Genomic DNA, 143,253 nt, shown 5'->3' on the forward strand with positions numbered 1-143,253 from the left:
AATCCCAAATCGAATAAGAGTCAACAATGTGATACAGCTGCAAAAAAGGCTATTATTAATCTGGGGTGAATTAACAGGAGTGTTGTAAGAGGTGGGAGATAATCATCCGGCTCTACTCAGCACTGGTGAGGCCCCAGCTGGAGTCCTGTGTCCAATTCTGGGCACCCCCCACTTTCAGAAAGATGAGGAGCCCCAGTTCGAGCACCTGTGCCCATCCACACAGCACACTACATCCCCCGGTGCCAGTATGAATGCAAACACTCCCGATCTCAGTAGCACGGGTCCTGCTCCCAGCACGTCCCCACCGGGCAGGAGATGTGCTGGTCAAAGCAGTAATAATGCCCTTACCCACACAGCGATTGCTGCACTGACCACTTCCCCCTGCTAAGGAGTCTGCTGGCCCAGGGACTGTTGAGGAGACAGCAGGTCCAAGGTTTCTCAAGAGTTAAAAGAACCAGAGCAGCGTGGGGCTGCTGGCCTGATCCCCCGGCCAGTTAAGGACATAGCAATAACAGACATGGCAAGCTGCTGGTGTGTTACTGCTACCCTCTAGTGGACGGAAGTAGCACTGCTGCACAGGCCCTATGCTACTAGCTACCAGGAATTCTCTCTTAGCTCAGGGCAGGACAGATTCAAATTCAGTCCTTTTTGTTGCAGTGAGGCTTCGAGTGACAACAGGGTGCAGCACAGTTATAATACCACATAGCATTTATGTCCTGCCATCTCTTTAGGGACCACAGCTCTTTACAAAGGTGTCATTATTCCCCTTATAGAGATGGGGAAACAGAGGCATAGAGGCAGGCTCTTGCCCAAAGTCAACCAGAGAGCCAGGAATAGAACCCCCCTCTCCTGCTTCCCAGGTCAGCACCATACCTACCCAGCCACATCTCTGTGCCATCCCAGCAGGCCATGAATTTATCCACTAAAGTTCAGAGTTCCTCAAATTTTCCAAATCCTGTGAAGAACCATAAAATTGGTGAATTGTAGGAACTGCCAGAACAACTCAGACCAAGGGTCCATCTACACCAGCATTTGGCCTCAGTACTAGCTTTAGAGGAAGATAGGAGAAACCCTGCAGTAGCAGTTATGGGATAACAAACCTTCAGGGAAAGTTTCCTCCTGACTCCCATTATGGAGAGGTTGACTTGTGCCCTGAAGCATGAGTGTTTATATTTCCTCCTCAAACTCTTGTTTAGTTTTTAATGTTTACTATAACAGCTCTAGATACTCATGTTATCTCTAGATGTGTCCAGTCCCTCCTTGAATCTTGCTAGGTTCTTGGCCTCTGTGACATCTTGTGACAATGAGTTCCACAGGTTAACTGTGCACAGTGTGACGTCATTTCCTCTTAGTTTTGAGCTTTCAATTTCATTGTTCTTGTATGAAACATAGCAAACCCTGCTTCCCAGCGTGGGCTTCCAAGTGTATGACTGAAAATGACCTACACAAATAACAACAGAGTAAACAAGGGGCTTAATTAAAAAACAAAACTTTATTTGGTCCATTGGAACCTGAGTTTGAAAACCACCCATGGATAATTTGTATCATACAGGGATTACAGATCTGATTTACAATTGATAAAATAGCCTGTGTTTCATAAGAGCTGGACAGTATTTACAGGGTTAAAAATATTCACAGCTCAGAGAGAGAAAAGACGAGAGAGAGAGCGAGAAAAGAAAAAGACGGAATCGTCCAAAGGAGGAAAGGACGGAACAGATCGTTCGACGAATAAAAACTACAAATAACAGAGCTTGGCTCAGCTGCTCCCTGCCATTGGCGGCCAGCAGGGTCTGAGAGGCAGCGCACATGAAGGGGCAATATCCCCCCCAGCAGGGATCCCCCATTCCCACCTCCCTCCTTCCCAAGGAGCACAGTGCAGACCATAACAACAGAAGGGAGGAGAGAAGTGTCCCACGCTCACAGCCTGGAGGGGAAACGTAAAACCTGGGGTCAAAATAAGCCTTGGCACTGCCAACCCCCTCGGTGCTCAGCAGAACGCCAGCCTGCCCACAGTCTGGGTCTCTACAGCACAGCTGATCTCTCAGGGTGAGATGGCTGCTCAGGGGGGACAGCCTGGCAAGCTACCAGTGCAGGCCTCAGGCCTACCTGTGCTGGAGAATCTGACCAGAGGCCTGTCTGCCTAGGGACCGAGCGCCTGTTTCAGGATGTTCATAAGGGCAGGTAAGTGAAATGGGTGGCTCCAGGGCTGATTCCGTCTGAGCATCGCCCCCCCGCCCACTAAAAAAACAGAATATTTCCCAGGAGCCTTTGGGGGAAGATTAGTGCAAAGCTTAAAACCAGAGTTAAAACCGCCCTGGGATTTTCACATCAAAGAGCCTGCTATGGAGGAGAGGCTTCGCTGGTCCGGGGGAGTCACGCTCTGCACAAAGCCGAGTGGATTCACCTGCAGTGAGACCTGGCTAGCTCAGAATCCCACACGCAGAAGTGGCAGCCTGGGGGGCTAGGGCCCACCTCGCTAATCAGCCATGAGCACAGATCTCCTGCTAGTGCCCAATGGCGCCAGGGACTAAACTGTCACTCCCATGACACCCCATGCCCACGCTCTCCAACGGGCCCCATGACGTCTACCGCACAAGGTGTTTGCTGCCATTCCAGAATCGCTGCCTCTGCTCTGGACATGACCCTCAGCCCCTGCTCCCTCTGCCCTGCAAACCCCACAAGGTGCCTGGGCAGAACCCCGTGCCCCATCAGCAGCTCTGGGTCCCCTAAAGAGTGGGGCGTCTAGGGGGCAGGGATTCCCTGCCTAAGCCAGCTGGGATTTGATTGGCTGTTCAAAGCAATGATCATTTAAAAAAATAAAAGTCAGTGCATGGCAAAACTTTCAAACAATGGGGGAGGGGTGCGAGTCTGCTCAGCCCCCAGCCTGTGTCCGAACCCCAGTGCTGGCTGGTGTACCCGCTATGCTGTACCTACCCCATACACTGACAGCCCTGGAGAATCCCCGCTCCTTTCACCTGGGCCCAGCCATGTGCTGCACTAACCCAGCAGTCAAGCTCAATTGTTTGTGAAGTGGCAGCTCTGTTGGCTTCCCTGGTGCAGAGAAGGCCAGGATCAGGCCTCTCAGCCTGTAGTCAGGCCATCTCTGGCTGGCCTCCCTATGCGCCTGGGCCAGCCCCCAAGCTGGGGCAGTGGTGCCAGGGGTTGAGAGGCGTGCTGGGGAAGGCTGGACTGTCAGTGCCAGAGGACGGTTCTCCAGCACAGCTCATGGCTTCTCTCCTAACCCTGCTCCCCACGGCCACTACTGCATAGTACACGTGTTCCTCGTACACACAGAGCGCGGGGGCTGGAATCCCACATATGCCCTGTGTCTCACAACGCAGTGCAGAAAGGGCCATTTCACTCAATTTTGGTAAAAGACGCTTTGTAAAACGCTAACTGCTGCTTTTCAAATGAAATCACCACCCCCACTCCTAGGGGAAAAAGCAGCTCCAAGCAGCTGCGTTCTGCCCACTGCAGGAGGGGGCTGCCCCCAAACACTGTTCTTTGCCCTGGTGAAATTTGGACAAACGCCCCTCTGCAGGCCACGGGACAAAAAACTACCACTCCCAGAAATCTCTGGGACATAAGGCTTTACCCAGAGTTGGTTTGGAGGCACAGAGATCAGAGGTGGGGGCACTGACCAGCAACTTTTACCAGATTTGTAGGTCATGTAAATTCCCAGCTTGATCATCTTCTCCCTGATCTTCACCATCTGCCTCCTGTCAAGCCGCTGGCATGAGACGCAGCTGGAGGCAGAGATGTCAGCGCCCCAGGCTGGGCCGGGCTGAGGTGATTCCATGCACCCATGGCCATTTAAAGCAGCAGCACCTTCCCGACAACCCATGCGAGCCCACTTCGGCTGGGCTGGCCCCCTGGCCACCTGTGTCCTTGCCACGAGCTTGGTCTCACACTGGCTCTCAATTCTCTTTTGCTGGCAAATAGCCGACAGGACAAGGCAGGGCCCAAGGCCGGCTCCACCGGGCCCCAACCAGGTTGCTGTAGCCCTGCTTCCACAGCATCCAGGCGGGCAATCCCGGAGCTGGGCCCCACGGTGCCAGGCGGGCAGAAGGGAGCACACACAGACGGACAGACGTCAGTCAGAGGTATATTGTTTTTTGCAGTATCAGGTGCCTGACGCTAGCGGGGGGAGCAGAGTCCTGAGTGGCCGTAGGGTTTGGAAGGAACCTGCCTCCCCGCCCCCGTTCTCCTCCCCCAGCCTGGCCAAGGCTCCCGGCTGCCCTGGCAATTGGTGGCCATTCCTCCAGACCAAGCGCATGCACTGGAGGGGCGGGGGAAGGGCCAGGATCCTGAGACTGCCCCCGCCCCGGCTGGCTCCCTGTAAAGTGCGTGCGTTGGCGGAGGGGGGTTGTGCGGAGGCAGGGAGGGGAGTGGGAGGGGGATCCCCAGCCCTGAGGGAAAAGCGCTTGGCAGGATGCTGTGGCGCTGCCCCCTGGTGGCTCAGCACCGCCGGGTCGGGAAGCAGCCCAAAGCAGCCGGGGCCAAGGCCTTGGTTAAAGCGAGAAGGCAGAAGCAGGAGAGGGGCAGGGAGGGCTGGGCTGGTTGTCATAGCGGCCGGGGCCCATGCAGCCCTGCCACCTCAGGGGTGAGCAGCGGGTTGTGGGTCCCTTTCGTTGCCATCCAGTCGTTGAGGAAGGCCTGGGCGGCTTTGCGGTGCGCCAGGCGGTGGGTGATGGAGAAGCCAGCGTTGCCTTCCAGCTGGGAGAGGATCACCAGCACCTGTCTGCGGGGGGAGAGGGGTCAGTGGGAGTGCGGCCAGAGCCTGCTCTCAGCCCATGGGTGCAGCTATTGAGAGACACATGCTCTTATGTGAGGACCCCTCATGCAGGGCCTTGCTATGGCCATGGGGCCAGGGGGCTTGGCTGGTAGCTAGGCTCCCTCGCCAGCCCATGCCCCGGCCACCCGGCACCGGATTGCCTCCCTAGCCCATGCCCCATGGGGGTCTCTGTGGTCGGGCTGGGGGCACCAGATCCTCTCGCCAGGCAATGCCCTGGGGCAGAGGGGTCTCTCAGTCTGGGCCGGCATTGCAGGCCCCGTCACATGGCAGCTTAATTCCTGGCATTCCCTGAGGTGCCCTTCGCCCTGGTGGGGTGCCCCTCACCTGTGCAGGGGTGGCACACTGTCCTGGGTTTTCAGGCTGCCCCGTGTGGACACCACGTTGAAGCTGTCTGTGCAGTCACACTGGACGTGCAGGTAGGACTTGGGGTGCCGGTTCTCCACCACCACAATCAGCCCCGCCCAGCCATGTGTCAAGTAGTAGCAGGTCATCCCCTCGCGGCCCTGACGGGACAACCAGCAGGGTTAGACGAGCAGGCCCCTCCCAGCCCCCGCACCAGAACCACAGAGTCAGTGCCCGCCGTCACAACAGGAACCCTGCCAACCAGAGGGAGCTGCTGGCCTCTCCTGCTCACCCCAAGCTATCCAAGGCACCTGCCCTTGCTATACATCACCAGTATTTACCCACCTCAGCATCCAGGGGAGGAAGGGATGATCCTTCAGGCGCAGGGATGCCCTGTCCTCCTAACCCCTGCCCTCCCTGTTCTCCAGGGACTGAGCCCATTCACACCCTCATGCACCCCAAGCAGGGTGCCTGCAGGATCCGCCAGTCAGGCACTGACCTCCCACCAGCCTGCCCTACCTGCCTGGCAGGGAAACCTGGCCCCCAGAGGTGAGGGCATACGATTGAGCTGAGCCGGGCTCCCTGTGGGAGAGGGACGGAGAACCTGCAGCAAAGGGGAGACCCCCCTCCAGCCACAAGCAAGAGCCACCAGCTGGGGGCAGCAGTAAGCTAGGGGTGAGTGAGCAGAGCGCCAGCTGGAGCGGCAATGTCCACTCAGCTATTTGTAGTGCGCTAGCTCCAGCCCGCTAGCGTGCGTCCTTCTCCCCAGGCTGGGAGGCTGCAGAGCAGACGGACCTGGGGGTAGCCCATGTGTACCAACCCGTCAGCCAGCAGCTTGGGACTCAGCTGGGCTCCACACCCACCTCATGCCGCTCGCCCTTGTTCTCGGTCAGCAGGATGATGGCGTCGGCCAGCGTGGTGGGTTGTGCCTCGACCTGCTCCACCATCACCAGGCGGGAGCTGTAGATGGCCAGGATGTAGCTGGAGCTGTCAGCGGGGGGGCTGGAGGCTGGGGAGACAAAGATGGTTCAATGAGGGGGTGCACCAGGCCACCCAGCCCCCGTCATACTGCCCATGCTTCCCCCTGTGTTCAGCTCCTGCTGCTCGGGACAGGACGCTGACCAGGGCACCCTGTTCCCTTCACCAGCACCTCGCCGAGCTCCACCGACATCACAGCCCCCTTGGGACAGACCTTACTCACCCCCGGACAGGGGAAACTGAGGCACGGGGCGGTGCTGTTACTGGCCCAAGTCAGATAGTGCCTGGAACAGGACCCAGGAGTCCGGATTCCCGAAGACAGGAATTCTTGAGTGAGTCTGCAGTGATTGCAGGTGACTCACTAGCCAACTATTGGCACAACTGGCTCTGGGGGAGCTCCTAGGAGGCAGAGGACTGGCAGGGCTGGCATTGGGCACTCGGCCTGGCAGAGGGAACTCTGTGCCTGGAGGGACCAGGCTGGGGAAGGGCAGGGTGAGCTGTGCTGACGGTGGCCCTCTTTCCCCCATGAGATCACAGATCGCCTGTGTCTCATGAAACGGAAATGGGACACAGTGCTGGAGAGACTAGGACCTGGACTCTCGCCAAGCTGCCTTCCCTCTCCGACCCACCCACCCCACAGCCCCTCAGGGCAGGCTGCAGGGACATGCCCAGCCAAGGGGGGAAGCCAGGGGGAGATACCACTGCCCCTCCACCTCCGGCCTGCAGCACAGGAGTGAGGCGGCAATGCAGCCAGCCCCACAGCCCTTCCCTGCAGGGCACGCTCAGCGGGCTGGTGTGCCAAGCCGGCAGCGCCTGGGGCCTCACCCTGGCCAGAGGACGTGCCCGGCAGCAGGGCATTCCAGTGGTTGAAGGCACAGCACACGACAGCGTACTCGCCCGGCTCCAGCATGACATCGCAGTTCACAAACTTCTTCACCGCCCGCTTGCTGTGGGCCACCAGCCGGCCCAGGCTCAGCTTGTTCCCGCTGGTGAAGGTGGCGCGGAACACCATGATGCACAGGTCCAGCAAGTGGCTGTCCACCGTGTCGGAGCGCCTGCCAGGGGTGGGGTGCGGGGGGAGAAGTCAGGACTGCGCCAGCCATGTCCCCTACCCACCCTGGATGGGGAGGCTCTAACCAGGGGATATGGCTTTACTGCCAAGGTGAGCTGTGCTGCCGTGAGCAGGACAGGTCAAGCGGAGCAGATCCACCAGCTGGGCCTGGGGAAAGCATGGCAGAAGCGCCCCCTAGCAGCGGCCGGCGTGCTTTGCAGGCTTAGCTCTGTAATACAGGGTAGGGCTACAGGGGGCAAGTGTGTACCCAAGAAAGGCTCCCCCTGCTGGCCTGGGTGCCCTTCGCCTGACACAAACCCCTCCTGCTTGCATACAGCTCAGGCAGAGAGAGACACGTCCTGGGTGCTGGTATCAGCGGATTACAATAAAACCCCGGGCAGATCTTGGTGATCTTTCCCCTTCGCATGTCTCCTGCACCGAGTCAGGGCTTTACACCTGCAGCCGGCAGATGGGGCAGAGCACTTCCTGTCTGGCCCTGTTCTCATCCGCAGTAAGCAGCACCGAGGCATCGCAGCAGAGCCACCTTCCCAGGCCAGCCCCAGGAGGGAGGCTGGGAGATTGCTGGGAGAAATGCCGATCCGGGCAATTCCCAGCCCAGGCTGCTTTGGACAGTCAGGGAATAACCACAGCTGGCCTGTCGCCAGCACCACTTGAACAAGGATCCCAAAGCGCTTTGCAAATGTTAATGGGGGGAGGGATAGCTCAGTGGTTTGACCATTGGCCTGCTAAACCCAGGATTGTGAGTTCAATCCTTGAGGAGGCCACTTAGGAATCTGGGGCAAAAATTGGTCCTGCTAGTGAAGGCAGGGGGCTGGACTCAATGACCTTTCAAGGTCCCTTCCAGTTCTAGGAGATTGGTATATCTCCAATTATATATATTTATATAATTATATATATATTATCCCCATTTACAGTGGGGAAACGGAGGCCCAGAGCATGGCAGTGACTTGCCCGTGGTCACCCAGGGGTGAGGGGCAGAGCTGAGAATGGAACCTCAGACTCCTGGCTCCCAGACCCGTTCCCCCCTGCACTGCTTTTCTGAACTAGATCCAAGGCATTGCTCCGTGCCCAAGTGCCAGACCTGGTTTCCCTGCCTCACCTGCTGCCCTCCTGGAAAAGGGCGAACTCCAGCGCAGCACGCTCCAGCACCGTCAGCGAGGTCACCGTCACGGGTCCACTGGCCTTGTTGGGGAAGGTCCCCTGCACCCGAACCTCGTGCCAGTCTGAGTGGAGCTTGCAGATATCCACCGAGTCAAAGTATCTGCCAGGAGTGGGGCCAAAGCCAGCGTCAGTTCCAGGCAACGGCAGCCATGGCTGGACTGGGGCTTGCAAACCCAGGCTGCACCAGGGCCTTGGTGAGTGGATCCAGCCTCACCCTCCCCACCGCCGGGCAACAGAGCACCTCCAAGGAGGATGCAGATGGCTCCCCATGGACAGGAGCCGCACCGGGGGTGGGTCAGGGTGGCACGATCCACGTCCTCTGCAATGGAGAGGGGCTTCCCAGTGAGCAGGGGCCAGGCCAGACGCGCCCCAGCCAGCACACCCCCACGCCCAGCCCCTCTCCTTGCACGGCTCGCAGGCTGGAGCCAGAGCCCAGTGGGGTGGCCCTGGGCAGCTGTGCTGCCCAGCAGGGGGTGCTACAGGGATTGCCCATGGAGACCTGGCCCAGGCTCCCCAGCCCCTGGCATTCCTGGTGGAAGAGGCAACGAGCGGGTGGGAAAGAGGGAGGGAGGGAGGGGCAGAAACAAAGGAGAGCAGCACTGGGGGTGGTGGGGGATTAAATGGCTCTTCCCCAAACTAGTACAGCCCCTGCCTGACGCCTAAGAGCCTCAAAGGATCGTGAGGGGCTAGAGGCGTTTTATAGGGAGAGGATTCCCCCTTCAGGAGACAGCACCGGCACGCCGATCACCACTAGGTGGCGCCAAAGTACCGTGCTTGGCAAGGGCCAGGGGATGTGGGCACAGCCCAGCCAGTGCTGCTCCTGGGGCCCTGAAGACCCATAAACAACCAGGCACTTGGGTTTAAGTCTCCTCTAAGGTGGCACACACCACTGGCCTGGGCCCACGAATCGCCAGCAGCACATCCGGCAGGAGACCGGCAGGACCCCCCCATCCCAACACTGGCCAGGTCTGACCCTGCGCCACATACTGGACCCACTCGGATCGCTGGCGGGAGCCAACACAGACTCCTGCCACAGGGGACGACCTGCTGCACTGCCCTGGCCAGAGGGGCTAGCGAGGACTGTCTTAGCTCAGAGACCTCCCAGCCCCTGGAGCATTTACTGCCGACTCTCAATGGGGCATTTTAATGCAGTCTGTGTATCTGTCCATGTCTGACCTTGTGCCCAACTACCCATGCTCGTGAGCCTTGGCCCCAGGCTGCCATGGGATCCCAGGAGTCCTCTCCACAGGCTCTGGGCTTCCCTTGCCATGGAGTACACGGGAGCCCGGGGGCAGGGCAGGATTCAGCCCTCAGGATTTCTCCAGAGCTGTGTCCTGTCCCAAGTGACAGCTTCCCCCACGCCCCTCGAGAAGCTCTGAGAGAGCTCAGGAGCAGCCAGTTTTTTCCTGATTTAGGGGCTAAATTTTCCCTTTTGTAATTTTATCCTGTTGCCCCTTCTCCCTCCCTTTAAGCCACCTCCCTCATCCCAGGTATTTACCCCACACAAACCTCGGTACCCTCCCACCCTCAGCTGCCACTCAGCCAAGCTCTGCCTAGCTTGGGTTTTTTTTGAAGCTGGACTCTCAGTGCAGGTGGCAGCAGAGTCTGATCTGAGCCCAGAGTTGTTGGGATCTGGGGCTCTCGCTAGATTCAGTCCCAGGGGAAGCAAGACAGGCCCAGGGGGCAGCTGCCCAGCTCCTGTCTCCTGTTCTATAATAGATAACGACGAGGCCAGGAATTCGGAGCTCAGTAGGGTGAGGGGGACCCAGTGTAGCCCCCAGGCGCTGGCATGCGGGGAGCCCCCTGTTCGGCTTTACCTGATGAAGTCGCCATACTCCATCCAGAAGACGCCCTCGCTGCTCCCATGGGGCATCAGATCGTGACGCAAGTGCACTGGCCAGTGGGGCCACTCGTCAGACCAGCTGCCATTCCAGGAAAAGCGACCCCAGGGGTTCCGGAGCCGCAGGAGCCTGATGGGGCAGAGGGAACAGCCCCCAGAATCACAGCAGTGCTGGGCGAAGGCCACAGCTACTGCACTCGTCAGCTACAACCCACTAGACAGTTTTCATCTGCTGAGACTCTCCCCCTCCACCCCCCGGGGGTGAGCCAGCACAAAAGCACGGCGTCCCCAAAATCAGGGGACTGAAAGCATGGCCTGACCCTGGCCTAGTGCAGGCAGGGGCTGTGCAACCTCCTGTCCTCACTCTGCCACTACCCCACTCCTGGGCTCCCAGCACAGCTCTGCCCTGCAAGTTCACCTCAGTTCAGACCCACAGCAACCCTGCCTGCTATCCCAGCCCTGGGCCCCCCCCACCTCTGCCAGTGCCCCTCCATCCTGTATCTGCTGCAACCCAAATACCGTCCTTACGCTGCGCTCAGCAGAGGCCACTTGCACGACAACACTGAGCGGCAGAGTGGTGGGATGTAGGCAAGCCATTAAAGAGATCCCAAACTGAGCCCGCTGAGCTAGCTTTGAAAGCAGGTCTCCCATAGCATGCCCTCCTCTCCCTCCCGTAAGCCCAGCATCACTGCCAGTGAGGATGAGAAGGTGGCAGACCCACCCCAAGGCCTTACAGCCGCAGCTGGAGGCTGGCCTGTTTGTAGCAGACAAACAGACAAAATCGGGGGGGGGGGCAGGCAGGGAACCTCTCTGTGCTGGCCAGTAAAGATTGGGGATGGCTAGTCCAGCGAGATCAGGGCCACCCAGCATACAGCGGGCAAGGATGCCGGGGGGGCCAGCCTACAGCACAGCAGCGCCCCAAGGCATAAACCAGTTTGTGTGACACCAAGGGACAGAGCAAGGGATTCCACTGGGGGGACTTGGCCACTGTTTGTTATTGGGGTTCCTGGGGTCCCCTTGGGGCCAAGGCCTGCAGGGGGGCCATTCAGCACAGACAGTCCCTTAACCCAACACCCCCATCCTCAGCCACGTGACACACCCTCTCCCTTTCCCCCAGGATTTCAGCTTAGCCCTACGCTGACACCATGAACCCAGCTAGAGCAAGGCTCTGTCTCAGCAGCCCCTGGGCAGGCGCAGGGGGCTGAACAATTTCTCTGTGCTGCTCACCCTGCACCCCCCAACCACCACCACCCGAGCACAGAGGGGGCTGGCAGCACGACACCCTGTGCACTGTGGCCCGGCTCACCTGTAGCCCTGCACGTCCCGCACGTCCAGTATTGAGTAGGCGTGCCGCGGGCGAAGGCCCATGCTCTCGTAAGCTGCGTCATCCACCTTCATGTTGCCCCCGCCACAGGAGGCGCCCATCAGAAACCTGCAATGGGCAGGGAGGAGAACAGAGGAGATTGGCGCCGCGCCGTGTGGCACTGACAGGGATGGGAGGAGAGGCTTGGAGCTGGCCCTCCCCCTCCACATAAGGGCACGGAGCCAGGGACAATCACGCTCGAACCCCAAGAGGAGCTCCCCTGGTTCAGTGACAGGCGGCCCGGTGCCAGCCACACATTCCGTTCTCGGGAACATTCTCTCTCTATTCACCCCACAGTCCCCAGGTCTCCCCGTACTTTGCCCCAGCCCAGGGCCCCATTGGCAATGCCTGGGGCTAGGGCTGCCCATGCCAGGCATACAGCGGAACAGATGCAGCCACCCCATGGAGATGACCCCCTGCTGAGACCACGGGCCTGGCACACAGCAATCCAGTCTGCTTGGAGCAGGTTATAGACCACTGTGTGCTGCACTCTAGAGTTTCCACTGGGCACCCCACTTCAGGCACAGAGAAGCATTGCATGCTGGGATCTGTAGTCTCTCCAGGCGGATTACACCATTAAAGAAAAGGACAGCTGATGAACTGTGCAGCAGAACCCTGGGCATCGCATATGGTCTGTTTAGCCATCCCGGCTCCAACCTCTCCTGCCAGAGAGAAATATCACCAGTTTCCAGCACACAACACTACCTGCCATCCAGGACCCTAACTTCCCTCCCTTCTCCCTGCATCTCCCAACGCCCTTCATTGCAGATCCAAATGAATCCTGCCTTCTCCTAGTCTCACAGATCCGGTTTCACTTCTCACAGCAACGTTACGCCCCAATGGGGGAATATGCAGGGGTGGGGTCTTAATAATATAGAAGATTGGAAAACAAAACTCAAGCAAAGCAAAAACATCAAATGAATCATCAGGTTAACAATCAGCCGTTAAAACCCAACCCAGCCTGGGGATAACTATGGGAGGGAAGCTCATCAGGGTTGGATTTTCTGTACAGAAACGAACAAGGCGAAAGTCACTTCCTAGCACTATGCCCAGGGCCCTGCTTCCAAAATTTATCAGGGCTACCAAGTGGGGCAGGTTGCATTCTGGGTTGACACTCTAGCCTCTCTTCTGTGCTCTCTTAGAATGAGAGCTGCCACTCTAGCCTCTCTTCTATAACTCTATGCTCCTGACAGCTGAACGTGAACCCCTCCCGCCTCGTCTTACCCAGCCTCCTTAGAACTCAGCATTTTGGCCCAGATGAGGTCAGTGTCAATGGGCTCCTCGCGAGGGTTAGTGGAGCTGACCTGCAGCATCAGGCTCTCGCAGGGGGCGCCGGTTAGTGTAGCCAGGCCTTCGATGGCGCGCCCTGCCTGGAGGGCAAAGTACGAACCATGCAGCTTGGCCAGAGCCTTCTCAATGAGGGCTACCCACAGCTGCTTCCTCTGGGCCTGAGAAAGGGAGAGAACCAGGGGTTACAACCACATAGAGGCGTGGGGCCAGCAACAGAGTCACACTCACACACTCATGCAAGCCAGGACCTTTGTGCAAAAGTTCCCCCCGGTCTCCTTGATCCCACCCTGCAAAGATCACGCAGCATTAACTGACCAGCATCTTGTTCCCGTGGCGTCACTTCCCCCCCACATGCTGGAGTTGACCCAAGAGGCTGTGAAGACTCCACCGACAGTGTGGTGCAGAGATGTATTGGGATAGGTTTTCAAACACAGGCTAATGGCCCCACTTCCCAGTAAATCTGGATTTAGGAATGTTTAATAAGAAAAGGGGATTTCAAACAAGTCCTGAATGCCTGGATTCACACCCCACCCCACCCCACCCCACCCCGCCCACAAACCCAGCCCCATGGATTAGGCTGACTACAGAGCACTTACAGATGGAACCAGTTACATTTCACACAAGGTAAAGACGAGATTGCTTCAAGGACAAATGGATGACAGCTCTGAGATGTCAGAGACACAACAGCAAACTTCTCTCCCCCGCAGCGCAGGGACAATGGGGAGAAGTAATTAGACAGAGGCTGCTTTGCAGGAGGAGCGTACCCTGAAATTGCTTTGTTATGGTGCTAGGCTGTGGCATTGTTACTGGTGCTAAGCTGTGGCATTGATTATATATTCATAAATAAATGCAAAGACTGCGTGAATACAACTAGACATCTGCAAAGGTTCCATCAGCACTAGCCACAAGGCACAGCCTGTATGATTGATTGTGCAGCGCCTAGCACAGTGGGGTCCTGGTCTATGCCTGGGTCTCCTAGACACTACCACAATACACATAAAAAATAACCCTATTGCATGCGTTTTGTTAGATGAGCGAGGCATTTTGCAAACACCCGGCAGCTCCCCACCCAAGGAGCTTACAGCCTATGGAGACAAAAAAACAGAGGAGGAGCAGATGACAGCAGTGACAGAGGCGATATCTGGCATTTCTCTTGTTGGGGCTAGATGTTAAGTTACACATTTCAAAAAGCAACGGAAAATACCGCCTACATGCAACCTGGCTGAGCTAACACTGTGCTGCAGGAACCGTGGGAAAGTGCTTTGAGATCAACAGATGAAGCGCACCCTATGATTATCCACATTGCGTGACATTTTGTGACTGAAAGGTGACATTCCAGGAGGAGGTGACTGGGGTGGGACCTTCCGAGACAGGGGAGAAGAATGAGGCTTCTTTACGGTCTATAAAGAAAGCCTGAAAGTGCTTTTGTGTTTTGTTTTTAAAAGTCCCTTCTCCCTGTGCCCCCAAAATGTTATTTATCTCTGCTTGAGATCCTACACAAGTGGGCCCTGATGCCGCTCTTATTTTGACTTTTTAAGACTCAGGCTTTTGGTTCACACTGGTTATCGCATATAACTCCAAAACCTACAAAACATCTAAGAGAAAAATTCCTTTTCTTAAAGATTCAATTCTGCTCCTCCACCCAAGACCAAAGAAAGTTCAATCCACATGCAAGACCTGCAAGGAAACCTCCAGAAACCTCAGGGAAGGCCTGACTTAATATTTCTAAGGTAAAATAAAAACACACTTTATTTTGAAAATATATAAATGTAATTCTTATCCAGCCTTCTCTGTGCTTCATGAGGAGGCACAAGCTGGGCACAGATCTATTCCCCACCTTTTTAGTTCCCCTTTAATGGTGCTCTGGCTTTCCTATAGATCTCAGTGCACTCACGTGGGAGTTGGAACATATGCCTGCAGAAATCCGGCCTACGATTGTTTTGATTTTGAAATGAATGCTGAGGATTTGCAGAAAGCTGCCAGCCTAGCAGAGACCCACACTGCTTTCTGTGCCCCTGATTTTCTCAGGTCTCTGACACTGAGGCAGTGCAGTTTGTCCAGAGGATTTTCTGGTCTGTGTTTCAGAAAGGACACTTCCAATCTCCTTCATGCAAACAAGCCCAGCAAGCAGCCCCTGGGCCTGTCAGACTGGGCAGGGAGAACAGGCAGTGATGTCCCAAAGGGGCTGAGCCTTTTTTAATCAGTCACAATCCGAGCCGATGCCAGCTGAGCATGCCCAGAAGCGATCTGACAATTGCTCAGAGTGTGTTTATGTCTAACGTCCCCCTCAAACCAAGCAAAGGTTAACAGAAGCAGTCCTCACTGAGAACGGGGCCCTGCCCTGCTTCAAACTGCGGCCCTCTTTGCTCCCATCCCAAGGCTCGAAAATGGCTCATGCTTAAAAAACAGAATAGTCTGTAAGTGGAGAAGGGAGGAAGGAAACTCAGCAAGTTACATGCATGTGAGACCCAGGGAGGCTGCAATGGAGAGAGCTTGGCAGCCTAACGCAGGCGCCGCCTGCAGTTACTGTAATAAAAGGCGAAACTCACCCCACAGCAGGCTGTGGAGCCGTGACTGTTCCCCATTACCCACTCCACAGGCAGCGGTGAGACACAGGATGGACTGTGATCAGCAACGCCCTAGCCCTGTGATTTTGATCTACATGTCCTGGTGGAAGGGGCTATTCCTGCCGCGTCACTCTCTGTCTCAGAGCAGGCCCACCAGAGCTCCCAAACCGCTCACCCATGGAACATCAATCCCTCCTGTCGGCCGCCCAGTGGCCAATGGCTGCCAAGGCAGGAGGAGGGGGCGCTGACCTGAGAGAAGAGGAGGTAGCCACACTCGTCACAGGGCAGCATGTCATCCACCAGCACCGTGGTCCATGTGCCGTCTTTGCAAAGTCGCACCTGATAGGCTCCCTCCGGGCACATGGTCCGTGTGATCATCACCTTCTCCACCAGCTCGGGCCGCTCCGCCAGCACTGCCAGGGCACTCAAGAACCTGGGGAGAGACCAGACAAGAGGCCTCCGGAACCGTGCTGGGGGAGGCATGTCTGTGACATTGGCATGGAGAGACGGCCTTGAGCTGAGAGGGGTAACAGGGCCTGGTGGGTGCGGGGGGAAGAGAACATTCACCCGCAGAGGAGCCAGGAGCTGGCTAGATGTGCCCTCAGATCCCACCAGCCTAGCTGGGCCCCTGGAACGGAAAGGTCCCTCCAGCTGGATTCCTGCCTTCTCACTCAGCTGCGAGACTCCCCAGCCCCAGGGTACTTGTGATCTGGCTGGGGCGGGCAAGGTGCCAGCCCAGCCCAGCGAGCTTTGCCAGGGACTCCGGCTGCAGCACGCTTGGCCTCTGTGCTGTATCCAGCCCCGTGGGGCAAGGAATGTTTTGGGCACTGGCCCTGCCCAATGGATTAGCCCTTTTCACGCTTTCTGCCTTCGGGAAGAATAGCAGAATGGTGTCCAGGTTGGCTACGCATATGCACGTACACAGCCTGGCACTGCCAGCAGGGAGTGCCCTCCACCTACAGTCAACACCCAAAAAACTCTGCCTTACGCTCCCCGTGGGCTGCAGAGAGGAAAGAGACAAGGCAGCTCCAGAGACCAGAGACAGAGCTGGCTTTCTGAGCTATCCCGACCACTCTCTGCCAAGGCAAGGGGGCAGGCATGTAGATGGGCCCGGAACATGCCCAGTGCTCATCAGCAACCATTCTGGAAGGGACGTTAAACCTTGTGCTTCAGGGTTTGAGCCAATTGCTAGCGATTAAGTAGCAGGATGAGGCAAATTATCCCACATCTGCTACTGCGGGGTTCTTCCCTCAGCATCTAAACCTCCAGACTGGCCACTGTAAAACAGGACACTGAGCGGGAAGGACCTTGATTCTTATCCTGCCTGGCCATACCCAAGTCATCTTAGAGCCATGCACATGCAGCCACTACAGAGGGGCAGGGACCACGAGGGAGTGGGACAGATCCCCGGGGCCCTGTCTGAACTGGTCCAGCAGGAGATCAGGAATGTGACTCGGGAGTTCATCCATGGATGCAGACACAAAACAGGAGAGGAGACTTTGGCTCTATAATGCGGGGCGAGGGCACGCTAGAGATTGGGATAGCAGCAGATGGAGGGGGTAGATGAAGGGGACTGGGGTCCGTGATGAGATGAGGGATCGCAGCTGGCACAGGGGTGTTTGTGTGAACACAAGAGAGGGTTGATGTGGCTGGAGTGCTCCCAGCCCCTTACCAGCAGTTTCCCAGGAGTCCCTGCAGAATGTCCGAGGGCCGGGGTGTCCGGAACACTGACCACTTGACTGACCAGTCCTTGGAGATGCTACAGTTGATTTCGTGGGGCCGCAGCCACAGCTTCACCCTCTGCTGCACGCTGTCCCCGTCAGGGAACCCCACCGCCTTGGGCCCTGGGTGAAAACTGTCGTCCACAAAGTTGACCTTGTTCTGTAAACACAAGCATACTGTAAGGCAGGAGCATGTCCCCACGGCCCCATCAGTGCACCTCCAATGGGAGGGGACTCCTGGCTCCCCACATCCCCCAGGAGGAAGAGCCGAGGTGTATCTGCCACTGCCCTGGCTGGGAGGCTAGGACACGCTGGAGGCTGAGCCCTCGAGTTGCTGCCAAGGAGGGTGGCACCTCAAATGCTCCCCTAAGGCTGGCGTTCAGAGTAAGATGCCCGGAGACTGTAGCAGAGAAGGCACAGCAGCATTAGGGCTTTTCCCAGGGCTGCTGCTGAGTGGGGCACCTCCGAGAACATGGAGGAAGTAGATCCCTGCAGCTGCCCCTGCAGGAAGCTGAGCCAGGCTGAAGAGACCGTCCCGCTATTCCCCATGGGTCAGGGGGTATCTCATAAAGGGCAGGAATTCGCCCTCGCACAAGGAATGTGCAGCCCCATGAACACGTGGGAACCACAACTGCTTTCCACCCTCCTGAGAGCAAGGCCGGTCTCGTGGCTAAGGAATGAGGAGACCTGGGGTCAATTCCCCGCTCTACTAGACTCCCTGTGTGATCGTGGGCTTGTCGGTCAGTCTGGAGCTGTGGAGTGGGACTGATGCTCCTGCCTTTCTCACACCGTGTCCGCCTTGATGAGTTAGGTTGGGCAGTTTTGGGGCAGGACCTGTCTCTCACCACGTGCCACACACTGGGACCTCGAGAAGATAAGAATAGCAGCAAACAGGGCTTTGGAGCAGAGCCCAGAGCTGGAGCGCGGAGCAGCAGGTTTTTGCCTGGAGCTGGAGCGGAGCCGGAGCACAGCTCCAAAGCCCTGGCAGCAAACCTCCAAGGAAGCCTCCACTCTAAACCATGCTCTAAACGCTCACTGCTCTGTACCGTCAAAGAGTCTTTGCCAGCTGCTCCCTTGCGGTCTCTGAGTCATGGAAGCTGCAGGCTGCTCAGCAGCACTCAGCTTGAGGAGGCTGAGCGGGGGAGGAGCCATTGACCAAGGACACATGGAGCAGAGAGATTAGACAAGGGAGATAAAAATCAGAGGGATGCTGCCCCAGCCCCGGCCCATCCAATTCCCTTCCCATCATAGGCTGCACTCTGCGCGGAGAGGGAAACCAGACCGGGCTGAGTACTGGAAGGGTTTCCCCAGGAAGCCAGTGCACCAGTAGGAGGATCTACTGGAGCTCTGGGAATTGACAGACGCTGTGCAGGAAGGGGGCTGGGTTGAAGGATTTGTGTAGGAGATAAAGAAGGAAGCGTTTTGGGGGGTGACGTGGAGGTCTACTCTGGGAGACCCTGTGGCCAGCTAGAGAACTGTTGGTGTATCTGCTGTCATAACCCTAAGGGAGCAGCCCCTGACAGAGGAGAGATGACATTTACTCAGACTGTTCACAACTGGCTGGATACAAACCAGGATCTTTTTAAGTTAAAGAAAAATCGAATTGTTACAATAGAAAACAAATAAAATTTAAATGAGGTTCTCTAGCTATGGCAGGGGTGGGCAGACTCTTTTGCCCGAGGGCCACATCTGGGAATAGAAATTGTACGGCAGGCCATGAATGCTCACAAAATGGGGGTTGAGGGTGTGGGAGGGAGTGAGGGCTCTGGTTGGGGGTGGGGGCTCCATGGTGGGGCCAGAAATGAAGTGTTCAGGGTGCAGGTGAGGGCTCTGGGGTGGGGCTGAGGAGTTTGGGGTATAGGAGGGTGTTCTGGGCTAGGACCAAGGGGTTCAGAGGATGGGAGGGGGATCAGGGATGGGGCAGGGGGTTGGGGTGTGGAAAGGGGTGCGGAAAGGGGTGCGGGAAGGGGTGCAGACTCTGGCTGGGGATGCAGGCTCTAGGGTGGGGCTGGGGATGAGGGCTTTGGGGTGCAGGAGGGTGCTCTGGGCTGGGATCAAGGTGTTCGGAGGGCAGGAGGGGAATCAGGGCTAGGGCAGGGGGTTGGAGCGCAGGGAGGCTCAGGGGTGCAGGCTTTGGGCGGCGCTTACCTCAAGCGGCTCCCGGAAGCAGCAGCACGTCCCTTCTCTGGCTCCTATGCGGAGGCGCGGCCAGGTGGCTCTGCACACTGCCCCATCCACAGGCACCACCTCTGCAGCTCCCATTGGCCGCGGTTCACGGTCAATGGAGCTGCAGGTGTGGCACTTGGGGTAGGGGCAGCGCGCAGACCTGAGGCCCCAAGGTGTTCCTATGCCAGGGGTGGGCAAACTATGGCCTGTGGGCCAGATCCAGCCCATCAATTCTTTGGATCCAGCCCACGGGTGGCGCCGTGGGCCCCACACCACTCTCAGAAGCGGCCGGCTCCATGTCCCTGCAGCCCCCGGGCAGAGGGGCAGAAGGCTTCGTGCGTTGCCCTTGCCTCCAGGCACGGCCCCCCACAGCTCCCATTGGCTGGGAATGGGGAACCGCAGCAAATGGGAGCTTCAGGGGAGGTACCTGGAGGCGGGGCAAGGGCAGCGCACGTGGAGCCCTCTGCCCCCCCCACAGGGGCTGCAGCGCTTCCTGGAGCGGCACGGGGTGGGGGGGTCCAGGGCAGGCATGAAGGGAGCCTGCCCTGGGCCTGGTGCGTGCCACTGCCACCCTGGAGCTGCTTTAGGTAAGCAGTGCCAGCCCAGAGCCTGAACCCCACCTGCAACCCACCCCCCAACTCCCTGACCTGAGCCCCCTCATATGCCCTGCACCCCAACCCCCTGCCCTAAGCGCCCTGCTGCACCTGCATCCGTGTACCCCAACCCCCTGCCACACCCCGCACCCCTCCTGCACCCCAGTCCTGAGCCCCCTCTTGCACTCCGCACCCCAGCCCTGAGCCCCCTCTTGCACTCCGCACCCTCCTGCACCCCTCCCCCCTTCTCTGAGCCCCCTCATATACCCCACATCTTCCTCTGCCCCAATCCCTTGCCCTGAGCCCCTTCCTGCACACTGCACCCCCTTCCTGCATACTGCATCCCCTCCCAGATCCCACACTCCCTCCCACACCCCAACCCCCTGCCCTGGCCCTGCATACAATTTCCCCACCAGAATGTGGCCCTCGGCTCAAAAAGTTTACCCACCTCTGTCCTATGCATAGGAGCCAGAGGCTGGGGCATGCCACTACTTCCGGGAGCCGCATGGCACGGCCCGACCCTGCTGCCCGGCTGGAGCGCGGCGATGCCACTGCTTCCAGGAGCCGCGTGGCACGGCCCCTGACCCTACTGCCCGACTGGAGCGCCGGAGCAGGGCAAGCCCCAGACCCTGCTCCCCAGCGGGAGCTCGAGGGCCGGATTAAAATGGCTGGTGGACAAGATCTGGCTGTAGTTTGCCCACTTCTGATCTATGGGGCTAGCTCTTTTGGCTCCTGTTCCAGTCTGAAATCACTGGGGAGGGGGGTTGCTCATTTCTTTAATTAGTGTTTCCTAATTGTTCACAGCCTTCCTGATTGTGCAGAGGGGGTTTTTTCCTACTAACAAATTTCACACTTACAATATTCATCTGTATCGAACAAGAGAAGTCCCAGGGCCTCCTTAGCCTTCTCTGGGGGGAGCTTGCCACACATTCAGAGACTAAGTTGATGAGCAAATAACCTGTGCTCTATTTGCAACCAGCAACATCTGATGTACTGCACATACAAAGGTGGGTCTGTGTCAGGATCCCAGCTGGACATGTGGGGAAACTGAGGCACAGGTCGGTAGCAATGAGTGTGTCAGAGCCAGGAACAGAACCTTGATCTCCTGACTCTCATTCAAGCACCCTCGTCACCGGACCAGGAGTAATACCAGCTACCATTTGTCTAGCGCACGGGGTCCCTGTCACCACCCCCCCTTCCTTCATGCTTGCTGAGGCTTCCTACCCAGCTGCCTCTCTGGATGCGATGCTTGATCTGGTCTAGAGAGTCACGGGCTAGCTCTGAACAGCAGCAGTTGGCCCCGGTGGCATGGGCAGCTGCCCGAGTACATACCAAGGATTGGGCAGGAGGGTACTCGAGCAGAGCTGGTGTGTGTATGTCAGCCCACACCAGGAATTACACCTCCCAGATGCTGTGTCCACACACCCTGGACGTGACTGTGGGCAAGTCATTCCTGCTCAGTTTCCCCCTTTGTGCAACAGTTTGCTCGATTACCAGAGGGGAGGGCATGAGGATTAGCCAATGGGGCAGATTCTCGAGTGGTGTAAACCGTCACAGCTTCCCTGACTTTGATGGAGCTCTGACAATTTGCATCAGCCGAGCATCTACCCCAGTGTCTGTGCAGTGCTTTAAAACAGAATGTGCTTTATTAGTGCCAGGTGTTACCATTAGAAAGGGAGGGAGGGATGCAGGATCAGGGGATCCAGACAGCATAAGGTAGAGAGAGAAATGAGAAGGGGAAACAATGCCAGGCAAAGACAAAAGAAATGAGAGAACCTGAATGAGTTTTGTGCCAAAGGGGGCCGGGCAGAAATAAGACTGTAGGTGGGGAGATTAAATCTTATTCTGTTCTGGGACACAGAGGAAGGACAGGGCTAAAAAGGAATAAAGCCAGGGCCGTGTTGGTTAAGAAACATTTTGAAATGTACGAGCAAAACAGATGAAAGCAGAATGCCATCATCAGTGAATTCAAGCAGAACTTCCTCGCTCAGAGGGCTACTAACATACGGAATAAACGGCCAGAGGAGACTGCTGATGCAAATAGCATCAATGGGCTTTAAGAGGTTACTCCATATATTTCGGATGCTTGGGACTAGTCCAAATAGGAACTGCCACACCAGAACAGAGCAATGGTCTATCTACCCAGTCTGGAGTACGCACTCCGGCAGTGATCTGTACAAAACATAGCCATGGTTTTAAGACTATCAAACACAGCGGCAGATCCAACTCTTTAACCTCCTCTTAAATTCAGGCACAGAGCAAGAATGAATTCAGTCAGGCAGAATCTCTCATGCTGTTATGCTCTCATGCACAGATCGAGACTCAGCACACGAGAGGAGAGGAACAGGAAACAGTGGGGGAAATCTGGAGATGACGAGAGGTTTACTGCTTTATTAATTATCCATCATGGTGCATTTCTTTCAGGTCCCAGGACCCTGTTAAACTTCTCCCTCCAACCTGTTGCAGGAATTCTGATCGGCTGGGTTGATCTAGCTGCAAGCTTCAGGGGTAATACCTTCACAGCTGACCAGAGGGAGTTTGCTGTGCCTCTGAGGTCTAGTGAGCTGCAGGGCACTGGGCTAGACCTCTCTGTCTGATCAGGCTTGGATTAGCCATCAGGGAATGAGGTGAGTTATTCTCTACCCAACTGTTTTAGGCCCTGATTCAGCAACACACTTAACATGCCAGTAGCTCCAATGATTCCAAATTCACTTGCTTAAAGTTAGGCACATGTATAAATACCTTTCTGAGTCAGGGCCTTATGGATGTAAAGGTGCCCAGCTGCCTTGGCAAAGATGGGCACCAATAAAAATAAATGTAGGTCATAATTTTCTACAGCCTCGTATTCAGAGTCAGCATTAAGGTGGTCAATAATCTCCAGTGGGGAGCTATAGGGGAAAAACCCCAGCAGGGCTCAGTGAGGATGGAGGTGAATTCCTCACCAGCAAAAGGGAGCAATGGTACCCAGAATCCACCCGCAATAAAAGCTACAATGTCTAGGTCTTCTATAGCACTTTAAATCAGTAGATATCAAAGTGCTTTACAGAGGTCAGTATCATTATCCAATTTTACAGACGTGGAAACTGAGGCACTGGGCAGGAAAGTGACTTGCCCAAGGTCACCCAGCAAACCAGTGGCAGAGCCAGGAGTGACACCCATGTTTCCCATGTCCCAGTCCAAGGTTCTTGCCACTAGGTAACAGTGCCTCCCACTAGCCCAGAACAGCTGGATACTTTCTCCATAAGGTGTTCCTACATTACAGTGAGGAAAGCAGGCGAGATTAGAGATTTATTTAATAGAAGCAATGAATGAAGGTTGCCATCAAAGCATCCTATCAGAGCAAATCACTGCAGTGTGGCCAACTCTTACGGCAAATCTCATGTTTGCTTTTTTTTCTTAAAGCCCTAAAACCTGGGAGTCACATGAATACAACAGAATTGCAGCTTTCATTTCACAACAAAAACAAATCAAGAAATGCCTAGCCTTCCTGGCTGCAAACAGAAGCTTAAGAATGAGAACCCTAAAGGTTAAAAGTTAGAAGGCAAATAAGAGCTCAGAATGAATGATTTTTAAAACCTCATGTTTTTTTAAGTCAATATCATGACTTTTTAGGCCCCAAGTCACGGATTTTTAAATTCTTGGGGTTGGCAATGGTGATATTATTGCTATCAGTCTGCATTCACCTTTTTTGTCTCTTGTTTTATTCTTGGACTATAAGTTCTCTGGGGAAAGAACCATTTTTGTTCTGTTTGTACATCACCTAGCACAATGGGGTCCTGGTCCACAGCTGGGTCTCCTAGGCAGTACCAGAATACAAATAATAAATACTAATGTTCCTTTATAACATCATTAGGTTTCAGAGTGAACACACATTGAGTAGAACTGGGCAGTGCACACATCTCAGAACTATTGTTTTGGGCTCTCTGCAGACTCAGGCAGACAGCACTGCAATGGGTCACTCTGTGAAAGTATCCTCTGCAACCATAAGGGCTAGAAACTTTAAGAGAAGGTGAAGTTGAGCAGAACCTCCTGGGCTTGCCAGAGAGGTGCCAGGCTCGACGGCCCAGAACCAGCTCATCGCCCCCACCCGCTATGCAGAGTGCCCGGAGGAGCACAGGCACAAAGGGCAGAGTAAGGCTGTGGGCTACTAAGGGGCCAGGCAACCACTCACCTCCTGGCAGAAGCTCACAATGTTTTCCCACAAGGCCTTGGCCTCCCCCTCATCCGTCTGCCGCCGCTTCTCCGCATCCATGCTCTCCCGCCTCTTGAGCGGCTTGGCCCCCTTGCGCTGTGTCATGTACAGCTGCGGCGTGTGGCAGGCCGCACAGTGCTTGGCCTTGAGTTCGTTGAGCAGGGTACAAGCAGGGCAAGACCACTGGCTCGGGCTGTCCTGTACTAAGGGCGGCTGGGAAGGGAAGAGGCGGGCCATTTTCCGGGCCGATGGGGCCTTGCTGCCGCAAGAGGCACAACCCCCTTTGTCGGAGCTGCAGTCGGTACACTTGGGGGCCGGCTCGCCCTGCGCCCCATGTTCCTGGAAGCCGTGCAGTTTGGAGCAACCACAGGCTTTGCACTTCTGCGCCAGGGTGGGGTTCTTTAGGGTGCACTTGGAACAGGCCCAGGTGGTGAAGTCGGGGCTGGAAGGGCTGCAGGGGGTGAAGCGCACCGAATCCCCCGCCAGGTCAATAGTGTCACTGCCTTTCAGAGCACTGCAGGCCTCACATTTGCTTGACCCAGCCGAGTTGAGCAGGGCACAGGTGCTGCACTGCCAGTGGGACGGGCTGACCTCCATCTCCTCCTCCAGCACGCTCAGCCGCTTGTTGGACAGCAGCTCCTGGAAGCGGGCAGCAGGGGGCGCCCTGGCCTGGCCCTGTGGAGACCCCTTCTGCCCAGATGTGGGCTGAGAGGCGTCAGGCACCTGTGGCTGCAGCTGGGGTGGGACTTCCCTGCGGCTCCTGGGCACAGGGTTGTTCTGGAGGCCAGGGGAAAAGGGGCTGAAGGTTGGCATCTTCTGAACATCCTGCTCCATGATCGCCGGGCTCTGGCTGGCAACAGGGTCACTGTCCAGGGTTTCTATGGCAACACCGGGCTGCGGGGTAGCTGGGGCCACATGGAACCCAGCTGGGGCAATGACTTCGGGGACTACCAGCGCCTCCGGGGGGATCTTGGGTAGCGAGAGCTTGCGTGGCCCCCCACAAGCAGAGCAGGAGTTGGCCATGGGGGTGTTGTGCAGAGTGCAGCGCTGGCAGGCCCAGCCATCCTCCAGCTCTGCCTCATCGGGGCTCTTCCCCCCAGACTCTTCGCTGTTGCTCTCCGTCTTGCATGCCTCCTCGGTGGCGATCCCCTTGGGCTCCACCAGAACGGCGGGCTTGGGCAGGACGCCATTGATGATGGGCAGTGGGGAGCTGCTAGGTCCAGGCTCCGGCGTGAAGCCGCACACTTCACAGGCCTCCTTGCCCAGGAAGTTCCTGAAGGTACAGCGGGCGCACGGCCATTTCTGCTCCTCCACGCTGAGCCGCAGGATGTGGTTGAGGTCTGGCTTCTGGCGGGGGGCCTCGCAGATGGAGCACTGGCGCTGGCCCACTGGGTTCAGGAAAGTGCAGCGGGTGCAGGACCACTCCCTCACAGCAGCCATAGAACCAGGAGAGTGGGTGTGACTGCAAGAGAGCAGGAGAAAAGACCGTTACCAACCCGCAGCATAGGGAGTGGAGCAAAGGAGAGCCTAGAACTCTGTGCAAAGGAGTCTCGAACCAGCTGCCATCAGATGGGCTTCTGGTAGGGGATGGACTAGGAGGCTCTCTCTGCACTAGCCAGCGAGAATGTAGCAAACACACACAGCTCCTGCTAGAAAGGTGCTCACGTGCTTATGTAGACAGGACCTTGCTTACAGCACGGGAACATACAGGAGTCCAGCGTACTAGGGACTGGTTTCTCAGGCACTGACAACCCATTTCAACAAGCGCACAGCACCAAGCTGGCTTCCTACCAAACGACTTGAGGAGCAGCAGAAAGGCAGCAATCCAATGCTGTGCAATGGCTGTGGTCTTTCCCCAGACAGAGGAACACCCCCGCCCCCCAAGGGCATGCCAGGCTCTCAGTGGATTCCACTTCCTTCTCTTCCTTCTTGCTTTTCACACCGAGATTTCACGTGACAGCAGAACTTCCATGGGCAGTTCTCTGAGTAATCACGTGGCACCAAGCAACACACAGTTGCAATCGCACTCTGGACTCTACCCTACAGGAGCAGTGCTTTGGCCTAGAACTGTAGGGAAATGCATGGGCACATCTCAGAGCACAGGCTGAGAAGTATGTTAATACCACACCTCCAAGCGGCTTTTCTAAAGCACCTTTCTCCAGCTTACTCTTGATTAGTTTAAATTGCACCTGTGCCCATTCACCTTAGGTGAATATCTGGATTATTTACAGACAGACACAGTGATCATGTAACAGAAGACCCTGTTGTAAGACAGACATGCAAGGGGAAGAAAAATACACTCTGGTTAAAAAAAATCAGGTTTTTAAAAGAAACAAAATGTTCTTACCCGGGTAATTCATAACAACGGCGCTTATTAAAACTTGAACACATTTTAAAAATCTAATCTACATTTCACTCTGAATGGTGAGTATTTGCTTTGTTCCCACTACTCAACTGTGGCACTAGCTAGTTTCACTTCTGGTCCCAGACTCTTTTTAGTAGCACAGGGAAACTGCTACAAGGTTTGCAATGTAACACTGCAAGGGAAGCTTTAAATCCTAACCGGATAAAAAACAAACCCAAACTACTTTTCATTGGAAAAGGAAACAAAGTGATGGGCGCACGGCTAGTGAGCTTAGATTTTGTTGGATCTATTAGTACAGAAACATTTGGTAAAACGTTGAGCCTATGCAAAGCTGGCTGTTCCCTCAATGCTGGGGAAGCCTTTACTTGGAGCTGTATGCTTGGAGATTAAGCTCTCTGCCTTACCGTCGCACTAGTAGTGTTTTCTGCCTGAGAAACACACGATCTCCCCTGGCAGGGATGCAGGGTCCGATGTATACCCACCAGAGTAGCAATGTCCTCTCCAGCTTGTAGCACGTACTAAGGGGTGCCAGGAAATGCAGGGTCTGTGCCAACCCCCCAGAGCGTGAGCGAAGGTCAGCACATCAGGCAGAAATGGGAATTTCCTGCCTCTTTCCTCATTTACGGGAGGGATTTGAGGGTTGGAAAAATTATAAATCTAAACAGAAAAATTGTGAAGAGACAGAGAGAAAAATCCCAATCTGTGTCAAGGGGATGGGACCCCTGAAGGGGGAGCGGGGCCCGTACACCTGACTGGTCAGCTGCCTCCTAAACAGGTATTAAGAGAAGGCACCTGGGGTAACTCAGGAAAGAGCAGGAGAAAGCTGCCTGAGAAAGACACAGGAGCAGCAGAGGAGAACTGGGCCAGGGAACCACCGCAAAGACTGAAAGGTGAAGAAGAACATTGTTGGTGAGGACTGGCCAGAACTGGGGGTGCCCTGGAAAGTTTCAGGGGAGCTCATGCAGAGGCCCCTAGGAACAAGGGGAAGAACCAGCCTCTGTAAGGGAAGCTGAGCCTGATTGATGCTGGAAGGTGGCCTTGCAGGCAAGGGACCCCTGGGGGAGTGGAATGCTGCAGGAAGCCCCCTTGTGACAGGCTGGAGCAGAGGGCTGTGGGAAGCTGAGCCCTGGCCCAAGGGGTGGTCCTGCAGGGATGTCCCCTGAGCAGGGGTAGGAGCCCCAAGTAGGAAGGAGAGTCGTGGGAAGGAAGCGATTCTGGGAGCAATCAGGAGGTGATCCGGAGCCAAAGGCAGAAAGAGGAGAGGGACAGACTGCTTAATGGAATGGTTTCATCATGAGGGTTTTACGGGTTATTGCATGTACACTATGCCTACAGGCAGGCTTTTGAATTGGCCATTGAGAGAGACTGAGCTCCTTGTATGGCCGGACTATGTCGTCTATGTCATGCCATGGCCTGCCGCAGGAGTGCGCCCCGGATTGGGGTCGCCCTAGGACACCCAAGCCCAACCGGCCCTCAACAAACAGCCCTGATCCTGCCATCGTGTCCATCGAGGCAGACCCCTTCCCCCCGCTGGGGATCAGTGCAGCACAAGGGTCCACCTGTGCGGGTCTGCCTGCAAGATCGGGCTCGCAAAGAGAAACCCAGCAGTTCTACAGCAAAGGAAGCTACACCCCAGGCCACTAAATAGCACCTCCTTGGAAAGAAGAGCTTTGCAGCATGCTCTGAAGGCTGACAAGTTCAGGCTACTCTGGGCAACAGGGCAGGAGCAAGATCCAGACCTGAGGGGCTCTCACACTGGATGACAGCCAGCAGCTCCCTCTCTGTTACACCAAGGCACCTCTGGCTCCCAGCTCAAGTGCTCCTACTGATCTCAGCTGCAGCAGAGCAGCATGGGGAGTGAGGGATCTCATCCGTCAGCCAGGCAGTCCCAGAGCTTTAGGAGTTAGCACAAACACCTTCAACTCAGCCCAGATCTCTACAAGTTGTCAATGCAGGCCCATTGTGCCCCTGGCACAGCGCCCTGGTTCCCAAGCAGCCCAGCCCCTTCTGTGTCAGCTGCACTTTCCGAACCCAGCCCAAGCTGAGCGCTTTGCCACAACTGAGTCTTGAGGCAACAAACCCATGCAACAGAGTAGTGAGAGCCACACAGGTGGGGAAAAGACACAGCCTCCTGGCCACATGCAAATGAAAACAGCTGTCTTCACCAGCGCTGGAAGACAAGTCAACAACCGCTTAACAGCGACACTCCCAAGTGGAGAGCCCAGGTAACCAAGAGTGGGCAAGTCTCCCCCACTCCCACCCCCACCAGAAGGGCCGTTGTGATCTTTGCTATCTCTTCTACTGGATTTCCCCAACCCCCCAAGAGAATACTTGTATGTATATATATTTTAAAACAAAGTCCTTCTCAGAGAATCAAATTAATTCTGAGAGCCCGCACAAAATCTCTTTCTGGTTCACATCATGCTCTTTAATAGTTTGTACTTTACCAGGCATTTATTGGAGTTATTTCAGGAAACGTTCATAACAAGGTGAAATATAAAAATTGATTTTCCTTTCTTCTGCCTTGAGTCATACAGCTCTGAGCTACCACGAGATGATCAGCAGCCTCTCATGCAAGTCTCCAGCTTACTGGAGTCCACTCTAGCTATTTCTACCTACTATTTCCATCTGTGTGAGACACACACACTCTCTCTCTCTCTCTCTCTCTCTCACTCTCACTTACCAGTCTCTGTACTGCAGCTGAGGCCAACTGCCCCAATTAGGACGAGGGCTGCAGTGTGGTAGAGACTGTACAAACCCATGGGGAGACATGGTCCTTGCCCCTAAGATATGTGTGCACATGCAGACAGAGAGAGAGAGAGAGAGAGTGACTGACTGACTGACAGACCCTCATCTCATACTCTGATCTGCATGGGTGGGCCCCTTTGGAGCCCCGACTTCCTGTAAAATACACAAGCATGTGAAAATCCAGTTGTTTCCCCAGCCCTGTGGCCACCTCCCTCTACCTCCTGACCTCACAGACACTTCTCAACTCTGGGGGAAGCAAATGAGACAAACAAACGGTCTGTGCTCTCCCTGTCCTGCCATGGCCAGCCTGGAGGCATTTGGTTTACAAAGATCAGTCACCACCATAGGCGGCGAGTTATATGGGCCCGTGGGGCCCATGCTCCAGCAATATTCCCGAAGGTGGGCCCAGCTCCACCAATGTTTGGGCCCCAGGCCCTGTGCTTTGGGGGTCCCCGCGCCAGGGGTCGGCAATGTGGGGCGCTCTCACCTCAGGGGCAGCTCTCCCGCTCCCCACAAGCAGCTCCCCCCAGCCCCGGAGAGGCCCCAGCGCTGACTCGGCTCACAGCCCATTGGCCGGGAACCCCAGCCAATGGGAGCTGCAGGGGGCGGTGCCAGAGCTGCCTGGCCACATCTCCACAGCAGGGAGCGGGAGGGAGCCACAGGCAGCGGCTCTCAGCCCTGGGCAGAGCGAGCGGCAGGGTCTGTTCCTGTCAGACTGACACAGCCGGTGAGCCGGGGGGCTGTCCTGTCAGACAGACACAGAGACACAGCCAGGGGGTAGTGGGGACAGACAGACAGACGGACACAGCCAGGGGGGTTGTGGGACAGACAGACACAAAGACACAGCCAGGGGGTTGTGGGACAGACAGACACAGCCGGGGGGTTGTGGGGACAGACAGACAGACGGACACAGCCCCCGGCAGTGGGCTGACAGACGCAGACAGACGCAGCTGGGGGTTGTGGGGACAGACAGATGGAGCCGTGGGCGGGGGAAAGGAGCAGCAATGGGCACCCCGGGGCTGGCATAAAATACACAGGACAGGGGGGGCTTCCTGAGGGGACTATAGCAACACCCCCCGCAGAGCAGACCCAGGTTGCAGCTGGCTCCGTCCATCACAGCCCCCTGCCCCACAGAGACCCACACAACCCTCTGCCCCCTCGAGAGACTCCCAATGACCCCTGTGCCCCTGTCACTCCTCTCCAGAGAGCCCTCCCCTTTGTGCCAGACCACTCCCCTCCCCCACTGCCTCCCCTCCTCCAAAGCTCCCTACAATCTCCCCCTTTGCCTTCCGCCCCCCAGCCCAGCCCATTCCATTGGCCAGGAGGCTCCCAGTCTATTGGCTAGCAGGGCCCATGGGAGCTGCACCTGAGGCAGGGTGCCTGCTTGCAGATGCAGACCTGCCTGGCTGTGCCTCCACAGCACAGGGAGGGGGAGCCACAGGTGAGCAAGCCCTGGTCATCATCATCACAGGCCCAGTAATTCTCTGGATATTTAATTTCACTGAGGTGAGTAATTCAGTCTACTCTTCCTTTCCAGACAGTTTGTGACTTTTCCGGTAAGAAAAAACTTACAATTTCTTTGCCAAGAAGTCCATTTATATTTTTTTCACTTGAGAAGTACAGTATATTTCTGGTTGTTCATAAGCTCATTTATTTTGTTAAGTCAGTTTCATAGGCAATTTTAAAAGTCACATGAATTGTACCTGTTTTTTTTTCCATTGGTCCAAAAACACATGGAAGATGTGCAGATTTTTATTTCTGTGGGCCAAACCGCCCTGTATAGAAATGTAAGTGTTGGAGCCAGAAAAGCTCTGCAAGGGTAAGGGTCCCTTCAGGAAATTGTCCTCAAGTCATTCATTCTTCTGGGCATTCCACTCTATTGTTTCCTCCTATAGTGATCAGTGTTTCCACCCACTGGGGAGAGGCAGAAGACTGGATCAACCCTGCAGTGACTCTGCCTCTACCCTTGTTCTCTGTCTGCTCCCTCTACCAGCCCCTTTGGTCTCCCTAGGATTGCCCCTCCCATTACTCCCTCTGGGTCTTCCTTCTCTGGAGCATCTCATGAAGTAAAGTCTGTCATGACAGGTTCTTATCTCTGTAATGTATTTAATTTTGACGTATTAAGTGTTAATTAATGCATTATGGGAGTCTCCTTCAGCCCTCTGTATAAATTGATCCTCTTCTTTCCATATGTTTTGCCCATATGGTTTTCTGCAGCCCTAGGGCAGCCAGCAATAACCCCTGTGCTGTTGCAATGGGTTGAGGGAAGGGGACCATGGGCTCCCTATTTATGTGATTTGCAAGAAGTGTTATCATTATTCAAGGTACCAAATGTGTTTAAATGATATAAGTGCCTTGTAAAATCCCAAAGCAAGCTCATTTTCATTTCTCATATAATCTCATATACAGTATACACACATTTTTCATTAATTATATGAGTTGAATTTATTATTATTATTTATTAGCTAGGTTACTGTTTTTTTGGGTTTTTTCAGTGTGGCAAAATGTGTGCAATTTTATGGGTTGAATGACATAATACCCACCTGCCCGCATTGTCCGTCACTAAGTCCAGTAATTTTGTCAAGTGTTTGTCACACAACATGGTGGTGCCTACCCCTACCTTGTGCTTCAGGGGGTGATGGGGTCCAGGGCAGCCTGGGGTGTTAGCGGGGGGGCTGGCACTGGCAGCAGCGAGTGACCTGGCCCCAGCCCACTCTGCTCAACCTCGCCAGCTCCCGGCATTGCTCAGGGGCAGGGGCTTCGGGGAAGAGGTGGAGTGGGGGCGGTGTGGGAAGAGGCTGGGCGGAGCAGGGTTGCTCACTGCTGTCGGCGCCAGGCACCCCGCTAACCCCCCAGGCCACCCTGGACCCCACGTCCCCCTGAAGCATAAGGTAGGGGTAGGCATCCTATGGATGGAACGGATCCACTTGGGCACCACCAAAAATTATACAAGCCTGCCGCCCATGGTCACCACTCAGCAAACCACAGACCCAAAACATGCAGCACCAAGGAATTAAATGGCTCCTTACTGTCCAGTGCTACACACAGGGGTGTCTTAGCACACGCAGCTGCCACCTGGGAACAACTGAGTGCAAAACCTGCTGCAGCTCACCAGTGGAATGAGCTTCATCTCAGTGCAGCCCCTCGTCCACACGATAGCTCAGCACGATCACATGGACCAGAGGCGCTGGTAGCAACCAGAAGCTACCACCATCTGACAGCTGTTAACTTACATACATAAATGAAGCTGGCAGCTGCAGCCACACCATCAACACGCCACTGCAGTTGGTGCCACGTTCAGCACAGAAGCCACAGATGGACTGGGCTGCAGAGACTGAATTAGCCCATCCCCGCTGTGGAGCAGGGCTGCGCCATGTCACTGGAGAGGCCTGCGCTGCTGCATCCATCCTCTTGGCTGAGGCTACAAGAGTCAGGGACCATCAAGTGTCAGGCGGGGGGAAGGAGAAGAGGAATCCGCATGGATCTCATCATATACTGGCCATGGACAGATTAGTCACCTCAACACCCCCCCCGTGCCCAAAATGGGGCAGCATCCCACGTCTGTCAGCATCTGCACTACAGGGCCCAGGCTGGCCCACAGCTGAGCTCTGGTGCTGGGCCATTACCAGCCCCGAGATGCTAAACCACAAACAACCCCATCTCACGAGCGCGTTGCAGGCCCAGAGGAACTTTTACCTTTGCTCTTCACCTGGGTAAATATGGGGCGTGCCCCTCACGTGCTGCAGGGTCGTACTTTGATGGTAGACCTTCAAGGAAAGCCAGTGGGGTTCATGATCAGTAGACCGCCCTTTTCTCACACCAGCTCAGGACTGAACCCAGACTTGTGTGTGATAGGGGACACGGGTGTGATATAAATGCAGGGACTCTAACTAGGAACAGGAGCCTATGGAACTTCTTGGAAGAACAGGGCTAGAAGCCCTGATGCCCTAAGTAAACTTCACTCTGGGTTACCCCAGGTTCTGCTTCTTGTGCCTGAAGTCCCCACTGCAGTTTTGATTGAAGGTGGTATTCTTCTCTTCCTGCCTTAGACTATTGTGTAATACTGCTGGGGGGTGTTAACTAGCCATGAAGTTTCACCCCAGAGCTGGCTGCATTTCAGTGGTGGACAGAATTAGCCTTTTCTATACATTTGGCAAAGTGCTTTGCGATCCTTTGGCACTGTAATACATTATTATTACTGCTTCAAGGAAAACAGCAGCCTGCTAGACTCTGTGAATATGGGCACCGGTGCAGGAAAAGATTTGAACAGATCCCTCACACCATGCAGACCTCCCATCTAAATCACAGGACTCAACAGGTCTGTCCTCTCAATTAAAAAACAATCCCCTTTATATTTACACTACAGCCAAGTCCACTCCCCTCTTCATCACAAGGGGCCTGGCTCAGAAAAGGGAACATGTATCTAAAAACTCACTGATGGTGTATTCACCATGCCGGCAGCCCTCAGCAAATTCACATCGACCAGGTGGGCAATGCCCATTCGCTTATGACATGAGCCAAGAAGGATGGGGAATGGGCATCAGTAGCATCAGGTAATACTGACTGAGCCACCCAGAAGCCCAGTGCCCATTGCAAAAGCTGACCTGCTTAAGTTGGGGAGGTGGGGATCAGATGAACCAATTCCTGCTCCACTAAATCACAGACAAACCGGGGGATGCTCCACCTAGCTGCTTCCAATGGGAGCTGAGGGCATCAGCACTTTGCAGGGAGATCTTAATTATGAGCCTCTGCCCTGGGCCACCCTGTCTGTCTCTGATTCAGCCCGTACACACACTGACCCACTCTACCAGTCCTCCTTGATGCCTACCCTGCTCTCCAAGTCACAGAGAAACCAGCTGCTGTTCCCATCCCCCACCCCAGCCTGACCCTCCTCTTCCCCTCTAAGCCCCCCCAATCAGCCTGACCCCCTAGCCCAGGAGTTCCTACACCCACCCCTCCCAGGAGCATGTCCTTGAGGGAGCCCCCCAAAACCATCCCCTCCTAGGTATTCCTGCCTCCCACACCCCAGTCCCTGCTCCTTACCCTGCCCTGCTGGTGAGCCTCAGGTCTATTCACCCCACTTCCCTGGCACCGAGAGGAGCCGGAGCCCCAGGCATCGTGGTTTCAGCGCACCAAGAGTCCAGCATGCACAGTGGCACACGGCACTTACAAAATTGCTCCATGGCCACTGGCGTGGACATGTGTATGCACAGCTTGCAAGGAAGGGGGAGGGCAAGGAACCAGCACATTTCATTGGCAACTGGCAAGGCAGTAAAAAAACCAGCCCGCTGCCAACCCTGTGCTCCAGCCACTGCTCTGGTGAGCAGGTGCAGCCCACGTCCTGTGGCACGGTCGAGAATGCACAAAAGGCCCCATGGGACAGCTGGGGAACCACTAAGCTACACGCAAAGGCCTGGCCTACACCAGACAGTTGTACCACTTTAACTACACCCGCAGAGCTTAACCAACACAACCCCCTCGTGCAAATGCACTTACACTGGTATGAAGGTGCTTGGGAGTCACACCCCCGAGCTGACTCAGTTATACCACACAACTTCCCAACTTGCATGGAGGACAGGTCCATAAATGGCTGTTAGCAACCCCATGCTCTGGGTGTCCCTAGCCTCTGACTGCCAGAAGCTGGGACTGGACAACAGGGGATGTATCACTTGATAATCACCCTGGTCTGTTCATTCCCTTTGAAGTCTCTGGCATTGGCCACTGTCGGCAGACAGGATACTGGGCTAGACGAACCATCGGTCTGATCCAGTCTGGCCACTCTAGTGCATTCCACTCGATGACATGAGCTCACCTCTCTGAGAGATGGTTGCTAGGTCAACAGAAAAATTCTAGCTGCCCTATGCTGAGGGTTCGGCGACCTAACCACTGCGCTCAGGGTGCCCGATCTTTAAGTGTAGAACAGGCCTGAGAAAACTCAACTGCTGCAGTGCTTTACACCGCCTCGAGTTCCTAATCTGCCGGGTGCAGGTGGTGTGAGCTCGAGTTCCACCCACCCACGTCACAATCCGGCTGTAAAGCAGCAGTACATGAACGACTACGGTGTGAGAGCTGCTGTTCAGAGCCTTCACAGGGGCAGATTTCAAGCAATGCTGGGGGAGAGAGCGAAAGGGATACGAGTCTCAGATCAGATGGGGCCCAGCAGAAAGTGTGGGGCATTCATAGCAGCAAAGGAAAAGGAACCATGAGACTGAACCTGCCTCAAGGGGCAGAGGCTCCTTGTGGAAGCTCCAGGACATGGGACTGGAGGGAAAACTGCGCGGCATTGCCTCAGGGAGACTTCCCTTCCGATAACATTTCCAAGGGCACAGATATGTCAGAAGGCCGCTGCAGTTGGAATTTTCCAGCTGAGCACCACCCTCTCCCCATGCAAGAGGCAGTCTGGAGCATTCCCTGATGTACAAGGAGAGACAGACGGAGAGAAAGGAGAGCCCATTACCTCATGCTACAATAAATTTGTTAGTCTTTAAGGTGCCACAAGTACTCCTGTTCTTTTTTTAGAGATACAATTGTTCCTCTGCTGATCTGTCCCTTAACTAAATGGGACAAGGTGACTTGGACTAGATGGTGCAGAGGGGAAAGCACTAGCCAGTCCCCTTTGGAGTGCTGGGCTCCCATCCTGACCAGCTCTCGGATGTGGTGAGTTTGGTGGCCTCAGCTGAGCTAGCAGTGAATATTTGCCCACCACCACCTTTGGCCTGCTTGTGAGAGAGGTCCAGGGCTGGAATAAGCCAGGGGGCTGCTGGTGAGACAGAGTTAGGGGAGTGGTGCAGGACTAGAATAGCAGCATCCGGCTAGTACTAATGGCTGCTGGCAGGATTGGGAGGGGGGGCCCTGGAACAGCAGTCCCCACCCCCTGCAGCTCACAAGTGAGGGGCATTGGCAGGGCTGTGTGGGATCAGCGGGCACATCAGCTGTTTCCAGCCTGTAGTGGGGTGGTCACCCACTCTTGCCTGGAAGGGCTTAAAACAGCCCTGGCTGGCTGGGGCAGGGGGAAAAGCTGGGCTGATTGGGGAAACAGCCTCAGCTGTGGCCACGCCCCAAACAAACCCAGCTGGCCCTATAAAGGCCAGGGAAGCCAGGAGCAGAGTCTCTCTCTGCTTTCAGCGAGAGGGGGGCCTGGCTGCTGGGAAGCTCAGGGTGCCTAGAGTGAGGCAGAGCTGGAGAGCGGCCAGAGGGGCTGGGGAGCTCCAGGCTGGCAACTCCCCAGGCTGCAGGGCCTTGTCCAAGGCCCCACAGAAGCACTGGGTTGCAGAGAGAGGCAGCAGGTCTAGACCCAACCTTGCCTATGATGAGCGGCTGACACTGCAGTCTGCCCCCGGGCACGGGGGCAAGTTGAGGGCTGGCAGCAGGCTACGACTGAAGCAAGGTGAGGACAGAGGGTGGAGGTTTCCTGGGGGAGGGGAGATCCTGAGACTGAGGGGTGTATGGCCAAGAGGCAGCACCCCAGATAACGGGGCACTGGAGTCCAGGGAGGGACACGGAGGGGGGCAAGCGGCAGTGGGATACTGGCCTGGAGAGGGCGCTCCAAGGCTGGCAGAGCTAATTCCCAGAAGAAACCAGCAGGAGGCGCTGCAGGGGTGAGTCCACATGCTTACACAGCCCTTGCTACCCAATCCACCACATTGATCTACTCTAAAAAGAGGAGGCCAACAGGTCAGATGGGAGAGGGAAGTGGATTCTTACTCTCTTGAAGGGGCAGCATCCACCCCTGCACTAACCATCCCTATTCTGTGACAACATCCAGCAGGCAAGGGACAGAAGACAGGGCCCTTCCCTGGGTACTTACAGCACAGTGAGACTGGAGGCCTAACTAGAACAGGGATCAAAAAGAGCAAGAAACAAGGTGAGATAGGGGACTGCTTCGTTATACCGCCACTTTGCAAGGAAATGAGCAAGCCAGGGGCTGGCACGCTGCCACCCAGATATGCATTATGGAGCAGATGCATACTGGCTTCTCCTGGGTGAAGGGTGCTAGCCATGTCCCACCCCCATCTAGAAGTGCCCTCTGCTGGCAGGTTAAAGGAGTTTTGGTACAGTGTGATGAGAGAGAGAGAGAGGAGATCCAAGCATCAGAGTGAAAACGCAATGGCCCCCATTACCTCAGTACTAGCCCAGAGCGACTGCATTGACTGGAACAGAGTTATTCACCATCTATAGCTGCTCAAAGGTCACCAGAATCAGGTCCTTTCTCTACAGAAAATTCTTCCAAAAGAGCTAAAGCCTTTAAACCTGTTGTCTCAGTTCTCTCTAGTGGAAAAATCAATTGTTCTTGTTAACAAGGTGCAAACTCGGAATTCTCTAATACACAATATATTCCAGCCAAATCCTCCTGCTTGACAACACAAGAAAAGCACTAAGCTTCTTTACAGAAGCTATCTGGCTTGATTTTCCTCTAGCAACAAATCACTTCCCCTTTCCCCAGAACAACCCTTCAGCATTTGCTGATATTTCTGATCTCAGACATTGCTCCACAATGGTAGCATGGACAGCTCTGTGGCACGTGGATCTCAGTGTGGCCCCACGGCTGTTTCACAAAAGCTCCACCCAGGAGGCCCAAGAGACAATCTCTTCTCTTAAGAGATGCCCCATAATTGTAAAAGCAGGAGATGCTGTCAATCAGGTAACAAACCATGTTGCATTGACAGAGCTGCCTATGCACCCAAGATTGGAAATAGGCGGCTTGAGGTCAGGACTGAAGTGCAGGCCAGACTTTGGCCATGCCCTAGGCATCAAAACAGATTAAAAAATTCACATCACTTATAATCTAATGCAGAGTTAACCCTCCTGTCTTCAGGGTGAAATGCCAGCGTGTTCACCCACCGCTAGCATGTCACAAAACATGGTTTGGCAAGTATTTTATACCCTTCCTGCCTTGACCCCAACACCTGACGAGAAAAGGATAGCTGTCTAAATGAGACAGGTCCCAAGCGGGGACCCTCATCAAATCCTGGTGAATTACAGTACAGACAGGAAGAGTCTGACCATTATCCCAACACTTCCAAGCCTGTTCCAGACATCCAACCACCCAGCCACTGTCAGAAGTAGGCACTGACAGCCAGGGCTGCCCAACATGGAAAGAACCACCCAAATGTAAGAGAGCTGTTCCTTTTTCCTTTCAACTCTCCACACCCAACTCACCTCCTACCCCGTGTCCCCAGCTGTGCTGGGGACTTGCTGTGAAGCCAGTCACCGCTGCCTGAATACAGCTGTTCATGCTAGATCCAGACAGGGGAGCCCATTTCTCAAGAGGAGCCGGTCTTCTAGGTCAGCAGCTGAACAATGCCATCCTGCTTCTCCAGGAGGACCCATTGTGATGTCACAAGCGCTGCTTCGTACATGGGTGACTCACCCACCTTGAGCCAGAAGAGTTTCCTCTGCACAAGCTGCATTTCCAGCTACTCTTTGGCGTCACTGTACTCAGACTTCCCCACATCTCCGTTGACTTCAGAGATCAGCTCTGCTTTATCCACCAGGGATGGAGGCACCAGGCTTTCTAGCAGGGTCCTACTGAGTCTCTCTCAACCTCAGCATCATCCCGAGCCATCCTCATCCCCTGGAAAGCACTCCAGGGCCTGAAGCTCCTAGAGTTGACTCCTGAGCCACCAGCCAAGTCAAGTGCTCCCCCTTCCTCTAAAGCAGTAGTGTGCTTGTGCAAAGGAATTTAATAGAGTGTAAAGCCTCATGGTCTTTTAGAAACATACAGACTTCATCAGGGAAAGGGCACTAAAGCCAATGACTGGAGATCAGCTCCCATCTCTGCTACTGACTCCCCTGTGTGACCCTGGGCAAGTCACTCTGCTTGCATGTACCTCGATTTCCCCATGCAAAACAGGGATAGTAATTTACCTGTCCCTCAGGTGGAGAGAGACTCAGGCCCATTGAGGTACAGATTCTGTGTACACCGGGTGAAAAGCCTTGGGGCTGGAATGCCTTGAGCTCACAGCGCACACCCCCTGTTATCCCAGGGGGTTTTAAGGCACTGTTTGTAACCTCTGGACTGCCAGGTTTAACTCAGGTCCTCCACTGTTTACAGTAGCTGCTCTCTGGTCCATGCAGGAAGCCAACAAATGTTGCAGATCCAATAGTCTGGCCGATCCTACTCCACCCTGCAGCACAGCACCTTGAGTTTGGAAGTTACCCATCAGTCCCAACACTTGCTCAAGCCACTGTGCCTGGGTACCCTGGAGCAGACACCGCAGGAATCCAGCATGCATTGGTACAACTGCGCCCAACAAGCAGATGCTCTGGGCAGATGTGCCAAAAGCCGTGCTTCTGAAACGCCTGTTTCATGAAACCGCAGTCTCACTGTGTGTGACCGCACCAACCGCAAGCAGGGATGGGGCTGCAGTTTGAACCACTGCAAACCTAGGCTACTCCTTGGTTCCCTTGGTCCAGTAGAAAGGGGGGAGGGGTACAAAATCCATTCTCCTGTTGATCCTTTTGATGTAATAAAAGCGTCTTGTTCCTGAAATATTAATTGAGTGCTCCAGAGCTTTATTATAAATTTATACCTTCTCCAACGCCTGCCTGCTCTTTGGAGTCAGCCTAGGCCAAACCAGACACCAGCTCCCAGGAAAGCCGCTCAGAAGGGGAAGAAATTTACCAGGGATCAGGTCATTAGTCCTTCATGCCAAACTCTCATCCAGCCGGCCCCCGTCCTTCCAGAAGTTTCACTCCCCTGAACGCAGCAGACTCAGAGTTATGGGCCATTTATTGAAGCAGTGCGAGTGCATTTGTGCTGAAAATGGCACTTTCCACTGATAATAACTTGTGAATGAGTTGAAGCATGAGGACTGTATTTGCAGAGTTTAATAAGGACATGGGAGGAGAAGGGTTATTCATCAAAATATAAAAGTGTAAGAAATCCAATTCTGCAGCTACAGAATGGGCAAAGGTGTATGATTGGAGGGCAAACTATCAGAGGGGGCAGCGGTGTTAAGAGGACCATTAATGCATTCATGGCTCTCTCTCTCTCTCACACACACACCCCCAACAGATACAAACGGCCCAACTCGAGATCGTGTATCAATCCCTCCACAGCTTCAGTTCAGCAGCCTTCCTGCCCTAGTAGGGTTAGTTCTACTAGCTCTATCGTAGCACACACATCAGTAAATATACTGTGGAATCCCACAAAATGTGCCCGACTGGAGGATACAGACGACTGAGACTTTTAAGCAAAGGTTTCTAGTCAAAATATAAGAACCCAATCAGTGAGAACCCTGTAACAAGAACAGACTAAGAAAACAGGGACTTTATTTTACAGGACACTTTGGCACTAGCAAAATAATGCACAGAACCCATGATAAACTGCAGTGTTTTGGGCACCAATTTACATCAGTTGATGTATTTCATAAAGCATTTCTTACACGTCCTACACCTTTAACTCGCCATTCTTCTGATCAAACAGGAAAGCTGGGGGCTTTGGAAAGCACTCTGCTGCAATATGGAACAAAATGAAGGTTTTTTTCCTCCAGCTGATAATAGCCCACCTTAATTGATTACTCTCATTATAGTTAATATGGCAACACCCATTTTTTTATGTTCTCTGTGCATATATATCTTCCTAGTGTATTTTCCACTACATGAATCCAATGAAGTGGGTTTTAGCCCACGAAAGGTTATGCTCAAATAAATTTGTTAGTCTCCAAGGTTCCATAAGTACTCCTCGTTCTTTTTGCTGATACAGACTAACACGGCTACCACTCTGAAATCCAGCTACTGTGGCTTAGCTGGATCAGGCCTTTAGAGCAACATTTTCTAACTCTGCCTGTCCTGGGTGCCTGCAGCTTTGTAAGCGATAGAATCTAGGGCGGGATTCTCAGTTATACTTAGGTCCCATTACACTGTTCTGGTAGGGCATGTGGCCCTCATGGTCATTTGAGTTTGAGACCCCGGTCAACAGTGTGCACTTGTTGCCAAGAAGGCTAATGGGATTTTGGGCTGTATAAGTAGGGGCATTGCAAGCAGATCGAAGGACATGATCATTCCCCTCTATTCGACATTGGTGAGGCCTCATCTGGAGTACTGTGTCCAATTTTGGGCCCCACACTACAAGAAGGATGTGGAAAAATTGGAAAGAGTCCAGCGGAGGGCAACAAAAATGATTAGGGGGCTGGAGCACATGACTTATGAGGAGAGGCTGAGGGAACTGGGATTGTTTAGTCTGCAGAAGAGAAGAATGAGGGGGGATTTGATAGCTGCTTTCAACTACCTGAAAGGGGGTTCCAAAGAGGATGGATCTACACTGTTCTCAGTGGTACCAGATGACAGAACAAGGAGTAATGGTCTCAAGTTGAAGTGGGGGAGTCTAGGTAGGATATTAGGAAAAACGTTTTCACTAGGAAGGTGGTGAAGCACTGGAATGGGTTACCTAGGGAGGTGGTGGAATCTCCTTCCTTAGAGGTTATTAAGGTCAGGCTTGACAAAGCCCTAGCTGGGATGATTTAGTTGGGGATTGGTCCTGCTTTGAGCAGGGGGTTGGACTAGATGACCTCCTGAGGTCCCTTCCAACCCTGAGATTCTATGATTCTATGTCTAGCTCCTGGATTGATGACAGCAGATGTTTAAAGATGACTTATTTGCATCCACAAAACTCCAGGTACAAACATTGCCCATCAAAACTGGAGATGCCATTCTAGAGAGTAGCGGGTGAGTCCTCAGCTGTGACCAAGCACTTGCCCTGGCACAAGTCAGAGCAGCCCAAGGGTTGCTCTAAGTTGCACTGCCAGGCAGCAGCCTCTCACTTCACCCCAAGGACCCATTCAGCCAGGCAGTGACACGCAGAGGATAGCAGAGTTTCAACCACACTGCCTTTTCCCAGCTATGGCCTCTGCACCAGGGCCAGAATGAGCGGCCAACTTAGGAAATCCCTTACGAGCCAGTTAAGCTCTGCACTGCAGGTGGAGGGAGGGGGGCAGGATCTAGTAGAGGTTACAGTGTATCTGAAAATACAGCCCTTGGAGTTCTAAGCCTGGCACCAAGTTTTAAGTGTCCAGAAAGGGGACTCTCCTGCGACCTCCCTATACCCTGTAGCTCTAGCATATTGCACAGCCTCTGATTTTCCTACCTAACAGCTAACACAGAGGAGACCCAGGACTTTATTATTTCTCCCATAAAATCATCAAAGCGGGATCTCAATTTTTAAGGTCTGCCTGATGAGAAAAACTAGGATGTGCATCGTTAGCCTTTAATTGGTCTTAATATCTCAGGACACTGAAGCAATTACCTTTCGGGAGGAAACCGGTTTGGCTAGCAGTGAGCTGTGCAGTTACAGACATGTCGAGACACTGTAATCTTCAAAGGCTCACTCACAAGTGAAAAGGTTACCCAGTTCTCCATCTGGGCAATTGGTAAAATCTCAAGGGGTATGAAAGGAATGAAGACAGCCCAGAAATTATTTCAAGGAGGTGTGCAAAGTCAGCAGTCCGTCCTCCGCTAAATTGGTCTTGTCACAGATGATATAAAATCTGGGCTTAAAATCCTATGGTGAAGAATTCTCTTCTTAACACAAAGGGAAAGTCATTTCACCCACCCCACCTGTGCTCCTGGATGCAACATGATAAGAGGGCGTGGCAGATGGGAACAATGCCGAGTGGGGAAGAGTCTAAAACCTGGGTTCAATTCCCTGCTCTGCCACAGACTTGCTGTGTGACCTTGCACAAATCACTTAGTCTCGCTCTGCCTGATTCCCCATCTGTATAAGAGGGACAAGAGCCCTGCCCTACCACACAGGTGGGTGGACGAGAGAGACGTTAAAGATTGTGAGGTGCGTAGATACTGCTGTAATAGGGGCTGTACCTCTGAGAGAGAGATTCTGATTCGGGGATCCAGATTCCATGTTTTTCTTTTAATAGAGAGAGATTTCAAACATTCTTCACTGGAACCATTGATAGATGCAATAAGCTTCATACGAAATGGAAAGGGGGAGGGGGTGCTGTGGCGTGGCAGGGCAGGGGTAAAACCCCTTTAAAGCTCTGCCAAAATGCTGGCTACAGCCTGCTCTCTGGCTGGTAGGCCAAGGGGAGAGATGCAGGTACTCAGCAGGGAGCCCAGCTGCAAGCCCTAACGAGGGCTGGCTCAGACGAACCTGCTGGGCTAAGTAGCGACAGCTGGGCTGAGGCAGGAGAAGGCTGTAAAAGCCTTGGGCAACCCTCAGTGGGGAGGCTAGCCTGGGAGGAGACAGGAGGGCAGTATCTCTGTCTCCTTGCCAATAAGGAAGCCTCAAGGGCCAGAAGACCCTGGGGAGGGTCTGTGGGGCACTAACTGTTGGGGGATCTGGGCACTGCACGAGCACTGTAAATAAAGACACTGGGGTGATTCAACAAAAGAGGGAGTGAACGCTCTTTATTAAACCAGCCTAAACACAGGGTGCAGGCATAAAAGTGGGAGAGCCTGTGACCACCCTGTAACAGGGGCACAGTCAGAAATCTCTCCCATGATTAAAGCATCTGCATCAAGATCCCAAATCATAACAGTTCTGGGGAGACTTGCAGTCAGGCTCTAGAGCCTTTCTAGTTACAATATTTTTTTAAAATGCATGCAAGACCAATTATATTCAATTGATAAAATGAATAAACTAAACCTCACTCCCTGGGTCTGAGAGAGGCTGTAGCTCTGGCTGCAGAAATGTCTAACAGCTTTTAAGTGTGGCCAAGTTAACATTGCTGTGTAAGTTCAGTCATTTTTGGACTCCACATACTTGATTTCTCAACCTCAATAATGCATTAGCACAAGGTTTTTTGCATTTAATTTCCCTAAAGGTTTTTTTGTGGGGGTGGGGGAGGAGAAAGCACTATTAAAGGCCTGTTTACATCCAAAAATTGCACCAATTTAACTCATCTGGGACACAAACTGATGTGGTCAAATTGTGCATAGCAGGGGGCTGCATTTTCATAAATGGGTTCAACAGCACCTTATATAGAGAGTTAGCTTCAATCAGTGAGGAACTAACTGTAGAGCCTTTTATGAGTGCGCACACCAGCAAATTGCACTGACCACCACCAACTCCTACCTAGTGCTTTTCATCAGTAGATCTCCAAGCACCTACAAAAGGAGTGGGGGGATTATCATCTCCATTTTTCAGACAGGGAAATTTAGGCTCAGAAAGGTGAAGTGATTTGCGCCCAAGGTCACCCAGCAGAGCCAGGATTAGAACCTCATTTAACTACATCAGTTTCTTCACCAATTTAGTTGAATCAGTGCAACTTTGGGGCATAGACAGGGCCTAAATCTCTCTAAAGAGTCTCTGGCTCTGCAAAAGCACCTAAAATGTAGACCGGGGTGGCCAACCTGTGGCTCCGGAGCCACATGCAGCTCTTCAGAAGTTCATATGCAGCTCCTTGTATAGGCACCGACTCCTGGGCTGAAGCTACCGGCTCCAACTTTCCAATGTGCCAGGGAGTGCTCACTGCTCAACCCCTGGCTCTGCCACAGGCCCTGCTCCCGCCCCCTCCCCTGAGCCTGCCTTCGCTCCTCCCCCAGAGCCTCCTACATGCCACAAAACAGCTGATCGGGAGGTGTGGGGAGGGAGCGGGAGGTGCTGACCAGCGGGGCTCCTGGTGGGTGGGAGGCACTGGGGGAGGAGCTGATATGGGCTTCTGATGTATTACTGTGGCTCTTTGGCAATGTACATTGGTAAATTCTGGTCCGGCTCAGGCTGGTCACCCCTGATGTAGACCCTTAAACACATGCATCCCTGAGGATAGTTCTTTAAAAGGCACCTGGAAAAAAAATCCTATAGAAAACCTAGTGCATGTGAATTCAGGAGTTGACAACTTTAAAATGACCATAACCAAGGCACCAAAACTTGAACAATTTCCACTGTCCTGATCTTACAAGGTTCCAAGCAACCTTAAATCCAACTGGAGCCAATGGGATTAGAGGGCACTTGGCACCTGAGAGAATGGGGCCCACAATGCAGACTACAGAACAAGTCGGATATTTTTAGCTTCAGGTTTTGTTCCATTTGTAATGGAAGAGCAAAAATTCCAGTCAGAACACAAGGGGAAAAGTTGTTTTGTTTATTTAGAAAGTTGGGAGAAAGTAGGTTCAGCTTGTTATGTTTATATTTTAAAGAAAGAAAATTCAAATATTTGGCCTGAGAAGAGGCATGGAAAATTTCAGCCCAAAAGGAATTTATCTGATAAATTTATGAGCAACTGAAAACAGGGAGGATTACGAGGGAGGGCAGAACTCCCTTGCTAGATCCTGTGGTGACTGGTGCTCCAGAAATATCATTAGATAAAATAGGTAAGACAGCTCCCAGGGTTGAAAACGAAGATCTGAGCCCTAACTATGAGAGCCAACAGCAGCACGTGTGTTAGATTAAAAAAGGACACGCGTTGATTCACCGTTACAGCTGAGATTTGAAAACACGAGGGGCCAGATTCTCAGCCAGCTGTAAAACAGGATAGCTCCACTGGATTTCAAAGGACCTGGGCTGACTTTCACCAGCTGAGAAGCTAGTCCATAAAGTCAAGAGATGCAAAGCGATTTTACTACAGCAACTGTAACTTGGCCTCAGGCCCCTACGGGTTACCCTACTGGGTAGCACTAGATCACTATTTCAGTTTAAAACCTTGATACATAGGTGCCACTTTGCCAAGTTATGGCTGCTGTGGGAGCCATAATGGGCTTTTTGCATTGAATTGCTTTGTGAAGGGTTGACTTTTTTATTTTTTTGGGGGGGGGGCAGGGGGATAAAAAGAAAACGGAGCTTGATCACATTTTCCACATCCATGTGATGCGCTTTGTTGGAGTGTGTGATGGGAGTAGGATATTCCACAACATGGTGAAATGTCCACATCCCCCGAGTCCTGAGGCAGTCTCACTCCAAAGTACATCAGAGGGAGCCTTTCCCTTCCTGGGGCCTGTAGGATCAAGCAAATTCTGAGAAGTGTTTTACATATGGGACTGTATGTTCAAGGGCACACTTGGAGAATGTTAAACAACAGCCCCAGACTTATTTCAGGGTAGGGACTTCCAAACGAAGAAGGCACCACTAAAAACTCCACGGCTCTGCCACTGCAGGGCCAAGGACTGGACCCAAAGCCCACCAAAGTCAATGATAAGACTCCCACTGATTTCAATAGGATTCAGATCAAGCCCCAATCGCAGCACACCAGCATCTCCTGTTCCAAGTACAGGAAGATACTGGTTACAGCAGGGGCCTCGGGTTGGAGTATAGCATGGGCTGCCTGTGCACAAGGGGACATCTCTGGCGCTCCACATGCAGTCCACTATTGCTGTTGGCAGCAGGTTGGTATGCTGTGCGACTTCCGAACGTTGTAATTTCACAGGTCACAGTCAGAGAGAGTTCCGAGAACTAGCTGCCAGTTACCCAAGCACAGAGTAAGCCTGGACAATCTTGTAGCTGATGAAACTCCCCAGAACAGCCATGCAGAATTTTACCAAAACACCCCCAAAGGCTGATGGGTTTGGAGAGTGTATTGGCTTGAAGTTGGGGCGTGGGATGCTGATGCTCTTGTCTGAAGGAAGTTTTGGCGCTGATGGGGTTTAATTGTTCTCTCACCGCACTGTAGATCCTCTGCCTCCTCAAATCACCTTTGAAGCACACAACTAATACAAGATCCAGTGAATCAGTCAACACATTCCTCCCGCCTCGTACCCATGCCAGTAAGCAGCCGGCAGAGTGGAGGGGGAAGTCAGCACGAAGGGATCTGCAGCTTGGTAGCCACAAAGTAAAGCAGGCTGTGCTCAAAGGCAGCCAGCTGCAACAGCACGCCAGGGATTTGTGCTCCTGGGCTCCGGTGGGCATCGGGAGTGCTGCAGAGCCGGCACATGCAGAGCCCCAGGGGGTGAAATGCTCGCACCGCTCAACATCTAGTACTTCCAGAGGATTGACTGGCACCAAAGGGCATTGAGATGCAGGGGCTCAACGGGGCCAGAGAGGCTGGTTAGTATGCAAGAACAATGGGGAGAGTCCCCAAGGCTCCAGAAAAGATCTGGAGATCCCAGAGTCGAGGTACAAGAAAATCTAGAGATATGTTGAACGTTCCTCCCTCCTCTTACCCCCCAAATACCCTGCTCTGTCCTCCTCAGGCAACCCAGCCCACGCTGCACCAGGCTGAGACACTGGCAGTACTGCAGCGAGAAGTGGATGACACCTAGCCCTCACTCTTCAGCCACTGACACCACTCGGTCTCTTGGTGGCTTCTCCTACACCTGGAGTTCCAGTCTCTTCCAGCACCTCCTCAAACACCACCCCCGAAGTCCTATCGCCTCCCCATTGAGGCAGTGCCCTGCTGACCCTTCCTGGCAGCCTTCCTCTCTGACAGACACTTGGCTCTCCCACCCTCATCCCCAGTGCCTGCAATGTCCTCTCCCTTGCCACCTCATTTGAACTTCACCCCGATCAGTTCTCCTAACCGTGGAATTGGCTGTCCTTGTCTTTGCTAAATATTGCTCCTGCCATCAGTCTCTCCACCATCACCTTCTCTCTCTCTACCCATCACCTCATCTCCCTCAGCACCACCCGCTCGCCCCTCTTCCAAGCTTTTTGATCAGACAACAGCCATGTCTTCTCCACCCCCGCCAGTCCCCTTCTCCCCTGTCAAATCCCTCCACTCCCCTCTGCCCTCTCCTGCCACAAAGCCCCTACCTCCCAAGTCCTCCATGTCCCACTGATTACCTCTCAGCATCTCCCACTTCGAGTACTGCAACCTCCTCCCCTCCACACACACACCTACTTCTCACACCCCCTACACGACACAACAGCTAGGACCATCTTTCTTGCCCACTGACACAGACATGGTAACCAGAATGCCAGGAATCCGGGTCTCTGGTCCAGGCAGGGTAGTGGAGTAAAAGCAGCCCTGCCAGGCATCAGGAAAGTTTGCACTGAGAGGAAGAGAGCAGCTCCACATACCAGCTATGGCTAAGCTACAATGTGACGTACTGGAAGCCAGCGGAAATCAATACCAGCATGGAATATGTTGTGGGCATCCTCTCAGAGCTGGGAAGTTAATTACAGTAATTAACTCTACATCTTAGCTTTTTAAAAATCAAAAAATTTTGTCCTTCTAAGAGGGCACAAACCTCAGGAACAGCACCACAGAGCCTGGCACAACCAGGAGAGGAGTGAAGACTACTGGTGTGGCTAGCTCCTCTCAGAACAGCATTACGAATAGCTTGGGGGTGCTGAAGGGTATCACTCTCGCTGGCTGAGGTTTCAGCACTGCTTTCTGAGCCCTTCATTCATGCCAGGACAGGCCCATCAGGGAGACTCCATCAGCTCCAATTTATAGCTGAGCTCCATGGGAAGTCGGTACAGCAAGGAGAGGTGTCCTTTCCACTCCGGCCCAGGATGCAACTCCTCCCCTTGGCGTGGGCCTGCGTAGCTTGGCGGTTGGGGACGCACGGCTTTTTCCTGCATGTTTTCCTCAATTGCCTATCTTAACCTTTTACCTTCGAGAGTCACTGAGCTGGCTCTTCTCCAGATGCACACTCACCTCTCCTCCCAGCTACCCGGATATAGCACCTGGTATATACCAGCCCTGTACATAAACTTGCTGCATCAGCCAATGGATGTGATAGGATGTAGATGTCACTTCTAGAACCACAAGGTCAATGCTGGATTTAGACATAATTAAATGAAAAGGTCTCAGCTTTTTCCTAGTGGATCTCGGAGCAACAACACAAGACTTCCCTATCATTTGGACACAGTTGATGGTAAATGCTCGAGAGAGGCCCACGTTTGGAATAGAAGGGAATGCTGTTTATCAGGATTGAGGGCAGTAATAGAGCTGGGTGTGGGAGCACGGGACAGAGTAGCAGGAGCTGCTCAGGGGAGAGGTGCACTGGACAGAACTGGGCCTCGGCAGAGCTCTGTGCAGGAAACTGCAGAACCCGGCCTGAATGTAGCCAGCACTAACAGCCCCTCACTTTGAGGGGCAAAACACTGCCCCTGATTTAAGACATTAAACTCCTTCTTCCCAAGGCGAAATGGACATTCAAAGTTATTTGTTGCCTTTGAGGCCTGAAAGACAAATACTTTTGTGTTTAAGGAATCCTGCTGTGTCTGATGCTCTACAGAGCAGCCGCCCTACGCCCCTGCTGGGAGTAGCTGTTCTGCACAGTGGGCACAAAGCTTCACAGCTCCCACCACCACATAAGACTTAATTAACATCTCCCTTTCCATTTGCTTCTGCCTTGACCTGATGTGGAGAGCTGTGCCATTCCCTAGCCCCAGTTCTGTCCCCGAGCAATAGAGAATCCTCTGGTTCTTGAACCCCGCATCAGGGGGGCTGCAACACACACATCTGGCCTACCCAGAGTGCTTTACAAAGCCCTAAGAAATCAGGCCTCAAAAGCCAGGGGAATGAGACCCATTGCACAGATGAGGAAACTGAGGCACAGACAGGCATGCATGGCAAAGCCCCTCTCTCCATCTTCCACATTAGTCTTCCTCCTTCTCATGCCCTTCTCTCAGCCTGCCGCTCTTACTGGCCTTGACCTCACAGGCAGCAAGCTCCACAAGGCAGGGTTCTTAATTTGTCCAATAGGCTTGGCCCAGCTGTGGGGTTAGAGTCTAATCAAGTGAGAACGGGACCGGCCCGTGGCTACAAGGCGAGTCAACAGCAGAGAAGGGAACAGAAGCCAGATCTCTCAGCCCACCGTCTTGTGCTTCCAGCTCCCAGGCTGAGATTCCAGAACACTTGCACGACATGGGCCACCTCCCATCAGACTGCTCCCCTCCCACAAGGAGTCTGCCAGACACACTTCCCGCTGGTGACAGCAGCAGCGTTGTCCCTGTGGAAACAGGCTCTCTCTTGCTGGGAGGAACTGCAGACCAAGAGTGACTCTGATCCAGGCAGTGCCACCTGCCTCCTCGGGGCAGGTTGGTGACTCAAGAAGAGCAATGTTATGCCTTTGCCACAACTGGTGGTGCTCTCAGGGGCAACACGTGAGTAGGACCTGGGACCTTCCAGCTGGAGAAGGCCTGCAGGGGAAGCACTGGGCCTGGGGCAGGTGGAGATGGTCAGTGCCTCCCTCCAAGCGGGCCAGCTGTCCTAAAGGAAGCTACAGCAAGGCATCCACTCAGGACACCATCTCTTGCTGCAGATATTGGCAATTCTCTTTTAGGGAAGAGACCGCTGATCGGGCTGCTGACTCTGGTGGTGTCTGACATCCCCAGGTTCCCCTGAGTCCAGTTGATCTGGTTTCTGACTGGGGTACATTAAACAAACTGCACTAGTGCTCCAGTAGATGATCTTCTAGTGATGGACAAGGGTCAGGTGTTCATGGCAATTCTCTGCAAGCAGCCAGCTGCTTTTGATGCCACCGATCATGGGGTTCTGCTGACATGTCTGTGGTCTCTATGGATGTCATCACTGGAGTGGCTCTGGCTCTGCTGCTTTCAAGGGAAGTGATCCCAGAGCAGATGAGAACAGTGTCCCTCCACGATGCACTGGATGTGCATTTCTATGTGTAGCCATCATGAGCAGGGGAGTAGTGACCCCATCAGGAAACTGCAATTGCAGTGTAGGGCTCACAATATGAGTATTCCTAGACCATGCTCACGCCATCGTACGTAATGTAACTAGGTACAGGGGCGCTCTGTCACACACATATACCCTATCCCCTTCCACAGGACACAGCATTAGAACAAGCTCACATTTGCCGTCAGCTGCTAGGAAAGAGCTGTGCCAGGAGATATGGTTTATACTGCTGGATAGGGGAACCAGGTGTCCATGGGTCTGCCTGACCTGGCAACTGAGTGAAGGGAACTGTAGCCTTACTTTGTGTCTATACAGGGAAGATTGTTGGGGCTGCCTGACCTCCAAGGGACTTCAGTGTTTTGAGCAATGACAGATCCCATTAGCCTCACAGCATCCCCTACCTCTCCAGTCCCCACCTCCTCTCTCCTGGATCTTCCTTCCTCTGTCCCTTCCCAAGGTGTTTCAGGACTAGCAGACGAGTGCAACAAAGTGCAAAATTGTCTGCTGCTGCCACACTGCATCCATCCGACAGCCTCTGCCTTCCCCACAGACTGAAGGCGGGGGCAGGGAGGGGGCCATGCAGCTGCTGCAGACGCTGTGCAAACTCGGCACAACATTTTCCCACCCACGAGAGGGTGGGAAGTAACTCACTTCGACAAATGGCTAAACCCTGTTTCAGACTCGGTCTTCTCTGACAAAAACTACTGCCACAAGTCCAGTCCTCCACAGACCCTACGCACTTCTACCACGACACACAGGAAGCAGGAGGGGCAGAAGCCACTGGGCCAAATGCTGCGCTGAGTAAGCAATGTAACTTCACCCATTATTAAGAAAAGAATCATGAACAAAAGAAAAAAATATAAACCCAACCCCCTTTTGCACAAAAAACTGTCCCCCAGTGGGGACTGAACTGACAACATCCTTACATTGGTGGCTGTGTTGCGATATCTGGGCCTACAAATTTACCAAGCAAGTGGATGTTCACAAAAGGTCACAACAACCTAGAACAATAAATGCTGACAGGAAAAGGTAAAAAGGGAGACAGAGACTGAATCAGTCCAAACCAAATGTTGGAAATTAGGTCTAATTGGCGAACAAAATAGTGAGGGGATGGGCTATTCTGCCCACCACTCTCTTTTGCAGCTCTTAACAAGAGAAGACTTTTGTAGGGGACATAAGCAGAAGCAGCTGTCTGCCAACAACTGCTACAGAGAGCTTTACCATCAGGGCTTCCACCCCCACTTTCTCCTGGGAGCATGGAATCTAACGTGACATCATTGGGCCTTCATCATCCTGATCCTCTTTCTGACCAGGCTGGGCCAAAAAAGGGACCCAGATCACGTTGTTACCTCCACAGACTTTGGCTAAATCCCGGCCACCACCCAGGATGTGAGACTGCCACCCCACCTCACTCCCCCGTGTGTGTTCTCTTTCCTATCCCTCTCCTTTTGCCTAGTAAGAGTCTGGGTTACCTGGCCAAAACTGTATATGCCACAACACTGCTGTCAGCCTGTGGCCAGAAAGGCACCTACAAGCAATGCCCTAAAGAGCTAGACACTAGTACAAGTTTGCCAGGCCTCAGAGCATGTTTTCCCAGCAATGAGGCATTTTCTATCCTTGCTGTTCTTTCCTTTTCCCTCGTGCGCGCTTTTGGCTTGTTTGGTCAGGGAATGGGATGGGAGTTTAACAGCAAGAGCAATGACAACAGCTCCAGCCCATCTTGGCTAACTCACTCTCTTTGGCAAAAAGGACTTATCACTATTTTTAATACCATCTAATCGACTGTCAAGCAAGGGGGTTTTCCCCTCTAAAGATATGCTCTAGCTAAGGGAAAGGGAGCAAGGGACGCTGTTAAAGTGAAACCCTTCCTAAACACTTCACATTTCAATGCTTTCACTGTTTTTCCAGATCTTCAATAATGGGTTAAAAGGCTTGGTAGCAGTGTTTGTGCCAGTACTAACCAGGCTGAGCTCTCTGTATGCCAATCCCTGAACCTTGTTTCACACAAGGTTATCATCTTTGACTCTTTGGGCCCAAATATTCCATTGACGTTAATACAACAGCTCTCCATGCCCTGGCCTTGCAGCACTCGTTAGTAATCCTGCCTCCTCCAGTAAACCCAATGTGAAGAGGCAAGTAGCTGCTAGACCTGGATTTATGGTGGCACTGCCAGTGTAACACATGCCAGCCAGCCACTGCAACAGCAAAACTCAGCTCCAGGACGGTAGGTTGGCTGACTGTACATGCGTGCTTGTCCTGAGATGCCGTCAGTCAGCACTGTTAGGACGCTGCTGCCGAGAACAGCAACATAGCTAAATGATAAATGGGTTAGTGATTTTCATCCCCAAGTATCTGAGGTGTGCACTGTGGAATTACTTCGGTCTTTAAATGCAGCCCCCTCTGGAGTGAGGCACTGCAGCAACACTGCACAGCAGCTCAGGACAGGAAGGGATGAACTCCACACCTAATCAAACCTGCAGGGAAGGTTACATAGTCCTGGTGTCCTGGCCAAGTTCCAGGCAGCCTAACACATTTAACTCTTAGGAAATGCATCATGGAACCTTTAACGGCCACAGCTGGTCAGGCCCCCCATGGTCAGGTTTCATGCCAGCTATATAGCACCCCACAGCGTTGTGATGGACTACTGATTCAGAGCAGATGCAGACACCAGCTACCTATGAAGCAACACCACCACCACCAAGTATCCCCTGATAGCGAGTCTACCATCAAAATGCTGAGATGGCTGGACACTGCTTGATTTGTAATGCCAGACTAGCTCACAAACCAAGGGGATGTGGCAGCAGAACAGACTGAACACAGCAATGGGACTGAATTTCCCACTCCCCTTCCCACACCATAAGGCCTCTGGCTGCCATGTCCCCTTCTCCCCACTGGACCTATGGGGCTGCAACAGCATCCTCCAACCAGCAGCAGCAGGAAAAGAGCCAGTGGGCTATGCCCATACCCCTGTATCCTGGCAGTATCCGAGAGCCTCACAAACATCCCTGAATTCAGCCTCACAGGCAGGTTGGTGTTACCCCATTTTACAGGTGGGCACCAAGAAACCACAGGATGTGCCCAAGGCTAAACGGTGTTTGTGGCAGAGCCAAGAACCAAAGGCAGATCTCTGGGCTCTCAGGCCCGTGCCTTACCCACAAGGCCATCCTTCCTCCTGCCCTCGTGGGCAGACATCCACATCCTCAAACCACAAATACAACTGATGCGCCACTGCCCCTGTTTTCAATCGGCAAACAGCGAGGATTAGATGGGCCATGGAGCCTGAACTCTCCACTCGCCCTGGGTGGTGCAGATCTGCCTTGTCAGCACTGGAATCTCTGGCAGATCAGCACAGGGAGCCTGCATAGCTGCTGCCAAGGCTTCCTAGACACAGCAGGGCTGTCAGTCAGGCACCTTTCCATAGCACTAAAGTCACATCCTGCCTTCCCAGCTTTTCCTCGGCTCGCTGGCGGCCCAGCCTGCCAGCTGGCAGCCACCATGCCTCAGTGGGTCTGAGAGCACCTCACCTCAGGAACAGGAAGATGAAAGACCTAAGAGAACTCCCCTCATTCCACTGACACTGCCTTTATGGGCTTTCCCCGTACCCTGCCAGATACACGACTCCTTTTATTGCCAATTTTCCACGGGCAGTGAAGTTCCGGATGCTCCGGGGTGGCCTATCCAACTTTATTTAAATCACATGGGCATATGGTATATTACTGCAATTAAGGAGGGCAGCGGGGAGGAGGAGGGATTTTAAAAGGACAAACCACCAAACTGCTTCTGCATGCGAGGGGCTGTGTGACCTCCAAGCACCCTTTAGCACTGTAGGCAGCAGGACCTAGGAGGATGGGCCTAGCGCATTAGAACAGAGACTGGTGGACCCTCTTCCAGGCCTTGGCCTGCTTCACACACGACCCTCCAGGGAGATTCACACCAGCAAACTGCTATTTGTGGCACTGCCATGGGCTTCCTCCCATCGTCAGCTATAGCAGCTACTTCTCCATAGAGCTCTGTGGTCCTATAATGTAGGGAAGTGGCTGCGCTCACACTGAGATGCTGGGAGGACAAGAGTGGTCAGAGCCTGAGACAGAGGGCAGACAAATGGGGTCTGATCCAAGGCTGAATCAGCCACCCTGGGCAAATCTACACATCCCAAGCCCCAGTTTTATTATGGCCACAAATCCCAGCATGCTGCGCACCATCTCGCTACAAGCAGCTAGGCCTTACTATGAACTCCATGCCCCCTCGTACCTAAGCTTGACTTGCAGCCTGCAGCAGAGCGAGGCCCTGTTTAGGGAAACCGGGGGCAACCTCAAGCAACAGAGACCCCCAGACTTCAGCATCCTGAGGCAGCCTTCCACGCAGAGTATCTTTTCATCACCCCACAGACTGATGGCAGTACCATGCATAGCATGGCAGACTTGGCGGGTGCATCAGACTAGCACAGAGCAGCAGTACGCTTCCCTCTCCGTCCCAGGGCCATGTGTCATTAACAGCTGGCAATCGAGCAGGGAAAAGCTTTCCCTGGAGACAGAGGATCCATACAGGGCCAGCTGCTCTACTGACCCAAACTGTGCGGCGCACTTTCCAACAGTGGGCTCCATGGGGGAAGCCAGCAATCCCACTGAGAAGCCTTTTCAAAAGAGCCCTCAAAGGGCTTCAGCTCTGCCCACGAGCAGCTACTGGGCAGTGGTACCGCAGGCTGATCTTCAGATACATTTCCAGGGGGATCCAAACAGGATCTGAACTTATTCCCTCCTCCTGGAGTGCGGGGGGGGGGAGGGGGGAGGGAGTCACAGCGATGAGAGCCCACAGGGGCAGAAAGGACCAAGAGCAAAACAGTGAAATGAACCCATCCCATTCAGTGTTGCCAACTTAGTGGCTTTGTCACTAGATTTAGTGACTTTTTGGTTTCCCCAGAGAGAAAATAAGTATCAAAGTGACCAGTGACAAATCTAGCAAATTTCACTGCCAATTACAGTGACATTCAGAGAAAAAAAGTCACCAATATCTATAGTCACAAAATCATTCAAAGCAGTCAATAGTGTTAATAAAAATCAATTCCATGCTCTTCTATTGCACACCAAGTCAATGTCATTGCATCTCAATTAGGCATGTCCTCAGAAGGAATCACATTCCAGGGCTTCTTGGGCTGAGATCACTATAATCTGTAGGTGAGGAAAAGAAGTGGAGGCTAATTAAATAGTTTGCTAAAGCCAGGTGCACTTTGAAGAGAGCAGCACATTAGCCAGGGCTTGTTTTTACTCACGTGTGTTCCTTCTCGATGCACCATAGTAGGTAGCACAGCCTGTGATGCAGGGAAAGATGGCTATGAAGTGGGCAGGGCAGGAGAGGCAGGTTAGCCAGTGAGGAGAGCCACACGGATGGAAGGTGGGGTGGGATGAGACATAGCCATGTACCCCAATGGGATGGCGGCACCGTGCCTCCAAGAACGAAGCCCTTACTACAGGATCAAAGGTGGAGCTAGCTTGATTTCAGTTGCCCTTTATTCCTTCCCCTGGCTTGGCCTGTGGTTAGCTGCCCAGCTGTTCTCAGAAATCAAACCTTGGAAGCGTGTGGAAGGGGTCCGGCTAGCAGATTTTTGTTTTTAAATCTACTTTCTTGGCTCCCTTCAGCACCAAGCTCAGGTCAGGAGAATGCCTTCTTCACTCTGGCTCTGGGCTCTCCCTTTCACTCACCTGTCGGCTCAAATCCAGGCTGGCAAGAAAGGGAGGCTCAGCTGAAATTAACCAACACCAGCCAGCCTGGGCTACAGTGTTCAGAGCGCCATTCCCAATGAGCAGAGGGCTGCGGTTTCCTTTGCAATGAGCAGAGGGCTGCAGTTTCCTTCCCAATGAGCAGAGGGCACCTCCTGATTATAACAGCGTACTGTTGTAGTTGCTTCTGATGTGCACCCGAATGTAGTAAGAAGAGCATGGAAGAGCTGCTTGTGAATGGAAGTTTTCTTCAGTCACATTTTTGACTCCTTTGAGTGCTTAAACAGCTACATCTAGTGACTTAGCAGGAAGTCACCAGACAAACCCTGAAATGTGGAGTTGGCAACGCTGAATTTAACTGGGGAAGCGAAAGGGTGAGTTGGCTCAGAGAGGAAGGATGGTCTTGCGGTTAGTGCGAGGAGTCGGAGCCTTGGGCTCTCTTCCTAGCACTGCCACTGACTTGCCATGCATCTTTGGGCAAGTCACTTAAAAAGTGGCCTGCAGAGAGGAAAGAAACTGGGTTCATGCCCTTTTCTGCTTCTTTATGAATTGACTCCAGTAGGGAGTCAAAAATGTGTGAAGGGTTGTGGTTTGTTCATTTTTTAATTAGAAATGTAGGTCTCATCTATCCTGGATGACTACCGATTTGGAGCCAGAATGCTTCATATTCAAGTATGAACACTGCTACTTCGGTTAGGGTAACGTTCTCAGTAAACATTCTGCAGAGCTGAAGAAGTCCCGCTGCAAAACTGGGGACAGCCAGATGTGCCCAGCATGGTGTTTCTATGCTTAATAGCATGACTATTAAAGCTCTCTCACTCACACACCGCTTTCCACCATTCTTCATTCCTCTTAAAGAAACAAAGGGAGCACACAAACACATGCTTTTCCCAAGCTCCTTTGCAGGTTACCCAGAACCTCATTTTCCTCCTCAGTAAAACATGCCTAATGATGCTTAGCTACCTCCAAAGAAAGCTGTGATGAAGATGTATGTTCGTGTAGTGCTTTAAGATCCTGAGATGGAAGGTGCCATCGTGTTAGGAGTCCATCGTCAATTCCAGACATGCAGGATCTTTCCCACTGGGGACAGTACCTCACAGGCATCTTATTTGAGGGGGAAGAATTTCACAGCTTGTGCAGACAGTCATGAGATGAGGTTATGGGGGCTCAATGGCCCACAGAGGGGAGAATCAGAGGAAAGCTGCTGGGATAATGAGGCAGACGCAGGAGTTTCTATTCCCTATGGAATCAGAACCAGCTGAGGTGCTCACCACAGCCTCCATTCCCAGCGACAGTTCTCCAGTGTAGAGGGCGAGGAGGAGATTTACTGGTGGCTGCCCATTTGGACTGCTGCTGAGCTGGGATTTATGCTGCAATTTGTAGCACTGCTAAATAAAGTCAGCAAAGAAAAAGGAGGGAGGGGGGTGAATGGGTCAGCGGTGGCAGCAAGGCTCCAAAGCTCCCATCACTCACATCTCCATTCAGTGAATCACAAGGCACTTCAAGCTGTTGGGCTCCAGCCTCCAGTGCCTGAAATGCTAATACCTGGCTTCACTTGGCATGGAAACGCACACAGGGTACCTCGAACAGGAAGCCTCCCTGCCTCTACTGCATTCCAGGGGTCAGACTCACTGAGAGTGTACAGGCACGGGGAATGCAAGCAACTGCCATGGGGTTCACAGAGGCCCATGCCCAGATTTGTATAATGTTTCCCAGGCTCCTTGCATCAGGCGAGGGGCAATTCCGCCAACATCTCTCCATCACCCATCGGCATGCTTCTCCTAGGGATTGCAGAGGAGCATGGCAAAGGGCTCTACAAACTAACTGACATGTGAACTAAGGCCCTGATGCAGAAAGGTACTAACGCACATGAACAGCCCCACAGAAGCAAACAAAGTTAAACACATATTTAGGCCTTAGTTCAGCAAGGTACTTGAGGGCACAATCCTGCAAGGTGCCAAGTAACTCCCAGGGAGTGTCTCCTGGGTAGAAGTCAACCATTGTCGAGGGCACTCGGCAGATCCTATGGAACATTCACTGCATGCTGCAGAATTAAACTCTGTCACATTCCCACTGAAACAGCAAAATTTCCATTGGACTTCAATGGTAGCTGCATCCCTTCGCCATCAGTGAAATGCAGCCTGCTCTGAGGCAGCCTGTCTGACAGCACCAAACAAAATTCAGGGAGAAAGTAATTACCCCTATTAGACTGTAATCAGCTCACTGGGGCTCAACATCCCAGCTCCCAGAAGTGCTGTGTGATCTTTAAGGACCACGAGCGGTCAGGGCCACAGTTTCACATCTCGTCAGACCCAGCCCTACTACCAATCTGGTAGATGTGGCTAGGGACCAACTCCAAGGGCACCTGTGAGCTTACAAGTACTATTTCCTGAAGCACCTCCTTGAAGTGTGCCACCCAACTACCGACCAGGCCCAATCCCATTTAGCCTGGGCAGTCAGATGGGATCACAGCAGTGGATAGGATCTGCAGACAGCAGCTCACTAGATCTGGATCAGTTCATACACACAGCTGCTCCATAAAGGTGATTTAATTCCTATATCTGTGACACTCCTGCCCACTGGATATTGTTCATCTCTTTGGCTACCTCTTATATTGGTGACAGCCTCTGAGAAGCTCAAAGGATAAACGCTTCTATCCATACTGGTCTCATCTTTTGCTAATCAGCCAACATTCCTTCCCCTCTCCTCCTCGTGCGTCTCCTGGAGGTGTTTAAACAGACCCCAGGTTGTGGTGCTTCCTTTCTTCCCTGTACCGATGACAGCAGCTCTGGGGCCAGCATGCTACCTGGTCCTAATGGGCCAGTGCAAGAATATGAAATATTGCTTTGGGCTAGAGGTGCTGACTAGTGAGTTGCAAAGCCGAGACGGAAATTCACCTCAGCTGTATCTGCTCCACAGAGCACCCTGCACAGTAAAGAGGGGACACTAGTCTATGCGATCCCAGGGCCTGCCAGACAGAAACTCTCTCTCTGGACTTCCTGCTTCACTAAAGAGGACAGCAGAATGCATCATAAAATGCCAGGACTCTTGCTGCTGTCCGTGGTATTTGTGATGTCACCGGATGCTGCATTATGGGATATCATCAGTGAGCCAGGAAGCACCAAGAGGATGTCATGGGGTGGAACTGTACCTTATAATATGGGGAAACCTGACTTCCTTGGTGCCTGCGCATTCAGGGGAACATTCTGCACAGAAATCCAGGCTGTTCAGCTTTGCTGTGTGGTTCATCTATAAAACCGTCACTCTTTTGGCTTCTCGGGCACAGCAAGGTGAATTTAAAGGATTACACTGGACCAGAAAGGACAGCAGGGACAAACTCAACAACATTGTTGACAGCAGCTGGACTGTACACATGTTCCTACCCTCCAGTTCTCCTTCTGGGACATCAGCACCAGATGCCCACAGCAAAGATGGCTGCCTTGGCCTCCCAGGGTATCTACCCAGAAGGAGAAAACCTTCACTTGCCCCAGCCACACCTCTGAAGTACTCACTCCTGTGACATTTCAGTCAGACAGTAATTACCAGTGAAGCACCTACGAATTATACTGTCCCCTGGAAGACTTTGGACTCAGACTTTATTTAGCCCAACATACTGTTTACTGCCTCCTTCAGAGTATGACTGCTCAAGTTAGCGGCTAAATAGCTAGAATCCAGAGGCTGGTCACTGTCCAACCATAACCAATTAACCCCTTAATTGCCAAGTGCCACAGAAACAGCACACCAGGAACAACCTGATTCCCAGGCAATCCCACTGTACTACATCCTTCACTATACAATGCCTGCTCCCCTCACCTGCAGCTCCCCATCCACTCTCCCGGCTGAATGGTAGCCACAGGCAGCTGTGTGTGGTGTACTGACCGGCCTGCCATCACTCTGGGCTCCCCAGATCACTGCATTTTCCATTCTCTACCACACCCCCCACAGCTCCAGCTCTCCTCCAACCCTACAAGTCCTCCTTCCCATCCCATCCTCCATGCACACAGCTGCTAAATAAATCCAGGCACATCATCATTCTTGGATTTTTTTTTAAAGTTCCGTGATTAAGGGGTTAAGGCAGGTCAAATTCTGCAGCCTGTTTAAACGCGCATCTCCACCCCCTCCTGCCAAGGACTTCCCCCTCCTGAGTAATCTTGGCACAAGCTGACATGTGCACACTCCGAGGGGAGGGAGGGAAGGCTAAGCAGCACCACTGCCAGCCCGTGGGTCACAGATGAAGGAGAAAGAGTCAGCATTCTGCCCGCAAGAGACTTAACACTACACATGACAGATGGGGCTTGTCGGCCGCTGTGACCGCTCAGCCACCTTACTATGGACAGTGCACTCACAGACAGCCTATTAAACACACAGAACAAGCTGAGACACTCGCCTCCTCCCCCATGGCTGGCTCCAGAGCCCATGCTAGCACTCCAAAGGAGTGAAACGTCTACATGACTGCAGTGAACCAGAGCATCGTGACCCAATTTTATTTGCTCATTAGGAGATTCTGTACTGTCCACGTGCTCTGCGTCATGCCTAATTCACCCATTGCCATGGCACCTGGGGGCCGGGGAAGCTGCTGTCAATACGTTGGTGGGGCTGATGATCAGGCTGTCATGCCAGAGGATGGATGGAATCCCAAGGCTCATGCTATTTTTTTTTAAACACCCCCAGAAGCATTATGTGCTAAATCCAGTCCTCTCTGCAGAGACACACTAAAGCCACCAGGCAACGCAGCTGTGAAAGACTTTTCGCTCAGCTTCCTAGCATGTTAACGACAACCCACTCGCTACAACAAGCAGCTACGGTCTGATGAGATCCCCTACCCCAGCCAAGGCTGCGTGCAGAGTAGGTGACCCTCAGCACAGGGACCAGAACAAGCACAGAATTGCCTGTGCAAATAACCTTGGTCCCCTAAATGCATTCTGAATGGAGATGCCGCCTCCTCTGGCTCAGGGGAAAGAAGCTGCTGCTTTTCTGCCAGCCTGCTTTTGGCCTGCATGGCTATCTGGAGGCATTCTCATCATGCCAAGGGTCATCTAGAAAGAAACTGCTTGCATCACAACTCAACGTGGGCGGACCAATGCATCGCTCACACCAGGCTCTAAGGGGGACCACAACAGCCATTCGGGAAGATTTTCGAAGACACAAATTCTCATTGACCGTCAATGGCAGTGAGACACCAAAGTGATACTGATGCACCCATTGTCTTTAATACAAAGGCATGGTCCTGTGGAAACTACAGGGCCCAGTAAGCACTGCCACTCTGAGCACTGCATGCTGGGAGCTGTAGTCTCCAGGGTCTGACTCACTGCATTGAAGATGAGGGGGGCTGCAATCTGATCCATTGTACACAAGGCAGAGGCAGCCCTCGGGCTCCCAGCAGGTTGTCAGGCTGGCCCTCCACAGGGCAAACTTTGCCTGGTTCTGACACCCATCCCACAGCTGTACCTTTCTGTGAAGCTCTGTCAGTATGTCTGGGCATGGGAGGGAGGTAAATGGCTGGGGAAGGAGGTGCATAGGGTACACCCTGAAACACCAGGGCTATACCCTGTACAGATTAAGGGCTGAACTGCCCAGCAAAGGCGCAGACCCCAAAGGCCTACACACTGCATGTGAATGTGTGCATAACATTCCAGCCAGGGGCTGCAGGCAGTTTGCTGCTGGATTTAATAACCTGCTGTACCAGAGAAGAGCTTCCATCTAGTACAGGCCATCTGTAACACAGGCTCTTTTTCCTCCCTTCAGCTGGTTTCTTCATAACTCGGCATTGCCGACTTCAGTTCCACTCCCCAGGATGCAGACAGAGACTGTTTCTGGCATGAATGACGGGATGTTCTGTTAGCTATTCCTTGCCAGCTGCATTATTTGTGCTCTACTAGTACTATGCCTGGAGGCCTAGTAAGGCTTGCAGTGGGTCACTGGGCAGCTGTAGTCCTGGGGGAAGGTGCCCTAGCAGTTATTGGGAAGGCCACGCACTAGAGGGAAGAAGGCTGGAACAATGCAGCAGCAAGGCCTTACTCAGAGCAGAGCACAATGTAATCTACAGCCCAAGGACTTTTACATTCCAACAGCACTGACACCTCATTCTTCCAGTCCTGATTAATTCTCTTGTCATACCCCCAACCCCAGAACAGTCGCCCTCCCCATCACATTGGCCACCTCACCGTGGATTCAGGTGGACCACTTGCAATGGACATGGCTTCCAGAAGTCTGTTTCCCCCAAGTACAGCAAATAAGCTTCCATTTGAGATGAGATCATAGAATCATAGATTATTAGGGTCAGAAGGGACCTCAGTAGATCATCTAGTCCAACCCCCTGCTCAAAGCAGGACCAATCCCCAAATCCCTAGATGGTCCCCTCAAGGATTGAGCTCACAACCCTGGGTTTAGCAGGCCAATGCTCAAACCACTGAGCTATCCCTCCTCCCCAAAGAGATGAATACAGCTCTGACAGAGCCCTTCTATCCCACTCCGTGAGCTGCCCAGGGACTCAGAGGCGGGGAAAAATCACTACCTTTTAACTGTTCTTCTGTTGGCTTCTGAACCATCTTGTTCACCAAGATCTGACTTTCCATTCTGTAGGAGCGTAGGTGGTGTCAGAGCAAATCACACTCAAATCCAGCATCCTGCCTCCTGCAGCAGCCCATACCTGATGCTTCAAAGCAAAGCAAAAACAACAACCCAACAATCCAAGAAGCTTCCTGCCTGACCCCTGCTGTGATCAGCTGTCACCTCAAAGCCCAGGATTTGGTCACCCTTACCCTTGGCTGCTGGGACACACTGCAGTGGGAGTGCAGGGGTTAACACTGCCAGTTTCTCAGAGGGGCAGAAGTCCCCCAGCATTCCACAGTTGCAATATTGGCTCTCTCATTTCCCCAGCCCCTAGCATGACCCCTGGGGAATCTTCCTACCTTTGCCTTTCTTGAAGTGGCTGAGCCGTGCCTGGGAGCTCAGCAGGTTCCCCCTTCCTGCTGCCAGCATATTAATTCCATAGTTACTTCTGGGAGGCAGCTGTGCACGATGCCTCTCGGCAGCCCCAGAGCTCCTTCGGGATGATCTGCCCTGAAACACTGGCCCACACTTCCACCCCAAACCTGTTTCCTTTCAGGCAGCAGAGGAGTTTGCAGTGAAGCTGATAGAGCTGTTCAGGGGAGACTCAATGGAGCTCTCTTTTTACAGTGCTTGCTCTGCCCCCTCCCGCCAATCCCCTCTCCCTTCCCTACCCCCCAAGGACTTTTGTCCAGGCATCAATGAGGAGAAATGCATCCAGAATGCTCCAAACCCATTTCCAGACCTCTCCCCTAGGGGCTACAGCAAGCAGTTCCAGTAGCATGGGGGGACCCACCAGCTGCCGGAGCAGCCTTCACACACACAAGACTGCTTCCTTGTCAACCAGCCCACAGCTCTGGGATCATGAGGACAGGACCGTGGACCTGAGTGTATTCACAGCAAAACGCTAACCTGCTTCTGTAAAGCAAAACCATCAAGGCCCTTGCAGACTGGGAGACAGCCACAGATCTGTGTGCACATGCACCTGGGGAGTATCAGAATGCTCAGATATCACAACGATGGGTGCAGCAAGAACCTAGAGGAAGTGGCAAGGCCACTGGTCTCTTGCTATGCCAATGGTGAGCATCTTGACATTAATGCTATTTAAAACACAGGCCAGCTGTGCTTTCTCTGCTGCACTATAGCACAGCTCTGTGCTGCCACAGCCCAGGCAAAGGGTCTCAGTATTTGCATTCGAAATCCAATCCACGGCTCTAAATGCAGCCATTAGATTTCGCACTGGGCTGGCCCTTGCCATGCAAGTTCTGAGTCCACATGCAGATTCCTGGGGAGGGCCACAGGAAAGAAAAGTTATAAAACCCTTCCATTGCCCTGGAAAGAGGATACGGAGCCTTTCACTTCTAGGTCCTGGCTTGGAATCCAGCCCAGGTTGGTAGGGCCCGAACTCCATTACCACTGGAGGGCTGATAAGTGACCTGCATGTGGCTCAGGCCAGGCCCCAGTGAACAAGCATCCGCCCTCCCAGAATTCACCCCATCATCAATAGCGAAGCCAGGGCCTGCATGGGCCAGAAACACCAGACTCCCTTTTTGTCCCAGGCTAATTGCAAGAGCAGCACAAGGGGGAAGCTTGTCCTGGTGGTGCTACTGCTGCTACCTGTTTGTGGGCAAACTGAGCGCATCAGTCTTCAGAGCTACCACGCCACCTCTAGTCTCCAGCACTAAGGTGCACATGCATGGACTCCACAACCTGCCCCTCCCCACAAGTAAGTCCTCTGAGCTCTCCACAGCTCCAGAGCAACGTGTTCAAAATAGCAACAATTTAAACAACCGAGAGAGAGGCTTTGCACACCAGTGCCCAGGTCAAGCTGCCTGTGTGCTAAACATACAGGTGCTACTGAAAGGCTGGGGATGTCTCAGGAGCAGCTGGGGGATCACGAGGAAGCCAGGATATCACCCCGAGCACCATGTGTTTCAGAGAGACCTGGCACACAGAGAGTTACAACCCAGCATTCCCAGGCAGACGGTATCCGTGGCAACGAGCAACAGTCTTACTCCACCAAGTCCCAGCTGAAGTTCAACACCATGGTGATTCCCAGAGGGAATAACAGCGAAGCGCACAGAGCTAAGCCAGACATGCCCACCTCAGTGCTACCATAGCACCCGCTGCTGGGGGTCCCAGTATCGGCATTACAGAGGGATCCCAGTCAGATGACAGCCCAGAGGGAAGCAGAGAAGAAGGGGAGACCAGGGGAACCCTGGACCCATGTCTAGCATGAGCAGGAAGTGCACCCCGAGACACACAGGCCAGGTCTATACCATTACGGTTTGGGAGACAGGGTCTCTCTTCCCTGCTCCACACATGGAAACAAGCAGCATAATCTGCTGCAACTCAGACACATCATGAGTCAAACCAGAGCCAGGTCTTCTCTAGCCGCACCTTAGCCGGGGGCCTCTTTGAGCCCAGTCTGAGAGACCTGGAAGCAGTTTGCCAATTCCAGAATCCCCATGCGCAGAAGCCAGTTTTGGCTGGCTGGCGCTGCACAGAAGTTGCTCCACTCATATCCAGACACTCTGGGAATACACCCCTGACATCCCTAACTGAACCTCCCATCTCAGAGCACGGTCCCTGGTTTGTGCCGTTCAAATTAAATGGCTCAGAGAACGAGATGAGAAGAGGGGAGTTTAGAGGGTAAAGAGCAGAGGGGAAATAATAAAAAGTTTCTGGTAGATCTAACCCTGCTCGGTGTATAATTGAGGTGAGGGAGCTCTCAAAAACATGAGCCACCCAGCAGGCAGTTGTGGCCTCTGGGAATGAGGTAGTCAGCTCTGTTTGAGTTGGGCCAGAATTAACTGGGCTGCTAGAGAGACTGAGGGATCCTCAGAACTCCATACAAAAATTCCCCTACAAAAACACCGGTTAGAGCCAAATTTCCCATATAAACTTATTTACACAAGACCTGGAGAAACTGTCCCAAACTAGCGATCGTATCATTTTTACCTACACAGAGACATGGCCCAAGGTCTGAGCAAACAGGCTGGAAGCCAGGAAACTCATAAGACTGACGCAGACTCTGCCACTAACTCCTTACCGTGACTTTGAGCAAGTCACTTCCCCTCAAATATAAAGTGTGAATAGTGTGACCAGCCAATCCTCCCAGCGCCCTTTCGGGGTAAAGCCATTTACATCTGTAAAGTTCAAGCCCCCAAGCCTCTACCTTGGATGACACATGTGCAGGAGCAGCCCGCCTGCTTCGATAATGACAAATATCAGTTCTGCTAATCTCCCTAAATAAAACCACCCGGTAACCCTGTGCATGGAGATGTGCTGGGACACCAGAGGATGGGAGGGGACCAGAGATTTGGCTGCCTTCCCCCGGTTAATATGCAGAACACAACTGAGATCAATGATCAGCTAATGGCACCATGTGCAAATTAAGAAATCAGGAGAGTTTACAGCCATCCTTCCCCACTTGTTAATACTCCCAATGGCCTTGTAGGCACGCTGGGCAGCCACGGCCAAAGCACGGAGCCTGCAGAATCCCACCCAGGAGAGCCAATTGTCCAATGCTAGGCAGGCCGCTGTGGCTGCTCTAGATTTGGTGATGGCCATGCTGATCTCTGCAGGACTGGACAGAACCCCGAAGCAGCTTGTGGCTCTAGGTGGCAGCATTGCCCAGGCCGCTGCTGGCAGGAGCAGAGGTCGCTGGCTCTCAGCCAGCTACCAACAGCTAAGCCAGCTCCTTGCCGAGCAGACAGCATGATCACTGGCCATAAGGAGGGGTGGTGTTGTCTAGTGGACAAAGTGCAGGAGTGCTCCTGTATTTTAATCCTGGCTTTGGCAGAACCAGTCTGTGAACAAATCACTTTCTCCCACCACCCCCACTCCCGTGCCTCAGTTTCCCCATCTGTAAAATGGGAAGAATACCACCTCCCTTGCAAGGGTGCTCTGACGACTAATGTCTTTTGAGCCAAAAATTCAGCAGAAGTCATGCTCCACTCCCTACAGTGATTGGGGCCCAGCCATATTTAATTTAATAAAAGCCTTTTTTAAATGTATTTGATGCTGCAGCAGAATTTTGAGAATTTCGACAGTGCTGGAAAAGTCGAGAGACTGTGCTGCAGAATTCAGCTCCAGCTTTTCACAGAGACCATGGGGCTATGGGCTGGAACAAAACTGTCTGCAGTCAAGGAAACCAGAAAAACCCAGATTCAGCTGGGAGTTGTCTCACTACAACCTTCCTCAAAAGAGGAAGATTGGCAACACAGGTGACAAAAAAAATTTCAGTGTTAAATTAAATGCATTTTCACAGCAAATTCCATCCAAACTGCTTCACGAGGTGTCTACACACAGGAGCCACTGGTAAACCATTAAAATGCAGTCATCTCTGGGGTATAACGCAGCAGCTATTTAACAGCGCATGGCAACACAACAGATGAGTACAGAAGGTACCATATCAGTCTGCAATTACAGGGGGGAATTCAGAGAGGCAGAATGCAATTACTCAAGATTGAACTGGGCAAGAATTTTTTTTACCGCTCTTTGCTTGTGAAAAATGCCATGAGAATTCATGACAAGTAACCACAACCTCTTTCAAGTCTCACTGCAAAGACAGCCCAGAGCCCTCTAACGCCAACCCTAGTTCAATACTGATGGAACAGTGTACTCTAACGAGACACTAACACCAGCACCTAAATCTGGGGTGGGCAAACTTTTTGGCTTGAGGGCCACATCGGGATTCCAAAACTGTATGGAGGGCCAGGTAGGGAAGGCTGTGACTCCCCAAACAGCCAGGCCTCCGCCCCCTCCCACTTCCCATCCCCTTACTGCTCCCCACAGAACCCCCGACCCATCCAAGTCCCCCTCCCCCCCTTGTCCTCTGACTGCCCCCTCCTGGGACCTTCCGTCCCTAACCATCCCCGCAGGCCCTATGCCCATCCAACCTCCCCTGCTTCCTGTCCCCGGACTGCCCTGACCCCTATCCACAACCCCGCCCCGACAGGTCCCCCGGGACTCCCACGCCTATCCAACCCTGCCGTTCCCCGTCCCCTGACGGCCCCCTCCCTGAACTTCCACCCCATCCAACCACCCCCTGCTCCCCATCCCCTGACTGCTCCCCAGAATCCCCTGCCCCTTAGCCAACCCCTCGCTCCCTGTCCCCTGCCCCCTTACCATGCCGCTCAGAGCGGCAGGACTAGCAGCCACACTGCCATGCAGGAGCTTGCAGCCCCGCCATCCAGAGCGTTAGCAGCATGGTGAGCTGAGGCTGCGGGGAAAGGGGGGGGGGACAGCAGGGGAGGGGCTGGGGGCTAGCCTCCAGATGTGGCCCGCGGACCGTAATTTGCTCACCTCTGACCTAAATGGTCCATAGAAAGCTCTCATCCAAGGACTGACTCAGCCTGACTCCATTTAGCTGCAAAGATGTGATGAAATCACAAGCAAAGGCGACTCCAGGCTAATCAGAGATTTCAACAACAGAACAATAACCTCAAAACCCAGGAGTTCCCACTCTATAGAAGGCACTTAGGTAGCTCCCAGCACCACAGCACCTCACTAGCTTTAGTAGGGTGACCAGACAGCAAACATGAAAAATCAGGAAAGGGGGGGGGGGAGTAATAGAAGCCTATATAAGAAAAAGACTGAAAAATCAGGACTGTCCTATAAAAATAGGGACATCTGGTCACCGTAACCTTTAGCAATACACAGCCTCACAATTCCCAGGGAGGCAGGGCAGTGCTGTTATCCCCTCTCCATGATGGGGAACTGAGGCCCAGAGAGGCTAACTGATTTGTCCGTCACACAGGAAATTTACGCAGAGCAGAGCCTTCTCCCACATTCTAAGCCAGTGCCCTAACCACTGGGCACCCCTTTCTTTCCCCCAGGTCCTTCCGTCCTGAACATAAGAGCTACCAAATGCCAAACATGAGGCCTACCCAGTCTGCAGTATCTTCAAACACATTGCCTGCCTCATTCCAGGCTATAAACCCCTAAAGAGGGAAGGCACCTTTTCCTCCCTCCCCCCCACACTCTACTCACAACCACCACCTACCAAGCCATTTTCTTTGAGTAAACAGATTAGTGTTCATTCAGAATACGCAAGCTGGCTAGAGTCCTTTGCTCTGCACTGGACTACACAGACCAATGCATTATTAGCTCAGAAGCTGGCTGTACCCAGGCAGGAAATCAGCAGGCAAAGTCAAGTCAATCCTAGAACTTCACTCCAGTCTCAGACTGACTGTGCAGTACTGTACTTCCTTCCTGCTCTGCTGGGCTCCAGGGGACAGGACATTCAAAGGCAAGAGCCGACGCCGTCTGCTCGGATTTGTTTTATGTTTTTTTCTTTTCCAGAAGCGCGTACTCATCCACCCTGCTCTGGATACAGATTAGTTGTCTTTGCTTAATATTGTTGTTCCACAGGCCTCGAGCTGGGAACTGTGGGTACTTTGATGTATGGAGTGAAAGACTGTCTAATTTCATTGGGCTCTGGAACTGCTGCCTAAAAGCAAATTCTTCCCACATAAGAACTCTTTGGTGAATCACAACTGGAAATCGTCCTGCCTACTAGAGCCACAGTCTACTTTGCGGGGCGGGGGGGGGGTGGGGGGGTGGGGGGGGGGGTGTATTTCTGTACTCCCGCTTTAGCGGGAAACACACAGCTCTCATATAGCTCCCCTAACAAGACACCGGCTTTATCTGCTCGGAAACCAGTTGTTCCTCCTCTTGAGCACCACATCCATCACACCTTTTCCACCATGGAGGCTGACCAGTTAGGAAACTTACATCCATGCTCCAGTATCCCACAATGCACCATCTCACCACACAGGTTCTCAAGTCCTCCAAAATCCGAACCAAATGCTGCACTGAATTAGATCAGTCAGATCTTCTACAAGAGTAGCACACATTGCCTTTTGGTATCACGCAGGCCCACGAGCAGCTCCCTGGCTCAGCCCTGCAGACCCTGGCTCCTGCCTCTCCAGCGTATGCTGCTCAGACATTTCAGCCAGAGGAGGAACAGTTGTTTGTGCCATTGTTTCTCTCCCCGGTGGGAGGTTTGGAAATTCAGTTTCAGAACCTTGATGTGCAGTACAGATGAGAATAGGGTGACCAGATGTCCCAATTTTATAGGGACAGTCCTGATTTTTGGGTCTTTTTCTTATATAGGCTCCTATTACCCCCCACCCCCACCCCGTCCCGTTTTTTCACATTTGCTGTCTGGCCACCCTAGATGAGAAGCAAGCATTTAAACTGGGAGGAGAACAACTGTTGCACAGACATAGAAGGTACACACTTGAGATCTACACTCGTTAACAAGGGGCCAGTCCCAGAGGCTGGTGGCACAGCTAGAATGGCACAAACTACATGACATGGCCTTTTTAAAGCCCCCTGGAGTATTGCTGGGAATCTGGTCACATGACTGAGAGCAAATGTAACAACTGATTAAATTACACAGTTGCCGGCTTTACAGGAAACCCAAGGCAGAACTGCGAAGGAGCACAGCATGAAATTGTTTGCCCCAGGGTCTCCCCGTGTCTGTGCCAGCAAGACCCAGATGCCATGAAGCAGGGCAAAAAAACCTCACTGGGATTTACAGCAGTGGGCAAAAGACTGGTACACGACATACACAAACACTGTCATCACAGCAAACACTTTCAGAGTGAAGCCATAACAGCAAACACTTTCAGAGTGAAGCCATAACAGCTCAGAGACGCTTGGCAGCAAGCTGCTACTCCTACAGTCTCTATACAGACTCAGGCAGGTACAGTCACCCTACAAGCTGAGAAGCTATAAAAAGCAAGCATTAACCAGAGGCTCAAATATTATTAGCGCAAAACAGAGCAGCCTTTATAGCCAAGCCCCCCCGGGCAGCACACTGTTAGATGCTTTCAACATACCTCTCAACCTGCAAGAGACTAAATATAGGACACCAGCCGCCTAATAGGAGGAAAAATCTTAATTGCGAGCAGCGAGCAGGGAGAAAAAGATAGTGGGACGTATAGTGCTTCAGCTGCAGTTTGATCTGCAGATCTCACCGGAGAAGGGGGGATTGGTGTTCCCCTTGGAGGTAATTGTCTCTGAGGCCTGTTTGGTTTTTGGCGTGTGATTTTTATTTTCCTCTTGTTATTTCTTGCCAAGGGCATTAGCATGAAAACACCATATCTCGCTCTTAGGAGTTCATAGACTCTTGCTGTTTATCCCCACCAACCTGGAGTCATAACCCTCCATTTGTGATACTGTCATCACTTCTATAGCAACCAGTTGGGAGGTCACAAGAAAGAAGAGGGGCTATAAGCAGCAGGACCAGGGCCAATGCTTAAAGGAATCAAGAGTCCATTCTCATGAAGGCAGCTCTGCTATTAAACGGAGCAGGGAAATTTGGGATAGACACGCAGGAGGTTTTCTTTGAGACATCAGCTGCTCTAGAAAAGGACACAGCCTGGTCCTACTGATGTCAATAGGAATTTGACCCCAGATTTCAACTGGACCAAGATCTGGCCTCAGTAAAGCTGACCATGGCCAAGCAGGGCAGAAGGTAATTTAGCCCCAAAGTGTACTGTCCTGGGTTCAGGGCACAGCTGAGAGGTATGCGATCAGGCTTCTTTCCCTCTTTCTTACCTTCGTGCCCGGTGCTGTAAGTGCTGATGCTGCCGTGTTATAAGGGCACTTTCCCAAACAGGGCCACTGTGGCTACTCCTATACCAGCTCACAACCGGGTGCCCCGGGTAGGGTGGGCTAGTGAAGCCATGGTCCGACTCCGTCTCTGCGGCCAGCGATGAAGCAGAGCTCCCCATGGTTCCCCCCTACCCAGATTACGCCAAGATTTATCCTAGGTTAGGTCCGAGCCAGTGGAAAGGGCTGAGGTGCTGCGGCATGGACTGGCGTAAAGATCCCAACACTGTAGAAAGGGAGGTCGGTTCTGATCAAAAGAAGGAAAAAAAAAAGGGAAAGGAAAAGAAGAGAAAGAAACAAGGTATGATATAGATCACCACCACTGGGGTTCCCAAAACCTGCTAATGAACTCTCTGAACAAGACAGTTCCAGAGTTTACCAGGGGATGGGGAGGTTTTGTTTTAACAGGCCAGTCCATCCCAGTCTGGAGGTGGGAGACACAGGGTGGTTTCACAGAGGCTTCCTCTGGTTAAACACCATAGACCCCTAGCTCCCTAACTTCGGGGGGCAGCTGTACCAGTTTACCAACCTAAGACCTTGGGTGTTATTGGCAATGCCTGTAGCCGCCTAGTCAACTGTTCCCAACCCACCAGGAAGCGCAGTTGGTGGAAGATGACCCAGCAGAGCCAAGCACAGAGGATTGTCATTAAGATAAAGGAGTCTAAGGATAAACTGTAGAGTCTCAATCACAATGCCTGAAACACCAGCACTTGGGAATGACTAGCACAGAACGGGTTTTCTGAAGGCCCCAAACTCTAAAAATCTGACGAGCCAATTAAGTCAACTCTGAAAAGTAGGACTTGTCTGTTTGTCTAGGGCAGTGGTTCTTAAACTTTTTTACTGGTGACCCCTTTCACATAGCAAGCCTCTGAGTGCAACTCTCCCTTATAAATATATTAAAATGTGTTTTTAATTTAACACCATTATAAATGCTGGAGGCAAAGCGGGGTTTGGGGTGGAGGCTGACAGCTTGCGAACCCCGCCCCCCATGTAATAGCCTCGTGACCCCCTGAGGGTCCTGACCCCCGCAGTTTGAGAACTCCTGGTCTAGGTCAAGGAGGGTTTTTTTTGTTTGTTTTTTAAAAGGAATAACGTTTCATTCCTTTTTTTCAGCATCATCCTAGTAAAAGGGATGACAGGCAGATTTTGTGTCTTGGCTGGTAAATTTTCCACAACCATTTTGCATATGGAATGAAATGTGAAACGTTTACACCCTTTCAGGCAGACTAGATTTCTAACAAACATTCAACAACAACAAAAAGGGAATCCCTTATTCTTTCTTGTTCTTCCAATTTTCACAATTTACTGCATCAAACTTCCACAAACCAGAAGTACAGGAATATTTACTTTCCTTTGGTCTTCAAATACTATATTACTTACACACACACCTTTTCTTAAGGAAAAATAAAGATCTTACAGTCTGGATTTGTGTAAGAAAGCAAAGGATCAAGGGAACATTTATCAGAGTAAAAAAAAAAAGAAGAAGAAGAAACGAGGGGAAAAAATTTCACAGCAGAGCTTATTCAATTACCCACCAGGATTTGCAGAGACGAATGAATTGTAGGAAGACCTTCATGAAGAAGCTGCTTAGTACAATAAAAGCCTGAAACAAAGACTGTAAAACACAGTTTTTCATTCCCGGGATTGTTTCAGGGGATCAAGAAAGGTCTCGGTGGATAGCAGACCCCAGAACACTGGAGCTCTTGCAACAGGTGCAGTTTTGCTAGGAGCTTAGCACCAAAACTCAATATATTAGTTATTAAATGGACATTATTAACTACCTTTTAAATGGTTTCTTCTTTATTCTCTATGGTCTGTAATGATCAGTTAAAAAAAAAGTCCAAGAATAATTATTTCTTTGCCCTTCCTTGATTTTGTCTCCCTAATCAGCCAACACAGATTCTGTGCATCTGGTACGATGCCACCATCACAGAGCCAACACAAGGAACTCATTGATTATTGGGGGACTGGCAAAAATGGTCCCTTGTTTTTTCCTGCCATCTGAGTACTTAAGTTGTAAGAAGTTATATTTTCCCTGCTAGAGGGGGGAAAAAGGTGGAATTTAAAAAAAAAAAAAGAAAGATACTTAACATCCAGAGGACATTTCTCCTAAGTTTATTATAATTGTAAAGGTAGGTCAGATTTGAGACATGGTCTGTTTTGCATCTATAAAAAGCCTTAACCTTCTTCTGCCTAAGCCTTTGATAACTTCACCAGTGCCACTCTCCTAATATGTTCCAGCAGCCAGTTTGGCTAAACAGCTGAAGGGACTGAGAAGCGTTTGGCATATGACCTATAGGGCTGGTAGGCTGAAACTTTTTTCCCCTCCAAGATTCAAATTTTAACAGGCAAGAGGGAAATCGAGATCAGAAAAATGCAGATACTAATGATTCACCAAATTAAAACACAAGCAAAGGATGGGAAGGAAATCTAATGTTAAAAATCTTTCCGAGCAAAGAATTGCACAACCAGATAAAGTAACTCAACAGTCTCGTTTGAAACCATTTCCTCAGCAACTCACCCAAGTTGAAAAGGCCAAAGCCACTCCTCTTACCCCTTCTAGAAGAAAAAGCTTCAGGGACATGCAAGTTTTAACTCCTCAGACTCTGCTAGGTGGAAGACAAGTTAGCAATGATGCAAGCAGCTGGCATCCAGCATATTTCTGCTGCCCTGTCCCATTCCTCCTCCCCTGTCTCTCTAGGTCTGTTACAGGAAGTCTGATCAGCCACCCTGAATGCAAATGTATTTTGGGAAACAGAGATGATGGAATCCTGGTTTAATACTACTCAGTAAACCTCTGTGGTGGGTGGAGTTGGGTGAAGGAAGGAATCTATAAATAGGGGCAGGATAACCTAGCTAAGCTGTAGCTGTCTCCAACTCTATTTGGGCTACTTTTCTGTCAGCACTGTGAAATCGGATTGCTTTGGGCAAAGCATTAAATCCCTCAACTTGGGCTGGACCCCTCAGCACTAAGAATGGCCCTCCCTTTAACCAACAGGAGCCCCCCATTATTAAGATCCAGTTTGCAAACAAGCAAGAACAGTGTCAGCAGTGTCAGCGTTGGATGCCTCCTCATTTCAACTTTATGCAGAACTCATGCCTGCTCCCATGCCTAGAACAGTGTTGGTCAGGGAATGGCTTAATAATCCAACCCACCGTTTGCCCTTCAGAAAAATAAGTGGTGTTTTAAAAAAAAAAAGAATGCAAGTTCTAATAATTACATGCTACTTCACATGGGTATTTAGCCGGGATTAGTTAATTCTTTGCAGCACTGTGAAAAAGTGCAATATAAGTGTTGAGTATTATTATTAAGGGTCTTGCATTCAGTGATTTGTAAAACTCCAAAGGTGGAAAGGGCACACAGATGGGTAAATAATGTGTGTTAAATATATTTAGCAAGTGATATGGCAAGCACAGAAAACTTCACACAGGTAAAGGGGAGAAAAAACAAACACAGGCTCCCACTCCCTAGTTAGGAAATTCCTGGACAGCTGGAGCTGGGGGACAGCAGATTTCTCCTCCTAGGGAAGAAGGCACTGCTTGTATTGATCTAATTTGCCCCTTGACACAGGGGCAACACAAGGAAGAACAGATTGGCGGGGGGGAAGGTTAGCTAGTAGAAATGAATAGTTAAGCACCTATGTGTTTTCTTTGAGGGTTTTAAAGCGCAGTAATTACTAGGTTTGGAGTGGTGAAGTTAATTGCTCCAGAAATACTGTTTTCAAAACAAACTGATTTGATTTTTGGAAGTAAATTACCCCATCACCCACCTATCACCACCCCCTCACACATCCCTCCCCAAAGCCACCAGCAGCAGCCTCCCTAAGAGCAGAGCAGATCAGCAGGATCGCTGCAGCAGTGCCCGCTCCGGGGTCACACCACTGCAAAGCCGATCCAGACAAGCCATGCACGAGGCTCCGCTTCTCGCTCACACAGTGGCTCGGGGGAAGGAAAGCGAAGCGGGCTCCGGAGCTACCGGTGGGCAGCTGGTAGGGCTCCAGGGCTCGCAGCGAAGAGTGGCCCCGCTAGGGAGACAGCGCGCCCGGGGCAACGCAACAGCCGACGTGGTCCGCACTGACCCCCGCCTCGCTCGCCCCGCTGCTGCCCAGCCCGGGTGGGGTGGCTCCGCTCACCCAGCTTTCGGCTGCACCCTCTTCCCCCCAAACTGTGTGCCAGCCGGGGGAGGTGGAGCCTCGGGGAAAGCAGCTGCAATTGCTCGGCCACCTCGTCCCGCACGAGAGATCCCCCGGCCGTCTACTCCTCTCCCAGGAAGAGCAGCGTACAGCGCCGGACACTCGCTCCCGGCAGGAGGAAACGGGAGAGCGTCGGGCTGGCCCCACAACGCGGTGCTCGCAGGCTGAGCCCAGGGTGCGGATGGCTCACAGCTCGCACAGTGCTTCCCAGCCCTGTGCAGATGCGCCCAGCCCCAGGGCCAGCTGCGCACCACCCTGGAAACAAAGCGTGGTGCGGGGGGCGTCGAGGGGGTGTATGTCAGGCCTGCACAATTGAATGTCACACAGTGAGGGGTGTAAGGGAGTGCACAGCTACCAGGGGTGTGCTGCAAGGGGAGTCACACAGGGATGGATGTAAAGATGTGCACAGCTACTGGGGGTGTGCTCAGGGGCAGATTTAGAGTTAGTGGGACCCTACACCCAGCTTTATTTCAGGGGCCCCCCTCAGGACCCAGCCAAGAAAGAACATTCTCTCCCCTCCCTCCCCATTTTTCATTTCCCCCCCCCCTTCATCCTCCTCCTCTATTATAAGTAATGGGAAATAAATTAAAATAAAGTGAGGTACCTTGATTGGGGCGGGGGTGCAGGTGGAGGTGCAGGGGGCAGGCTCTGGGTTGGAGGGTGGGGTTCAGGCTCTGGGCTGGGGCAGAGGTTTGGGGGGCCGCGCTTACCTCGGGTGACATGGCTCCCAAAGCAACCGACACACACAGCCCTCTGGCAGCGGCTCCTAGGCAGGGGGTCTCCACGTGCCACTGCCCACAGGCACCACCCCCGCAGCTCCCATTGGCTGCAGTTCCCAGCCAATGGGAGCTGCAGAGTCGGCACTCGGGAAGGGGAGAGGGCAGCACACGGAGAGACACACACGCACACCCCAGGGGCCGCAAGGACATGCCGGCCACTTCCGGGAACAAAGTGGCACAGAGGGAGGGAGGGAAGCAGAGTGGGCAGGGAGCTGCCTTAGCCCTGCTGCTGGCACATCTCTGCGCACCCCTTGGGGGGAGGGAGGCAGCGAGTCTCCATGCGCTGCCCAGGGCGGGGGCAGCGCATGGAGCCACCGCCTCCTCCCTACCAGGGATGCACAGAGACATAGAATATTAGAGTTGGAAGAGACCTCAGGAGGTCATCTAATCCAATCCTCTGCTCAAAGCAGGACCAACACCAATTAAATCATCCCAGCCAAGGCTTTGTCAAGCTGGGCCTTAAAAACCTCTAAGGATAGAGATTCCACCACCTCCCTAGGTAACCCATTCCAGTGCTTCACCGCCCTCCTAGTGAAATTAGGCACAGCAGGGCTCAGGCAGGCTGCCTGCATGCCAGAAGCTGGCCGGTTCCCGGAGCAGCGTGGGCCCAGCAGCCACGGCATGCAGGCAGCCTGCCTGCGCCCTCCTGCGCCACCGGCTGGGACTTGAGGACAGGTTGTCAGATATTTGTCCTGCATTTTGGGAGCCCCCCGGTTGTTGGGGGCCCCATGCCACTGCACTGTTTCATGGTAAATCCTCTCCTGGGTATACGGAAAGGGGAGGTCACACACTGATGTGTATATAGTTACAGGGTGTGTGTGTGGAAGGGGGGTCAGAGTGAGGGGTATAAGGAAGTGCACAGCTACTGGGGATGTGCACGTAAGGGGGTCACAGTAATGTGTGTGATGGGCTGTGTATAGCAACACAAGAGTGTTTGTGTAATGGAGTCATCCAGTGCTGTGTGTATAGCTACAGGGGGTGTATGTGTAAGCAGGGTTGTATGACTGTAAGAGTAACACAGTGGCATGTGTGTTAATGTAAGAGGATCATAGAGGTAAGGAGAGGGTCACACACAGCGATCAAGGGGATGTTACAGAGGCATGTGATGTATGTGTGTATCAGTGTCTATTGAGTGTGTAGGGGAGTGATGGGAAGGGGGAAATGTAAATAAAATAAGTAGGCATTCGGCTCCATTGGGCCAGGGCTGAAAGATGCCATATGGGTGCGAAGCAGCGTGTGCTTTCCAGAGGATGTGGATAGGACTTCAATAAGAAGCTACACTGTGGTGGGAGGAGGAAACAACTACGTTCCTTTCCATCATCAGATGCCTTTAGGGAGTCACAGCTGCTGGACTGAGAAAGCAAACAGCCTCCCTAGCATGGCAGGAAAGTGTTTAAGCAATAAAACCCTCTCCTCCCTATATTTTGAGGCTGAAATAAGGCCCTGAGACTCCATGGTCGTGACAGCAGTCTGAATGGTCCTGCAGTACAATAGGTGGCCCCGTGGGCTTCCCTGCTGGCAGCTGCAGCAGCTTAAGGGCGGTTCAATTGAAAAGTGGCCAGGTAGAAATTGACACTTCCTTGTACAGTCAGCGCCCTGTGTGTAACTGCTGCCTTGGTGACAAAAAACAACATTTTCACTGCCCTTTCCTCCTGTTAATCCTGCAGAGCCAGCACAGCTAGGGAAAGGACAGACTCCAGATCACTGTGCATCAGTAAACAATGTTGTTGATAGTTTCTGATCAGTTACAAAGCTGTGCAAACCCCCTCACAGCCCATACAACCTTTGGGACATCAATATGGTTGTGAGACAGGATGGCCCCATGGCTAGGATACCAGCCTGGGACTTCAGAGACCAAAGTTCAATTCCGTGCTCTGCCACAAACTTCCTGTGTGCTCCTGGCAAGTCACTTAGAGGGGGAACTAAGGCACAGAGAGGATGACAACAGAACTGCAACATCCCTGGGAGGCAGGGCAAGGATAAATACAGTAAAGATTTTGAGGTGCTCAGATAATACAGTAATGGGGGGCAGATAAGTACCTCTTGTAGAGAGCTGTAAAGGAGGGTAAAATTTGCCCTGCAGAATCTATTACTGGTGGTGATGTGCCAAGAAGAGAGCGCTCAGGTCCCTGTTACCAGGAAAGATCCTTTTTACAGAGTACATCAAATGTGGGGTCACTGAATGGCAATTACCAGAGCCACATACTTAAAACCATCCCTTTAACATCATAGGAGCTACACACATGCCACCAAATAAAGCCACATCTCTCAGTTCCACATCTGAACTCCCTGTAACCTGGGATCATGGGGATTTGTTTCTGGACTACCTTGGGGGGGGAGGGGGGGGACGCAAGCCAAGAGCCAGGCTGGCTTGAGCTCCATTGAATACCACTTCCTAATACATTCACACAGAGGGAGTGGAATCAGAGTATGACACACACAAAAAGGTCACAAGCAATAGGAACAGCAGTTTCAAGCCAGCTTCATGGAATCAACTCATTGCTGCTAAGGTCAAAGAAGTTTCCACTTCACCATGCTGTAGACAGAAGAAAAGACAAGTAATGACCACAGCTGGAAGCAGGACACCAGGGCTAGACAGCAACTCTCTGATCAGGTACAGTAAATCTATCATGCCTAACAAACTTCAAGACAGGGGATTATACAGATTTGAAAGGGAAATCAAAATCCTAATTAAAAGCTACAAAAAAGCGACTGACTGTGTCCTTTTAAGTGGCAACTAATCCCAGCACCCATTTCTGTCATTGATTTATGAGCAGGAAGTTCATTTTATCTGAATAAGCACCGAGATCGCAAGCCAACTGCGATTAAGCAGGGCTGAGTGTACACAAATTTCAAAAAACAAACACTATGGAAGCTCGGTGCTCTACTAAGCCAATTAACATTACTTCAATGAGGTGCAATAGGGCTGCTCATATTTTCCAGTTTATTAGCCAATTGTGGATAGATTTTAAGCACAGAGTTAACAATAGCATGTGAACTGGCATGGCTGGTCTCATTAGCAACACAGCAGTAGTTTAAACAGGTGCCTCATGTGGTGGGGGGAGGAGGAGAAAGACAAGCCAGGCCACAGCATCCAATCTCTGCAAGCATTTATGAGAAGGTCTAAATTTTCAGAACCTTTCCCCCTCTGTGTTTATAATCCTTGCAATAGACCATTTATCATCTCGGTCCGCCCAGCGGCTTGCCTCACCTTTACAGTCTGCCTACTGAGAACAGTTGCATTATAAGCAGGAAGCTTTAAGTTGTGTGCTACAAACGTGCTATATATTTAATAGGCATCAGAGTCTAACAAGAAGATTCCATGGAAGGAAAGCATGCGAGACTCTCACCAGGGTAACACTTCTTGGATGATGCACACACAAGTTTCCTCTGTTTTTAGACAGGTTTATCCTAACTCTGAATTTCCCCCGCAGCCAGAAAACAAACAGTTTCTCTTTTCTGCTACAGTTGGGTGTTGATTGGTCAAGTGCTGATCCTCCCGTCTGAGGCTGTGCCAGCCTGTGCAGGGTAGGATTGTTGTTATTGGACATTCACAGCTAGAGATAAACATGAGTAAGAACGAGGCACTGTCTCCTCACTCCATCCGCTTTATGGGATCTCTGTGATTCAGTGCGATGACTGCTTCTGACACCATCTTTCCGTACGGCAGCACCAACGGGCGAGCGGCTAGAGCAATAATGAGGCAAAGCCAGATGAAAGTGATGCTAAAATGAAGACAGAGCATGTGTATTTATTGCCATTTACAAACTATGTGCCCTCTCTGAACTGACTGCTCTTACGGTCATTTAATGCCATGACGTTTGGAAATAACCATGAACCATAACTCACCAGAAAACTATGTGAAAGAACAGAATAAAGAAAGAATAAAGAACCACGCCTTTCTCTGTGCCCTGACAGTCAGTGGGGGAAGTGAAGTCCCGAGTCGAGGATCACCCCCATCAATGAGATGAGCAAATCTTAGCTACATTTTATACAGCATCATCTATTTCCCCACTCCTCCTCTAACCCATCTAATAGGCCACCCCATGGTGAGTAGAGTGATCCCAAGTATGGTTTGTATTTCAGTGAAGGTTTTAAAGCACATTGCACTCCATGGCACTGTACAAAACTCAAGATATTCCACAGGGTAAAGGGAGTGTATGTTAATTGCATGCCAGCTAAGCCACAGAGATAAGTGGATGAAGGGCTGGCCCATCAACACAGGACATGGCCAAGAGCTGCTATAAGATGTGGAGTTCCACAGTCACCAGAGGGAAGCTGCATCAGGCAGGGACTGGAAGAGCCAGATCTTGGAGCAGGAAGAAGTAGGCATCCCACCCTCTGATACTATCCCTTAGGCAATACAGATCTAGATCTAGATCTAGTTCTAGTTCATCTGGGAAACATTTGGATGCCAGTGTGATGGGTTCTATAGAAAATCCTGTGGTAGCCAGGTAGCAATATCTATGCGAGCAGTGGCACAGGAGCCAGCAAACAGGGCTGCTAACAGGGGGGTTTGAGTGGGAGTTTGCAGGGGGAGGTGGAAGGGGGCGGCGCCGTGTCCCCTGTGTTCCCCAGGTACAAGCACCGAGCGAGGCCGGGACAGCAGCAGCCATGAGCCAAGCCGTGGAGGATACACCGAGGATGAGAGCATGCAGGAGCTGCGGTATGTACCTGGTTCTAGCGGGGGACCCAGAACAGTACTATGTATGCATGAAGTGTCGCCTAATAGAGCTGCTGGAGGAAAAGATCCAGGGCCTAGAGCTGCAGGTAGAAACCCTGATAGAGAATAGAAGGGGGTTCGAGCAGCTGATGGAGCAATGGCAAGCAGTAACTGAAGGGGAACGCCCAGGGGCACAGGGGGGAGCAGGGGCTAAGGCCAACGAGGGGGGACCGCCAGACGAGGAAGATGGGCGGTGGAAGCATGTGACCGTGAGAAGCAGGCCGAGGAAAAGGAGAGCCAGTGAGGGAGAAATAGAGCTAAGGAACAGGTTTGAAGGTTTGGAGAATGAGGAAGGGGTAAAGCAGGTGGTAGCTGACGGTGGGAGGCCAAGGAAAAAGAGACGAGCGGCCAGTCCCATAGAAAGAGGGGAGGAGTCTATGGAGGCAGCACCAAGTTTGGGCCCAGGGAGGTTACAGGATGGCTTAAGGGGAACCACAAGGGATGATAGGAATGGAAGGAGCGTGCAACGAGGGGGGACGGGGGATAGGTTAGAGGACCGCACTATCCCCAGGCAAAGGCAGGTCTACGTGATTGGGGATTCCATACTGAGAAGGTTGGACAGGCCTGTGACCAGGGCCGATCCGGAGAACAGAAGGGTGTGCTGTCTACCGGGCGCTAAAATACGGGATGTGGACCTGAGGTTGAAAAGGATCCTAAGAGGAGCAGGTAAGAACCCTTTGGTCATCCTTCATGTGGGAACGAATGACACTGCTAGATTCTCGCTAGACAGGATCAAGGGAGACTATGCCAGGTTGGGTAAGACGCTCAAGGAAATTGAGGCTCAGGTGATCTTCAGTGGGATCCTACCTGTCCCTAGGGAAGGGCGCCAAAGGGGTGAGAGAATCGTGACAATTAACAGTTGGCTGAGGGAGTGGTGTTACAAGGAGGGCTTTGGGATGTATGGGCACTGGGAGGCTTTTGGGGACAGACAACTGTTCTCACGGGATGGGCTCCACCTAAGTAGGGAAGGAAGTAGACTTCTAGGAGGGAGGCTGGCTCATCTGATTAAAAGAGCTTTAAACTAGACACTGGGGGGAGACGGTTGGGAGAGGTCCTGGTGCTCTCCACGCCAAATTTATACATTGGGAGTGAGAACAACAAGATAACAACAGATATAGCCAGAGGGGGACAGGCAGGTGTAAGGAAGGGGGGGGGGGGACGGATACTAGATCTACAGGTCATGCTGGTAGTACTGTGTCCCTACCGAGTTGGGTGAAAAGAGTGAGAGGAGCCCAACAGCAAAAATTAGGATGTTTGTTCACCAATGCGAGAAGCTTAGGTAATAAAATGGAGGAACTGGAGCTCTTGGTCCGAGAATTGAAACCGGATATCGTAGGAATAACCGAAACATGGTGGAACGGTAGCCATGACTGGAGTACAGGTATGGAAGGGTATGTGCTGTTTAGGAAAGACCGATGCAAAGGTAAAGGTGGGGGAGTAGCATTGTATATCAATAATGAGGTGAAATGTAATGAAATAACTAGCAATGCAATGGATAATATGGAGTCTGTCTGGGCAATGGTCACATTGGGGAAGAAAACTACTAGAGCCTCACCCGGGATAGTGATTGGGGTGTGCTATAGACCGCCAGGATCTAGCCTGGAGACGGATAGAGAGCTCTTTAATGTTTTTAAGGAGGTAAACACTAATAGGAACTGCTTGATCATGGGGGATTTTAACTTCCCGGATATAGATTGGGAAACAAATGCTAGTAATAATAATAGGGCTCAGCTTTTCCTAGACGTGATAGCTGATGAATTCCTTCATCAAGTGGTTGCTGAACCGACGAGGGGGGATGCCATTTTAGATCTGGTTTTGGTGAGTAACGAGGACCTTGTTGAGGAAATAGTTGTAGGGGACAACCTTAGCTCGAGTGATCATGAGTTAATTCGTTTCAAAATAAATGAGAGGATAATCAATATTGCATCTGAGACTAGGGTTTACGATTTCAAAAGGGCTAACTTTACTAAACTAAGGCGACTAGTTAGGGAAGTGGACTGGACTAACATATTTAGGGATCTAAAGGCAGATGACGCCTGGGGTTACTTCAGGTTGAAGTTGCAGGAGATGTCAGAGGCATGTATCCCGAGAAAGGGAAAACGGCTCGTAGGTAGCAGTTTTAGACCGAGCTGGATGAGCAAGCGTCTCAGAGGGGTCATTAAGAAAAAACAGAAAGCGTACCAGGAGTGGAAAATGGGAGGGATCAGCAAAGAAACCTACCTTATTGAGGTCAGAGGGTGTAGGGAAGCAGTGAGAAAGGCAAAGCGACAGGTGGAGATGGACCTAGCGAAGGGGATTAAAACCAATAGCAAAAGGTTTTTTAGCCATATAAATAGGAAGAAAACCAAGAAAGAAGAAGTGGGACCACTTAAAACTTTGAACGGAGTGGAGATTAGGGATAATCTTGGAATGGCACAATATCTGAACGAATATTTTGCCTCGGTCTTTAATGAGGCTAATGAAGGGCTAAGGAATAGCGATAGAGGGACCGATGGGAATGAGGATATGGGGGTAGATATTACGGTATCGGAGGTGGAAGCCAAACTTGAACAGCTTAACGGAAGTAAATCGGGGGGCCCGGATAATCTTCATCCTAGAATATTAAGGGAATTAGCGAGTGATATTGCTAGCCCGTTAGCGATGATTTTTAATAAATCTCTAAATTCGGGGATTGTACCGTTTGACTGGAGATTAGCTAATGTAGTTCCTATATTCAAGAAGGGGAAAAAAAGTGACCCGGGTAACTACAGGCCTGTTAGTTTAACATCTGTAGTATGCAAAGTCATGGAAAAAAATTTAAAAGAGAGAGTGGTTACGGAGCAGGAGGCCGATGGCAACTGGGATAGTTTACAGCATGGATTTACGAAAGGTAGATCGTGCCAAACCAACCTGATCTCCTTCTTTGAGAAAGTAACAGATTTTTTAGACAAGGGAAATGCAGTGGATCTAATATATCTGGATTTCAGTAAGGCGTTTGATACGGTACCGCATGAGGAATTACTGGTTAAATTGGAAAAGATGGGGATTGAAATGAAAATCCAGAGGTGGATAAGGAGCTGGTTAAAGGGGAGACTGCAGAGGGTAGTATTGAAGGGGGAACTGTCGGGTTGGAGGGGGGTTACCAGTGGAGTTCCTCAAGGTTCGGTTTTGGGTCCGATTCTATTCAATCTATTTATTGCTGACCTGGGAACCAAGAGTAGGAGTGGGCTGATAAAGTTTGCGGACGACACCAAGTTGGGAGGTATTGCCAATTCGGAAAAGGATCGGGATATCCTCCAGGGAGATTTGGATGACCTTGTAAACTGGAGTATTAGTAACAGGATGAAATTCAATAGTGAGAAGTGTAAGGTTATGCATTTAGGGATGACTAACAAGAATTTTAGTTATAAGCTAGGGACGCACCAGTTGCAAGTAACGGAGGAGGAGAAGGACCTAGGAGTCCTGGTTGATCGTAGGATGACTATGAGCAGGCAATGTGATGTGGCCGTTAAAAAAGCTAATGCGGTCTTGGGATGCATTAGGCGAGGTATTTCTAGTAGGGATAAGGAGGTGCTAGTCCCGTTATATAAGGCGTTGGTGAGACCTCATCTGGAGTATTGTGTGCAGTTTTGGTCTCCCATGTTTAAGAAGGATGAATTCAAACTGGAACAGGTACAAAGAAGGGCCACTAGAATGATCCGAGGAATGGAAGGCCTGTTGTATGAAGGGAGACTTGAGGAGCTCGGTTTGTTTTCCCTAACCAAAAGAAGGATAAGAGGAGATATGATTGCACTCTTTACATATATCAGAGGGATAAATACCAGGGAAGGAGAGGAATTATTTCAGCTCAGTGCTAATGTGGACACGAGGACAAACGGATATAAATTGTCAGTCAGGAAATTTAGGCTTGAAATTAGACGAAGGTTTCTAACTATCAGGGGAGTGCAATACTGGAACAGCCTACCGAGGGAAACAGTGGGGGCGAAGGACCTCCATGACTTTAAGATTAAGCTAGATAAGTTTATGGAGGAGATGGTATGATAGGATACCGGGCTTAGTCAATAGGTTAATTAAGTGCCACACTGGTAAATAGTACAATGGGTCAATGATATGATATTCTTAACCTTTTTCCAGAGGGTATGGCTGGAGAGACTTGCCCGCATGCTCGGGGTTCAGCTGACCGCCATATTTGGGGTCGGGAAGGAATTTTCCTCCAGGGTAGATTGGCTGTGGCCCTGGAGGTTTTTCGCCTTCCTCCGAAGCATGGGGCAGGGGTCGCTTGCTAAAGGAGTGGGGGGATCGGCTTATGTGGCCTGCATCTTGCAGGAGGTCAGACTAGATGATCATAATGGTCCCTTCTGATCTTGAATTCTATGATTCTATGATCTCACCTACAGAACGTATCCTGCGATGTGAGAGACAAGGGCTACGCACAGCATCCGTACTGCATCCCTGCCCTCTACAGAGCCGCTCTTAAGCCCTTGCGGTGCTTTATCAAGCCTCCTTTCATGACACAGGGAATGAAAGACTTACAGAAGTTAAGTTAGCCAGCTAAAGTTACCGAGAACCCTTCCTCCGGGTTACAGGGTTTGGAGTTTCCCTGAACTAGTCATTTACTGTGTCCTAATTTCCAATTCACTGTCCTAAGTTTTGGAGGGCCAGTGTTTCGGAACTGGCCTCAAGCAGGTGGAGAGGTCGGATGAGCGTCAACAGGCAGTAGGTTGTTATTTGGTATTTGCATTAGAAACAAACCAAAAAAAGAAAGATATCGGAATAACTGAGAACTGCTCAAGTGTCTATACACACACACACCCAGACACCAGCCCTCTCTTTATAAAGTACAAAAAGAGTCTGGTCTACACCACTGTAGACCAGTACACAGATTTTATATTGGTGTAACTATTTCAGTTCTTAGTGATTTCTTAATGAAATAGGTATACAGGTACAATCCCTGGTGTGGATGCAGTTATACCAGTATAAAACGGCTGTATACTAATGCAGTTTATTCCCCTTCCCAAATGGGAATAGCTATACAGGGAATGTAACCACTTTTATACTGGTGTAACTGTATCCACCCTTCAGGAGTTGTGCCACTTTAACAACACCAGTATAACTGGTGTGTTTAGACAAAGCCTTAGCAGCATTTAACCAGCACAGCAGCAATGAACAAAGAAAACAGTCATATGGGGAACAGATGACTTCCTAAAAGGCAAGACTTCAAAATAACATGGAGGCTTTCAGGGAGTGGGCGTGGCTATCCAGACCAGAGCATGAGCAATGGCATTGTACTATAGCTAGGGTCTCCCTCTAAGAGAAACACACAATACAGAGGTGACCAGCAGCTGACCCCTGTGAAGTGGGTGGGGAAGGAATCCACAATTACTCCAAGACCAACCCCCTAGATTCTCAGAGTGCCTTTAAGAGAGCAGCTCAGAGATCACCTGCTGCAGATGTCACACTCAGGTGCCTGGTTAGACATGCAGTCACTCTGCATCACTCCACTAGTAGTTCCTTGTCTCAGCCCCCTCTCTCTCACCGTAGTGGCCGCCACACCCAGTGACAGGCAGAAGAGTTTCACTTTGGAAAACAAGTTGTATGACAATAAGGCATGGGAGTCACAACACAAGAGTTGAGTTTGCAACTCACACCAAACAGAAGGTGATCACAGAGGCTGCTGCATGCGTTGCAAGGAGACCACACAGCTGGGTCTGTGCAGTAGCCCAAGGGGCACACTGGCACGGGGTGCAAGCAGTAGACTAGAAGGGGGTATGACAGGCAACATGTGGGGGGGCTGACCTCACCCTCCAAGGGCACCTGCCCACCTTTTGTGAAGGCAGTGCACAGCCTCCAGGTCATCACTGCTCCTCAGACAGCTGTAGTGAAAGATGCCTGTAAGTGGCCAGGAGATTATACCCCAAAGCTGGTCTCAGTGACCCAGGCTGAATCACCCCAACTCTTCACCTGAAGCTGGATGCCAAGGCCACATGAAGACTCCACCCTGTCCATGCAGCGGGCTGACTTGGTGAGAGCATCTCACACAGGTACCCCTTGCAGTCTGACAGCTCGCCATTTGATTCCAAAGCCAGTTCAAGGTCCTGGTTCTTAGCTACAAAGCTCCAGGTATCTTGGAGGCTTCCCCTCTTTGACAAGCTGACAGCATCCAGAGTAAAGCTTTCAGGCCCTGAAAATGGTCTGCCTCCAACACAGGGCCTGAAGGCAAGGGATCCTTGCAAGGGAAGATCAGAATAAGCCCAACTTAGCCATGTTCCTAGTTCACTGGGATGTGAGGCTGGCCAAGAAAGAAGTCCTCTAGAGAAAGAGCAGCCAAGCCAACCCGAAGGCGCAAATCCGGCCCAAACACACCCACCTCCACTCCTTGGGTGGAGAAAAGGAGCATCAAGAGCTGCATTACCCTGGATCCATCTTCCCCTTCCACTTCTCATCGCTGTCCCACCGGTGGGCCCTGCTCCCCAAGCTGGAAATATCACATATGCTGGTGACTCCAGGCAAAGCAGCATGGAGCTCCTTAAAGGCACTTGCTTGCCCTCCTGGTTCTGGAGATGGCCTCTGACACAGCCAACTGCCTGGGCAGCTCCAGTTTATAAGGCTGCAAAGCTCAGGCCATCATCCCACTGGGCCAAGGTTCTCTCCTCCGCTGTTGCAACACCACTTTGGTCACAAGAGCACACGCAACCCAGCCCCAGCAGCACAGAGCCTTCTGATACACGGAGGGAGAATTACCAAAGAGTGAAAGGGAGAAAGCCAGAAAACAGACAGGGAAAAGGGGAGGCAGTGCAGACTATACTGGGGAAAAGGGATGTGGAGGATGGGGAGAGAAAGGACAGAACCCCTCCTGCCCTCCATGATAAGAATAGAACAGGATTGTGAACCAGTGGCTTGGGTCTTGGTTTCCACTCTATAGCCCAGATCCTCAGCTGGTGTAAGCGAGCAAAGTGCCACCTTAATCAATGCATGTCAGATACACCAGCTGAGGATCTGGCATGCTGCTTAAATGACAGCTACCGTCTGCTAGGATCAGCACCAACTGACAGTGGTGTAGAGTCGGTGAATGGAGGGAAAACGAATATGAATAAACAATCGTTGAGATACCATGCTGATGAGCACCTCACCAATGCATACAATACACTCCTTATTTTTAAGTCACTCACCATGCTTGTGGATTCTTCAGAACTACAACTCCCAGAAGGCTTTGGGGCTTCTTACAGCATCAGTGTTTGAAGCTGCCTGGAAACAGGAGCCTATCTATTGTGGTTAGGGGTTACACAGAGACTTTTGGTCTCTGTTCAGAACGGGCTGTCGCCTCATTGTTCTGTTACCATTTCTGCTACCATTCGCTCAGTGAGGGCTCTTTGAAACCTAGAAAACTCAGCAGGATCCTAACAATACGGACTCTGGGCAGCTTCCTACAATCAGCAATAGGGGCAGGATCTCTGGAGGGATCCGTACGTGCCCACCAGGCTCTCCGGATGGTCCCACTGCCTGCGTGTTCAAATACAGTAACAGAAAATTATTCTGTATGGCCAATGTGTCATTAGCAATTGCATCTACTAGAAATGTATGAACAAAGATTCCTCTGAATAGGTTAAATGCGCTTGTTAAGCTTTGAAGTTTAAAGGTTAATTTTTGTTATCCTACTGCAAAAAACAGCTATTTTAAAAAAGATGCATTTCCCTCATGTTCTCAAATCTCTAAACCAGCTCAAATGATTTTAATAAAACCCACCCTCCTATCCCAGCCCCGCTCCCAGTCTCCTTTGGGCTGAGACACCATATGAGAAATTATAACCCCTGTGACAAAGTCACGAAGAACCCCTGTTTGTAATTGTTTGGCTCTTTTAATCTACATTTCAGAGTGGCCAGTGTCCCACAGACACACTAGAACAGCTGCAGCTCAGGGTCTGCGGAGTGAATAAGAGTTAAAACCACAAGGCTACATACTTTTATGTATATACTTTGTGAATCGTACAGGGCGGTTAAAAAAACCTCTCAAAACTTTACAACAGTTTATCTTTAAAATTACAGGCATGTTTCTGCACCTGCCTTCCACCTTGTGCTATCAGTTACACCTGTGCAAAGTGGGCAACCATCAGCGCAGGCAAGCAGAGAATTTTATTTCGTAGTGTTTTGCGGATACTTTGCACAGGCACATGGGATGCCAGATGCCAAGGCAATGGAGAATCAGACCCACCGCATGAATTCAAGCTGGATGTAGGTACTGCTAATAGCATCTAACCAGCAGTCTATGAGATATGCTAAAAGTGATGCTGAGCAGGCAAGAAACTCCTCTAGCCTTTGAGGCCCAGTACAAGTTCATAGATTAAGGCTGGAAGGGACCATTGCGAACATGAGTGCAGGGGACTTGACTCAATGACCTCTCGAGGTCCCTTCCAGTCCTAGAATCTATGAATCTTAGCCTGATCTCTTGCACAGGCCATAGAATGTCATCCAGTGATTCTTGAAGCAATCCCAGTATCTTCTGGCTAACCTAGAGTGTATCTTTTATAAGACAGCCAGATATACAGGCCATGCCAACTCAAGCTCCAAAACTATTTATTTCTGTTCCTCATGAAGATAGCCACTAACTCACAGTTAATGAGACATTTTCAGATTGATGCTCGATGATAATATGCAGCATAAGTGATGGTATCGGGATAGAGGGCTCCACATCACTTTTGAAAGCGTGTGTGCACATACGCACCTCCTAACTGTGCTTGGGCGCAGGGGGTTGCACGTGGGTATGTCACAGTCTTGCTACTCTGCCTGTCTGCTCTGATCTTACAAGCAGGCAGGAGACTGATATGGACAAGAATTTGAGAGCAAGATCCTTGTCCATTTCAATTCTCCAGACGTTTGGGAAAACAGAGCTGACAGGGAGAGAAGTGCACAGCACAGCGCAACGGTCTTGCCTGCCACCACAAGGAAACCAATTGCCTCAGGTTGAATAATAGGGCTTCATATCTTAACAGCGCTGCACAAACACAAGCTAGTTAATATGTCACCTGGCAGAGCATTTAATGATTTAGCTTCCATGTAAACCCTTATTTTATAGGATGGACAGATTTTCAGCAGGCAGGAAAACAGTGTGGCTGAAAACAAAGTGGTGAGGCCTGCTATGATCTTGTCAGCTCTCAGTAGGCTAAGCAGGACTGGGCTGGGCTGATACTTAGGGTACATCTACCAGATCGGCGAGTAGTGATCGATCTATTGGGGATTGATATTTCACATCTACACCAGACGCGATAAAAATCGATCCCCGATCACTCTGCCATCAACTCTGGAACTCCACCACGGCGAGAGACGGAAGCAGAGTTGACGGGGGAGCAGTGGCCATCGATCCCGCGCCACGAGGACGCGAAGTAAGTGTTTCTAAGTTGATCTAAGATACGCCGACTTCAGCTATGCCTTTCTCATAGCTGAAGTTGCGTATCTTAGGGCTGGTCTACACTGGGGGGGGTATCGATCTAAGATACGCAACTTCAGCTACATGAATAGTGTAGCTGAAGTCGGCGTATCTTAGATCGATTTACCTCGGGTCCTCATGGCGCAGGATCGACGTCCGTGGCTCCCTGTGTTGACTCCGCTACCGCCGCTCGCTCTGGTGGAGTTCCGGAGTCGATGGGAGCGCGTTCGGGGATCGATATATTCCGTCTAGATGAGACGCGATATATCGATCCCCAAAAAAATCAATCGCTACCCACCCATACGGCGGGTAGTCTGGATGTACCGTTAAATCGATCCCCCACCCAGTGTAGACCAGGCCTTAGATGCAAGATGTCTAGGGGTATGTCTACACTACAAGACTATTTTGAATCAACTTAAGTCGAATTTGTGGAATCGACCTTATGAAGTCGAATTTGTGTATCCACACTAAATACACTAATTCGACTGTGTGAGTCCATAGTAACGGGGCAAACGTCGACTTTGGAAGCGGTGCACTGTGGGAAGCTATCCCACAGTTCCCGCACTCCCCGTTGCCCATTGGAATTCTGGGATTTCCCCCCAATGCATGCTGGGGGGGAAAACTGTGTCGAGGGTGGTCCTTGGTAACTGTCAGCATTCAACCGTCACTCCCGCCGGCGGGAAATCAGTTTGCGCACTTTTCCTGTTATAAGTGACAGCGCGGACGCCACAGCACTCCACTGCGATCATGGAGCCCCACTGCGATCATCGCTGCGCTTATGGCCGTTGTCAACTCCTCGCACCTTATCGTACACCTCTTCAACAGTCAGATGCTGAGAAATAGGGCAAGGAGGCAACGGCAGCGTGGTGAGGACATGAAGTCTCAGACTGGCACAGACCTGTCAGAAAGCACGGGACACCGCGCCGTGGAGATCATGGTGGCACTGGGTCATGTTCATGCTATGGGACAGCGATTCTGGGCCCGGGAAACAAGCACGGACTGGTGGGACCGCATAGTGCTGCAGGTCTGGGATGAATCACATTGGTGCGAAACTTCAGGATGCGTAAAGGCACTTTCCTTGAACTGTGTGACTTGCTGTCCCCTGCCCTGAAGCGCAAGGACACCAGGATGCGAGCAGCCCTGACAGTGCAGAAGCGAGTGGCCATAGCCCTCTGGAAACTTGCCACGCCAGACAGCTACCGGTCAGTAGCGAACCACTTTGGCATGGGCAAATCTACCGTGGGGGTTGCTGTGATGCAAGTAGCCAACGCAATCGTTGAACTCCTGCTCTCGAAGGTAGTGACCCTGGGAAACGTCCAGGTCGTCATAGCTGGCTTCGCCGCGATGGGATTCCCAAACTGCGGTGGGGCTATAGATGGGACTCACATCCCTATCCTGGGACCGGACCACCAGGCCAGCCAGTACATTAACCGAAAGGGCTACTTTTCAATGGTGCTGCAAGCACTGGTGGACCATAGGGGACGCTTTACCAACATCAACGTCGGGTGGCCGGGCAAGGTTCATGACGCGCGTGTGTTCAGGAACTTTGGTCTGTTTAAACACCTCCAGGCAGGTAGTTTCTTCCCGGACCACAAAATAACTGTTGGGGATGTGGAGATGCCTACAGTGATCCTCGGGGACCCAGCCTACCCACTAATGCCCTGGCTCATGAAGCCCTATACAGGCGCCTTGGACAGTGAGAAGGAACTCTTCAACTACTGGCTGAGCAAGTGCAGAATGGTGGTGGAGTGTGCTTTCGGACGTCTCAAGGGGAGATGGTGGAGCTTACTGACTCGCTCGGATCTCAGCGAAACCAATATCCCCATTGTTATTGCAGCTTACTGTGTGCTCCACAATCTCTGTGAGAGCAAGGGGGAGACCTTTATGGTGGGATGGGAGGTTGAGGCAAATCGCCTGGCTGCAGATTACGCTCAGCCAGACACCCGTGCGATTAGAAGATCCCAGCGGGAAGCGCTGTGCATCCGGGAGGCTTTGAAAGCTAGGTTCCTCAGAGAGCAGGGTAACCTATGACTGTCCAGTTGCTTTACAGAGAAGCTGAACCTGCCCCTGTTTCTTTACCCATTTACTGTTGACTCTCCTCTGCAGTCTCATACCCCGTTCACCCCGTTTGCCCCCTTCCAACACACGTGTAAAAATAAAGGTAATGGAGCATTGTTATTTAAAAACCTTTTCTTTAATAATGATTTCGCGTCAAAGGGTTGAAACAGGGACGCGGACTGTGGTGGGTAGGGTGTGCAGTGATGTAGAGACCGCTTCTAGACTCTAGGAATGATAGGCTACTGCTCCTACAGCGGTCTCTGGGGGGAGGACGGTTACAGGAGGATGTGCAGGAAGGGGTGAGGGGTGTAGGCTTTGGGATGGAGTTTGGGTGCAGCCTCAGGGCTGAGGGTGGGGGCGTAGGAAGGGGTGAGGGGTGTGTGGGAAGGGGGAGGAGGCGTAGGGGGTTGCGGGCTGGGGCTGGGGGTTTGGGGCATTGTGGAGCCTCAGGGCAACGGTAGAAGGGCAGGGTGATGGCAACCTGCCTTGCCATTTGTGGATGGCAGGCGCTAATACCCTGGGGCAGCAGACAGCATTTGTGCCGGTAGCCGCTCTACTGTCAGGTAGGGACGCAGCGCGGGGGGAGGGGGGGACGACACGCCGGGGGAGGGGTGGCAGGTGGGCACTGGGACCTGCTCCAGGCAGGGAATTGACGGGGCGGGGGGAGACCCGCGTGGGCCAGGGCCCGATCCAGGCTGGGCCGGGGGAGAGACCCACCTCCAAGTATACCTGGAGCAGGGCACCTGCCGCCTATGAACAGAACATTAAAAACACCTCACAGACTGACCAGGATGCCTAGTGACTGCACTCAGTGAGTAACCTGCTGTTGATCTTGCCCCCATGTCTGTACCCTGTTCATGGTGACTGTCCTATGCAATTACCAAACCCCTCTCCCCCCTTCACAGAAAGTCTTCAGCAAACAAACATGACAGAAACAGTAATTAACAGCAAACTACTTTTAATACTCGACAACACAGTAAAGGTGAGAACTTTTCAAAATCCAGGGACTGAGAACTTTTGGGTAATTTAGCAGTCCGCTGTGGTGCAGTGACAGTTTTCACAGCCCTTAGTACCCCTCCTTCTTGTTATTCTGGGAGAGGTGGGTATTGGAGTGTGTGGCGGGGGAGGGCGGTTGCAGACACAGTGCAGGGGGGCTCTGTCCTCCTGCCTGCGGTCCCTGCAGAACATCGACAAGGCGCCTGAGCGTGTCCGTTTGCTCCCTCAGTAGTCCAAGCAGCGTTTGAGTCGCCTGCTGGTCCTCCTGATGCCATCTGTCCTCCCGTTCGCTGTGTGAGTGCTGCTGCTGTGTGAGGTTCTCCCTCCACTGGCTCTGCTGGTCCACTTCTGCTCTGGAGCAGCCCATAAGTTCTGCAAACATCTCGTCCCGGGTCCTTTTCTTACGACGTCTAATCTGCGCCAGCCTCTGTGAGGGGCATGGTGGAGCAGGTCGGGATACTGTTGCAGCTGTGTGAGGGGGGAAAAGGGAGTGAATTGCTTACAAAGATGCCTTTTCTTAAAAATGAAACAGTCTACTCATTGCCTGTGAACCAGACCATGGACGGCACCTATCTCCTGAGCACTCACTCAGGGAAAGTTCGATTTATCTGCATTCGCTTTCATTGCCTGGGGTATTGCACTGCAGACCAGACAAGCGGGGCAGGAAAGCTGAATCCGTGGAGCAGCCAGGCATGGTAAGCCAAAGGCTTTTGGCTGCTTAAAAGTCAATGTCCAGCTCTGTCCTCTTGCTGCAGGCAAACCTGAAAGCATAAACTCTGCCCCTGTTCCACCCCCTTGCGGTTTTCCCTTGGAAAAGATCCCTGTATGCTGCCACTCTGTAGCCTCCAGCACGTGGCTCTAAAGTGACGCTTCTTGTTGTTCTAAGGAACAGTGAAGCACTACCAATAGTAATAGTACACAAATCACTCTACTTCCATGCAGGAGTCTGCGCGCGAGATCACCCTGAGGAGGGTGTCACGGAGAGACAGGGAGCGCATGCTGAATGAAAGCCAGCACAAGCCAGGGCCCTATGCTGCGATGCTCGTCAAGGCACTGGTCCCGGAGTACCAGCTGAGAGCGTGGCGCGGAAAAGTGTGCTACCTCGGAGCACCCAATAAGCCAGCTCTCCCCAGGAACCTCCTCCATAGGCTTTTCGACTACCTCCAGGAGAGCTTCGTGGAGATCTCCGCGGAAGATTCCTGTTCCATTCCCCTGCATGTAGACCGTCTGTTCGCCTAGTCTATTTTCCTGTTCCATTAATAATAAAAGTTTACCTGTTTAAAGCACTTACCGACTGATCCTTCTCCTGATTCAGGGTCCGTGGTAACGGCTGCAGAGGGTTGGTAGGGGATCTCAGTGAGGGTGATGAAGAGATCCTGGCTGTCGGGGAAATCAGCGTTGTAAGCGCTGTCGACTGCCTCCCCCTCCTCATCTCCTTCCTCATCTTCCCCATCTGCGAACGTCGACGAGGAACTGGTCGTCGACACTATCCCTTCGTCAGAGTCCACGCACACTGGTGGGGCAGTGGTGGCAGACCCACTGAGAATGGCATGCAGTGCCTCGTAGAAGCGGCATGTCTGGGGCTGGGCTCCGGAGCGTCCGTTTGCCGCTTTGATTTTATGGTAGCCTTGTCTCAGCTCCTTGACTTTCACGCAGCACTGCATTGCATCCTGGCTGTATCCTCTGTCTGTCATGGCTTTGGAGACCTTCTCGTAGGTCTTCGCATTCCGTTTGTTGGAGCGCAGCTCCGAAAGCAGACTCATCGCCCCACACACCGATCAGATCCAAGACTTCCCGGTCAGTCCATGCTGGGGACCTCTTTCTATTCTGGGATTGCCTGGACTCCTCTGCTGGAGAGCTCTGCATCGTTGCCGGTGCTGCTGAGCTCGCCCCGATGTCCAACCAGGACATGAGATTCAAACTGGCCAGACAGGAAAAGGAATTCAAATTTTACCGGGTCGTTTCCTGTGTGGCTGGTCAGAGCATCCAAGCTCGGACTGCTGTCCAGAGCGTCAACAGAGTGGTGCAGTGTGGGATAGCTCCCGGAGCTACTAAGTTCGATTTGCATCCACACCTAGCCTAATTCAACATGGCCATGTCGAATTTAGCGCTACTTCCCTCATCGGGGAGGAGTACAGAATTCGAACTAAAGAGCCCTCTATGTCGAATTAAATGGCTTCCTGGTGTGGAAGGGTGCGCGGTTAATTCGAATTAACGCTGCTAAATTCGAATTAAAGTCCTAGTGTAGACCAGGCCTAGGTATTGCAGGAAGTGCTGGCTGGGTTTCAGTAGGTGGCACTCTTCCCTCCCAGTCAGTTATGTTGCTGGCAGGTGTTAGGGGGTGCTCTTTCACAAAGGGAGTAAAAACAGAGGTCCTGGCCATTTGTGGTCTTTGCTGATTCCACTGCAGTTTTTTAAGAAGAGAACCATTAATCCCACTGTCCTGGCATAATTCCAGCCTGGACCATTCAATTTGGCCTGCCTGAATTTTCACATGGATACAGTATTCCTCACATCCCATCCAAAGGCTCACGCAGTTTTGCTGCGCACCATTAACCAGGTGTTACGTGTTGTCCCAGAATCACCCGCATTTCAATGGTGAACAAAGCAATTTATATCTTGACGTATACACGTCACAGCCACACAACATCAGCAAAGTGCTGCAGGATCCATTTGGATGGGAATGACCATACACAGGGCTGATCATCATTACTTTGAAATGTAGATAGAAAGGTCCAATGTTCAGCTTGAGATTTCAGAGGTGAAACGTGATCATCTCAAGCTTTTCAGAAACAGCCTGCCAGTCCCAAAAGAAGCAAGATGCTGTTCTCCTCCCGAAGGCCCAGGATGCATGGCAATAAGAAACCCACCAGGAAGTCTCAGTGGCGATGGACTTGACCTTCCAAAAGCTCGAATGGTGCTGGAAAGGCCGCAGACACATTCCTGTCCCCCGGAAGCAGCTCTCCAGTCCCTACTGTTGTATTTAGGAGATTTAGAGTGAAAAGCAGGGTGCCCCTGAGACAAACAACAAACCCCAGGGCCTGCTAATTACATCAATATAAAAGCATTATCTGGGCTGTCAAACATCAGCTCCATTGACAGGACAGCAATCCTCTGTGATGTAAAGGCAGGGGGAAAAATCCCTCTTGCCGCTGGTGACCCACTTCTCTGGATTGGATTCAATTCCCGTCCTCCAACCCAAAAAGAGAGGCAGCTGCTCTTCCCTGGACAGTGAGGAAAGACACACACCCCACCCTCGCCATCCTTTAACTCAGGAACAACAAGCGGCTTTAGGGAGCCACTGTGGCATTTTCCATCCACTAAGGCAAGAGCCTCTAATACGTGGGAGAGGTTGGGGGAGGCAGAGTTATGCACAGGCCCCTATCCCTGCCTTTGCTTCCTCAATAGTGATCACCAAACACTAGACAAGCAAAGGCATTCCAGACTACCCAGGACTCAATGTACTGGTAGCCTGTTCTGCTCCACCCCCACCCCACCCCTTCTAGTCCAAGGCAAAGATAAAAACTCACATATATAATATAAACCTGATAGCCATATACAATACACTCCAGCCTCACAGAAGTACATCTCATGGAGCTACATTTGGGATGGCAGGGGGAAGGAGGCAGATTAGTGAAAGAAAGCCAAGGAGGATACCTTTACTCATCTGCCTGAACTACATTACAAGCAGGATCTGCTTTGTCCAGGGGGATTCTCAAAGCTGGGCCATGTTCACACATCCTTGTCAGAGCTACGGTGCCCCTAGTTCCATCAACCAGATATTAGCTACTGCTACCACCCAACGCTACTAGCTTAGAGCAATCAACGTCCTGAACTCCATTCCTTTCCCTCTCCTCCCAAGTGACACTGGGCTCTGATGCTAGCAACTCAGAATGGTCCCATCTCCCCCCATGCACGGCAAGAGTTCATGATGGGACATGGGACTAAGCAGAGAAGGGAACAGGGTTTAGATGGAAAGGAAGAGAGGAAAAATGTCTATTCATTTTGTTCTAGCCTAACTTAAAATAACCACATGCCCCAAAGTCAAGAGGCCAGATCCTTAGTGAGTGAGAGTTAGCATTGCTCTACTGACTTCAGTGGACCTATGCCAATTTGCAGCAGCTACAGATCTGGCCTGATCTCTCTCTCTAGGATATGAATATGACTTGTGCTTGTAGGTGCCAATAACTCAGGGGAGAGGCACTGGCAACTCCTACCAGGATATCCCTTCCCAATGATTTCAACAGTCTCGTTATCAACAGACACACAGAGGAGCAACCCAGCAAACTTGCTCAAAGCCCTCTTGACAAAACCCAGTGAAGTCTTTTCCACATGACAAAGCCGATTATACCATACATACTCCAGCCTGCCACAAGAACAAACAGTGCTGAGGTAACGCCGAGGGCTGGGCTTAAACTCCCAAAGTAGGAGGAATTCAGAGCAAAGATAAATGGTGTCCTCAGGACGCCCCAGTGCGCACACGATCCAGCACGTACCATCACTCACGCCTGTCTGTGCGCCAGGGATAGCTGGCTGCCTACATGGATCAGTCCAGCACCTCAGTAACACAGGGCCAGCCCCAAGCTTTAGCAGGATGCCAGACCCTTTTAGTGGTACTTCAAACTTTTCCAGGGCTTAATATTTATTTGGATTTACAAAGACAACATGCGCCTGGCACATCCTGGACTCCCTCCCTAACTGCACAATAAGTCATCAGAATAGGGAAGACTGCTCTTCCCACCCCAATGAATTGACACCCCCGAACACACATACAAATACATAAAAACCTACGACTGCAATCAAAGGCCTCTCAGCCCCCAAACATCTGGGAAGTGGTGGGGGACCGTGGGCCATCCCTTGTGTCCCAAAAGGCAAGAGATCGAGGCTCTGACAGAGGTTGAGTGAAGCATATGAGACTTTTACTCATAAGGATCATTAGGATCTCATATGTACTCAGGGATTCCACATATCAGTTCAATACAGGGTAACGTTTACATCCCAAATGAAGCTGGGTGATGCAAATCACTTTGCCCAGTATGCTACTAGACTCTTGATCTCTTAACATCACAAACTGGATTCGATCCTGGTCCCATGTCAGTCAATGGGAAAACTCCCATTGGCTTGAACGATGCGGGATCACGCTCAGACATGAGCGAATTGATTACTGCTGTTTATCGTGCCAGTGGGTCCCACAATGCAGCAGCAAAGGAAGTCATCCAGCAGACTCAGTGCAGCTGGTCCCCAGCATGTCTCAAGATGAAAGGCGAATGATTTCCTGGCCTTACAGATTTCTGTTACCATTTACAAAACGCCACACCTAATGCATACAATGAACAGATGGCAACCAGATTTGCCTTTAACACAACAGGCAACCCCTAGGAACTACAGGTCCCAACCTGCACTGCTACACTGTGATCTGGTCACTCAGATTAGTAAGTAGCATTGTATTCTAGGATGCTTAAGACTCTTGGGGCCACCCAGTCTGTATTAAAAGGCAGCTGTGGTCTACACTTTGCCCAACCTAGCCTTAAGTCTCAGCACATTAATAGAAGGGCCTCTGGTAACTCCTGAACAAACCATTACTATCTCCCACCATCAGTGGATAACATCCCTGTGCATGTGCAGTAGGTACATTAAGGAAAACCATTCATTATGTTTGGCTATTCACAGGCACTAGCGCATATCGTGGAGAAAAGCCTACAGAATATCAAGCACAAATGTATTCTCCTGTTGTAGAAATAAAAAAAAAAGGCATTTTTAAACACGCATGTGTGTAATCTTGTCTACCAGTTAGTATACAGGACAATCATTCCATGGAATTTGCTTTCAGGCTTAGCAAGGTGGAGGAAACGTAAAACTCAATTGTCTGAATGCAAGAAGGGCATATGAAAGTTATTTAAATAACAGAGGCTTTGGTTAGAGGAAAGAGCCCTGTATCAGACTTACAGTGATGTATTTAAGTCTTATTTGTAGTACAGTAACACCAAGGGGTCACAGAGACTGTTCTAGATCCCTGAAGAGCTTACAGTGAGAGACAGGTGACAACAGGTGGATACAACAAACAGGCAATAGCACCTAAACACTTGAACACATGACCCTGCTTCAGATAGTGACAGGAGTCCTGTTCTAGCGGTTAGATCACACAACTGGGAGGCAAGATTTCTGGGTTCTTTTCCTAGCTCTGCCACAGATTCACTGTTCAACCTCCAGGCAGTCATTTAACTACACTGTATTTCCGTTTCCTTGATATAACCTGACATGAACAATACTTCCCCATTTCTCAGTGAGATTGGGAGGCTAAATTCATCCCTGTTTCTGAAGCACTCAGGGACTGGAATGCACCGCAGAAGTACAAAGCATTAATAAATAAATTAATTATAGTAGGAGGGATTCACTAAGGTTCCATGGGATCTTTTTTTTAAGCAACCTGGCTCCAATTTTAAATAAAGTCAGAGATATTAAGGGGATAGGCATAATTTTAGGCTCATCATATGCACTATTATACAACAATAATTACAACCTCAGCCTCAGCAGTGCTGCCTGTTGATCCCATATTTACTGGACTATATTCCTATATAGGACTGCATCCAGGTTTTCTAATCCATATTTTATCCTGGCTATTAAGAAGCTGTTCCCACCGATCTGAGACAGTCCAGCTTTCAGAATGGATCTACTTTGCCAATCCAGCTAAAAATTCCTCTTCATGTAAGGTGACCAGGTGTTAGTAGAAGAGAGCCCAGTGGCTCTGCCTACCTTGTGGTTTGTTACAAAGAGCACTCCCCTTACTACACAGCACATCAGGGCCAGGTCCCTGAGCAGTGACAGGTGAGGTTGGGCAGGTAAGGGAGTGGTTGTTATTTACAAGAGGCGGAACAAAGCACAGCAAAATACCCTGAGGAATAAAAAGCACAAAAACCACGGGGCCTGACAAGGTATCAGTTGAGTGTGAATTAGAAACAGCCAACGAAAGCCAAGATTTTCAGTCCCAACCTTCCAGAGGGCTTTAAAATGCTTCTGAGAGGGTGATTAAGAGAGTCAGCGGGTTTCAAGCAGCAAACATCTCACTCATCCTGAAACCTCCTCTCTCCCAGTTCATTTAGCTTTTACCTTATTTCAACAAGAGGAGAGAGTCTCTATTGTCCTGTCTATAATGATCCAACCTGACACCCCAGCTATACCACTGCCCCCTACACCCACTGGACCCATTCCCAGCCAGAACAGGACTACCCACCCACCCCCTACACATATACCTACACACACACACCCCTTTTCCCTTCACTCTCCATTCCCAGTTAGACATGGGGGGGGGCACTCCTAGATAGGCTCAGAGCAAGATACAGCTCCACTCTTCTCTCCTGGTTATTCCTACCTGGGTAGGAATGCTGGGGGACCCCCCCTTTCATAGCTGGGCTCAGCAAGCTCGATAGGCTGTAGACGGGCTGCCCCCCATTTGCTGACCACTCCCTCCTTTTAGCCAATGGTTTTACAGAAAGGATCCCCCTTTTCCAGCTGTAGGAAGCTCCCTGGGGAGAGAACTCCCTGCCCCCACCCTTGCCCACCCTCCAAACTCGCCCGGCTCCCTGAGGAGCGGGGACTGCACCGCCTGGCTCCATGGAGTGGGGGGCTCCCTAGCGCCTCGTCGTCCCCCCCGCCCGGCTCCATAGGGGGATCCTCGGGCCGGCTCCACAGAAGGGGCTCCCCGGCCCCTCGCCCTCCCCGCTCCATGGAGAGGGGCTCCCCGGCCCCTGCGCCCCTCCCCCGCGGGTGGCACTTACCTTTGGCGAGAGGCGGCTGGGCTGCTGCTCGCGTCCCCCGGGCCCCTCACTTTCCCCCGGGCAGAGTAACTTTGACCCCCTCCCTTCACGGCTCCCAGCTGCTTCGGAAACTGTTTCCTCTCCCTTCAATGAGAAGCTCAAGCAGAGCCTGCCCAGGAGTCCAGAAACCCGGCCTTACGCCAACTCCGCAGCGCAGCGACCTATAGAGGACCAAAGGGGCTACGTCGCGGAAACAGCGTAAGAGCCGCGGTGAATCGCTCAGGGAGACTACAAGCCCCGGGGGGCCTTGCGAAGCCGGAGCGGAAGCCGGTGGGGAAAGCGAAGCATTGTGGGAATTGTAGTCCCTTCGGGCACACTGACACCCCTGACAGTGGGTGTGTTGAGGCCGCGGCTACAGCGCCGAATCCAGGGAGGCCTTCTGACCGGGGAGGTCCATTGGCCTGAGATACTGGGGATGAGGCGCGAGAATGGGGGCCGGAGGGCAGAGGGACTCGAAGGTGGGAACTACAAGTCCCATGGTGCTCTGCGCTTGGTATGCAGCTTCCTAGCCCGTCCCCGTGCACTCACCTGGGGCTGCTGCCGCCCGCAGCTGGCCACGAGCGGCCCGCAGCGCCGCCCACCGCCGGCAGTGGGCGCTGCAGAGTTCGGCGGCTCAGCGCCCACGCGGCCCCTGGAGCCGGCTCGCCCCGATCCCAGGGGGTCCGGCTAATGGAGCCATTGGGCGCTGACCCCACACACCAGGGCTGAGGTGCAGCAGCAGAGCGACTTGCACCGGGGAATCGCCAGCACAGAGGGGGGGTCGGGGAGGTCCTGGGATGAGGAACAGGCAGGGAAGGAGAGAAGGTGGCAGCGGTGGCTGCATAACTGTGCCGGGGGAAAGGGACACGTGCAGGGCCGCCCAGAGGATTCCGGGGGCCCGGGGTCTTTGGCGGCGGGGGGCCCTTCCGTTCCGGGACCCGCCGCCGAAGTGCCCCGAAGACCCGCGGCAGGGGACCCCCCACCGCCGAATTACCGCCGAAGCGGGACCCGCCGCCGAAGTGCAGCCCGGTCTTCGGCGGTAATTTGGCGGCGGGGGGGCCCCAGCCGCGGGTCTTCGGGGCACTTCGGCGGCGGGTCCCGGAACCGAATGGCCCCCCCGCCGCCGAATTACCGCCGAAGACCGAGCTGGACCGAGCTGAACTTCGGCGGCGGGTCCCGCTCCATCTTCAGCGGTAATTCGCCAGCGGGGGCTCCTTCCGCCCCGGAGCGGAAGGACCCCCTGCCGCAGAAGACCGGGAGCGAAGAAGCTCCTGCGCCCGGCCCCGCAAGAGTTTTCCGGGGCCCCCGGAGCGAGTGAGGGGCCCCGCTCCAGGGGCCCCGAAAAACTCTCGTGGGGGCCCCTGTGGGGCTCGGGGCCTGGGGCAAATTGCCCCTCTTGCCCCCCCCCCCTCTGGGCAGCCCTGGACACGTGTCCCGGTTATGGCCTGGTCACCCTGACTGCATCGCAGATGCTGAGCCAGATGTGACCCTACACTTCTACAGCACCTGAAATCCCAGACACTCAGCACTAGCCTAGCCCATTCCACCTGCATAGCTCCAAGGGCTTTACAAAGTTGGGCATCCCTCACCCCCCATTCTACAGCTGGAGAGAGCCAATGCACAGGGAGTGTCAGAACCAACAATGGGACTCAGGAGTCCTAGCGCCAAGTCTCGTTATAACCACTAGACCATGCTGCCTTCAACGCAACCCACACCCAATACCAGAGGAATCACTTAATTCACTGCTGAAGTGCAGCTACCTCTGGGCTGGAACACAGCATCTGGACCACGGTTTAAGACAGGAAGCTGTAGAAATTCTCTCCTCAATTCATTGGACTGTGTGGAGTCAGGAAAAAACAATGGAGTGCCAGGAGGGGCCCAAATTCAATCCTGTCCCAAGGCAAGAGCCTCCGCTTTGCATGTGGTTTATACTTTGAAAAAAATCAATGCAAAATAATAAGACTTTGCAACTTTGCTGCATCTTTAATCAGATTCCAAAGCACTTTACAGACTACCTCCTGCCAGGGAGCTGAAAGTTGCTTACCTTTTCTGTAAATAAAAATTGGATAACAACTTGCCCAAGGCCAGAGCAATTTCTTAGCAGAATCCAAGATTCTCTGTATTTCGGCCCCACTTTTGCAATGAGCTCAGTCGTGCCAGCTCCAGGCATTCAAACATCACAAGTCAGGCCCTTCAAAAAGTCATGAGACTTTTTTTTAGAAATAAATATGCGTTCTTTTTATTTGCGTTCTCTCTTTTGAGCCTGTAAGGGTCATGTTTTCAAGCTTTTCTCCACAACTGTGAAGGCTAGAAACTTCCTTTTTAAAAAAGGATAGCTTAGATTCTCACAGTCACCTGACTCTAGAAGCACCAAGGAGCTGCAGGAGCGCTTCAAGAAGACACCAAATATGGAGACTTGTGATAAAATTGCAAGCATTGTCAATGCACAAGGGTTGGAGCCTTTGACACTGCAGTGACAGGCATTTTAGATGAGGTAGCTACACTTAGGGCTTGTCTACACGGGCACTTTACAGCACTGCAACTTTCTCGCTCGGGTGTGAAACCCACCACCCCCGAGCAATGCAAGATTCAGTACTGTAAAGTGCCAATGTAGACGGTGCACCAGCACTGGGAGCTACGCCCCTCGTGGAGGTGGGTTTTTCAGAGCGCTGGGCGCTCCATCCCAGTGGTCTGCCACAACTACACAAGCCACGTTAAAGTGCTGCTGCGGCAGCGCTTTAACATTGCCAGTGTAGATTAGCCCTTAGATTAGAATGCTGGCATCCAGTCCCCTGCTCTAACCACTGAACCAGCTTGAACTGTCAATGGAAACCATACACAGCATGCAAGCAAGATTATCATAGGTAAATCCCCCCCAAAATGCTACATCTGGGAAGGTGGGCTATACCTTTACCTGTGAAGCCAACTGCCTTCAAAGTCGTGTACTAGACTCCACTTGGTATGTCACTGTGTTCAATTAAATTACACACAAAGACTTTCCAGCAATTTAGGCCTCAATTTTCACCTTTTAAAGTGCCCTATGATCTGTGAAACGTAAATGTGAAAATCCTCCTCATTCTAAATATCTACATCACTTCCCTTTCCCCTGTTCTATTTAAATCAACCAGTTTATTGCAGAGAAATTAAGAGAAATAGCCAGTATTTTTGAAGGACCTACCAAAATGGTAGTGAGTTGCTGTTCTTATTTTGTCACAGAAATTAAAGTGGAAATCATTATTCCCAGATGCTGATCCGCTAAGTAAGATGACTTGGCACAATACGACATTAGATACATTGTTGTTGTTCAAACAAAAACAGCTTTGTTAATTCAGCTGGATTCAGAACCAGGAGAGAAATCAATGTTTGTTAAACAACAAAGGACAGTCACTTATTCAGGGTAACATTATCTTCAGGCTTGCAAATAGTGGAGCCTTACAGGGAAAGGGACACATTTCCTGGTTATGGCCTGGTCACCCTTTGTTTCCCTTTTACACTTTCGCCCCCTTGGCCAGTGAAACTAAACCAATCAGTTACATTTCAGTTTATAGTCAGTTTCCTGCTCCTAATGTTCTGCCCCACCCCACCAAGCACAAGGCATAAAAATCCAAATAAAAAAAAACCACATCCCACCCCTCCAAGAAAATCCTCCCTACCCCCACATTTAACTGAAAGGTCAAATCCCCAAGAAGTCCACCCAAAGCCATCCCCGTACACTCCATCCCCACCCCTTTGAGGTTGTCTTTTAGAGAGGCCCATAGAAACCCTTGCAGATAAGGACAGATTTTGTCAGAGACTGGGATTGGTTTATTTATTTGTCCCCATCTCAATTTGGGCCCTAAACTGAAGCCTGGTCTACACTAGGCGTTTAAATCGGTTTTAGGAGCGTAAAACCGATTTAACGCCACAACCGTCCACACTAGGAGGCACCTTATATCGATTTTAATGGCTCTTTAAATCGGTTTCTGTACTCCTCCCCGACGAGAGGAGTAGCGCTAATATCGGGATTAACATATCGGAATAGGGTTAGTGTGGCCGCAAATCGACGGTATTGGCCTCCGGGAGCTATCCCACAGTGCACCACTGACCGCTCTGGACAGCATTCTGAACTCGGATGCACTGGCCAGGTAGACAGGAAAAGCCCCGCGAACTTTTGAAATTCATTTCCTGTTTCCCCAGCGTGGAGAGCTCATCATCACAGGTGACCACGCACAGCTCATCAGCACAGTTAACAATGCAGTCTCCTGAGAATCGTAAAAGAGCCCCAGCATGGACTGCACGGGAGGTACTGGATCTGATCGCTATATGGGGAGAGGATTCAGTGCTAACAGAACTGCGTTCCAAAAGACGAAATGAAAAAGTATTTGAAAGAATTTCTAAGGCTATGACGGATAAAGGCCACAGCAGGGACTCAGTGCAGTGCAGAGTGAAAGTTAAGGAGCTCAGACAAGCCTACCAGAAAACCAAAGAAGCAAACGGAAGGTCCGGGGCAGGTCGAAAAACATGCCGCTTCTATGCTGAGCTGCATGCAATTTTAGGGGGCTGCGCCACAAGTACCCCACCCCTGACCGTGGATTCCGAGGTGGGGGTTGTAATCTCTGCCATGGCTGAGGATTATGCAGACGGGGAAGATGAAGATGAAGAAGAGGAGGACGACCTAGCAGAGAGCACACAGCACTCCGTGAGCCCCAACAGCCAGGAGCTTTTTATCACCCTGACGGAATCACCCTCCTCCCAGCCCTCACAAGCAACTATCCCAGACAATGACGCCATGGAAGGGAGCTCTGGTGAGTGTACCTTTGCAAATAGCAAACATTGGTTTTTAAGCAAGCGTTTTTTAATGATTGATTTGCCCTGAGGACTTGGGATGCATTCGCAGACAGTATAGTTACTTAGAAAAGTTTGTTAACATGTCCTGGGATTGAGAGGAAATCCTCCAGGGACATCTCGATGAAGCGCTCCTGTAGGTACTCCAGAAGCCTTTGCAGAAGGTTTCTGGGCAAGGCAGCCTTTTTCCGCCCACCATGGTAGGACACTTTACCACGCCATGCATGTAGCAAGTAATCAGGTATCATTGAGTGGCAAAGCATAGCAGCGTATGGTCCCGGTGACTGCTGGCATTCAAGAAGCATCCGTTCTTTATCTTGTTGTGTTATCCTCAGCAAAGTGATATCGTTCAGGATAACCTGGTTAAAAATCAGGAATTTAAGTAAGGGGGGTGGCCATTTTTCTAATGGGTTCGTGGACTGCAGCAGCTTAAAAAAAAACCTTTCCTGCACGTAGCGAAGCGGGGGGAGGGGAGGAGTGAAATGCCGAGGATCTTTTTTGTGTTTGGTCACCGGCGATCTTCCCCAAGCTACCAGCCACGCAGTGGGTGGGGGGGTGGGAAGGTTGTTGATTAGCAGGGAGCTAGCGTGGTATTAGCCATGCGTTGGCGGGGAGGGGTAAATCACTACAGAAGCCGAAAGACAGTGGCTTACCATGGCCGCATGCAAGCTGAATTCTGATGCCTGGACCTGTGTCTGTGAGATCTGTAACTCCAGAGCTGCAAGCACTCACTATTAAGATGAAAAATGTGACCTTGTAGGGAAATCACATGTGCTAGGTGAATAGTGCTGTTCACTGTGAGAGAGTATAACCATTGTTCTGTAAAATGTATCTTTCTAAATATTTATCTTCCTCATGCAGCTGCAAATTTTTCAACCATCCCTCCTCCATCCCAAAGGCTAGCACAGATAAGGCGGAGGAAAAAGAAGACGCGAGATGAGATGTTCTCAGATATTATAGAAGTTACACGCAATGAAAGAGCTCATCTGAATGAGTGGAAGGACGTGGTATCAAATTACAGGAAAGAGGCCAGTGAACGTGAGGACAGGAGGGATGAACGTGAGGACAGGAGGGATGAACGTGAGGACAGGAGGGACAACCGAGATGAGAAGTGGCGGCAGGAAGATCAGCGGTGGCGGGATGCAACTCTGGGGCTGCTGCGTGATCAAAGTGACGTGCTCCGGCGTCTGGTGGAGCTTCAGGAACGGCAGCAGGATCACAGAGTGCCGCTGCAGCCCCTGTGTAACCACCCTCAACCCTCACCATGTTCCATATCCTCCTCACCCAGACGTGTAAGAACGCGTGGGGGGAGGCTCCGTGCACCCGCCCACTCCACCCCCGTGGACAGCCCAACAAGAAGGCTGTCGTTAATGTGAAATTTTTTTAATGGCCTTCTCCATCCTTCCTATCCTCCTCCCAAACCACACCCTTACTTCTCTCCCTCTTTTTATAATGAATTAATAAAGAATTCATGATTTTTAAACGAGAGTGACTTTATTTGAATAAGTAAGCTGTACTCGAAGGGGGAGGGTGAGTTGCTTACAGGGAATGAGTCAATCAAGGGGGTTGGGTGTTCATCAACAAACACAGCAGTCACACTGTACCCTGGCCATTGATGAAGCTCCTTTTCAAAGCTTCTCTGATGAGCACCGCTTCCTGGTGTGCTCTTCTAATCTCCCTGGTGTCTGGCTGCGCGTAATCAGCGGCCAGGTGATTTGCCTCAGCCTCTCACCCCGCCATAAAGGTCTCCCCCTTACTCTCACAGAGATTGTGGAGAATACAGCAAGCAGCAATAACATAGGGGACATTGGTTTGGCTGAGGTCTGAGCGAGTCAGTAATGTGCGCCAGCGCGCCTTTAAACGGCCAAATGCACATTCCACCACCATTCTGCACTTGCTCAGCCTGTAATTGAACAGATCCTGACCACTGTCCAGGCTGCCTGTGTATGGCTTCATGAGCCATGGCATCAAGGGGTAGGCTGGGTCCCCCAGGATAACGACAGGCATTTCAACATCCCCAACTGTTATTTTCTGGTCTGGGAAGTAATTCCCTTGCTGCAGCCGTTTAAACAGAGTAGTGCTTCTGAATACGCGAGCGTCATGAACCCTCCCTGGCCATCCCACGTGGATGTTTGTGAAACGTCCCTTGTGATCCACCAGTGCTTGCAGCACCATTGAAAAGTACCCCTTCCGGTTTACGTACTGGGTGCCCTGGTGCTGCGGTGCCAAGATAGGGATATGGGTTCCATCTATCGCCCCCCCACAGTTAGGGAATCCCAGTGCAGCAAAGCCATCCACTATGGCCTGCACGTTTCCCAGAGTCACAACCTTTCGTAGCAGCAGCTTTGTGATTGCTTTGGCTACTTGCATCACAGCAGCCCCCACAGTAGATTTTCCAACTCCAAATTGATTCCCGACTGACCGGTAGCTGTCTGGCGTTGCAAGCTTCCACAGGGCTATCGCCACTCGCTTCTCTACTGTGAGGGCTGCTCTCATCTTGTTATTATGGCGTTTCAGGGCAGGGGCAAGCAAGTCACAAAGTTCCATGAAAGTGCCCTTACGCATGCGAAAGTTTCGCAGCCACTGGGAATCGTCCCACACCTGCAACACAATGCGGTCCCACCAGTCAGTGCTTGTTTCCCGGGCCCAAAATCTGCGTTCAATGGATAGAATCTGCCCCATTACCATCAGGATCTCCAAAGCGCCGGGGCCCGCGGTTTGAGAGAATTCTGTGTCTACGTCCTCATCACTGTCATCGCCGCGCTGCCGTATCCGCCTCCTCCTCGACTCGGTTCGAAGGTCCTGGTTCACCATATACTGCACGAGAGTGTGCGAGGCGTTTAAAACATCCACGATTGCGGTATTGAGCTGAGCAGGGTCCATGCTTGCTGTGCTATGGCGTCTGCACAGTTCACCAAGCAAAAAAGGCGCGAAACGCTTGTCTGCTGCTTTCAGGGAGGGAGGGGTGAGGCTGTGCCCAGAACCACCCGCGACAATGATTTTTGCCCCATCAGGCACTGGGATCTAAACCTGGAAATGCCAAGGGGCGGGGGAAGCTGCGGGAACTATGGGATAGCTACAGGATAGCTACCCACAGTGCAACGCTCCAGAAATCGACGCTAGCCTCGGACCGCGGACGCACACCACCGAATTAATGTGCTTAGTGTGGCCGCGCGCACTCGATTTTATAAAATCTGTTTTACAAAACCGGTTTATGCAAATTCGGAATAGTCCCGTAGTGTAGACGTACCCTGACTTAACATGGGCCCCTTTAATGGGAATCTCTGCCAGGGGGACCCTAAGCTATTGATGGCTGAATAGTTTGGGTTCATTTAATTTAAGTCCCTCTATTTCTGTGTATAAGATCCTGTGTGCCAACAGAACAGTTGGCCCCTTGAAGAATCTGCATTCACAGCCCCGTGTCCAGCCTGATCTCTCAAGCTCATGGTAGCACACAGACCCCAGCCGGTGGAATGCACCCTGGGGCTGGGGCTTGGAACTGCACTGATGGAGCCGTGTCCCATTCTCGTCAGCTAGGAGGAGGGGCACTGTCAGGTGGAGCATGTTTGTGTTCTGCGTGGGGGGAGGGAATTTAGACTTCTCTCTCTCACACACACCAATCGGTATAACTGGCCTCCAAAAACTAGGTGAGAGCTAAGCTGATAGTTTTTTTCTTTCCACCCCAGATTGGTTTAATGGCCAAGACGCTGCCACCCACCTTCCTACCACCTGCCTGTGGTTTGGGAGGCTGAGCCCAGACAGAGCAGGACAGTCCCCAAACTGCACAAGTCAGGGAAAGCATCAGCACACTAGGAGAGGGAGGAACAGCTAATTATTGCTCCACCAGGAAACAGATCCTGGGTGTATGGATACAGGAGCGGCGCCAGAGCTTCTGGCGCCCTAGGCAGAATTCAGGGGGCAGCATTTTGTGTGCTCCCCACGGGGCACGCGGGAGCTTCAGGTTCCACTCCCATCGCGCCGCCGAAGAAGGACCCTCCGCCCAAATGCTGCAGGCGACAGCGGCAGTCATTGAGCTGCTCAATTGCCTGCTGCTGCTTTCCACGGCACGTTGGCGGAGGGTCCTTCTTCGGCGGCGTGATGGGAGCGGAACCGGAAGCTCCCGTGCGCCCTGTGGGGAGCACACTGTTGTGGAAAATTGACCACACGGTTGATTTTAGATCAGACAGCTTGAGGCTTCTTTATTTTATACAAGCATATATGCAGGGAGAGTCAGCATGGCCCCACGCAAGAGACAAACTGCTCTGCTCTCCACAAATTTTACCAAGCTTATAAAGGCTAAAACCGCAAGCACGTAATGTGCTCGATACATTTTCAATTGCCTTATTTGGAATACAACGTTAATCAAGAGCAAGCTTAATAATTAGTTTTCCATATACGGTTTTTCCTGTTATTGTTATCCCTAGCCAAGTTTGTGGTTTCACAGTTCTAACACCTTTTCTGTAGTCTCAAAAGCAAGCTCAGCTGTTGTAACTTAACAGATCTCCTGGTTCCCCTTTATCAGGGGCGGCTCTAGAAATTCCGCCGCCCCAAGCAGCGTGCCGCTCGCGCCGCTCTTCCCCGGTACCGCAGCTGGGGAGAAGTGGCTGCGGCCGGCCCCGTGGTCCCGCGGCTCCGGTGGAGCATCCGCAGGCATGTCTGCGGGAGCTCCGTCCGAGCCGCGGGACCAGCGCACCCGCCGCAGTCATGCCTGCAGGAGCTGAAGCAGAGCCGCGGGAAGAGGGGACCCTCCGCAGTCATGCCTGCGGCAAGTCCGCTCGTCCGGGGCTCAGGTGGACCTCCCGCAGGCATGACTGCGGAAGGTCCGCCGGGGCCAAATGCCGCCCTGCCCCGACAATGCCGCCCCACGCGCCTGCTTGGCGCGCTGGGGTCTGGAGCCGGCCCTGCCCTTTATCCAATTCCAGTTCCTCTTTTTGGGGCCCTGACCATATCTTTCTGCCCCCGCATGCCCTTCGTACAGAAAAGCAAGCCTAGCTGAAGCTCTTAAGTTTCATAGCTTTGCAAAAAGGCCTAAAGCATTGGGGGGGTCATCACTTTTCCCTAACATTTCCCTCCTTTGATGCCCTATTGGCACCATTCCAATCTACACTTCGATGTTCATCAAATTATTAATTTCCTTAATTGTTGCCTGCTCCCCGTCCGCAATTGGCATTTCCTCATAAGGGTGTGGCTCCGGCGATTTGCAGTTCAACTCTCTAAGAGGGATTAGTGCCACCTGTTCTGAGGCAATTTTCAAAGTGGGTGCACAGCAGGGGAAACATCTTCTGCAGCAACAATAGCAAAATCCCACACTGATTAATAAAAGGGTTAGTATTGCCCCCCTTACAATAAAGCGGTGGGGTTGGGACTGTTGGAGGGTTTTGGTTACAAAGCATAAGGCATCATACTTGGTACACAGGGTTGAGACTCTATAGGCTGTCTGAAAGGCATTTTTCTCGGTTTGGTATATGTTTTGGAGCTGATGAATTTGCCCCTGTAACTCGGAGATCTGTTGGACCTCCGATAATAGCGAGAGCAAATTATGGAACCGATCGGGTACAAGTGCGGTTCAATTAAAGGGTACCCGAAACCAGAGGGCCACCTGTACGGTTTTATCAGCAGGCCAGTAAATGACGTGGTTACCTGTACCAGTGGCCAGATTAAAGTGTACATCTCATAATATAGTAGCATTGACATAAACACAGCTATCTTTAGCTTGGAAAAGTGGCTGTTTCGTAATGGTGGTTATTTGTCCGTAACCCTCCCAGCAAATACGATCATTAACAGTGACAATTTCCCCCAGCTTCAGTTTCCATATACACTGGAGCTGAGGGGGTTCCAGTGGCCAGTACATCCACTGGATGCCTAGCCCTATCCAAATGTTGGGTGTTATTTCCGGGGCGCCAATTAAAAAGCGGTTAGGCATATTGGGCGGCCTTACCTCCCATACGTCCAGGTGGATTACCCAATCCCACATACATCCCCCCCAAGGACCTGGGAGGATTCGATATGTGGGAGCCCACACTCCCTTAACCGTCCCATAGGCCTGGAAGGAGCACTGTGAGCACCAGCATTTCCACCCAGAGAATTTCCAAGTGTGCCTCCAGGGCCACAAATCAGATGGCACGCCTGAAGCATCTGTAAGGGCGGTGGGCCAAGCCTGGTGCTCAAGATCACTCCAAATGTCCATTAGCTGGTCATTCAAAAAATCCTGCACCTCAGAACAGGCCTGATCCCACTGCAATGCCTTTCCAGCCTCAGCAGTACTTAAGATCATTTTTTCTCAGTAAGTCTTGAGTCAGGGAACTAAGGGAGGAGATAACATGCAATTCACCCATTCCAGCCTGTACTTGGCTTATCTGCGCCCCAGTAATAAGACCGGCGGCCTTTTCCAATTGGCCTAATTTTTCATCATGCTGTTGATTTTTGTAGATATTCCAAATTGCAGCTGCGCCATTAGCCCCATCCCACAAGTGTTCAGCCAAGTTTCTTTTTTTTTTTCTCTCTCTAGGGGAAACCCAGTTCCTTTGCTGTGCTAGCCGAATGGCACAGGTTAAATTATTAGTTACAGGAATAATTTTCAGTACAGGTAAAATCTCCAGTGGCAGAACAGTCTCTTTGGGTATACATTTGATTATTTACTAGTGAGGCTACTGACTGGTTAAGATTTAGAAAAATATTACTTTCCCATCCCACCCTAAGTTCGTTAAGGAGGAGAGGCTGAGGAACATTAAAAGTTTCATTTTCAGGTAGTTTTGGCTAGCTTCCGCAAGCTATTCTTCGAGATTTCGTAGTCTTAATTCACTTAGCTGTCCGGCAGTGAGGCAGCAAGGGAGAGGTTACTAGCACAATCACCTTGCTTGCTTGGAGGCTTTATTATGTCCTCAGGTGGACAGGTTGTTTTCTTAGCAAGATTCAAAGGCTCAGTGGGTCTGTCAGCAGACAAAGGAGAGGTTACCAGCTCTTTTACCTTGTCCTTCACTCCTGCTGTCCAGAAGGAGCAACAACGCCAGAAGGAAAGATAGACCGATCATCAGTCGGAGAGCCATTACAGTGAGAAACATGGGCAGGTAGTCAATTCTTGGCACTTCACAGCGGTGTTGGTAATTAACAGGATTTGATAAGGGTCTTTCAGCATGGGGCCAGGGCAGTTCCTCACTGGTGGACCTCCATGTAGACCCAGTCTTCTGGTTTCAGCAAGCAGCAGAGCTACTGTATATAAAAAGACTTAACACATTTCATTAGTCCCTGGCAATAATTAAGCATTGTGTTATTTATTAAATGAATGTCCATTTGAGCCAAAGCCAGCAGGGCACTGTCGGTAGTTGCATTGGGTGCCCTGGTAGAAATTTTATGAGGGCTGAGTATGGTTTTTCAATTGGGAGTGGCACTCAAAGGGCATTTGGCCTTACTGGATCTGTGAAGCTGCACATAACTTGTTATAATTTGTCCAGTACAATTAGGTTCACAATCACTGTTGCTACTCACAGGTATGCCAAAGTTTTACAACAGTTTTGGCATTTGCCTTTTTACAAGGAAATACATTACTAAAACGAACACATACTTACAATTACAACATTTAAACATTTGAATAAAATCAATATGAATATTTCTTTCTTTATAAATACCCTTACTGATTGCAGGCAAAACTGAGGAATTACTCAAATTACTCCTCATATTTTCCTGTTTTTGTTTTATAGGCAGGCCAGGCTTTAATGGCTTCTACCTTTTAACTTCTGCTTTTAAATACACGTTGATTTGAAATGGAACACACAATCCATTTTGGCTTCCCTTTGGCAACGTGACCGTTGATTACACAGAGCCACCTTAAGGCTTAGTGTGGGGTACTCACTACAGCTTCTATCTGCTATTTGTTACCAAAACAGATTTAATTTTTTTTACCATTCTCCTGGCTTTGACAGCCCTGTTGCAACCACAACTCTGTTTTTTTTGTGTGGTTTTTTTTTTGTTTTGTTTTTTTTAAATTAAACACTAGTTTCTTTTTGTTTGGCAAAAGGATTTTTTTTTTTTTTGGTTTTACAACCCCCAAACAACACCAATTTATTATAAAACAAAGATTGTACACACCAAGAGTGTTCTTTAGCAAATTTGACTAACTTTTTCATAGTCAAATGATTTTACTTAAATAACCTTTTGCTGATTATTTACAGACATTCCCAAAGAAACCAAGATTTTTCTTTTCATAACACCTTCTTCTAACATTTGTACATAGTTTTACTGCTTAATTCCCTCCAATAACTACAGAGTTAATGTTTAACTTTCTTTCTTTTAACTTCCTCAAACTGCGGTTGCCTGCTTGTTTGGGCCCAATCCTTTTTTCTTGCTGCATTATTTCTTTTCATGGGCACAGGCATTGTTTCACTACCAATTTAGCAAGGAGGGTGGGCTTTTTGATTAACCCCCCTTTTATCTATTTATACACACCTATTTACATACACACATTACATCTAGATGCATCTTATTTAATAATAACATTTTCTCTATGTCCGGACTTAATACAATCTTCCCTTGCAGTGGTAACAACCCCTCAGCACCGGTGCATTTTAAGAAAGGATAGTAGTAGGGCTACAGACAATGGGAAAGATAGGAAGAACAACAGCATGAACAGCACAGTAAAATAGGGAAGTCACACTTACTGACCATAGAAACAATGACTTCTTCTTGAATTAAGAAGGTAATTACAGTTTAAATTCCTTCCTCGGTCTAGTTTGAGAGAGGGTTCCACTGCACTTTGGGAAGTGGTCTTGCTGGGTTTAGGCAAATCTTAATGCGTTGGGCAGACCCAATGCACCCAACCTGGTTGGCATGATCGGCTCACAATGCCCACAGGGAGGGAGAGACCTTAACCAGCAGTTCCTGTTGCAACGAGGAAGGGCTGGGGTCGGTCTTCTCCTTTAGAGTGTCCTTCTGAAAAACTGCCAGGACCTCATTGTGAGTGGGATCAGGCACATCCAGATACACACCATTTGGGGTACAGCAGATTGTACAATTTAATTTACAAAGCAAATCTTTTCCCAAAAGATCATCAAGTAAACAAGAACTGAGGAGGAAAGCATAATAGTTAGACAGAGGACCGACAAACGGTCAGAGGTAAAGAGACGGGGTGGGGCACAAGAACGTTGCCCACCTCTACCACTTGTGGAGCAGCCAGGGCAGTAGGGACATTCACTTTTCCAAATTAATTAAATTATACAGTTCTGTGGGAGACCAAGGTGCATGCACAGACACCAAGGTCTCCTGACCCGAAGCACCAATGCCTGGGAATTGGCGCCAGGGCTCTAGACCCCAGCGCGGCAAGCACGCGCGTGGGGCGGCCCTTTCCCGGGGGGGCGGCAGGCTGGGCCGGCGGACCTGCCGCAGTCATGCCTGCGGGAGGTCCACCGGAGCCCCGGGACGACCGGACCTGCCGCAGGCATGACTGCGGAGGGGGCGCTCGTCCCGCGGCTCCAGTGGACCTCCCGCAGGCATGACTGCGGACAATTCGCTGGTCCCGTGGCTCGGCTGGACCTCCCACAGGCATGCCTGCGGCAGCTCCAGCGGAGCCGCCGGACCTGCGAACCGTCCACAGCTGCGGGAGGTCCAGCCGAGCCGCGCGACCAGCGGACCCTCCGCAGTCATGCCCGCGGGAGGTCCGCTGCTCCCGCGGCTCCGGGGCGCCTCCCGGGCATGACTGCTTGGGGCGGCCAAAAACGTAGAGCCGCCCCTGATTGGCGCAAGGGGAACATGTCCTCAGTATGGGGAGACACTGTTTGAGGGATACATGTAAGGGCTTTTAATACTTAGGGCACTTGATATTCCTTACCCTTGGGGCCGGTGGGGGCTGGGCAGCAGCTTTCTGCCTAGTTCCTAGGACTATAATTTGAGTACATGTACGTGACAGGAGTGCCCTTCTCTGGCATGGGAATCTGCTTAGATTCCCCCTTGCCCCCATTATGGATACCTGGCAGACAATTACAACCCAGCTGACAGGCATCCTCAAAGGGCTAAATATAAAACACTTAACAGACAGGCTAGCACAGTGGACAAAACGTACAACAAAACACACCACATTTACCGTGTGCCCTTTCGCCTCCTGTCACCATCAGTCGAGGTGTAACTCTCAATCATTCCAGCATTCACACCAAAAGGTTTGGACATAAAGGTGCGGTCCCCGCACACCCCCTTCTGGCGAAGAGCACCGGCCCGTCTTCAAGAGAACGGTGTCGGCAACCCTCGTATCTCTGGGATGGTGGGCGGATTCCTGGGACTCGCCCTCTCTCTGAGCAGGGGAGGGAGCCCAAGGCTCCAAGTGGGATAATCGGGGACAGGAACTCGGTCACAGGGTCGGTTCAGGAAGGGGTCAGGGAAGAAAGACACTGTGGTCCCCACACACCTTCCTTCAGCACAGAGCACCAGCCCGTCTTAAAGAGAACGGTGTCGGTTACTCTGCTGCCTCTGAGTTGGCGGGCGGTTTCCCGGGGCTTTCCCTCTCTCCGAGTGGGGGAGGGAGCTTAAGGCTCCTGGGGAGAAAACAAGAGAAAGGGACCCTGCAGCCCTCACTCATTCACTGCAAGCACTGGCACACCTATGGGCTTTTAGCTCCAATTACTGGCAGCTAGTTTTATGGCCCCTCCACTGTCTGCCTATTGCTGATGGGAGCCTTGGCCAACCTTATCTTTAGGGCCACTCCGGGGTGACTCACTTCCCCGGGGTCCATAGTGGCTCCTACCTCAGGGGGAGGGGTTCCCGCCCCGAACCTATGACAGACACAAAACAACCTTCACAACACAGGAATTGGAAAGGATTTATCTCTTTTAATTGTGCGGTACCATTTTTCTTTTTCTTCATACCGATTAAAATACACATCAAATTGCTCTTGAGGCACGGCGTTGACAAGGAGTGCACCCCTGAGGTGTACAATCTTGTCAAGGTCGAAGCTTCCTTCCAGAGGAAACTGCAGTTTCGGATCATCCCTGGTATACCAATTCCATTTCTTTAAGTATTTACATGTTGACTGGCCATAGTTTGAATACATATAAGCAGCAGGCGTGCCTTTTGGCGGGACTGGGATGCCCTTTGACCCTCCGGTCCCCATTTTCAATCAACACACTTTCGCTCAAGCCTTTCGCACAAGAGATGTTTGTTTCAGGTTGCCATGGCTATCTACACCTGAACTGGGGTGCTTGGACCCGTCAGTGGCTCCATGACTATCTACACCCCTGTGAGGGTGCTATGACCCGTCAATGGCTCCATGACTAGGACCCGTCGGTGGCTCTCAGACTGCCCTAGGCAGCGGAAGGGAAAGGGAAGAGGTTAGGGTGAAGGATAAGAGGATAGGGTCACACATGCCTAGACCTGGACAGGTTCCTCGCCGGGCATGCCATTCAGAGGAGACCTAGTCCCAGTCAAGGTCCTCACGACCTTTCTAAGGTGTGGTTGTGGGGCTTGCTTTTGAGGCACTCCTGGTCATGAGCTTGTTAGCTTCGCAGGAGGCTCAGGACGTCTTCCCACAACCATCACTCACACCGATCTTACGACCTTCACTCACGTACAGTCACGTAAATCAAAATCCCGACACAGCCATCAGGGCGGAAGACAGGATCCAGCCAATCACAGCCGGACCAAGACCTACGGACCAATAGGAGCTGGACCAAGGCCTACCCAGCCACTTCCCGTGGCTCTTCCCGGGGAAACCAGATCCCGATACCACACGGGACCTCTGTGGAATGCCAATCCCGATACCACACGGGATCCAATACGGAATTCCAACAACAAGGCCAAAAGGGCATCAGGCATGTCTGATAACAAAAAGGTTCAGATCCAGCTTATAACTCACCCAAATCCTGAGCCTATGGGTCAGTCCTCCACCAACAACCCACGATAGAGATTTCAAAAGGTCTCTTACCTTTCAGATGGGCCCAGGGCTTGGTGGGAGACGGCCCACGGTCCTCCGGTCTGGGGAAGTCATCTGTGGATCCCGGATGAGCCCCCAAATTGTTGTGGAAAATTGACCACATGGTTGATTTTAGATCAGACAGCCTGAGCCTCCTTTTTTATACAAGCATATATGCAGTAAGAGTCAGCATGGCCCCACGCAAGAGGCAAACTGCTCTCCACAAATTTTACCAAGCTTATAAAGGCTAAAACCGCAAGCACATAACGTGCTCGATACATTTTCAGTTGCCTTATTTGGAATACAATGTTAATCAAGAGCAAGCTTAATAATTAGTTTTCCATATACGATTTTTCCTGTTATTGTTATCCCTAGCCAAGTTTGTGGTTTGACAGTTCTAACACCTTTTCTGTAGTCCCGAAAGCAAGCTCAGCTGTTGTAACTTAACAGATCTCCTGGTTCCCCTTTATCCAATTCCAGTTCCTCTTTTTGGGGCCCTGTCCACATCTTTCTGCCCCCGCATGCCCTTTGTACAGAAAAGTAAGCCTAGCTGAAGCTCTTAAGTTTCATAGCTTTGCAAAAAGGCCTAAAGCATTGGGGGGGGTCATCACTTTTCCCTAACAGCACAAAATGCCGCCCCCTGAATCTTGGTGCCCTAGGCGACTGCCTAGCATCGCCTAATGGAAGCACCGGCCCTGTATGGATACCTCACTGATTCCATTTCCACTGCACAGAATGCAGGGAAATGAGATAGCTTGCATGGCCACCCACCCAAACAGGAGTCAGAAACGTGGGAAATCACAACCATGGGGATGGTTAAGCAGATGCAGGAGGTCACTGCTGGTGCAACTGATCCTGCAGCTTTATTCAGTTGTTTTGATACAGATTTATGGGGAGTTCCTGCCCCACTCAGCCTCTTGCCCACCTTCCCTTCCCAGTTCCTCACCTAGGGCCTTGCACTGCCAGACTCCACTGCTGGGCTCTCTACTCCCACCTCTTGTCCCCCTGGAGTCTGACTTTTAACAAGTATTGCAAAAGCTACAGTCACAACATGATGCAGCTCCACAGTGGGCCCCACACCAGCCGCACTGCCCCAGTGCAGCTCGGAGCCAGCCAACACATGGGCAGTAAGTGACCTTTATGATCTCTGGTCCTAAGGACCAGCTTAGAGCAGCCTCAGGACTGCTCTAAATTGCACCAGCTGCAAAGAGCTGTTCCAGTAACCTAGGACAGCCAAAGTGCAGCAGCGCTCCTAGCCATTCCCCATTTCTCCTGGGCTACAGATGGGGGCCACTGGAGCTGACACATGAGCTACATGCAATCTGGAGATTTCCTATGCCAGGTGAATCCACCAGACAGCTGGCTAAACCAAATTTAATGTTGTGGCACAAATTTGCCTTAGCATGCCAGGATCAGGCCCTTTTTCTTAAATTAACCGTAACCCATTCATCCCATTCCTTTGCTCCCATCTTCACTCCCTGCATTTGCCTAATTCCAACTGGAAGCTCTTAGGTGCAGGGGCTGTGCCTTTCTGTTTCTGCAAAGTGCTTTGTAAATGGCTGGCACTTTTCAGAGACAACCAGCCCGATTTGCCACTGCCCTGCACAATGGGCAGCGATTTACATGGGTGCAAAGGAGGTGCGAAAGCAGACCCAGGGTGTACCATGCTGCACGAATCTGAAGGACTGCACAGGGGGTGGGGCAGTGGTCCCCAACAAAGACCTAGGCACCTCACTGGCGGCTACACCTAGGGGATTTATGAAATGGAAGCAAAACTAGTTGTTTATTCCAGCTTTATGTAAAACAGAGAGAACAGACGCGCTGTGTCTGAGCTGAGCCCACTCGGGATCAGAAGCTCCTCTTAGATGATCAATTATATCACATCCACTTAGAACCATACAGAGGGTTCTCTCAGCTCATCCCCAGCTCCCTCCCACCAGTGGGAAGCACGTCTCTTTGGGACAAACAATCCATCGCTCACTCCAGTCTCTCAGGAAGAGCGATCAACAGCCTCTATTGATTTTAATACCTTCGCATTTGCTGCACTTCACAGGGAACAAAAATTAGAAAATTGTCACTTGCAGCCAACCCAGCCTTTCCCTTTAGCTGCAATGTTACCAATTCAAATGGGTTAATAGTCAGCAATTTACACACATTAACCTTTACAATGCCCCCTGGAGAGAAATACTATCCCCATTTATAGATGGGGAAACTGAGGCACACAGAAGGGTGGGGACTTGCCTAAGGTCACACAGCAAGTCAGGGGCAGAGCTGGGAAAAGAACTCAAATTGTCTGACTTTCCCCTCAACTTTGGTTCCATGCTAAAACCACTAGGCCACTGGTTCTCAACCAGGGGCCCGGGGCCGCGTGGGGAGCCACGAGCAGGTTTCAGGGGTCTGTCAAGCATGGCTGGTGTTAGACTTGCTAGGGCCCAGGGCAGAAAGCTAAAGCCCTGCTGTGCAGGCCTGCAGCCTGGGGCCCCAAACCCCACCACCTGGGGCTAAAGCCAAAGCCTGAGCAACTTAGCTTCACGATGCCCCTGTGGCATGGGACCCCAGGCAATTGCCCTCCTTGCTACCCCCTAATGCCAGCCCTGGCTTTTATATGCAGAAAAACAGTTGTTGTGGCACAGCTGGGCCATGGAGTTTCTAGCAGGGGTGACCAAGCTGTGGCTCCGGAGCCACATGCGGCTCTTCAGAAGTTAATATGAGGCTCCTTGTATAGGCACCGACTCTGGGGCTGGAGCTACAGGAGCCAACTTTCCAGTGTGCCAGGGGCTGCTCACTGCTCAGCCCCTGGCTCTGCCACAGGCCCTGCCCCGACTCCACCCCTTCCCGCCCCTTCCCCTCAGCCTGCTGTGCCCTCGCTCCTCCCCCTCCCCCTCCGAGCCTCCTGCATGCCAAGAAACAGCAAGGTGCGGGGAGGCAGGGAGAGGCGCTGATCAGCGGAGCTGCCGGGAGGCGGGAGGCACTGGGAGCGGAGAGCTGAAGGGGGGCTGCTGATATATTACTGTGGCTCTTTGGCAATGTACATTGGTAAATTCTGGCTCCTTCTCAGCTCAGGTTGGCCACCTCTGTTCTATACCATGGGGTGGGGGAGCCTCAGAAAGAAAAAGGTTGAGAACCCCTGCACCAGACCACGCTACTGCTCCTGTCTGCATGGGTGAGGGTTCCAGAGCTGGAAGCTCCTGGGGGCTCTCCCTGTGCATTTGTACAGCACCTGGCACAGCAGGGTCCCGATCTCAGTTGCATGCTGCTGTAACAAAGAATCGGAGTGATAATCGCTTGTGGGAGATGGACAGGGATCCATTGGCGGTTCTTACCCAATGCATGAGGCAAACTGGTTTGTTTGGCCTGGGGCTTCCTCCAGCAGACTGTTCTCATGCTGCCAACTGCTCGCGCTCAGGCGGGGTGTGAGACTGCATGGTATCTGACACAGCAATTGGCAGCACCTTCCATCATGCCTCCAACTTTGCCAGGCTCCCATGTGCCGCCTCGTCCCAGTGCCCAGTGTGGAACGTGCTTCCTACGTCCCAGTCACCACTTCACCCAAGATCACTGAAAGCAAGAGAGGAAAAGTTGTTAGTTGCTTACAGCTGACACAGCCCGTTAAGCAAACCCAGAGGAGACACACAGGGCCAGGCAGGGGGTCTGAAAGGGGAGTGGTGAGCTGGCAGCTGTGCAGGCCTGGGTGGGAGGTTGACAGAGTCATCTCAAGCTCCCACCCCAGTAATATCAGGAGTTCAAGCCCTTTTCTCTTCCCTCTTAGATGCCTGCTTTCCCTGTGCAATTCCTCTCCCCCATCCACATGACCCAGGCCAGCCCTACACTCTGGCATCAGCTCCTTGGCTGAGGCAGACAAGGGCAGGACCAACTTCCCTGCCCCTGCCATCCCTCACCTATTCCCCTTTCCTTCCTCTCCCCTCCTCACCCGCAGCTGGGCTCTCCCCACCCCTCAGCCCCTGGTCATTTCTGGTGCTTTTATCTCATCTCTTTGGTAAAGAGGTGCCCAGCCCCGGCCACAGCATTCCCAGTGCAGCCCCACCAGAGTCATGGAGGGGCAGGGGGACTCTCTCCCCCTGCTCTGGGATGAGATGGCTCTGCACACACCCTCCCCAGATCTCAGCAGCCCTTTGTGCCTGCCAGACCTTTCAGCGCCTGTTGCCCCTCTGCTCCCTGCTGTGTGGGAAGCAGGTGTATTAAGGGCCACATGGATCAGGAGCTCATCAGCACTCAAAGGAGAGCTGGTGGGACCATGCTGGGGCTGCAGACTGCTGTGTCTAGGGTTATATCCTCTGGGCTTATCTGGGCAGGAGGAGCTACAGGGTTTTACAAAATTGCTGAGGTCACAGCTCAGAGCACCCAAGATCCTGATGCCGGGGATGGGGAAGGGTGCAGGGAATGCTGAGGTCTCAGCCCACAGAGCTCCCACCTTCTCTCCAATAGCTCATTTCCTGCATGCCATTCCCATAGTGGTGGCACCTCCCTGCACCCACCAGCCAGCCAGCTCAGAGCACTATGCCTGTGCCTAGCCGTGGAAACCCAGGATGAGCCACCCGCTGCAAAGGGGAGGCACCGCCCACCCCCAGAGGCTCCTCGCATCAAGGCTGCAGTTTGCTGGGGGAAAACACCCAGGCCTTGATGCTGGAAGCCACTGGCTGTGGGGTATGCAGAGAAGGGTCCTTTGGAGCAGGAAGCAGGTGGCTCCTGGCCTCACAAAAGGCCCTTGAGGAGGAAGATCCAAGGGGGCACACGGCCACATAAGGGCTCCCTCTCCTCTGGCCAGGGCCCAGGGAGCGAGTCCTTGGCTCTAGAGACCATGGATCCAAGCTGGGTCTCTTCAACCCACTCCCTGCCCCTGGGGAGAGCAGACATGTTTGGGAGGAACTCACCAGCTGAGCAAAGCCCGGAAAACTGGGTTTGCAAAGTGCATAGGAGCTCCCCAGACCTCAGACAAGACCCAAAGACCCACTGCTGGTGGGGAGAGCCCTACCTGATAGAAAGCAGGAGATGGGAAGGCAGCGCAGCACTGTATAAATGCTCCTGGCCTGCCCAGCCTTGCAATGGTGGGAGTGTGTCAGTTAGGCAGACAGCTGGATGATTGTGGGGGAGGGAGCAGCAGTGCCAGTCAGGGCCCTTCCCAGTTTCCCACCCAGCACTAGGGGTCCCTGGCCCCAGGGAAGGGAGGGATAAGGGGATTGGTTGCAATGCAGAGGGAACATGGCTGGGAAGCCTGGACCCAGTGCAGGGAGGTGCCCTAGAGGGAGCTAGGCAGTCTCTCATTCCTTCCACCTCCCCAATTTCCTAGTGAATTTGCTGCACCACCTGCCCTCCCATCCTGCTGCAGCTGGGGGCCTTTGGGTCTCCATCGCCAGGAGCCCTCCCCCCACTCCCTGGCTGCACCATTCAGTGCCCCAGAGTCAGGGCTGGAAAGAGGGGGCCACCCAAGCCAGGCTCACCTGCTGCCTGGAGGTGTGTGGAACAGGAGGGAAGTGAGCTGAGGGAGGCTGGAGGGGACACGCCACTCTCGGTACAGGATGAGCACTCAGCCTGGATCCTCGCAGGGATGCTGAGTCAGCCCCGGATGGGCTGTTGTGGCTCTGAGAGCGAGAGAAGGATGCTCGTTAGTCAGTTCCGTCCCCGCTTGGGGCTGACATGGCTTCGTGGGCCCAGCTGCGTTTGGCTTGGGATCGTGCCAACTCCACAGGCGCTGCTCAACCGCTGCCAAGGGAGGCAAAGGCCCTGTGTGCTGCACAGCGGGGATGTGGCATACAGCCCAGGCCAGCTGCAGGAGCAGCACGCTTGCCTTGCAGAAGCCAGAAACCACCCCACAGTAAGAAGCCACGACTGCAGCCCCCACCCCCAGGTGCCACGCTGTCCTACCCCCAGCTCATGTCTGCATGGGAGATGCTCTACAACTCTCCCCTGACTCAGGGAGGGTGCTGGGCTGGCAAGGAGAGGCTTTGCCCAGCTGATGAATTGTGGTAGCGTTACCAACCCCAAACATTACAAAATCTCATGATAGGCCCCAAAAATCATGAGATTTTTAAAATCGCAGGATATGGGCCCTACCAAATTCACAGCCATGAAAAAACGCATCACGGACTGTTAAATCTGGTCTCCTGTGTGCTTTTACCCTACACTATACAGATTTAACGGGGGGAGACCAGCATTTCTCAAATTGGGGGTCCTGACCCAAAAGAGAGTTGCAGGGGGGTTGCAAGGTTATTTTAGGGGGGGGGCACAGTATTGCCACCCTTATTTCTGCGCTGCTGCCTTCAGAGCTGGGCACCCAGACGGCAGCTACCGCTCTCCAGCTTCCCAGCTCAGCAGGCAGCACCACCGCCTGCAGCAGCACAGAAGCAAGGGTAGCAGGACTGCAATCCTTTGCACCTCCCACCCCGCCCCCAACTCCTTTTTGGGTCAGGATCCCTGTAATTACAACTCTGACATTTCAGATTTAAATAGCTAAAATCATGAAATTTACGATTTTTAAAATCCTGTGACTGTGAAATTGACCAAAATGGACCATGAATTTGGTAGGGTCCTACACATGATTTTTAACCAAACAAACCCTTTTGGGAGATGTTTATTTGCCTGCTGGGTTTTAGGCTTTGGAGTCACATTTTCACATGTCCCTCTGCAAGCAGGAGGGCTAGAAACTCAGGGCTAGATGCTCAAAGGTATGTAGGCACCTAACTCCATCAAAATTCATGGGATTTAGGCACCTAAATATTGTTTGGGCCTTTCTTGTTTAAAAGCTGACAGTCTCCCATAATCCTATGACTCCAGGAAAACACCAAAGATCTTGAGAGTCTTGCTAAAATAGCAAAAGTTGGGACTGTCGTGTGCAGTGACTGTTGTGTCTTCTACTCTTTACACAACAAATGTAAGATGGCCAGTCCCAGGGGCATGGTGGGTGCCAGGGAACCGTGCTTACTGAATATACACATCATGCAAGGCTGAGCTGGCTCGCCTCTGGTGTTTTCAAAAACATAGAAGACTAGTATAACGTTTCACTCCATATTCTTTATGAAAATATGCTTAAGATATGAATATGACATAACTGAGATGTACTTTATACAAGATGGGTCTTGTAAGGTATCATTGGAAAGGTTATAATTTACTGAATGTGCTTATCCAATTTGTATGCCAGTACCATTTCTGTATCTGAAGTTAGGAATATTGACTATGTATCTGTATTTCAGCTATGCTACTTTGGGTGATGCCTACTGCCAACACTTCAGGTACAACAATGGAAAATCCAGACAGGGTGGATGTCCCATTGGCGAAGATAGTGGACTGTGAAATGGCTTGGCCTTTCTGCAGACGCTCCATACTGCACTGACTCATGGACACTGTGATGCTACAGAGTGAGGTGGTCTTGTCACCTAATACTAAACATTACCTGGGACTTCTTGTAACATTCCCCTGGAATGGGGTGGGGTGTCAAGTTTGGGAAACAAAGGATTCCAGCCTTATGTAAATCCTATTTAAGAGTGTGGAGGAAGACAAAGTTGGTGTTGGTCCTGCTTTGAGCAGGGGATCAAAGCAGGAATGGTGCCCCTAGCCTCTGTTTGTCAGAGGATGGAGATGGATGGCAGGAGAGAGATCACTTGATCATTGATCATCACTTGATCATTGCCTGTTAGGTTCACTCCCTCTGGGGCACCTGGCATTGGCCACTGTCAGTAGACAGATACTGGGCTAGATGGACCTTTGGTCCGACCCGGTACGGCCGTTCTTATGTTCTTAAGATTGGACTAGATGACCTCCTGAGGTCTCTCCCAACCCTAATCTTCTATGATTCTATGAATCCTCCTCTCCATGGCCTGACTGCCCAAGAAGAAAGACTGCTAAAGCCACCTAAAGGGAAGACGGGGGGAGGGAGGGAGTCCAGACTGAGACAGGAGTCCAGTGCCACCCGATCTTAAACCAAACTTTGCACCCTCGATAATCTGTATGTTATTCCCTGATAACCAGAAACTTCTATGTTTAAACTCTGTACTGTTCACTTTTTTTTTTAACATCATCTTAACTGGAACTCTGAACCACAGAAACTTTGCAACCTGCCTAAAATAACATTTAGGGTAAGAAATTACATTTTGTAACCTGTTTCTTAAGTATATTGAGCTTAGCTTGCATATTTTGTTTTATTTGCTCAGTAATCTGCTTTGTTCTGTCTGTTATCTCTTATACAGTACTCACTTAATGTAACTTTAGCACCCTCGTGGCCAAGATGGAGTCTGCTCTGCAGGCAGCTTTAGCCAAGAGAAGGCATGCGCAGGAATGCAGCAGGAGAAATCCCTTTCGTCCCGGGTGCACCTGTTCCAAACCCCCCAGAGTGAACACACACACACACCACAGGAAAAGTACAATGGAGAAGAAAGGGAAATATTTATTTACAGAGGGATGAGAGGAGAAAAACAACAAGGATTAATATAGGGGGAACAGTAAAACAGGGCTGCATCCAAGCCAAGGCCCCACGGGCTCAGTGGGAGCACAGTTTGAACGGGCAGACACCAAGCAATGTGTCCGCACACAGAATTCAGGAGTCCTGAGCAAAGTTCTAGTCCAATGGTGAGTCTTGGGTGTGCCTGGTCATCTTCAGCGCCAGTGAACTTTCCCCCAACAAACCCCTCCGGTGCCCTCTTCTGCCACTCTCTGCAAAGCCGCACAGAGCGACCACCTCCCCACTTAACTAGCTACAACCTCCCTCCTTGTTCCCAATGCAGAGTCACAAGCTCCAGTACTCACAGCCCCATGCAGTTGTGGGCAGCCATGATACTGGGTCCAGCTCCAGCCTGTCCTTCTCAGGCGATTCCTCTGTGGCACAGTGCTCCTCCTGGCTCCTATTCTGGGGTGTCCCCGATTGGCCGCCCTGTCCTTCCCAGGCTTTCAGGCAGGTTTTTTGCTGCTTTCTTTGCAAGAGCCTGCAAGCTGCTTCCTTTTTCTCCCTCCCAGCTCCAGAGAGCCCCCTGGAGTTTTCCTTTTTTTTTCTCACTCTCCCCCTCCCCCCCCAGAAAAAAATGTAAAGGGGCCATGCTCTCTAAACCCCAAAGGGGTTACATTAAAATTCACCTTTTGTAGTTAATAAAATTTGTTTTGTTTATTATTAAACCCAGTTTCTGTAATTTCTAACGGGGGAGGGGGGGTTTAAGAAGTTATACATATCTCCCTCCACATTGAGGGAGGAGGCGAATTTCATAAAACCTTTGGGTTTGTATCCCTTAAAGGGAGTGGGCACATGAGTGCTGGGGGAAGCCTCTCTGTGCAGCTAGGTGTGGCCCTGCCTGTGTGCTTGGCTGGAAGAGGTTTGTGAGCCTAATCCAGCAAGGCCTGGTAAAGGGGACCCAGGCTGGCAGAATAGGCTGACTGAGCAGGGGAGGCTCAGTTAAGCACCAGCACATCAGGTAGCATCCCAGAAGAGGGGTCCAACCCATCACAACTGGGACCGCCAAAAGTGGATAATGCTACTGCCTAGCTTTTATGTAGCACTTTTCAGCTGTAGATCTCCAAGTGCTTCACAAAGGAAGGCAGCATCACTACTCCCATTTTACAGATGGGGAAACTGAGGCACAGGGAAAGACGTGATTAGCTAAAGTGGCAGAGGTCTCCTCAGTCCCACTCCAGTGCCCAATCCACTAGGCCATGCTGTTCTACACTGCCCTGTTCCTATACACTACAATAGTCCCCATGCGGGATGAGTTTGGTGTCGGCTGGTTCCAGCACCAGCATCACAAACTCACCTCTGTCCATTGTACTAGCTGGCCAAGTGCTCCTTGGGCCATAGACTAACCTGCCCCATGGCCCCGAGAGGCAATCTTTCCTGATCTGGATTGAGCCCTGTGTGCAGATAATCAGAAGGCTTCTTTCTCCAGGGCACTCCCTTTCATCTACTCTGGATTCCCCCACCTGCTCGATGCAGGGCTTGAAACCCACAGCTTAGGGGGTCACGTTGCCAGGACCACCAGGCTGATGTTTTCCATGTCACGGCTCAAAACTGGTGGTGATGTCAATATGGAAATTATTTTCAGATATATAAATCAGTATATTAACTAATTTGCATAAATGTCTGACACAGTCCCACACAAACCTCGGCCAAAGCGCATCAGGGTCGTGTGCAGCTGGCAATGGTGCCTCCTGGCTGAGCAACACCACCTGAGTAACAGGGGCTGAGCTAATGCTCCTGCCCCCACAACAACCCCCATCCCCACACACACGCTGCCTTGGCTGCTGTTGCCACAGTGCGCTGGCTGGGTGTTTAGCACAGACGGACTGATGAAGCAGCAGGTACCTGGTCAAAGATCTCACACCCACATGACTGAAATGTACACAAAGCCTTGGAAGCCATCCTACGCTGGAATCCACCATTTTCTGCTCCCAGCCAGAGCTCTCATCCAGTTCCATCCTGCTCTGCAGCAACCTCTGCTAGCCCAGTCCCGAGCCCCCCTCTCCCAGATCAGCCAGTCCACCTCACTCCTGGCCAGCAATGCTGCAGTAGCCCCTTTGCGCTGAGGCAGAGGACAGGGCAGTGCCACTCTTCGTTCCCCTCAGCTGGGTTGCAGTACAGGCAGCACCTGTGGAGTTACATTTCCATATGTCACCAACGTCATTCAGTCACTCGTTTATCCCCCTCCTTGTTTATCTGCACTTGGACGAGGTGCTGCTCACTCAAGCTTCCCTTTCAGCCTAATAAGAACATGCTGCTGAAACAGATTACCACACAGGTACAACAGGCAATTTGAAAAAAACAACACTTAATTAACCCTGTGCTGGTGGAGGGATTTCAGTGTGGGTGTTCTCTGAAGACAAATACCAGGATTGGGACAGTAGCATCTGTGAAAGTAGAATGAATTATACTATAAAAATAGAATGGATTAAAGAAATGCTGTATGTTCCTTTAAGCAGAAATAAGGCATGTTGAAATATAGTTGTCAGGAAGGTAAACATTAAGGTATGAAAAAATGGGTCCACTTAAGCTAATGGTGGGACATTAACAGGAGAGGGAGTGTTATTAAAGTTACTTACTATTGTTAGTAAGGAAATAAGATATGCATGTGTAGCCCAGGTAAACTGATCAGATTCTGCTTCCTTTTGTTATCTTGTTAAGTTTGTGCCCTTTTATCTGTATAAATAAGATCGTTTGAGTCTTGCATGGTGCTCACATTATCTGGGTGTATTAGCAGAGTGCTTTGCTAATAAACAGAGTGGTCTGATAAATTGTGTGTCCTGAATCTGACTTTGACACATCCAAGTGGTGGAAGAAAAGCTGCCTGGCTCAGTTCCAGTCATTCGGGATGCTCAATAACAATAATATATTATATAGCACTTACCGTCTGGAGATCGTCAAGCCCTTTACAACGGAGGTTGACATCATTATCTCCCTTTTAAAGATGGGGAAACTGAGGCACGGAACAGGGACGTGACTTGCCCAAGCAGGCCATAAACAGAGTCAGGAATAGACCCCAGTCTCCTGAGCCCCTGCCCAATGCTTTTCCACTAGGCCATGCTGCCTCCCTAGAATTATTTTTCAAATGAAAACATGCCTTAAAGTAGGAGCTCTCAAAGCAGGTTCCTGAAATGCCTCTCCCAGTATTACTGTATGGCTGGGGCTGGCATCTCTGTCACTAGATGCTGCCATTTTATCAGGCCTTCTAAGCAGTGGGTCCTTTGTGCCATAGCTCAGAAGACCTGGCATCTGATTCTCCATTGCCTTGTACAATAGGCTTTCACTGCAATGTGCAAATGTAGTGTGAGTGAACAAAGCTATCACAGCAGCAGCCCACACCCCATATGTGCATGAGGCACATGCTGCCAGCTAGCAGGCACACAGCTGTAGGAAGCGCATCTCATCTGGATGTATGAGGACGGGGAAGGGCTTCAAATTCCTTATTGGGTAGATTCTAGGGGTTTTTGCTTGTGCTTCCCATCTTTCTGGTGCATTCAAATGGGAACTGCATCTCCTGTCTCCTAAATAACATCAGCAAACTATGCAATGACACTAGGGTGTCCAGATGTTCCGATTTTATAGGGACAGTCCCGATTTTTTGATCTTTTTCTTATATCAGCTCCTATTACCCCTCACTGCGTCTCGATTTTTCACACTTGCTGTCTGGTCACCCTAAATGACACTGCTTTCCTGGAGTGTTGATTAGTCTTTAGCAGATCTGCATTTGTCCTTGTCCCTGCTGTTTTGTATCTGGTTGGAGCAACTGGAGTTTTACTGGCATTTTCCTTTAAGGGCTAAATGAAATTAATGAGAGGGAGACACACAGAACCTGGTTTGCAGCTGAAAATCCCCAGGCATGAGGCTGCATCTGCAGCTCCTAGCTAGGGAGATGCGCACAGCCATTTGGCAATGGCCCACAGTGTGGGCTGATGTGCGAGTGTGGGAGAGGTTATGAAGCAGAACAGCCCCCATGTGAGTGTGACAACACTGCTAACCTCCCTCCCAGGGAGCCTGAGGGGACTTTGGCCCATGCAGTCGTCCCAGCAGCTCCAGGGTGATGGCTACGGCTGTGTTACAGCATCATCACCTTTTGGTGGTTCCCCCCTTGCTCCAGCGGTATCGCCTCCATCAGGAGCGGGGCTGTGCAGGCAGCAGACACAGGGCGTTTCTCCTCCACCCCCACGGAGTTCCCAATTGGAAGGCCAGGGCAGGGCTGCCCGGGGGGGGGGGGGGGGAAGTGGGGCAATTTGCCCCAGGGGCCCCCACGAGAATATAATATTCTATAGTATTGCAACTTTTTTTTATGGAAGGGGCCCCCAAAATTGCTTTGCCCCAGGCCCCCTGAATCCTCTGGGTGGCCCTGGGCCAGGGAAGAACATAACCCAGAAGACCTAGCAGGGAAGTTCAGTAGGTGAGGCGAGCTCCTGTCCTAAAGCACAAAGATCACCCAGTGGGCCAAAGTCAGGCTCCCTCAGACCCGCTTCCACCCACTCGTTGCTCTGGCAGGGGATCTGGGCTGATGCCAGCAATTGGCAAACAACAAGGAGCCAGAGGAAGCCAAGAGCTCGGGCAGGATGGGCCTAGGGAGCAACTTTACATCACCCAGTCCTGAGCTGCGAGTGGCTGTCCCTGCTGCTTTCCCAAGCCAGAGGCTGGGGGGTGGGGGTCTCAGTTACAGCTTGCTAATGGGGTGCGAGTCTCAGAGCAGCCTGCACAAGGGGCTGGGAGAAGGCGTCAGCTACACCAGCTGATATCTCCCTGGAGACTCGCCTCTGGCCCTGGGCCCTGGCCCATTTTCTGAGAGTCCACAGCATGCCAGGCTGGCCGCTGTAACACTCTGCCCACAGCCCCTCAGCACTCCCAGCAGCACTCAGAAATAGCCAAAATAGAGACCGTCCAATCAGAATCCACTGCCCCACTGCATGCTGGGCCAGGGCATTGCAGGGAGAGTCTGGTCACTCTGCCAGATCCCCAGGAAAGCTGGAGGTTACTGAAAGCTAGGCCCAGATATGCAAAGGTATTTAGGCATCAAAAGTTCCCTAAATACCTTAGAGAAACTGGGCCCTAGGATACAACAGCCCTGGTAGAGCCTTAGATCTGACCAGGGCTTTGTTACTAATCCCAGGTGCAGCTTCGCTGGACTAAAGCAGGAGCAGCTGATCTAGACTGAGCGAGTGACAGACAGCAGAGTCAGTTTGGTTTTCACTTCTATTAAATAGCGAACTGTACTGGCTGGAGATTTAGCCAAGGCAACAGATTGCTCCTAGGGCAGGGGTGGGCAAACTTTTTGGCCTGAGGGTGACATCTGGGTATGGAAATTGTATGGTGGGCCATGAATGCTCATGAAATTGAGGGTTGGGGGGCAGGAGGGCTCCAACTGGGGATATGGGCTCTGGGGTGGGGGATAAGGAGTTTGGAGGGCAGGAGAGGGATCAGGGCTGGGGCAGGGCGTTGGGGCACAGGAGGAAGTCGGGGGGGGGACAGTCTCTGGAAGGTGCTTACTTCAAGCAGCTTCCTGAAACAGCAGCATGTCCTTCCTCCGGCTCCTACACGGAGGTGTGGCCAGGCGTCTCTGCGCGCTGCCCTGTCCACAGCTGCGGGGGCAGTAGGTGGAGCCCCCTGGCTGCCCCTAGACATAGGAGCCACAGGGGGAACATGCCGCTGCTTCTGGGAGCCATGTGGATGAGGCAAGACCCTGACCCCTCTCCCCAGCTGGAACACTGGAGCAGGACAAAACCCCAGATCCCGCTTCCCGGCAGGAACTCAAGGGCTGGATTAAAACGCCTGGAGGGCCAGATGTGGCCCCTGGGCTGTAGTTTATCCACCTCTGGCCTAGGGGAAGAGGTCATTTAACAGCCTAGGAGGCAATTCAGAAAGGAGATGTGCTCAGACCCCTCCCGGGAGGGGACAACCCTTGTCAAAGTACCAAGGTGCTAATAGCGACCTTCACCTGAATCATAGCAGATTTTCAAAAGCCGTGTTGGCCTCACTCCGCTCCCACGGATGTCAGCAGTGAAACGCCCATTGATCTCTATGGGGACAGTGTTCAGACCAGCCAGTGCTGCTGATGCTTTTGAAGATTCTCTCCCATTAAAAATTGGGTTTGTGCCCTTTCTTTGCTCCTTTATGATAGAGAAAGAAGGCCGGGGGGAGGTTTGGTTTGATGTTTCTTCCCTTAGCGACGTTCCTGGTATTGCTATTGAATCTAGCGAGATTTTTAACCGCCCTTTATCACAGTTTTCAGGACCATCTTCGTCTTATGTGTTTGTACAACACAATGGGGCCCTGAGCCAGGAGCAGGGTCCCCCAGCACGACAACAGTCTGAATAATAAGCAATAAGTAATAATCTGAGCAGCTCCTAAGCAATTAAAAGGAACAGCGATTACAAAATAAACTCTTTCTCCCTTCCCTAGGAGTAGAACTTGGTTGTATCTGAGCGTGTTTCAGTGGGATGGAGGTAACCTAATGCCTGAAACTGGGGTTTGCAGTGGTTCTGAGCTCTGCCGGCTCCTGCAGGAATTTAGACCCATGGTCCAGGTTTGTCTCTCTAAGGTTCTGTTGCTGGCCCCCATGAACCTTCCCCAACTGGTGGATGGGCATATTGGTCCACTAGGCCATAGCTGTCATGGTAGGTTGTGGTGATGGAGCAAGAGGCGTGTCTCACACAGAGATGGCCAATCCCTGGGGGGCTCTGAGTATCCTATGGCCTCTATCCAATGTCCCCCTGGGTGACATGTACACAGCAATGCATGTTGCAAGGCAGACAGTTTGCTGTATTTGTGCTATCTGGAGCTTTTTCAGGGCAGGAGACCACATGCCCAGATAGACTGAGTAGCCGTGGTCAAGCCTAGTGGTCACAAATGCATAGATCACCGCCACCAGGTCTGTGTCTGATGGGAGAGAGTCCAGTCTTCTGGCCAGTGGCAAGTGGTTTGTCAAGAACTGTTTTTGCTGGGGGACCCTTTGGGGAGGGTCTCAGAGACCTCCATTGCACATTCACACCTTAATTGAAAGGGTTGAGCTACTGACCCTTTAGCAAAGATAGTCTCTCCCCCAAGTGTCTATTAGTCATTGGAGTTCTAGATGTTAAAAACAAGCAGAAAGTCGTCATTTCCCTTCTTAATTGCTTGGCTTTCAGTCTCTTCTCTTGTGAGATCACTGGTTCTCCCTCTAGCATAGGCCTTGTCTACACTAACAGTTTACTTAAAAACCTCCTCCTCCCCAGGGGTTAGATAACGTGGGGTTAACTACCAGGGGCAGCAGGAGCCTTTTCTATACTAGAACCCCAATGTTGTAAGCGCCAGCATCGGTGCCAGCTGCAGCAATGGTTGGGATTTTAGTTACAGAAACACCTGGGCCCGATCCGTACACACAGGCTGAACTTTCCAGAAGATCGTTGCAATGGAAGCCAACATGACTGCTCACAGTCTGTGAGACTTTTAACAGAGAGGAAGGAGGGTTCAGCAGTCAGGGCACCAACCTGGGCTTTAGGGGACCCAGGTTCTAGGTCCTGCTTTGCCAGAGACTTCCTGTGTGACCTTGGGAAATGCCTCTCTACCTCAGTGTCCCCATCTGTACAATGGGGATGCATGCCTCTGCATCACAGAGGGGTTGGGAGTGGTGCTGGTTGGAGATTTTTTAATTAAACTTGGTTTCCATCAGAAAATACTGACTCAGCAAAAGCAAAAGTGTTCACAAAAATGCATTTGTTTGAAGAACAAAACTGTAGGTCCAGGATGGAATTTCTGATCAAAACATGAGAGAAATACCCCCGAGTAGCCAATAATCCAGTGGTTAGGGTACTTACCTGCAAGATGGGAACGCCAGGTTCAAATCTCTGGTCTACCTAGGGGTGCCAACTTTCTGACTGAAGAAAACCAAACACCCTTCCCCAGGCCCCGCCCCTGCCTGGCCCCTTTGAGGCCCCACCCCCACTCACTCCATCCGTCACTTGCTCTTCTCCACCCTTGCTCACTTGCTCGCTCATTTTCACTGGGCTGAGGCAGGGGGTTGGGATGCGGGAGGGGGTGAGGGCTCTGGCTGGGGCCAGGGATGAGAGGCTTGGGATGCAAGAGAGGACTCCAGGCTAGGGGTTGGAGCCAAGCGGTTCGGAGTGTGGGAGGGGGCTCTAGGCTGGCCCAGGGGTTTGGAGGGCTCAAGCTGGGTGTGCAGGCTCCAGGGTGGGTCCAGAAATGAGGGTGTGGTGCATGTGTGTGTTCTCCCTGTGTGCTGCCCCAGCTCTCTGCAAGCACAGCACAGCAGACCTCAAGCAAACTGCCCAATGACCCACAAGATTCATTAAGGGATGAAGGCACCAGGCCAGGTTTATTGTCGACAAAGCGCGGTCATAGCACCTGGCAGACTCTACGAGGATACTAAGACATGTATGCCCGTGACAATGGACTCAGCTAAGTGAATGGAAGAACTTTCCATTCCCCCCCTCGGCTGGACAAAGATCCTCCCTCTGAGATACATCTTTATACCCTGATACAAACAAGTCACGTACTGCCCTTCTGACATAGTTACTGCCCCTTGATTTGGCTAGTTATTACCCATCACCTTGTGCATGTGGGTTTGATCAAAACATTTTTATTATGTACTGTCATCCAGACCTTATCTTTTAGGAGGCGTCAGGTGTTCCTGTTATCCCTGGGGAATGTTTTTGTACCATCCTTGATATCGGGATGGCCTGGTACAACTTGATATCAGGATGTGTTTGCCTGAGTACTCTGTGCTTAGCACGTTTTAGGAATATTTCTGCATTATCAGCCCTGTTCTTGCTAGATTATGTGAGCAGGTCCTGCCTCACATCAGGCCTCTGATACAAGGGCTTATGTCTCAGGCTCTCTTCCTACTACAGAGGGGTTTGGAGTCTGGAAGGGGCTCCAGGCTGGAGCAGGGAGTTGGGGTGCGGGGAGGGGATTAGGGCTCCGGCTGGGGGTGCAGACTCTGGTGTGGGGCCAGGGATGAGGTGTTTGGGATGAAGGAGGGGGCTCTGGGCTGGGGCCAAGGGGGTTGGAGTGTGGGAGGGGGTGTGGGCTCTGGGAGGGAGTTTGGGCACAGATGGGGGTTTCGAGCTGGGGCAGGAGATTTAAGTGCAGGCTTCAAGAGGGAGTTTGGGTGTGGGAGGGGGCTCAGGGCTTGGACAGGAGTTGGGGTGCGGATGAAGGGTTGGAATGCAGGTTCTGGGCAGTGCTTACCTCAGGCGGCTCTCGGGAAATTGACGGCATGTTACTCCAGCTCCTAGGTGGAGGTGCAGCCAGGGGGCTCCATGCACTGCCCTCACCTGCAGGTGCTGCCCCCGCAGCTCCCACTGGTTGGAGTTCCCGGTCAATGGGAGCTGCAGAGCCAGTGTTCAGGTCGAGGGCAGCGCACGGAGCCCCTTTGCTGCCGCTGCGCCTAGGAGCCAGAGGGACATGCCAGCCGCTTCCGGGAGCTGTGCAGAGCCAGGTTGGGAGCCCGCCTATGCTGCCAACTGGACCTTTAATGGCCCAGTCAGCAGTGCTGACCAGAGCTGCCAGAGTCCCTTTTCAACTGGGCATTCCAGTCAAAAACTGGACACCTGGCAACCCTAGGTCTACCCAAAGCAGTGGGCTAACAACATCAGTCTCTCTTAGCCCTGTCTCAGTGCGGGGTGATGAACTAGACCAGACCAGGGCCCCCTGGAGAGCCGCGAGCAGGTTTCAGGGAGTCCTCCAAGCAGGACCAGTGTTAGACTTGCTTGGGCCCAGGGCAGAAAGCCAAAGCCCCACCAAATGGGGTTGAAGCCTGGGGCCCTGAGCCCTGCCACTAGGGGCTTACGCCAAAGCCTGAGCAACTTAGCTTTGTGTGGGGCCCCTGTCACATGGGGCCCCAGGCGACTGCCATGCCTGCTACCCCCTAACACTGGCCCTGGCTTGTATACATAGAAAGCATTCATATGCAGAGCTGTGGAGTTTTTGTAGCATGTTGAGGGGCCTCAGAGAGAAAAAGGTTGAGAACCCCTGGACTAGAGGACCTCGCAAGTTCCCTTCCAGCCCGACATTTCTACAATTCACTCGGGCCCGCTGAACATTGATTTATTTATATGTAACCCTTCTGCCCCTCTGAGTTGGCAGCAACAAGGGCCAAGTTCAGTATACAGGGGTTCCGTTTCAATAACGCAATGCAAAACCGGCTCGAGCCCCCACCCAGTGACCTGGGACAATTACATACCACCCCCCGGGCGCCTCTAGGAGGCAGTACTTCCCCTCTCGCAAGCACAGAGTCTGAGTCTAGCAAAATCCTTTTAATAAAGGAGGGAAACAATGTGGCATCATATTGGGGAAACACCACAAACAGGATTCATAAGGTAAACCATGAGCAAAAGACCCACCAAGTAAGTTTTGGCAATGTCCTTTTTCCCTTAGGGTCTTAAGTCCAATCACCCCAAAGTCCAACAACCCAAAAGTCTCTGTCTCTGGTCAGTGCCACCCCAGAGTTCAAAAGTTTATCTGCAGAATTTTACCCCCCGCCCAGCCTGGGTGGAAATGTGGGGGAGGCACCTTACGTGGGTCGGGGCTGACTGCTCCGCCTCTCTGTGGAGTTCTGCTGCAGCCTTCACCACAACCGGCTCCACTCCACCAGCTGTGCCACTCCAGCCGTCCCCGCAAACCGCTCCACTCACTGTTCCGTGGGCTGCTCCAAAGTGCTGCAAACTGCTAAGCTCTGCCAGCCGCTTAGCGATAAATCTTCAGGCTCCCCCACTAGTTAACACAGCACTCAGTAATCTCAGCTCAGTAAGCTTAGCTCTTTTAGTGATTTCAGCTTGTAGTAGGGGAGCCCGGTTCTGGTGCACCATTGGCCCAAATTGAATTCAGCTCAGCAGCCTCTAGATAGACTCCTAATGGATTCAAAATTAGCTCTGCTCTTCAACAGTGGAGAGAGGAGGATGTGCAATTGGTGTTCCAGGCCCTCAAAGGGGGTCCATACCATCAGGTGTACACACCAATCCCCAACCTCTCTCAATTCACTGGGTTTTGGCACCCATGTCCCTTGTCTAGCGAGTGCTACTTAATTGATGGTGCGATTCTCTGTCATAAAGCAGTCTTATAGTTCCTCATTCACATAATCAGGGTGACAACACTTTATTCCTCCTGCCCCAATAATAAAGAAATTGGGGATTCCAAAGCTGTCAAAATAACCATCCCAGGCTGCCGTGGGCTATACTAGGTGGGATGGGTGTGCCAATGCAATACCTGAATTTCCTTTCCACAGTCCCCATAATTCACCACTAGATGTCCGGGTAGAGCTCATCCTGACTCTGTTTACATATACAATGCAGGAAAGCACCACTAGTAGCAACTGACTCTAGCTGTAGGTTAAAAAAACCCGCAAACGGTCTCAGGTCAGGGGTGCCAGAACGGAGGGGACTAGGGGGCCATGGGCCCATCACTTTTCACCAGCCATAAGGACAAGTGACAGGGGAAGGGGATAGAGAGGTGGGGGGGGCAGGGTCTTGAGGGGAAGGGGCACCACAAGGGCAAGGCCTTAGGAGGAAGGGGCAGCCTGGGAGGCAGGGCCACGGTTCAGGCACTGGTGGCTCCCTCACTTTTAGGGATCTTCTGCCACTCCTGTCTCTGGTTTGTCCTGCTGCAGAGCGAAAACAAATGTTGACCCCTGCACATTTTTCGTCACATGGAATGCCCGGTTCCCAGGCCAGGAGAGGGACAATTGCAATCAGCTTGGCTGACCGCCTGTAACACACAGGCTGGAGAACTGCCCCCAAAGAATTCCTAGAGCAGACCTGGCTCTAAAGATTGTGATGGGGAGGGGCGGGGAGGGGGAGAAGTACCTAGGATTGAGAGCTAGACCTAGTGTAGACTGGGATAGACAGGGCCACCCAGAGGATTCAGGGGACCTGGGGCAAAGCAATTTTGGGGGCTTCGTCCATAAAAAAAGTTGCAAAACTATAGCATATTATATTCTCGTGGGGGCCCCTGCGGGGCCCAGGGCCTGGGGCAAATTGCCCCATTTGCCCCCCCTTCTCTCCCCCGGGCAGCCCTAGGGATAGAGAGTCTTCCAGGACAGCTGAAACCTACATTGCTAATGTAGAAAAAAAGCAGGAAATAATGTTAAGTTAACAATCATTTATTGAGGAAACACCTTTCTGGCTTTCTTTCACCAGCAGAAGGCTTCCCGAGAAGGGCACAACCCCCAACGTTTTGCTGTTGAGGGCACTTGAACGAAAAACAATTCAGGGTTCAGCCCGAGTGAATGGTTTGTGTTTCCCCCCTAAAGGGCCCCGCCTTGTTCTAGGCGCCGCTGACAGGGTTAGAATGCATACATGCAAATCAGAAGGAAACTGCACTACTGTAAGTGTTGTAATGAAGAGAGACACTCAGGTAATTGCTTATTAAAGTCTGAATGGAAGAGTAATGCAATGCCCAACATGCTAACAAGGGCTCGGACATCTGAGATCCCACAACCCATACCCAAACAGCCCCTTAGGATTGGATGCTGGGAAGATCTGAAGTCCCTGTGTACAGCCTGATAGCCAAATAAATTGTCCTAGGGTCACATTATTCGCCCGTCTGGAGCCCCCTGTGTGTCCTGTTTTCTTTGTGCTGGGGTCTTGCACAGCAGTGGCACCTGGTTGACACCTTCATAGAGTGTGAGGCCAGTAGGGAACATTGAGATTATCTGATTGGCGTAGCACCAGTCCTAAGACTTCCTTGAGTTAATTTAAAGGTACATTCCAGGGGGCGGGGCGCCCTGTGGCCTAAGCACTTAGCCAATAATCGCGGCCATGCAGGGCTGTTTCCATCAGGAGGAGAAATGGATGATACAAGTCAGGTCTGTCCTTGGCGGGGAATCTTGTTTATTTACAATCAAAGCCCACAAAGTCCGGTTTCCCTCCCTGCATGCAGTGGAAACAAACAGCAGCAGGCTGTTGCCTAAATCGCCCCCTGGCTGCCTGGAGGGTTATTTGTTTTTGGAATAGCAACATCCACAGGACCCAAAATACCACTTGTCCCCCCAGTACCAGGACCCTAGAACTGGCCCTGCTCATTGGGAGTGAATGAGGGAAAAGCCAGTGTTGTATTTTGCCAGCGGCTCGACCAGCTGTGAGGTTTGTCTCCTTAAGTCTCCTGTCACCTCCAATTCACGAGGCAGCTTTTCTCATCTCACTTTACCCTAATTGGCAGTGAAATAACAGCAAGCGAATGGGTCACAGGGGAAATCTGGGTCCTAATGAGGCATTTTGGGCAGCACCAGAGACTGTGGGTAGGAGAAAGCCTTTTCCAGGAGGCCTGGGACCATTCTGTGCCAAAAAATGTGGGTTAGTAAACACCTAACTTGGCAATTCCAGCAGAGTCAGCTGTCTGGTCCAGTCAGCACAGATCTGGCGTGAAGCTTAATCACAGATGGCTGATCTCGGCCTCAGATTCATTCAGTGCAAGCCAAGCAGGTAAGGTCCCTGGAGTTCCAGAGGACAGGAATCCAGCGGAGAGCAGTGAATGTTCATCAGGAAAAACGTCCTAGCTGTATGAACAGTCGGACAATGGAACAGAGCTGCCTAGGGAGGTTGTGGAAGCTCCTTCACTGGAGGTTTTCAAAAGGAGGCTGGATAGACATCTGTGTGGGATGGGTTAGACACAACAAATCCTGCATCTTGGCCCGGGGTTTGACTAGCTGACACCTGTGGTCCCTTCTCACCCTACAGTTCTAGACTTCTAACTTACTCCGGAAACATTTGCCTGACCCCAAACTCTGTCCAGATAAAGCTGGGCCAAGCTCTGAACGAGGCCTGGCTTTGCAAAATTAAAATCCCAACTATCCGGATTCACAAACCCCAAACCACCCTTGCTTTACCTCCCGCCATGGCTTCATCCACACTGGCGCTGTAGCAGCTTTGCTCCGAATGGCTCTAAAGGACATGGGGGAAATGCCAGCCCCAGTGAAGACAAGGGGAGTTTTGCCATCATTTCCAATGGGGCCAGGACTTTACCCAGGGGGCATATTAGCCCAGCGGAGAACAAGTCTAAGTAGTACGTGTTCCACACCCAGGCCAGCTTGTGACACTCCGACGCTGCTGTAGCTGAAACACCGGGGAGTAGCTCACATGGTGGGGGCTGCCCCCCCATCACTGCCCCACAGTGCACTACTTGCTCCTTTGCCTTGGGCAGTGGGTATGTTCCAGGGGGCAGTGCCCCCCCACTTCACCATCCCGCTGGGCTAAATGCACCTGAAATAGGAGCAATAGGGCAGGTGCTCGGTAACATGCCACCTACACCTGAGCCAGAGTTAACATCTCAGTTACACCCCGGATAGCTCACAAGGGTAGATGAGGTGTATTATTTTCCACCACCCCTGAGCCACGGTGCTGCCTCTCCTTCTTCCCAGGCACCAACCCTGCTGTGAAATTAACCAGGAGCCGTGCTGAGGTGGGGCCGGCTGGTGCAAAGAACCAGGGCAGGACAATCCCCCCCAGGGGCTGGGTACAGTCTGCTTGCAGGATAGTTATTGTTATTGTGCCTGTAAAGATAAGTGGTTGTGTTAGGAGTTTGGAGAAGAGGAAGGAGCCAGGGAATATGAACCAGGAAGTGGGAGTGGTGGGAGGATGGGAAGCTGCGGTGAGGGATGGGAAATTTTGGCCATCAGCAAGTAATTTAATTCCCTCCTTCCCCCGCCCCCCCCCGCCCCGTGGTGTCATCACTGGAGCCTGCTCAGAACAGACAGAACCTGGACTTCTATGGCTTAATCTGAAAGTCTTTTCCTTGGGGCTGCCCAGACAGCTGCCCTGCCCCCCATGGCATCCCTGGGGTGTCTGCGTCCTTGCAATCAGTGAGCTTGGAAGCCGTCGCAGGCTGGAGCTGTACCGCAGCAGAGCAGGGCTCATTTCCCAGCCCGTGAGGAGATGTCAGAATTCTCTCTGGTTCCTTTCTCACTGGTGCTGCCTTAATTGGGGGGAGATGGGTCAAGTGCTTGCGCCCCCTGTCCCTGCCTCCCCTTCCACTGGGGCGGGGAGAATGAGCAGCATCACATAATGAGCTCCTGGCTTGCGGGGGGCGGGAGTGACTGGCACAAGCTAAACAGCGAGAGAGAGAGAGAGAGAGAGAGACTGTCTGTGTCTGTGTCTGTGTCTGTGTAACCCCCCAAAGCACCCAGGCTGTGGCTGGTTCGATGCTTTGCTGCCCACGGGGCTAGGAGGGGACCACGGGTGTCAATTTCAGCTGATTTTCATTCTTCACTGCGCCTTTGTGCTGGATTTGTTCAACAGGCACCTCCCGTTCAGGGTGTGTGGTGACTCTGCAGAGCTCTGAGCTGCGCCTGCTTCCCTGCCTGCCACCCCACACAAGACTCCCCCCGTAGCCTAGCGGTGGGGAAGGGCACACCTGGCACTTACCTCTGGTCCACTAGGTCTGGGGCAGCAGCAAGGCAAGGACTGGACACAGGCGACAGTGTCCACGGCCGTGCTGGGAAGCAGAGCGGATGAGCAGAAGGCTTGTCTGTGAATGTGCGGGTTTCTGTGCCAGGGCTCCAGTTCACCTGCTAAATTACTGCAGCTGCACGCCCCCAACGATATTGCAGCATGCAGCCATAGCACTGCACCGTTCTGCACCCCAGAGCCAGGGGCGGCTCCAGGAATTTTGTCGCCCCAAGCACGGCAGGCAGGCTGCCTTCTGCGGCTTGCCTGCGGAGGTCCACTGGTCCTGCGGCTTCAGAGGACCTCCCGCAGGGTGCCTCCGAAGCCGCGGGACCAGCGGACCCTCCACAGGCACGCCTGTGGGAGGTCCACCGAAGCCGCGGGACCAGCGGACCCTCAGCAGGCAAGCCGCCGAAGGCAGCCTTCCTGCCACCCTGACGGCGCTGGCAGAGTGCCCCCCGCGGCTTGCCGCCCGAAGCACGCGCTTGGCGTGCTGGGGCCTGGAGCCACCTCTGCCCAGAGCCGACAGAACCCCAACACCTCAGCAGGCTGCTCTCAAGTCTCCAAGCTTAGTACCAAAGTGTTCTGCAAGAAAAATCCCAGCTGCACTAACCTTGCAGGAGGGCATGCAAACACTACAGCAGCCTGCAAATACAGCAGCCCTCAGAGGTTCCAGCGACAGTATTCATTTCCATCTTCACAAGCGACCGCCTCTGAGCGCAGGGCCTGAAATTAAACTCGAGGTAACCGGAAATGTTTCCAAATGGGTGCAATGCTGCCCAGGGACTGAGCAGCCCACTGGCACAGGTGGCAGCTGGAGACCTCAAGCCAAGGCTGCTGCACTCGGCATCTCCTGCCATACGCACGTCCGGTGCAAAGTCACGGCTGTTAGTTGTCTAGTACGTCAGCTGCTAGAGCGATAACCCCCACCCTCACCCCTCATCTTGGGGCAAGGATCGGTTCTCACAGCCTCTGGCAGTTCTAGGCTGTAACTTCTACCATATTTGGGGAAGCTGGGCACAATTCTAACAGGGTTCAGAGGCATCCGAGCTGTGGGCTGACCAGGCTCCTGCACTACACCCCAGCCCAGCCGGTGTGCAATGGAAAATACTACAGACACTGCTGGCTACGCTGCCAGCCCAACCAATCGATGCTGCAGCCAGGGCTGCTGGGCCCTTCCCTTGGTAGAAG

General features: G+C 52.0%; 1 protein-coding gene across 3 annotated transcripts; it reads right to left on the reverse strand.

Annotated features, from left to right (window-relative positions):
- Positions 1-1,479: 1,479 nt before the first annotated feature.
- On the reverse strand, positions 1,480-101,703 carry CAPN15 (calpain 15). 3 transcript variants are annotated; one of them, XM_044979931.1, is made up of 12 exons: positions 101,490-101,703; positions 24,060-25,542; positions 17,081-17,289; positions 15,658-15,841; positions 12,776-12,999; positions 11,495-11,620; positions 10,166-10,318; positions 8,287-8,448; positions 6,941-7,170; positions 6,001-6,146; positions 5,120-5,298; positions 1,480-4,741 (listed from the first exon to the last, which is right to left on the reverse strand). In XM_044979931.1, the coding sequence occupies exons 2-12, from the start codon at positions 25,518-25,520 to the stop codon at positions 4,564-4,566; spliced, it is 3,252 nt and encodes a 1,083-aa protein (XP_044835866.1). In that variant the 5' UTR covers positions 25,521-25,542; positions 101,490-101,703; the 3' UTR covers positions 1,480-4,563. The 3 variants fall into 3 exon arrangements, with proteins under 3 accessions (XP_044835866.1, XP_044835865.1, XP_044835867.1); XM_044979930.1 differs by lacking the exon at positions 101,490-101,703 and adding an exon at positions 38,353-38,494; XM_044979932.1 differs by lacking the exon at positions 101,490-101,703 and adding an exon at positions 37,314-37,440.
- Positions 101,704-143,253: the final 41,550 nt, after the last annotated feature.

This window comes from Mauremys mutica, chromosome 11 (assembly GCF_020497125.1).
Source record: "Mauremys mutica isolate MM-2020 ecotype Southern chromosome 11, ASM2049712v1, whole genome shotgun sequence".
NCBI classification, from domain to species: Eukaryota; Metazoa; Chordata; order Testudines; family Geoemydidae; genus Mauremys; species Mauremys mutica.

What these genes read in the sequence shown, in the direction of transcription:
- CAPN15 (XM_044979931.1), bottom strand. Translation starts at nt 25,520, where the DNA reads ATGGCTGCTGTGAGGGAGTGGTCCTGCACCCGCTGCACTTTCCTGAAC. An exon ending in GGGCACGTCCTCTGGCCAGG is followed by an intron (nt 6,147 to 6,940) that starts GTGAGGCCCCAG and finishes TTGTCTCCCCAG; the next exon opens with CCTCCAGCCCCCCCGCTGAC. An exon ending in AGTGTGCCACCCCTGCACAG is followed by an intron (nt 4,742 to 5,119) that starts GTGAGGGGCACC and finishes CTCCCCCCGCAG; the next exon opens with ACAGGTGCTGGTGATCCTCT.